This window comes from Lasioglossum baleicum, chromosome 7 (genome assembly GCF_051020765.1).
Source record: "Lasioglossum baleicum chromosome 7, iyLasBale1, whole genome shotgun sequence".
Taxonomy (NCBI): Eukaryota; Metazoa; Arthropoda; class Insecta; order Hymenoptera; family Halictidae; genus Lasioglossum; species Lasioglossum baleicum.
Genome location: NC_134935.1, coordinates 1,691,002 through 1,835,180, shown reverse-complemented (window position 1 = coordinate 1,835,180; position 144,179 = coordinate 1,691,002). Strand labels below are relative to the sequence as shown.

Below are 144,179 nucleotides of genomic sequence, written 5' to 3'. Positions count from 1 at the left end.
CTTTAGGTTTGTTATGCAACTTTCGATTTCGTGGATTAGGATGGGTGCGTTAAGAGGATGGTTCTCATTCGAATTAGAAGAAGTAAAATCTACAAAGTTTATTTGGGAGGCAGATTTGAATATACGAAAATCATTGGTGTAATTACTATCACTAGAGTTTTTGGCAAAGATAATGGCAAAGTAATTCGCTATGTCTTCCGGAGAGGAAAGAATTTTATTCTCAGATGTAATAATAGAGGAAATAGAATGATTCTTTTTAAAACCGTTAATTTTCCTCATTTTGTTCCAGTATACATGAGAAGGAACAAAAGGTTGAATAGAATTAATAAAATCTTTCCATGATTGCCTTTTACATTCTTTGAAAGTGCGACGAGCTGAGGATCTAAGTTGTTTATATAGAATAAAATTATCGAATGTAGGATGTCGCTTGAAGTGGGAGAAGGCTCGTTTGTATGCTTTCAGAGATTCTTGACATAAATCATTCCACCAGGGAACTTGTTTTTTATGATATCTATTTGATGTTTTCGGTATAGCATTATCAGCAGATTCTAGTAAAGTTTCAGTAAAGAAAGATAATTTGTCATCGAGGTTGGGATGATATGGTAAAGAGGAACAAGTTTTTAGTTCATCAAATTTTTTTGATATTAGGTTTCTATATTTGAGCCAATCAACTTTTTTGAAGAGCCAATGAGAGGTCGAAGTACCTTCCAGATTCACAGAGTTTAAATTAAGTAAAGATATAGGGAAATGGTCGCTACCGCAGGGGTTCCGATTTGTGTTCCAGGAAAAATAATGTGCTATGGAGGAACTACAGATAGATAAGTCAATGGAGCTGAAAGTTTTGGAGCTATTATTAAAGTGAGTGAATTGATTTGTATTCAAAATGGTCAGGTTGGGATCATCCAGGAGTCTCTCTATTATACGACCTGTATTATCAATTTTGTTAGAGCCCCACATATAGTGGTGTCTATTAAAATCACCTACTAGGATGAAGGGTTTAGGAAGTTGATTTAAGAGATGAAGAATCTCTGTAAGCGAAAAATCATAACTAGGTGATAAGTAGATGTTACATATAGATACATACCCAAAAGAAAATAATACAGAATTAGCTATTGCTTCAAAATTTGTATTAAGAGGGATTATCTGACTAGCAATATTATTCTTTATGAATGTAGCTACACCCCCACTAGCGTGTAAAGCTATTGAGCGATTTTTGTTAAATGATCGATACCCTTTAATCGTCGGACAGTACAAACCTTTAAAATTAGTTTCTTGAATACAGATGACACTAGAGTTTAGTTTATTTTTTAGTAAATCTAATTGTTCCCTTTGAGGATAAAAACCATTAATATTCCATTGCAAAATAGATTCAAACATTTTCGTCAGGCACTAAAGTTGAAAATAAGTTTAGGCGGTCTTCTACGTTTTCGTCGGAGATTCCAACTACCATGTTGACATCTGTCAGCCTGGCTTCAATAGATGAAATTTTTCTTATCAGTCGGCTGAATCTGTTCTTCATGACTCTCTCCTTAAGAAGAGAGTAGGTGGACCTAAGAATGTGTTCTATTTTAACCATATCCTCTCCGAATTCTAGGCAAATTGGTTCAATGTTGGCACATCCTATAGATTTGTCAATGAAACTTTTGAGCTGAATGTATTGAAGATATTTCGGGTCTTTGTTTTCGTCAAAGAATTTTTTAATTTGAGATAGATGATGATCGATGTCTAATGGTTCAGGTTTTGTTTTCTTCTTCTTAGGGGTGAGAGCCCTGTCACTATTATTCTGCTTCTCACTGGAGTCAGACAGATTGTCAGAAGAGTAATTCCTTTCCCATGTTTTGTGGGGAATCTTCTGTGTACTATGTAAACTTGAATCAGAGGTGGAATGTGGTCTTTTTGAGTTACCAGCAGTAGGAATGGGTGTCGTGTCTAAGACATTGTAATTAGACGTTGAAGGTGGGACGATGTTATGTTTCGGAGGAGTCACACCTTCAGGTGCAAGAAAAGGAGGAATATCTTGTATGCTTGAATTTTCAGTACATTCGATGTTTGTTGTGCTTACGGTGCAATTTTTTGCCAAGTGGCCCGACTGTTTACAGTTGAAACACATGACAACATCTGAAGATAAATATATCCAGAAGGTTGTGTTGTCGAAAACTATCTGTAGTGACTCAGGTAGTTTATTTACATCGTCAGGATGAATGAAGATTTGACGCCGAAAGCTCATGATATGAGCAAAGCCAGCATTAGAAATACCTGCACGTAGGAAAGTCATTTTTGAACCCAATCTAATGTTTATCTTTGAAAGCTGATCCTCCAGAACGTTGTGTGGAATAATGGGGCACACATTAGATAATATAATCCTCTTGAATTTGGATATTAGTGGTCGGATTTGTAATGTCTTATTGTTGATAATAATTACTTCGTTTGATTCCGTGAGTTTGTTGGCTGTAGCCGTATTGGCCAGAAACATACAGATTCTGTTCAATGATATTTTAGACACAAATCTGATATCAGATGAATTAATCAGTGAACTAACCGCTTTAATATAATCCTTGATGGGTACACCTTCTAAGGCGTCAATGACAATGGCTTGTTCTCTTGTAGGAAAGAGTGTGGTTTGTACAGCAGCTGCATAATTGGGAGCTTGAGACGAGGAGTGTTTCTGTAGAGTTGAATACTTTGGTTTTGAAGATTCCATCTGACTCCTGTAGTCAGAAGTCATTGGATATGGAGAGGGGTGCATACTGCACCCTTTGATAAGACGGAAGACAAAAGAAAGACACAATATATCACTATTTAACTAAAGTATACAGGATCATCAACACTGTGAAATATAAACTCGCGTTCACTCAAGAGCCTCACCGTAAACGTAAACACGTCCTGTTACTTCAGCGGTCAAACCGCGACTCATTTTGGTGTTCTGTTCCTTCGGACTCATCTGTATTTGCATATGTATAGGCAAATGTCTACATATATACCGTCATCAAATCGTTTTAAGAATAGCGTTTACGATAATGTTTGGAGGTTTTTTTTAAATGTCATTTTTTATGCTTGCTACCCTGTATGCAAAACTTACACGGTACAGAGTTTTGCATACAGGGTAGGGTAATAACTATGTCCACCTTGGATATCTCCGTTTTTTGTAATAATATGGGAAAATGTTGTGAACAAAACTTGCACGGTACAGAGGGGGACTGTTGTGACACAAACATTTTCTGTAACCTTGATTTTTTTTAATGGATACACCTACTTTCTGCATCATGAATCGGTAAACTATCGAATTCCGAGTAAAAATGTATTGGCCTCCATATGTCCTAAATCTAATAGTTAACGGGATATTAAGGTCAACACTTTTATACTCACAATCAGAATTTGATACTCTATCGATCTATGGTATAAAAATATAGGACATTCCATTTTAAAAAATCAAGGTAACCTTGAAATGTCCTCCACCACTCCACCCACAAGAAAACAATTAATACTACGTAATGTAGCCCGTCATACCAAACAACTTTCGTAGAAACACTTTTTTGATAACGACAACATCTTCCGAGATATCCTGCTGACCTCATTTCAGCAGGACACCCTGTATAATAATTAAAAAATTCCAAGGAGTTCAACAGATTCAAACAAATGTAGGATTTTCTTGAATATATTAATGTAGAATTGTGCTGAAAATATTACCCATGAAAAAGTATGATGTGACGAATAACAGTAATAAGTTAAACTTCCATTTTTGCTTTTATCAAACTTCTCTAAAAGAATAATTTGTGACTTATAGCAATTTATGTAGAATGTGGAATAAATGTGCAATAAATGTGCAATAAATCTGTAGATTTAAGAAAGTATCGGCATAAATTTCAATGGTTCCGACGAAGTAGAAAATTTTAATTTTTGGCCGCGTTTGCACGATTCCGACCCACCACTGTGGCGTCGCGTCGTCGTCGTCATCGTCGTTTGCAAGCCTCACGTGTCCTCTCGCGAAGAACTCCTTCGGGTTGTCAGCCACCGTGTACGAAACACGGACGCGACAAGTTAATGACTCGAAACAACACGTAAGCCGACTGGCAGGCCGCCAGCCCGTGAAAATTCCACGAGAGCAACACGGTGGCGGATCGAGTGGATCAGTGGGAAAACGATCGACGTTCCAAGGTGGCCGCGCAAATGGCCTGCAGCTTGTTGCGCCGCTTTTACGGCCAAGCGACAACCTTCAACGGCCGGCCTCTCTGGCCGTTTCATTTCATTCTGATTTCGAAAACCAACACCAGAACACGAACGCGAAGCGTCGGACGGACTTCTGTCCCCGCTGTCGGACGTCACGCCCGCTCTTGGCAGCGCCCGTTCGCGAACCGCGGCAATAGAACGCACGCAAAAATAGGCACGGGAACATGCCACGATTTTACGTCGTTCCTTTCGATGTCGCGATCGATAGCGCGCTGCCACGTTTTCGCCAAAAATCCCTCGCCTGATTCGAAGCTACCGTGGAACCTCGTTTACACACCCACGCGCGCGCGCGGCAAAAAATAAGCGATCGGACAACTCGGTCCAGTGTTATACGGTTACTCCAAAAAAAACGGGGAGCAATAGTGACAGTTATCTCGAACATTTCCGTGGAAAGAATCGGTAACCGAAAATCTTTTATGTACAAGGAGTTTTTAATGTACTAAGAACATTTTCCTGAAACAATTGGATTACATATGTGTCAACGTTTTCTGAATGAGTTGCTGAATCAGGGCAAAATGTAATTTCAATTACAATTACAATTACTTACTAATTACTGTAATTTGAAATTGCAGATATAAAATGACAATCCAAACCAAAACACTTCGTGTAAAGGTAGACCAAGTTCCCCGGTCCATCCACTTCAGTGATATGAAGGATGGACCAAGTACCTCTTGCCTATAAGGGCTGTGATATCGGGAAAGACCAATTCCCAGAGGCCAATGATTGTGTGTGTTGTACTTACCTAATTCAAACTTTACAACCTAGGGAACTTGGCGTCTGCGCTGGCACTACTATTTTGACTCGCATGAGAAAAATTTATATCCGGATTCCCAAGTGCTCAAGCAAAAATCTTATGAATTTGTTTAAATCTGCCGTTGCTTCGTCTCCTGCAGAATCGTCTTCTTCTGCGCCGTATCCGGATATAAATTTTTCTCATGCAAGTCAAAATAGTAGTGCCAGCGCAGACGCCAAGTTCCCTAGGTTGTAAAGTTTGAATTAGGTAAGTACAACACACACAATCATTGGCCTCTGGGAATTGGTCCTTCCCGATATCACAGCCCTTATAGGCAAAAGGAACTTGATCCATACATCATATCACAACTTTGATAGGCGAGAGGAACTTGGTCCATCCTTCATATCACTGAAATGGATGGGCCGGAGAACTTGGTCAACCTTTACACGAAGTGTTTTGGTTTGGATATCATGTTATTTCTGTAAGAAATCGCCAGATATTCGGAGGATTCATAGACGGAAGTTAATTTGCAGAAAATAGCATGATGCATCTCACTTAAAACACGCACGTGGCTGTATCTCGGGAACGGTGCGTCCTACCGCAAAAATAACGAAATTTTCGACAGACCTTACGCGAATCACATACGGTATGCCAAACCACATGACGTAGGTAGTCTTTTGATTTTTCGAAAAAAAAAAAAAATTGAAAATTAAAAAATGGCTGTATCTTGGGAACGGTGCGTCCTATCGCAAAAATAACGAAATTTTCGAAAGGCTTTAATCCGAAGCATATAGGGTATGCCCAACCACATGACGTATGTGGTATTTTAATTCAAAGAAAAAAAAAATTTTTTTCGGGTTTTTCGAAAAAAAAAAAATTTTTCGGGATTTTCGATTTTTCCTGTTGGTTTGGATATAAAAGACACCTGATTCCAACATTTAAAGTTTCTAGCTTGACTGGAAGTGGGTTAGAATTAACATGATCCTATATATATTCCAAGAATTGTGCGTTTTTGGGGTATTTTTATCTCAGGTTCCAGGCTAGGGGTAGAAAGTTGCTTTTTACATGAGAGTTAGTTGATATTATATCTAGCTCAAATAAAAGTGGCGGTGGCAATATGGCTAAAAAGCGCTAAACTATCGTACGAGAATAACTCTACTCGGCAACTTAGAGGTGGCGGGAGGGGAACTTGGTTCGCGCGCTGCCGCGCGCGTTGATTACACGTAATTGTAATTTTATTTCTGCAATTCCAAAGTAATTTTAATGCAATTACAAGTAATTGTAACTGGTAGTTGCATTTACAAGTAATTGTAACTGGTAGTTGCAAGTACATGTAATTGTAATTGGTAATTGCAATTACTTAGGGGAGTCTTTTCCAACAGACGACGCTTGCAAGGGTCCGGGATTCCACTTCAGATTTCTCGATAATGCAAATAGTACAGTCATTTGGTACGTTTACCTGGAAAGTTTTCCGGGAGTTTTAAAAATGTGTAATTTTATAGATTTCGATGTGCTCTCACCGAATTTCAACTTTGCCACCTCGTATCTTTGCCGCTCGCGCCGTCATATTGGAAAAATGGCGCATAGTAGCAGTTCTTTGACAATATCTCCTTTCTGACTCATTTTACGGTAAAAACATTTATATACAAAATTAAACTAGAGAAAATTTCCTACAATTTATGTAATAACAATTTTTTTTGTAAAATCAATAGTTTTGACGTACTGTTGAATTACTGACGTAGTGTTTGAATTACTGTAATTACTGTTAAGTAATTGCAATTACTTCTTTCACAATTACTGTAATTATAATTGTGGTCGGCAATTACAATTACTGGTTGAGCCAAAGTAATTGCAATTACCAATTACAATTATATGTGATTGTAATTTTATTTCTGCAATTTCCAAGTATTTTTAATTCAATTACAAGTAATTGTAATTGGTAGTTGCAATTACAAGTAATTGTAACTGGTAGTTGCAGTACTTAGGGGAGTCTTTACCAACAGACGACGCTTGCAATGGTCCAGGATTCCACTTCTGATTTCTCGATAATGCAAAGACGGGGTTTTTTAGTAGTCAAAATCGCTAGATGAAAAATCAATCTAAGGGCGCTGTTTGCCTCTAAAGTCCCTCTTTTACGTTTCCGAGCAATGGTTTTGCAATATTTGGCTGTATGTTGCCCGTCGCATGTTGCCCGTCAGATGACGCTGCAGTCGCGCCGGCGGCGTACTAGCCTCTCCGACGGGCAACATGCAGCCGAATATTGCAAAACCATAGCTCGGAAACGTAAAAGAAGGACTTTTGAGGCAAACAACGCCCTAGACTGATGTTTCATCTAGCGATTTTGACTACTAAAAAACCCCGTCTTTGCATTATCGAGAAATCAGAAGTGGAACCCTCTCCCTCTCCCTCTCCCTCTCCCTCTCCCTCTCCCTCTCCCTCTCCCTCTCCCTCTCCCTCTCCCTCTCCCTCTCCCTCTCCCTCTCCCTCTCCCTCTATCTGTCTGTCTGTCTGTCTGTCTGTCTGTCTGTCTGTCTGTCTGTCTGTCTGTCTGTCTGTCTGTCTGTCTGTCTGTCTGTCTGTCTGTCTGTCTGTCTGTCTGTCTGTCTGTCTGTCTGTCTGTCTGTCTGTCTGTCTGTCTGTCTGTCTGTCTGTCTATCTATCTATCTGTCTATCTATCTATCTATCTATCTATCTATCTATCTATCTATCTATCTATCTATCTATCTATCTATCTATCTATCTATCTAATCTATCTATCTATCTATCTATGGAAGGTTTTAGAGCAAACCGCATTCGAAAAAGTCCATTCGATCAAAAGTTATAAGCAGAAACGTGCCCAAAAGAGGGGGAAAATAGGTTATTACGTCACAACTTTTGAACCAATAGGCTTTTTCGAATGCTCTTTGCTCTTAAACCTTCTCGGAGCAAAGCCGCGTCTAGCGGTCCAAACCCCAGCTTTCTACGTTGAGCCGTTCTCAAGTGATGTCGTTACAAACATACAGACAGACACGATTTTATTATATATGTATAGAGAATAGAGAATAGAGATAGAGATTATTTATATAGAAGATTCCTCGTTCTCAAATACCTATGTATACCATTTTTTGTAGCGATAGGTTCACGGGATATAGAAGCTGATGTATTGCAGCGCCATCTACAGCGGTGAGTTACAACAAATTGAATAGCGTAAAAACCTTCTCCATGAAAAAATACATATATGTGCCAAGTTTCATGTTAATCGGTCAAACAGTTTCGAAATCTATTAATTATATATATACAAACATCCATTTTTATATATTAAGATTGAAACTCTTGTTTCTCGTTGTATGTATACAAAAATATTAAGTAAATGAAAATTTGCATGTGTCATTGTTATAATGCGACGTATAACAGTAAAGTTTTATTAACTTCCCGATTTTATAGGGATCGATTTTTTAGCAGATCTCCACGTTTCATGGTCATTGCAGTCATTTTAGACTATTTTCAGCAAAATGTTCGTGTGTGTGTGTGTGTGCGCGCGCGTGCGTGCGTGCGTACGTGCGTGCGTGCGTGCGCGCGCGCGTATGGCCGTTTCTATGTAATCAAATTTTTCGGTAACGTTTTCAGAAAAAGTAACAACACGATCAGGATGATGAATGATGCAATCGATGTGCCCCGCTGTAACTTACAGCTGATTAGATTTTGGTCCATTTTGGTCAAGTTGTTTTTTAGTTTTTTAGTTTTTTCGAAAGATGTTCATTGAACAATGCAATTTATACGAGAGAACGGAAAGTTTCCACAGAAGAAACAAACGTAATTACACGAAAAAATTTATTTTCGATTTTTTAAAAAATTTAAAAAAAAAATTTCTAAAAAAATTTTTTTTTGTACCTTACGATGATGTTTCCGCTTACAATAATCGAAAATTATGCCAATGCAAGAGTGAGTTAATCATCTCTACTCCCGAGAATACATTTTCAAAGAATATCGATGAAAGTACAAAAAAAAATTTATATTACAATCTTTAAAAAAACAATCAGTTCACAACGAATTATTAACTGAGATTATATTGAAAATTAATATAGACTATATGATAATTATTAATAACATTGATGTTGAAAACGGATTGGTTAATGGAGCACACATGCGGAATATTAAAATTTATTACTTTTCAAGAAAATACTAAAATTCCGTCTATATTGTGGTTAGATTTTCAATTGGCCAGAGTAGGAGTGAAAGTAAGAACTCGTTATCGTGATTATATGAAAAATGCCAATATTGATCAAAATTTTACACCAATAATAAAAATATCGAATCAAGTAAATATGTCGAGTGAGGAAAAATATCAAATCACACGTAGACAATTTCCAGTGGTTCCTGCTGAAGCGATTACGATTCATAAAAGTCAGGGACAAACATACGAGAAAGTATGTTTGGATTTTAAAAAATCAGAAAGGCGAACTTTACAGATGTTGTATGTAGCACTGAGCAGAGTTTCAAAATTGAGCGCGGTTTATAGATTTTGGGACAATTTAAATTAACAGTATCGAAGAAAACCAAGATCAATACTGCAAACCCGGATAATGAGGAGTTGTATCGTTTGCGAAAAACTAATTAAGACAATTTATTTTGCAACATTAGTATGCTATAACAAGGAACCAAGCGAGCAACGAGCATACGATGTTGGTTTAATGCGACGCCATATAGCAAACATTTTGATAAGTAGAAAACTATTCAATTTCCCTGAAAACGTATAATCTTCTTAAAACGTACACTAATAATGATAATAATATACTGCAACTAACGAATCGGAAAGTTCTTTGTGTGGCTCGTGGAGAGTCACACACCAAATAAAAAAAAAACATTAATAGCTATAGGTACTACTAGCCATGCGTACCACTAACCCTTTCGCAAGAGCAGTCCTATCCGCGAGCTCGCAAAGCGAGCGAGCAAAACCAACCCTACTCGCGAGCGAGCAACAATAACCCTCTAGTTCATTTTGTATTTGTATTACATTTTTTATAATCATGTCTACCTAAAGTGCGGCCCGCTGTAACGTTACGCGTCATCAAAGTGACCCGTGAGACCAGAGTTGGGCAGTATTTAAATAAAAAGTAACTAAATCCGGATCCAACTAAAAGATAAGTAACTAATATTCGTGATCTCTTAAGGTTCGGATCCAAAAGGAACTTGATCCGAAGTTTAATTAGTTATTTTTGTATCCGAAGCAGAAGGATCCGAAGCTACGGATCCATTTGTAACTAGTTAATGTAACTAATTCAAAGTTCCTTTCGGATCCTTCAAGTTCCTTTTGACCAGCTCGAGGCTTGAATGAACACGTTCCGAGGCCCGAGGGTCGGGCCCCAAGACCCGAGCCCAGAACACAATAGCAGTGCAATAAACACGGCCGGGGGATCGCCCGGCCGTGTTTATTGCACCACTCGGCCTAGGCGACCGAGGCACCGGTATTGGGCAAAAATATTTAATTAGATACTTTTTCCAAGATATCTTTTCAACTAAAAGCAGCAAGCAGTGACCGAATTCTATCGAATTTAGACTTTTCTTAATCGGAAGAACGCCACGAATCGGCTAGTGTGACTTTCGTGAGGGCAGCACGGAAAATAAATAAGTTCAGGTTTCACTTGTCAGGGGTTTCATGCCGAGCTACCTGCCTGGCCGGGGGATCGCCCGGCCGTGTTTATTGCACCACTCGGCCTATGCGCCCGAGGCACCGATGATGGGCAGAAATATTGAATTAGTTACTTTTCCAAGATATCTTTTCAACTAAAAGCAGCAAGCAGTGACCGAATTCTATCAAATTTAGACTTTTCTTAATCGGAAGAACGCCGCGAATTGGCTCGTGTGACTTTCGTGAGGGCGCAGCACGGAAAATAAATAAGTCAGCATTCGCTCCTTTGCGGTTGCATGCCAAGCTACCTGCCTGGCCGGGGAATCGCCCGGCTAGGCAGGTAGCTCGGCATGAAACCCCTGACAAGTGAAACCTGAACTTAATTATTTTCCGTGCTGCCCTCACGAAAGTCACACGAGCCGATTCGTGGCGTTCTACCGATTAAGAAAAGTCTAAATTCGATAAAATTCGGTCACTGCGTGCTGCTTTTAGTTGAAAAGATATCTCGGAAAAAGTAACTAATTCAAAATTTCTGCCCATCATCGGTGCCTCGGGCGCATAGGCCGAGTGGTGCAATAAACACGGCCGGGCGATCCCCCGGCCGTGTTTATTGTACTGCTATTGTGTTCTGGGCTCAGGTCTCGACCCTCGGGCCTCGGAACGTGTTCATTCAAGCCTCGAGCTGGTCAAAAGGAACTTGAAGGATCCGAAAGGAACTTTGAATTAGTTACATTAACTAGGTACAAATGGATCCGTAGCTTCGGATCCTTCTGCTTCGGATACAAAAATAACTAATTAAACTTCGGATCAAGTTCCTTTTGGATCCGAACCTTAAAATTAATTAATTAAAATTTTGTATCTTTTATTCGTGATCCGAAATTTGTAACTAATTACATATTTTGCCCAACTCTGCGTGAGACCATTTGGGTTGGCCAGGCCTGGTGTAAAGGGTGAAGAGGATCGGCCCGACTACGCTTTCAAATCTACGGTATCGACATCACCGCGTGCTTTTGGTGCCACCCATCGGCTCAAAAATTACTCAACTTTACACACGCATAACTTTGAACCAAAGGATTCCTAACATTAAAACTTGGCTTTTCGGTATTTCCTCATCAAAATTTGCAGGAAAACACTTTAAAAAGTTAAAAATTGTTGGCTTCCGCAGGTGAAGTTTAACCAAGGATTGGAAGAAAAATACAGTGGTCCGAAAAACTATTGGTTAGTTCAAAATTCGCTCAATATTGAAACTGTTGTAACTTTGCTAAAATTTATCCAAAGATGAAAAAACAACCATTTTAAAGCTTGAGATTTCTACTTTTTGTACTGTATACGGTTTTTGCTGAAATGGGCGTTTTGAGTGCAAAATTTGTCTATAAAGAGGAGCGTATTAGATTGTAAAGATTGTAGCTATTTTCCAATCAAGTACTGCGGATTATAATCAATATTTTAACGTTATTCTTCTATTTTATGTACACTATCGAAAAGTGTAATCACTTACAATTAAAATATCTTCTTAAGATAGTTATTACAAAGAATAATCTCCGTTATTTATAATGGTATGGAAAAATGTTGTGAACAAAATTTGCACGGTACAGAGGGGGACGTGTTGTGACACAAACATTTTCTGCGTGGGTGGAGGCATAGAGGAGATGTCAAGGTCATCTTGATTTTTTTTAACGGAATATCCTTTTTTATACCATAAATCGATAGAGTATCAAATTCTGAGTATAAAAGTGTCGACCTTCGTATGTCCTAAACCTAATAGTTAACGAGATATTATCAAAAGAAGAAAGAAAATTATTTCGATAATATCTTGTTAACTATTACATTTAGGATATACGAAGGTCAACACTTTTATACTCAGAATTTGATAGTCTATCGATTCATCATACAAAAAGTTGGTCTTTCGATTTAAAAAATCAAGGTGACCTTGAAATCTTCTCTATTCTTCCACCCACGCAGAAAATGTTTATGTCACAACATGTCCCCCTCTATACCGTGCAAATTTTGTCCATAACATTTTTTCATATAATTACAAATAAAGGCAATATTCAAAGTGGACATAGTTATTGCCCCACCCTGTATATTATTTAAATTTCATGTATATACTGTTTTCTGATTTTAGTGTATATTGTGTGTTTATTATTATTATTATTTAGTATTTATTTAAGTTAATACGAAGATATAGCGAATGCGAACATGCAGGATGTGAGAGATGCTGCGATTTTCGCACACGCGCGATGGCCATTTTTTTCGTAGATCTATATCTATTTCGTAGCAGCCTTTTTTCTTGCATCTTAATCAGAAAACTTCAAAGAACACAATGGCACAGAAATGAACACCCGGTCGCACCCGGAGATATAACAAAGTCTTAGAATCATAATGAAAGTGACTGAATCATTGGGGTTATCTTTAAATATTAATAACTTATAGTACAAAAGTGAATTTCTCTTAAAAGCATACCTTATACTTAGCTAAAAAAACTTCTATAAAACAAAAATCTGTTAGTGTATGTAAATAAGGTAACAATTACTAACAGGTGAATTCGTTGAAAAATGAAAGCGTGTTAACAGAATTTCAAACTTCCGACAAATTTCAGTGCTTTATGGATACATGAATGGGAAAACGAATGATGGGAGATTGTTCCTCAGATACTCAACTAACTCAAGCCACAAAAATTTTACAGTTTATGAAAGTTTTAAAAATTGAATTTTGACCGCTGAAATCGGGCATACAGCCCACTGTGCGTCGTCACTATTGAAGCAGCAATTTGCAATGTAAACTTTTGTGAAAAAGAATCGAACGACAATAAGCCTGAGCAGTGCCGTAACGAGGGTATGAAGCGCCTGTGGCAAGTGTCTAACTTGCGCCCCCCCTAACCCAATAATGACAAAAAATTAAAAATTTATATATAACAAGTTCAATTTTACTAAATGCAATATATTAAATACTATTAACCTCATCAAAATGAGTTGCCTGTATATACAATAATGTATTTGTCAAGGTATTTGTATGAATAAATAATGTATAACCTGAATAAGAACAAATTTTTATTCATATTCAATGACGACAAAATAAAGGAAATACGAAACGTAGGTATATGTTAAAATAATATAATAAAAACATAAAACAATTCAGCATATTTTATAAAGTAATTGTTCTTGTTTTTTCATTTGCAAACGCATCTATTATATCGTCAAAATTTAATGTTTTGGCAACATCTTTTTCAATTCATATTATAGACATGTTTGTTAATCGCTCTTGTCCAATAGAATAACGTAGGTACGATTTTACAATTTTTAATTTGCCAAACGAACGTTTGCAGGAAGATGTTGTTACAGGCATTGTTATGAAAATCCTTAATTCTATGTCTAGATTTGGATACGTGTTTTGTAATGAGAATTCGTAATTGTTTTGCAAGATTTGAAAACCATCCAAGCGACCCTCAACCGGGTCGGTATTCTTTGTTTTGCGCCCCAAACCCAATTGCGCCCTTGGCGGGCGCCTCTTTTGCCACGTCCTCGTTACGGCACTGAGCCTGAGTTCAGTTCAAAGCTTGAAACCTCTAATTTCGTAAGCCATCGATCATGTTTCTCGAAGATTGAAACTTCCCGTTTACTGTGGCCTCCTAAAATAATAAGAACTAATTTGCGTGATGTAGAAATAAAAATATATTAATAGGAATATTAATGAAGACATACGCGGCAGACAGCCAAAAGAACAATGCTCCGCTACTCTGCTACTTTTGGTTGAATAGATTTTGGTTGAATGAACTTCTTCCACCTGTTGCCGAACACCCTGTATGTTTATAGAAATTAGAACAAGACTGCTTATTACACGATTAACTGTGCAAGGTAAATATAGACGTGTAGGAAGTACTCTCGGAACTAACGAATTAACGACTAGGTTACATAAGAGACGGTCATTATTCAGATTAACTGGTTCCATAATACACGAGAATTCAGCACGGGAGATATGAAAAAGATGGAACGTCAAGGTTTCGCCTAGGCACTCGTCGTCGAAGGCTTTTAATAATCGGATCCTTGAAACTGGTCGTTAAGACAAAAACGTTGAATTTATAACAGTTAGGGTCATCATTAAAAGAAAAGTGTGTCACGAAATAAGGGAGGAATATAATTAAGCTGAAATGTACAGGGTGTCCCAACTTTAAAGTACCAAACTTTGTCATTACCATATATTTTATATAGCCCAGATAGCATTGAGGCATCTCAAAGACATCTGTAAGACGCCTGTTGCAAGACATTTGGACGTCTGAACGGCTCTCGTATGTTTCCTGAATGTCTTGTGTTACAAAACGGTACGTCTTAGAGACGTCTTCAGACGTCTTTTAGACGTAGTTTATGCGCCTTTTTAGATGACATCTCCGAAAAGACGTTTTTAAAGGTACCGATCCGCTTTCGAGCGAGAGTGTGTGGCACACTCACACACCGCTAGACACATGTACACAGTATATATGTATAGTACACAGTACACCAGGCATGGGCAGAAATAGCACGCGGGCTAGGGAATCTCCAGGAATACCTATGGAATACCCCCACTTCTCCCGGCCGCGCGTCTCGCTCCCCGTGGCGGCCCAAGTGCTCGGAGCAACTAAGGCCGCCATGGGGATTGAGACGCGCGGCCGGGAGAAGTGAGGGTACTCCTTGAAAATCACTAGCACGCGTGCTATTTCTGCCCATGCCTGCAGTACACCTATAGTACACAGAATTGCAAGGGTCCGGCATTTAACAAACCACGTCTCGCTAATGCACATTTGGGGCCCCTACGTAGTCACAATCGCTAGATAAAAGATCAATCTAGCGGGGACGTATCCCAATTTGGCTTACTTTTGCGTTTTTTACTGTCAAGAGACATACATTTTCTTAAATATCGAGAGATGTAGGGTTCTTATAGAAACAGTTGGAGGCAACCCCGCTGGCAGGGACACATACAATGTCAATGCAACTTTTATTATGTTAAACCATACGTTTTTAAACACACAGTTTGTTAAATACAGAAATACAAAAGCGAGGGTTCTGTGACGATACACTTCCGGTTCGAGCGCTGATGTATGTTTCTCACATTCAGTCACCGCGAGTCGTCAAACCATATCCCCACCACTTCCGTTACGCATTTTCGTGTCACGAATTTGGTGACGCGAAATTAGGCTTACACCCTACCAAAAGAAGTTTCACTTCAAAAATAGTGTCCCTATACGATCGCCGTCCGTGCAGAACACGGCTGTGGTGGACAGCAACTGAGGATTTACTGTATTACTAACAACGGAGATATTTTCGGTGTAAATCTTAGGTGCCTCACTGTATTCGAAACCTAATCCCGAATAACCCTTGTCTATCCAGCAATTCCCTGACGATTTATTTCGAAAATGGCTACAATTGTAATATTTATAATAATATCCTTGCGAATATGCTATTGTCACAATAATGCTATCACTATACTAGAAAAAAAAATAATTTTTGTAGCCAACTCTCAAAAAATGCCGAATAACGGTGATGAATATATAACAGGTGATGCTTACATCGTGATACAAGAAAAAGGATTTAAATTGTATGCAAGAACAAAGAAATGTATAATAATAAAATATTTATTTATGCAGAATTATGTTGCCTAGAAAGCTGCATTCGAATTATTGTACTGTTATGCCGCATCACCTTTCCCGATAAGATTCGAAACTAACATTATTTTTGCCCTTTTGCCCAAAGCTGACTCAAATGTTTGGCTGGACTAGGAATGGCAGAGTTTCATGTCCGGTGACACATTTTAGTGTAGACCAATGGTCCTTATAAAGAATCTATACATATAAGGGACCCTCTCATTGAGCGGGACTGACTTTCGACTCGTCAGTTATTTTGTAAGGACGTATACTTTGTGTAAAGCGCGATTTCTAGTGAACAATCTGTTGGTGTGGCCTACTCAATACTCTTCAAGTTATAAAGAAGAAAAAGGATTATTTCTCGAGGGAACTCCATCCTTTCCTTGGGTTACCCTTGGTTCGTCGACAACCCATTTCACCGACACTGTTTTCATCGACACGATTTGACCGACAGTAACTTTCGTCGACACTATGTTTTCATCGACACGGTCAAATCGTCGACAAATGTCTTCATCGACACGGTTTGACCGACACTATGTTTTCATCGACAGTCCGTGTTTATCGACAGGTTTGAGTTCATTATTCATATCGCTTTAATTTCATGATATTTGTGTAATTATTGTACAATTTTGTTATGTTTAGTAATCTATGTATACATATGTATATGTACATTCGTAGCATTCGTTCTGTTTATTCACATTTTTTATATGTATTTACACAATTATATTTGAGATTAAATGAAATATTACGATTTTTTATTCATTTGTGTATAGTGTATACCTATTAATGAAGTTTGTTTATTTGTAGAAATTCTGATTAATAAAGTAGCAATAAAAACTTTTACCTAAATAACAATGCTTTATTATTTATTATACAAGCAACTAAATGCGTAATTCTCTTTATTATTTATTATACAAGCAACTAAATGCGTCGAGAACATAACAATGATAATAACGATTAATCTACATTAGCAAATACGGGAATTTGGTGTCAGTGGAAATGAATGAACTCTAACTTGTCGCTAAAGACGGACTGTCGATGAAAATATATGTCTACGATTTGACCGTGTCGCTGGAAACATGGTGTCGGTCAAACCGTGTCGATGAAGACATAGTGTCGACAAAAGTTACTGTCGGTCAAATGGTGTCGATGAAAACAGTGTCGGTGAAATGGGTTGTCGACGAACCAAAGGTAAACCCCTTTCCTTCTGCACGACATAACAGTACGTTGTATTACTGTCTCTTGTAATGTGTTACTTGTACTACTGTCTCTCACCATTTTTGGCTGTTTCCACTCGCGACGAGTGCTGTCAACTCAAAAGCGTTTTGTCTTTTATCGTCGTTTCTATTTTGTGCTGCATCTATCTATTTATGTGAAACTGGTAAACAGATAATACCACACCCCCGTGCCGATATTTATTAATAACCTCGATTGTATACATTCAAAACCGTTAACAGGTTATACGAATTTCGATTTGGTTACTGTATGCATAAATATCCACACTCGATTTATAAACGAACAATACGCCGAGATATGTTCGGTGCATTCGTGATCAAACAGTTTTCGAAATGTGTATTTTGTTTGAAAATGAAGATTTGTGCGAAAAAAAATTATTTATTGACATTACAAATTGTTCAGCACATTTTTTGGTCACTTGATCCGTGCATAAATGAAACTGCCAATTGCGTGTTGAAAGAAATACTGCCGCGTGCAATATACCGTGTGTCGTATCGACTACTTTGAATTCAATTTTTGTATTAATTGAAACGCGTTAACGGCATTTCATTGTAATGACGCAACATTTAATCCATTCGGAGTTCCCTGATGGATTGTGACGATCAATATCGAATGCAATTAACAACTCCTCGCACTTCAACTGGAGCGATGCGCGTACGAATTTCCAGCGTCATTGAATCAAAAATACATTTAGAAGACCGTGTGGAAACGGAAACACTGCAGTTGGTTGTTCTATAGGACTGTCGGTCAATAAAACAGACTTATGGTAACGAACGTAACTAACAAACAATCATTTTACTTCAAATGTACTGCTCGACTTATTAAGTATTATGCTTCGTACAGACTAGAACATTCCGACGAACTGCGCCGCGAACCGCGCCGCGAACCACGCCGCGAACCGCGCCGCAAACCGCGCATTTCGACAAACATTTCGACGAACGTTTCGACGAATGGTGATCGGAACGGATTTGTGTTATTTCCAGATTTTCTTGCGAACAACTATGGGAGCTGCAGCGGTATATACTACACAAAGAAATACAGAAAATGTTGGCACTTTATTTAGATGTAATGTTCAGGTCTCTACGAAGCATCAGATTCGAGATTAAATGACTTGAATTTTTGGATATTTTATGACATTTCGACGAACATTTCGGCGAACATTTCGACGAACATTTCGACGAACGTTGCCACGATCGCCGCCACGAACTTCGCCGCGCGCATTTCGGCGTGCATTTCGACACGCATTCGCGCGAACGGCCGATCCATCAGCTATGGGAACGCCGCGCCGCCGCGCGCATTTTGGCGAACATTTCGACGAACGGTGCCACGAACGGTGCCATGGACGCCGCACAGTGGTCCGGATCGAAGAAGTTGGTGTCATTTAGCTAAAAAGTCAACTTTCTCATATCGATTTCTAACAAATTTGTATTGCTTCCTAAATGTCTATCAACCTTGAAAATGAAAAAATTAATTCGGTTTACCAAGAATTGTAATTAGGACGAATACTTAAAGCGTAGACATTTAGAGACAGTACGTTTCACTAAGAAAATTGCTTCTCTTCTTCGAGGTGCCCTGTTCACATCACTTAATATTTCTTTTTTTTTTTGTTTACGATGAAGAGCACTCTTTTGTGATACAAAATTAACATCGACACTAAAAGTTATTGTTCACAATATGTTAAAAGTTAATACTCAATTGTTCGGAATCAAAATACCCGGGCGCGTATGCTGCTTGGTACGAGTCGGCCAATAACGACGTGCTGCCAAGTCACGCATGCGTCGCTCGACTGTTACGTAATCGTGACGGCGAGCGATCGATCATCAAATCGATACCTCTGAGAAATAAAAACAAAGTCGACAGGGGCACCTTCCCATTCGAAAACCGTCTTCGAACTCAAATCGATCGCCGTCACAACGTCTTTTTCTCCACGGTCCGTCGACAGATTACTTCGTGGTCAATTGTAGTACATTTCGTTCGCGCGTGCATTTTCACGTCAACGATTATACACTTCAAGGATCGCGACGCGAGCGGTGAAAAATAAAGTGGATTTCTGCCTCTCAAACGAAGGATTCGACCACATTTCTGGCACCCATTCACTCCGGTCCTTTGTCAAGGATAGAACGGCTATCCTTCGGCTGATCAAGTCGAGCTAAACTTGAGTCAGCCCGGCGACAATTCGCCAACGAAACAAATTGGTCCTTCGAGCCGGATCTGAGTGAATCTTGTGCTAAATTGTGCGTGTGAAGATGGAACCGCCGCAACCGGAAAAGATGGCCGACCTTGAAAATCTATTCGCACAACAAAGGGACGCTGCGTACGTGGTAAACCGTGCATTGGACAATTTTAAAAAGATTGGCAAATCGAAGTACACGGTCGCAACGGTGCGCAATCGCATTGCCAAGCTGGAGGATGCCTTCAAGGAGTGCCAATCGCTCAATCGACAAATCGTCGCCGGCGCAACCGCCGACCAACGCAAAAAATTGCTCTATTTTACTGAGCAACACTTTGGGATCCTCCACGAAACCTATCTGGAGAGCTCCGATTTCATGGCGGAAATCCTGGCGCGACTCGAGAAAGAAGAAACCAACGTGGCCGCCAACATCCAAACAGACGGCGCCGACAAGGGGACTCGGTCAACCGGAGGATCGCTGACAACAAACGACCATCTTCCGCGAAAAAACCTGCCCACCTTCAGCGGCGTTCTTGTCGAATGGGAGAGTTTTCGGGACCGATACACGTCGATGATTATCGACAACTCAACAGTGTCAGAGGTATCCAAACTGGAATATTTGTTTTCATGCCTTGAGGTGGAGCCGCTCGATATAATTCGTAATCTCGCGATCACGACGGCGAATTTCCGCATCGCATGGGAGCTACTGAAAAACGGTATGACAACAAACGTCGGTTGATAACCGCTCATGTACACTCGCTTTTAAATCTCCCATGCGCCGTGGTCGAAAACAAAACCGCTCTATCCGACATTCGCCAACGAGTAAACATGTCCGTCTTAGCATTACAAGGCTTAGGTTGCTCCATTCAATCGTGGGATGAACTGCTCGTCTGTCTCGTAGTCAATTGTCTCGATGAAACGTCGCGTCGCGATTGGGAATTTGAGTTGGGAACGTCGACGGAGTTTCCCACGTTTCAAAAACTCGACGATTTTCTTGAATCGCGAATTCGGTCTCTCGAAGCGTTGTCGCGTACCACCTCGCAGGCCAGCATCCCGACTGCGCGTTCATCCACAGCGAGATCAGGTCCTACGCGATCTGCTCAGTCTCACACAACGATGCAGACAGATCGAAGTTGTCCACTGTGCAAAGCGGATCATCCCCTGCACCGATGCAAGACCTTTCGGGACAAAACGATATCACAACGTTTCGAGTATGTGAAGCAAGGAAGTCGTTGCATTAACTGCCTGAGCGCGAAACATAATACTCGATCTTGTCCAAGCTCTTATACGTGTCACACTTGTAAAAAGCGACACCACACCTTGCTTCACTTTGACAACGCGGTGAAATCGGAAACAGAGCGCGAGGCATGTCTCGCGAGTACCACGTCGGATGCAAACGCTATGCGGATACCATCGCACTCCGTGTTACAAACGACCGCACTTTCGGCTCATATTCTTCTCGCAACCGCTCGAATCGACGTACATTCCAGTTCGAATCGTACGCAACGCGTTCGCGCTCTCCTCGATCAAGGATCCGTCGTATCGATAATTAACGAAAATCTCGCTCAACGGCTGCGAACTCCGCGATCTCGCGTCTCCATCTCAATCACCGGCGTCGGTGATGGTGAGACACGGTGTACAGCGGCGACCACCTTGACAATCGCTTCAACCCGCAGAACAGAGTCCACATATTCCACTAACGCATTAATCGTTAAATCATTGTTGAATTACCTGCCACATCGCGTCACCGGTAATTTCAATTTAGAGTACATTCGGGGTCTCGATCTCGCGGACGATATACCCTTTAGCCAAGACCCGATCGAAATGATTATTGGAGCTGACGTGTACGGATCGCTATTACTCGATGGTGTACGGAAGGGCGACTCCAATCAACCGGTAGCGCAGAACACCACTCTTGGTTGGATCCTATCCGGTCCTCTTCCTAATCCACCCTTGCAACCACTTCGCGAAGTCCAAACATTCCACACCATAACCTCCGACGCTCTAGACCTCGCGTTGCGTGAATTTTGGGAGATTGAAGAGCTCCCAGCGCAAACACACGTTACTCCCGCGGAAACGGAGTGCGAAAATCACTTTGTGGCCACGCACACTCGCACGACGACAGGGCAATATTGCGTTCGATTGCCATTCGTCCAAGAACCCCCAATCGGAATCGGGTCATCCTTCCCCGCGTCTAAGGTGATGTGGTCTCGTCAGGAACAAAGGATTATTTCAAATCCGAAACTCGCTGCAGAATACTCGGCCTTCATGAAAGAGTATCACGATCTCGGTCACATGATCGAAATTTGCGATCCGGAACCCATCTCTTCGCAGACAGTCTACATTCCGCATCATGCCGTCATTCGAGATACAAGCGCGACCACACGTCTTCGCGTCGTTTTCAATGCATCGTGCAAATCGTCGAATGGCACCTCGCTCAACGATCATTTATTGGTTGGTCCAAAGCTTCAAACGGAGTTGCCCGCGGTCGTTCTACGTTGGAGAATGCATCGGTATGTTTACATCGCCGATATTACAAAAATGTATCGACAGATACTGGTCGATGAACGCGATGTTGATTACCAACGAATCATTTGGCGTCCGACACCCGCGGAACCTATTCGCCATTATCAGCTTCGCACGGTTACGTACGGGACCGCTCCCGCGCCCTATCTGGCTCTTCGAGTTCTTAAACAACTCGCACTGGACGATGGATCTAAATATCCATTAGCGTGCTCAATTTTGAAAAGCCAAATCTATGTCGACGATTGCTTATTCGGAGCCGATGAGAAGGAACTGGCGCGTCACACCCGCGATCAACTCATCTCATTGTTGAAAGGAGCCGGGCTTCACTTACGAAAATGGGCAAGTAATTCTGCGGTTCTAATGTCCGACAGCGACCCTACCGATCATGGTCTCGCGGGCGGAAAAACGCTGCAGCCCGACGACAGCCTAAAAGTTCTCGGAGTTGCCTGGAATCCGGAGACGGATTCATTTCGTTTCGACGTAACGCTCGAGAACACGGCTCCTCAGTCAAAACGCGCCATCCTATCCACGATCGCGAAGTTGTTCGATCCGCTCGGGTGGGTTACCCCTGTCGTCATCACCGCGAAAATTATTATGCAGGAACTCTGGCGACTGAATTGTGAGTGGGACGCGTGTATCCCCTCCGAAATCCATGCTGTCTGGACGGCCTATTTTAAGCAGCTCCCGTGTTTGCGTCAGATATCCTTACCACGATGGATCAATCTCGGATCGAGCGCGCTTTCCGTCGAACTGCATGGCTTCGCCGATGCATCCAATCGTGCATACGCGGCAGTTATCTACCTACGCGTTACAATGCAAAATGGAGAGGTCGCAGTCTCGCTTCTCACGGCCAAATCAAAGGTTGCTCCCGTGAAATCACTGAGTATTCCACGGCTCGAATTATGCGCAGCGACATTACTCGCGCGTCTAATGTCATTTATTCGCACAACACTTGACTTGCACAACAGTCCTGTGTATTGTTGGACTGATTCAACAATCGTCCTAGCTTGGATCGCTCAAACTCCCTCGCGATGGAAGGTATTTGTCGCAAATCGGGTCGCGGAAATTCAGTCGAAAGTGCCGACTGCTCAATGGAACCATGTGCCCACAGACCATAATCCCGCTGATTGTGCGTCTCGCGGGTTTGACGCATCCATGTTCAGTCAACATTCGCTTTGGTGGGCCGGGCCAGATTGGCTCAAAGATCCATCGTCTTGCTGGCCGCGCGAAACACCTCCTCTAAAACCGTCTGCTGAGCTCGAAGAACGACCAGCTGTCTCCGCACACACAATAACTCCGGGTGAAGTTTGGGATCTCGCGACTCGCTTCTCGCAATGGTCGAGATTAATTCGTGTAACGGCATACATGTGTCGCTTCATTGCACGACTTCGTAAGATAACAAGACGCGATGACTCGCTCATTCCGTCGCGACAGGCCTTGACGACCGAAGAAATTCAAAGAGCGCGAATATTTTGGCTGAAGTATATTCAGCGAAGTCGATACCCCTCGGAAGTGGACTGTTTACGAAATAGGCAGCCTCTTCCTCGAGGCAGCCCTCTGCTGCCCTTAAATGTATTTTTCGACAACAATGACTTGATCCGCGTGGGAGGACGACTACGGAATGCTGAGATGCTTGAGAACACGAAGCATCCAATTGTACTTGCGTCACATCCTCTCGTCAACCTCCTGATCTCGTCCATCCATATCCGTTCGCTCCATGCGGGACCTCAGCTCACACTGTCCACCCTTCGGCAAGAGTTTTGGCTTCCCCGTGCGCGACCGATCATTCGCGCCGTCCTACATCGCTGTGTTCCATGCACACGTGAGCAAGCCGCGATCGCGTCCGAATTGATGGGAGACCTTCCAGCTCCGCGTGTCAATCGCGCTGAGCGAGCCTTTCTCCATACCGGTGTGGACTATGCGGGACCAGTTCTTGTGCGTACTACCGCTGGGCGCGGATATAAAGCGAGAAAATCGTACATCGCTCTGTTTATTTGTCTCACGACTCGTGCGATTCATTTAGAATTAGTAAGCGATTACTCGACCGCCGCCTTCTTAGCGTGCTTTGATCGCTTCTGTTCGCGTCGAGACCTCCCGCACATAATGTATTCGGATAACGGAACCACGTTCCAAGGCGCCGACAAAGAAATCGCATAATCGTTTCGAGCTGCTACTCGCGATACTAACTTCCTTAATAAACTAGCGACGGATCAAATTTCGTGGAAGTTCATTCCTCCAGCAGCTCCACATTTCGGTGGGCTCTGGGAAGCGGGCGTGCGTAGCACAAAACACCATATGAAACGCGTTATCGGTTCTCACACGTTGACATTTGAGGAATTCACAACGATCCTTTGTCAGATCGAGGCGTGTTTAAATTCGCGCCCCCTCGTTCCCGCGTCCGATCATGTCGATGACTATTCGGCCATTACGCCGGGTCACTTTTTAATCGGATCTGCGCTCAATGCGGTTCCCGCCCCGACGCTGTTGGATGTCCGAGAAAATCGACTATCACGATGGCAACTCTTGCGCCAGTTGTCGGAAAGTTTTTGGCGAGCGTGGTCAGCGGACTACTTACACACCCTCCAGCAACGACCGAAGTGGCGCATATCGACAAATCTCGCGAAACCCGGGCGGATAGTCCTAATAAAAAATTCGCTCGCGCCACCCACTAAATGGAACTCAGGACGAATCTTACGTTGTCATCCCGGCCACGACGGTATCTCGCGTGTCGTTACCGTCAGAACGGCTCAAGGAGAGTATAAGCGACCGATAACCCAATTATGCTTTCTTCCGGTCGAGATAAACAATGAGGAAGCAGAACTGAATTCCTCAGCGGGCGGCAACAAAGAGAATTTAAATGGAACCTCGTAGGCCTCATGGCGGGCGGTCACGTTCGACGAGTGAATGCAACGTGTACATCGTCCTCTCCGTCAAATGTATATAGTAGATTAAGATACTGTTCGTGTACATAGTAGGTTAAGACCTCGCGATAGGTTAAGATTAAATGCGTTGAACTCGGCATCCACAACCTCGCGCCGCACGCTGAACTTCGCCAATAATTGTACGGTCATCGGATCAACAGATCCGAGGCGGGCGGTATGTTCGGAATCAAAATACCCGGGCGCGTATGCTGCTTGGTACGAGTCGGCCAATAACGACGCGCTGCCAAGTCACGCATGCGTCGCTCGACTGTTACGTATTCGTGACGGCGAGCGATCGATCATCAAATCGATACCTCTGAGAAATAAAAACAAAGTCGACAGGGGCACCTTCCCATTCGAAAACCGTCTTCGAACTCAAATCGATCGCCGTCACAACGTCTTTTTCTCCACGGTCCGTCGACAGATTACTTCGTGGTCAATTGTAGTACATTTCGTTCGCGCGTGCATTTTCACGTCAACGATTATACACTTCAAGGATCGCGACGCGAGCGGTGAAAAATAAAGTGGATTTCTGCCTTTCAAACGAAGGATTCGACCACATTTCTGGCACCCATTCACTCCGGTCCTTTGTCAAGGATAGAACGGCTATCCTTCGGCTGATCAAGTCGAGCTAAACTTGAGTCAGCCCGGCGACAATTCGCCAACGAAACATCAATGAAATAAAAAAATTGGCCAAATTTTTTACATTTGACAAGGAATATCTACAGGGTCTCAAAAAGTCACGGTTTATAACAAATTGGATCATTTTCAGTATTCTTTCCCGTATATAATCGTGCAAAAATCTTGTCCTACCTCGTCCTACCTTGCAAGTTATTAACGTTCAAAGCTGTCAATGTTACTTCGCGACGCGTTTCGCTTGCGTAAAACAGGCTCGTATGATTAGTGTTGTATAAAGCTCGAGTCTTCGAAGCTCCAGAGCTCAGTCTTAAAGACTTCTTCTAAATCTTCTTCTATAGAAACTTAGTCTTTAAGACTGAGCTCTGAAGCTTCGAAGACTCGAGCTTTATACAACACTACGTATGATTGATCAAATGTTCCAAATATGAACGTTTCTGCAATAACACATTATAAGAGATAAATAGAGTATATATATATACATGTACAGGGTGTCCCACCCGATTTCGACATCTTGATTTTCTCGCTATTGTTACTCGTAGCAAAAAATGTTTCAGCAGAGGCTCGAACGGTATCGAGTGGAGCATATTTTGATGTTAGTAGCTTTTTTGTAGGTGGACGCGTAAAGGACATATGAAGGTCAACTTCAGTTTTTTAAATGGAATGAGGTATTTTTTAATACATCAATCGATGCAGCTGGACATTCGTTATAAAAAAGTACTAACCATCAGGAGACTAAATATCAGGAGATATTTCAATTTAAATAACTCTAAAATACCATTACTGTCGTACTAACAATAAGACGTTAGTGTTTACTTACTTGTCTAACGTCTTATTGTTAGTACACGACAGTAATGGTATTTTAGAGTTATTTAAATTGAAATATCTCCTGAACTATACTAACTTTTCGACATTCATAGGTTAGTACTTTTTTATAACGAATGTCCAGCTGCATCGATTGATGTATTAAAAAATATCTCATTCCATTTAAAAAAACAAAGTTGACCTTTATATGACCTTTACGCGTCCAGTCACGAAAAAACTCATAGCGTCAAAATATGCTCCACTCGATACCGTTCGAGCCTCTGGTGAAACATTTTTTGCTACGAGTAACAATAGCGAGAAAAACAAGATGTCGAAATCGGGTGGGACACCCTGTATAAATTGACTTCGACAGTCACTTCTATTTAGATTGAAATTATTGTTAACATCTGACCCGTACATGTCACAATTAAGAATAACATGTAAAAGAAATCCTAAAATACTGAATCCTGAGGCAGTAGAATTATTAATTAACTAATTCAATCGATCATCATACATCATCACGAAAGACAAATTATGGTATGTTTATTTTATTAGCTTACTTTTTTATTTGTGGTAATATTGACTGAACATAATGTTAGTACTATTTTAGTCGCAATATGTATTTAAAATATTTCTTTTTTTTACATAGGAAAGCATTCTTTTATGTGTTAAAGATTAAGACCAACACTAAAAATTATTGTTCATAACAAGTAAAAAAAGGTTTAAAAACTATATTTGAACAATTCATTTTTTAATAAAAAAAATCAATGAAAAGTTATTAAAAATTATTGTTTAACAAATGCAAAAAATATTTAATTATGTCTAGGTAAGAATTACTATTTTTTAAATATTTTTGGTGAAAATTTCATTACGATCTCTCTAATAGTTCAAAAGTTATAACAAGATGACACCAACTTCTTCGATCCGGACCACTGTGCGCCGCCGCGCGCATTTTTGCGCGCACGAACGCGAACGGGCTGGTACTTACAAATCTGTTTGCAGGACAGATAGCATATCCTAAATATTCATAATATAATTTATAAATGTCAAGAAATATACATAAATTTATAAACAAAGACATCGGTGATTTAAATTATATATTGTAGTAAATTAAATTAAATTATAATTTGTCTCAAATTATTAAAGATGCCCTTGCTATGAAAACATTGCATTTTTTCCCTGATATTTTACGTGAATTCTGAACATTTTCGGCAATCTTGCACACCCCTGCAGAAATCCCGAAAAAATTCACGGGAAACCCGAACACCGCCGGAAATCCCGAATAGTCTCTGAAAAAACTCAGGATTTTTGGGATCCCGTTCCGAGATGATACGAGGCTTCCCATCTCGTTCCCGGCATCGGGATTCGGGAATTCCCGGGTTTTTAGCGGGGTTGCCTCAAACTTTTTCTATAAGAACTCTATTTCTCTCGATATTGAATAAAATGTATGTCTCTTGACAGTAGCAGCATCATCGCGCAGCCCAATGACGTTCGTCGAAATGTTCGTCGAAATGTGCGGTTCGCAGCAAGTTTCAAGGCGCTGTTCGCGGCGCGGTTCGTCGAAATGTTCTAGTCTGTACGAAGCAGAACATTTCGACGAACCGCGCTGCGAACAGCGCCTTGAAACTTGCTGCGAACCGCACATTTCGACGAACATTTCGACGAACGTCATTGGGCTGCGCGATGATGCTGCTACTGTCAAGAGACACACATTTTATTCAATATCGAGAGAAATAGAGTTCTTATAGAAAAAGTTTGAGGCAACCCCGCTAAAACCCGGGAATTCCCGAATCCCGATGCCGGGAACGAGATGGGAAGTCTCGTATCATGTCGGAACGGGATCCCAAAAATCCTGAGTTTTTTCAGAGAATATTCGGGATTTCCGGTGGTGTTCGGGTTTCCCGTGAATTTTTTCGGGATTTCTGCAGGGGTGTGCAAGATTACCGAAAATGTTCAGAATTCGCGTAAAATATCAGGGAAAAAATGCAATGTTTTCATAGCAAGGGCATCTTTAATAATTTGAGACAAATTATAATTTAATTTAATTTACTACAATATATAATTTAAATCACCGATGTCTTTGTTTATAAATTTATGTATATTTCTTGACATTTATAAATTATATTATGAATACTTAGGATATGCTATCTGTCCTGCAAACAGATTTGTAAGTGCCAGCCCGTTCGGGTTCGTGCGCGCAAACATGCGCGCGGCGGCGTTCATGGCACCGTTCGTGGCACCGTTCGTCGAAATGTTCGTCGAAATGTTCGCCAAAATGCGCGCGGCGGCGTTCCCATAGCTGATGGATCGACCGTTCGCGTGAATGCGTGCCGAAATGCGCGCGGCGAAGTTCGTGGCGGCGTTCGTGGCAACGTTCGTCGAAATGTTCGCCGAAATGTTCGCCGAAATGTTCGCCGAAATGTTCGCCGAAATGTCATAAAATATCCAAAAATTCAAGTCATTTAATCTCGAATCTGATGCTTCGTAGAGACCTGAACATTACACCTAAATAAAGTGCCAACATTTTCTGTATTTCTTTGTGCAGTATATACCGCTGCAGCTCCCATAGTTGTTCGCAAGAAAATCTGGAAATAACACAAATCCGTTCCGATCGCCATTCGTCGAAACGTTCGTCGAAATGTTTGTCGAAATGCGCGGTTTGCGGCGCGGTTCGCGGCGTGGTTCGCGGCGCGGTTCGCGGCGCAGTTCGTCGGAATGTTCTAGTCTGTACGAAGCATTACAGTGAACTCCCGTTATTTTGCAAACGGCTGTGTTCTGCACGGAGAAATATCGTGTAGGGACACTATTTTTTACCACGTTTTTATTAGCACGCTTTCTTGTCTGTCTGTCTGTCTGTTTGTTTGTTTGTTCGGTACAAATTTTGCAATTGATTTTAAACTAACTTCCCGATGTGCTAGAGACTTGAAATTTTAAACACAGCTCAGAACTGGGTGACAATGCAATATTTAAAAAAAAAATTTTAAAACGCCTATATACGTTTAGGAGATATAAATTATTAATAAATTGAACAGTTACGCCTCCCCGCACGACGCTCCGTAGTACGTCATCGCGTTCAGCGTCCCCACTCTACTACGTGTTCCCACTCTGACTCATCCCCACTCCGCTTCGCACCGATCCGTATCGAAAAAGACGCCTTAGAGTGACCTTTAAGCGCGGATATCTCGAAAACTATGCGAGATAGCAAAAAACTGAATGCAATCAATCTTATGGAATATTTTATCAGCTTTAATTTTGTATAGAATGGTCTTATCGCTAGGACGCATAGTTTCCGAGATATCCGCGCTCAAAGTTCACTAATTGTGAAAAAGAAATTTTTGCCTCATGTTTTTGCCTTATTTGACTAGCTAACTCTTCAGCATAATTAGTGAACTTTGAGCGGGGATATCTCGGAAACTATGCGAGATAGCGAAAAACTGAATGAAATCAATCTTGTGGTACATTTTGTCAGATTTAATTTTATATGGAATAGTTTTATCGCTAGGACGCATAGTTTCCGAGATATAAGCGGAAACCCGAAAAAGGGACCTTCTCCAGTAGTTTCTCCAGTACCACGCGCGGTAAAATTTTTTTTTTAGCATGCTATATATCATTTCCCGTAGATTTTTTCACGCTATTTCAAATCTGTTCAACGAAAAAATTATTACATTAGTTTTGTTTACAAAAATCTATTTCTTGCAAAATCCTGAGGTCGTAGACTTTTGAGACCAGATTTGAAATCAGCGTAAAAAAATCTCAGCGCGAAATGATATATAGCATGTTAAAAAAAAATCTTTCCGCGCGTGGTATTGGAAAAACCACATTTTCTTGAAATTCTACATGTTCAACGAATTTTCTCAAGGTTAAAAAACGTTGGTACCATAATCTCCCTATCTTCCCATATTTTGCAAAATTTCAGCTTTAATTTTTAAAAAATTTCATCGCTCTACCTCATTTCTATCGAAAGTTCTTTGATTTTTAATCGAATTTGGTCCTTTTCCACTGTGAGTCGGCGCGCGGCGCGGCGCGGCGGTAGTGTCACGCGGCACAATCGAAGAAAGAAGAAAACTAACGTATAGTCATCGAACTAACACTCGTACTTTAGGGGGTAGTATAGGCTCGATTTGTAACTAGAAAGGGACTAGAATCTTACTAGAAAAAGGGATCGAAACATGGGTTTGCGCGGTTTCGTTTAATGTCCTCATACGAGCAAATTTTGGGCTGGGTGAGGGCTCATTCGAAAGAGGAAGGTTCACCGCATGGTGCCCTGGTCATCTTACAAGGGAACATATTCAGATGCGAAATTCGGATTTTGATAAAACTTTGGGAGCTTATAGTTCTTTGAAAAATATTTGACACGTATTTTTTTTATCGGCAACCATCCACTTTGAAGGGGTGAAAACAGCCCCCAAAGTTGGGGGTCAAAACCATACTTTTTGAGATATCTCGGAAACCAGAGGTCGAAAAAATTTGAATTTTTTTTTAAATTGTGTGTTTTTCAATGGGCAATGTAGTCGCGCAAGAAAATTTTAACAAAAGTTTTTTGTTTAAACAATATATTAAAAATTTGATTTCTTTTTGTAGTTTCTCTTATTTATTGTTAGTTAATTTTAATGTAAACTTGGGTGCGTGATCTTTGATGCAAAATAGGGGATACATGTTTCAGGATTTTCTTTTTTTTTGCCATTTAACAATAATTATGCATAATGGAATATAGTCTTGCACCTGGCGTGTGGGGGAATTCTGGCTTGTTTTATCGAAATATAAGCATTTAGTATAAACGTATATAGTATTTTAAACAATACCACTGGATTACATGTCGTTTATTGTTTTATCAGCAGCTAAAGAAGGTGGCGCAGGTACCAGCGTGACGCGGTGCTAATTACCGCGGCGGAGTAAAAGTACCGACTGGTAAAGAACTGCTCTTTCTATTGCTTTTTTGCACAAGATTCTACGATAATTTTTTCGCTTTCTGGAGCTAGTTAAAGTTAACAAGCCCATATTTACTTCAATGTTGAATAACTCGAATAAAAAAAATCGCACAATATTCAACAACCACACAATTTACACAGGAAAGATAGCCCTTCCAAAAGATATTCACGCGATTTATCAAAAAAATTTGTTGCTCCCCGTGTGATGTTCCAAAGTTGCACAAAATTTTTGTTAACCGTCAATGTCGTCTTCATCTCGCTATAACTTTGTAAAAAACCAACATAGCAACAATTTGAGACAGAGCATCTGAAACTAGAGGTTTCGGGCCTTCAAACCATTGTTTAACGATATCGATACGGCACTTTTTGACGGAGTTATGATCACGTAAAGTGGGGCCAATTTTTCGGGTTCGCACAAGTAATCCCTTAATTCTTTTGAGGAGCGTAGTCCAAGCAAAGACCCAAAGAGTTGAAAATTGTGTTCCTTCCATTTCCTTCTACAACTTTTCGTTGACTAGACTATGTCCCGTCTGAGATAAATGCAAATAATCTCCCCGAGGCTTTTGCGTTTATAGAGGATTCACTGTACAATCTAATAATAGGTTTGTCCTGCGAACGTAATAATGGAAATTGGTTCATCGCATCGAGGGCTACGTATAAAGACAAATATAGTTCATGTTACAAATGATTATATTTCACTTTATGTTACAAAAAGAACTTCTAATGCGGGTAATGTCCCATTGGTTTAATAACGGTTAACACACCGGGCACCCACGTGGATGCGGCCCGAAAATCAGCACACAGTACGCATTCTCTTTTCATTGTAAATAAGTGTCGCTGAACATCTACTTAATGTCTACTATCGATAAATCTAATTAACACGACTGACGCTCTCGTCCGACGAATCGATTTTCTCTGAATGAACATGGGACATAGAGGACAGGGACAAAACTCACGAATCATCTACAAACGCCCGTTCCGTTTTGTTTCGGTTCAGTTCGGTTCTTGAAATCTTCATCTTCGTTTGCGCCTCTCGGCCTCTAAGCTACACACGTGTTCCACAGGTAGTTAAGTTACGACACGGCTACGGAGAAAATATACGAAATTGTTCGGAAATATAAATCGTCGATTATTAATCTCTCGGCATTTCCGGTGTTAATCTTATCGTATGTCAATAATTGTTTCCATGGCGTAATACTAGAGTGCATTTACAGTATTTACAATGACTCTGGATCCCCTGGGGCTCGAGTACGCGCTGTCAGATTGAGTAGGCTTGCTGAATGTCAATCAATGGTGAAGCGTGATCAGAGAACTGCGGATTCTTTGCTGATAAATAGCCATAAACGCGCGACACTCTACAGCAGGCCAGGGCATTTTTGTCTCAATTGAGACAGGACCATCTCCACCGTAGCGCCCATTGTCCCCCACCAACATCCGTCGTTACTACATACATATGAAGGAAGGCCGCGCTTCGTCCGTCGCAAGCAGTGTGCAGGTCACGTGCATCGGAGTCGCGGGAGCGCCACGGAAAGGAAGTAGTCCAGTCAACGAAAAGTTGTAGAGGGAAATGGAAGGAACACAATTTTTAACTTTGGGATCTTGTTTGGATTAGTTAAGAGGTAAACATACTAACAAGTCCCCACCCCTAGGAGGTGAGCGGGGTGCAGGGGGCACGTAGAAGGTCCCCTTTTTCGGTTTTCCGCTTATATCATGGAAACTATCCGTCCTACCGATAAAGCTGTTGTATACAAAATTAAAGCTGACAAAATATGCCACAAGATTGATTCAGTTTTTCGCTATCTCGCATATAGTTTCCGAGATATCCGCGCTCAAAGTTCACTAATTGTGCTGAAGAGTTAGCCATTCAAATAAGGCAAAAATTTCTTTTTCACAATTAGTGAACTTTGAGCGCGGTTATCTCGGAAACTATGCGAGATAGCAAAAAACTGAATGGAATCAATCTTATGGAATATTTTATCAGCTTTAATTTTGTATAGAATGGTCTTATCGCTAGGACGCATAGTTTCCGAGATATCCGCGCTCAAAGTTCACTAATTGTGAAAAAGAACTCTTCAGCACAATTAGTAAACTTTGAGAGCGGATATTTCGGAAATTATGCGAGATAGCGAAAAACTGAATGAAAACAATCTTGTGGCACATTTTGTCAGCTTTAATTTTGTATAGAATGATCTTATCGCTAGGACGCATAGTTTCCGAGATATAGCTGAAAACCGAAAACGGGGACCTTCTACGTGCCCCCCTGCACCCCGTTCACCTCCCAGGAGTAGGGTCTTTTAGTATGTTTACCTCCTAACTAGTCCAAACAAGGACCCAAACAGTGACGCCAAGGCCAAGTCCCCCCCCCCCACTCAAGAAAAAAAATGTGTAGCTTCTAAAATTAAAATCGCGGAATAGCCCTTGACAGATATGTTGGCTAAAAGAAGAAAGGTCATCACGCAAAACCTAGGGCTGGATTCAACTCAGCCCCCTACCCCCCCCCAGATTGCATCCTGGGTGCGCCGCGGGTCCCAAAGTTAAAAATTGTGTTCCTTCCATTTCCCTCTACACCCCCTTATGAGCATTCATTGACTCGACTAAAGCTTGTTGGGGTAAGCACGCGTTTGAGGGGCTCCTCCCGTGCCCAGACCTGCTCTACAGGGTGTCCCAAAACTGTTGTACTTCCTTGAAATGGGTGGTTCCAATGGTTATTGTTCTGCGCGGCTTTGTTAAGGAGTTATCAACGAAGAACACGGATCAATCAGAGCGCGGCTACTGCTGACCGATTCTAGCTCTGTCAATGCCAACGTCAGGCTCGGTGCGCGGCGTTGTAGCCGCGCTCTGATTGGTCTGTATTTTTCGTTAATAACTTCTTAACAAAGCCGCGGAGAACAATTTCGCAAAGGAAAAAGTTCCTTCAAATGGGTGATAAATGTAGTTAGGGTGAGAGGAACGGAATCGAAGGAATTTTGGACGGGGAAGGGCGTCAGGCAGGGGTGTGTGGTGAGTGGTGAGTCCCACCTTATTTCCGATTTTTCTATTAGACTTGGAAACAGAGATTGAGAAGGTGCAGGTAGGTGGAATAAGACTGGGGGAAGGAAAAAATTTGGACGTTAAGGTATGCGGATGACGCGGTAATGATTGTGGAGAAAGAAGAGGATATGAAGCTGATGCTAAAAAGGCTGAAGATATACCTAGGAAGGAAAAAGCTAGAACTAATTGTAAGTGCAGAAAAATCAAAATGATGGTGTTTGGTAAAGGTAGGGGGAGCAAGAAGAAAAGGGAGTGGAAACGGAGGGGTAGAAGAAATTGAGGAAGTGCAAGTATTTAAGTACTTGGGGGTACATTCCTCTGTAGTTACAGAGGAATGGAGACATAACGGGGCATGTTAATGAAAGAGTGAAAGTAGCAAATATGGTGCTAGGGCAAGTATGGGGCATAGGAGAAATTTGGGTGGAAGGAGAGGGAGGAACTGGAGAGAGTACAAACGAAATATTGGGTCTGGGAAAAAGTTCGTGGCGTTTTTCCCGATACATGGCATCAATTGCAGATAACTCAAGAAACACAGATCGCAGCGATACCACTAAAAGCTCGTTGGAAAGGTGACGCTTCGAGCGTTACTTTGAGTGTATAAACATCGAAATTGGTGCAGTGGTTGGAAAGTTGTTTGCGTTTGAAAATGGAGAAAAGTGATGAAAAATTGCGCTATATTTTGCAATACTATTACGACAAAGGGAAGAACGCTGCGCAGGCTTGTGAAAAAATTTGTGCTGTGTACGGTGAAGGTACTTTATCAAAATCTACTGCGCGGAAATGGTTCGCTCGCTTTCGTTTTGGTAATTTTGATGTGAAAGATGAGGCACGCTCTGGTCGTCCAATCACTGAAAAAGCTGATGAAATTCTTGAAAAAGTCCAGCAAGATAAGCATATCAGCAGTGTCGATATTGGTATGGAGCTAGGCATTGACCACAAAACTGTTTTGAACCATTTACACAAAGCTAGCTACAAAAAGAAGCTCGATGTATGGGTGCCTCGTGAGTTAACATTGAAAAATTTAACGGACCGACATCTTTGGCGACCCGTCAAAAATTGCGAGAGCTTGGTTGGGAAGTTTTGTTGCATCCACCGTATAGTCCAGACATAACACTCTCTGACTATCACTTGTTTCGATCTCTGCAGAAGTCTCTCAATGGAATTAAGCTGCGTTCAGAAGAAGCCTGTGAAAAGCACTGGATTCAGTTTATCAACCAGAAACCACAGAAGTTCTTCACCGATGGCATCATAGCTCTACTCGAAAAATGGCGAAACATAGTCGATAATAATGGAGCATATTTGGTTCAAATAAATTCATTTTCACACTATAAGAAAACCAGTTGAATTTTACTAAAAAAACGCCACGAACTTTTTCCCAGACCCAATACATCAAATGGTGCCGGAAACTAGATAGAACAACGCCAGATTGCATGGTACTGGGGGAAACCATGAGAGAGAAGGTACGAATTAGAGCAGGAGAGAAAGCGTTAAGATTTGAGGAAAGAGTGGAAAAATCGGAGGGAAGAGTTTCGGTAAAGGAATGCCTACGGAAGAGAGAAAATGTGTGAGAGATAGCAAGAAATAGCAAAGAGAGGACGGAGTACCTGAACAGAAGGGATACAGTCAAGCGAGAATAGAAAAAGAAAGAGAGAGAGAGAGAGAGAAGGGAAGGAAAAGAAAACTATAGAAATGATCGAGACTGAAGGAGAGGGATAGGTACGGTGACCATACGTCCTTTATTTAAGAGGACAGTCCTTTATTTCACTGCTCCGTGTTCTAACTTATTTATTTTCTAAGATAGGCGTTTTGTCCTCTATTTTATAACATTGTCGTGTACGACAATTTTCTTTATGTCTCCCTGGATCTAATGCCCCCGTCAAACGAATATTTTCATTGGTGAATAATATGTGGACGAATGAAAAAACCCAGTTAAAAGTAATCACCTCAGAAGCGTGTATTTCCGTCAAATACAACTTTCAAATGAACTGTATGGAATTTTATGACTTTTTAAAGCGTGAACCGGCGCTATTAAAAAAAAATTAATTCTACTGAAAAGTATCAAAATTAATGTTATTTAAATTTTTACAATGTATGTGCATGTGTAATAATCAAGATTGTTTAAAATTTTAATGTATGCATTGTCGTATGCTCTATTTTCGTAATAAATGTTATAAACTTATGAATTTTATATAATAGAAAGATTTCTTTTTACTTTCTTCGATACGTCCTTTATTTTCCTGAAAAAAATATGGACACCGTAGGAATAGGCAAACTCAGGGACAGTGGCAATGCGGTAAAATAAATCGCATCTAGGTTCTGCGATAGATATAAATATAATATATACGAAGTAAGGGGGGGTACGTACCAAGGTATCTAGAAGAAAGGAGAAGGAGATAGTCAGGGTCTGATGGCTGGAATAAGATGTGGAAACATGGAAGAAGGGAATAAACGTTGGAGAAAGGAGGAAGAGAGAGAATGTGCATGATATGCGAGAGACACCTGGAGAGGCTAAAGCATCTGGCAGAAGATTGTGAAGATGTAGAGAGAATAAATATAAGTATAGAAAAGATAGAGTATACAAGATAAAAGAGTGGGAGAAATAGTAGACTAGCTCAGGAGTATCGAGATAAAAAAAGGAATGAAATAATCAAAAGGAGAGAGGGAGAGGCAATATTAAATGTAAGACATTAGGATAGATTACCACCCATGGCATGGGATATGGATGGATGGGTTGAAGAATGGATGGAGGGATGCGTGACATAGAGAACAGAACTGTACTCCAAACATGTTACTTCACATGACCTCAACAATCGCCCCTTTCAAGGAAGCGCAACATTTTCGGGACACCCTGTATATTAGTTGTCGTTGAAATAGCCTCGAAGTAAACTGTTCAATTCATTTACGAACAAGTCAAGCTTCACCAAAATCCGCAGTGCCTGATGGGCAAATACATATGTCTGCATCAAATTCAGTTGACTACCCAAGGTCGCCTCGCTAGAAGAAGTAAGTACTATCTGGAAAAACGACGCTTACTAGCTGGAAACGGAATGAGACAAAGTCATGGAATAACTAAAGTACCGGGGAAAAACATTAGCGACGTTGAGGAATCGATTGATTCCATTACGAAACAGACACAAGCTATTGTTCAAATTCTGTGATGTCTTGTCACAGAAATAAGAATGACTGTTTAATGTATCGCATTTTTACTTCGGCAAACATAGTATGGTTGCAATCAATTTTCGCTTGTAAAATGATCTGAGTTCGTTCCGCGACCCCCACCATTAATTTTCTGGTCTCCCACTCTTTAGCATCACCCTTAGCTTGACTTTATTTCGAGAGCCAGGGAACTGGCACGGTGGCCCGCAGGCCACACGCTACAGTAAAGTCCCAATCTACGCCGATTCTCGGTTCAGTACTGTGACATATATGTATAGATCAGGACCGAATACTATTTTTTTATGGCCGCGTCGACCGCGCCGAACATAGAAAAGGACTGCATGTAAACACAGACCGCGTGGCCGAAGTCGCAACACGAAATAACGTATCGGTGAGACAATACTAGTGCAATAATGAAACTTCTTTATTCTTTACTTATTTTTAATGAAATTTTATCAGTATATTTGCGACATTTTTCTCATTAAAATGACACCAAACAAGATACAATTTGGCCCATATTTACTGTATAACATATAACAAGAAAATTGAAAATAAAAAAGTTAGCTTCGCATCGGTATTTTAAACCATATAATAAGTTTTTAATTATTGCCGACCGTCGTGGTAAAAATTAAGTAACTAAAGTGACTCCATACCGTCAATTAAACCACTAAATACAGTTCAAGTTATATCGGGGTTAGAAAAATTATATCGTGTTTTAATCAGAAAAATGCCACAAATAAGTTGATGAAAGTCCCATACAAAAATAATGAAAAATGAAGAAGTTCTGTAGTTGGATTAGTTGCTCGGCGACCGAGGTAGGAAGGAGGAAGTGGAAGGAGTAGACGAACTGACTTGAAACGGTCACCTCCGTCGCGCTTAGATTGGGACTTTACTGTATTTCTTTCAGAGGATACCAGTCGAATGGTGGGGGACGCTGGTAGGCAATGACAGCAGAGGAAAGAAACAGTTCCCCGGCTCTGATCTAAGAAAACTTTTATCATTTTTACGGCTAGAAAGATTTTTTCCGTAGATACACCCTATCCATAAAAACCTAAAATATAAATAGTACGCTTCCACATTCTGAGAACGCTTCCACATTGACGGACGTTCACCATCAAGAGGGCTGGAATATTAAGGATAACGATCGATGCAAAAAAGATCGTAAACAACAGAACGATGATAGGATGATAGGATTATGATCTGTCTAAATGCAACGCAGACCCTGTTAAGGTGCAAAAACACACACACAAACGTCCTCGAAGACGTCTCGCATCCCGGAACACAAATATACGATCGTGATAGTCCAGGAATGTCAAACTGGCGCGAACCGTTTCCGGTCAGATATGTAAAACTGAAGAGTCACCAAGAGCGAGAGATCAAGCTTAGTGTCGCCAAAGCGCAACTGTTCAACCATTGAACAAACAAATAAGGCAATTTTTTACCTTTTATTCGTTGCACTGCTCGCGAGTTTCGCAGAGCTCTCGCTCGTAAAGGTTCCAGTCGAACAATATCCTGACATAGTCAGTAGAAAAGATGTAACGCGGTCGTAAGATGGACCATTAACAACCGGATCTCGTTAATGTCCCAGGACTCAGAGCTGCACAAACTTTAATCAGCATTTGATTAAAACAGAACCTGGGAAATCGGTATAATTCTGAGTGAAGTTCAAGATCTGGAAAGTTTCACTTTACCGCAGATTCACCCAATAAGCAGTCTACTCTTGATTTGCTATGAATTTGACACCAAAAGCTTGCGGAGGAGATTTCATGGCAAATATCGAGGGCAGGTACATCGGTCACACTAACAAAGAGAAGGCACGGTCCTGGGGTCTCAGATTTTCTCAAAAGTTTACATACTGGTAGATTTCGTTCTCCTGTTTATGAAAATATAGCATTATAGGGTCAGACACTCAATAACTTTTGAAATATTAACAATTGAAATTTCATTACAGTTTCGTGTAGTTAAGTACAGTTTCGGTTGAAGGTATTGTCAAGTGCAAAACGGCGTGGTGGTAACGTATTAGGTTGCTACTAGGAAGGGCCAGGGTTTCAAATCCCCCTTCTTCTTTTTTTCCTTTTTTTTCTTTTCAGTCTATCTATTTTAATTCATTGGACTTTACACATGAAAAATGCACTCATAATATCTCTCTATAGGAAACATAATACTAAAATTATTCAACCTGATTAATAATATTAATAATATTAACATAATATTAAAATGATTAAACCTCCCTCCATTTTAAAAAGTAAAAAAGAAACAGCCAGATTAGGTCCGCTCTTAGCGCAACCGATCTGCCCTCGATTTGGCATGGAATTTCGCCTGCAAACTTTGCACTCAAATTCCGACCCATCTGTCGCGCGATAGGCTCGAGATTTGTCGACAAGTTTTCGTCAGCAAATAGGGACACCAAATTCTGCTTCAAGCATGGTATTGGCACCAAAATAACCTTCTTTCGCTCGCAAAGTAAGATTACAAAAATTGATAAAAATTTGTGCTCGATGCAAGTTTGGTTGACTCCTAATATCAGCCTATCAGCCGTCTACACACGGGTCCATCGGCGATTCGGTCGACGCGATTACAATAGACGCGTGTGTGGACGGCCTAAACAGTTCACAGTCGATTTGTCGACCTCGCTATATCGTTTCTACCGACCAGAAAAATTATAACAAACCCGTGAACTTAGCACCATCGTGAACGAATCCATTGATACCGCAAATCTCGTCCGAGTTTGAAGACACAGACTCGTCAGCGGTGGAACTGAAAAGAATCGAAACTCCCTCGATTCTGTTGTCGATCGAAAAAGAAGTGACTACACGGGTCCATTATACGTTATCCACCAACTATACAGCTTAAACGCATTGCTCCGCTCGATTTTCCACGATCGGTTAATGATTCCAGCACAAGTTACGCAGTCGGTTAAATCGCTTATCCTACGCCATTACAGCTAATCTTACTCGGCGCTCGAGCTTCACGTTCTTTACATTTCACGTTCATACATAGAATACGATCTAAGCCAAACGCACACGCCACTGCCAGGAAGTTAGCCAGAATTGGGACGCAATCATAGCTTTTATGGAAGCCTTGAGCAAATCTGCCTGCCGGTGCTCTCTCGCGACGCACCAAGCTATACCTGCGTATCCACCGAAAGACAATGAGCAGTCGTCTCGTTGACGTTTTCCGTAAAAGTTCTCCGTAAAAGTACATTTCTCCGTGTTTTCGGTTGCCATCGGAAGCAGGAAACCCGATTGGCTTCGCGCCAACCGAAGAAATTATACTACATCGAATTAGTACATTAAATTAGTGTTCCAGCTCGAGTGATTCCAGTAAGCAAACGCGCTCGATTTTGTACGCATCCTGCCAGCAGAAGGACGGGGCAACAGCCCGGCACAAACTGCCTCACAGTGGTCCGGATCGAAGAAGTTGGTGTCATTTAGCTAAAAAAAAAACTTTAAAAAAAAAAATTAAACCGACTTCGAAAAAACTCACTAAAAAGAATGAAATAATTTCCATTTAATTTATGTGAATACACACAAACTTAAATACAATACAATCTTTTCAGAGGCGGCGCAAAATTGAAAATTTTCGACACTGGAAATTACGAAAATCCTTAAATCCTTCTAAATACTAATATATTTATATTTAAATAATATATTTGCGCCGCCTCCGAAAAGATTGTATTGTATTTAAGTTTGTGTGTATTCACATAAATTAAATGGAAATTATTTCATTCTTTTTAGTGAGTTTTTTCGAAGTCGGTTTAATTTTTTTTTAAAAAGTTTTTTTTTATTTCACACTTTTTTATCTCTGTCAGCCGTTACATTCCAAATCGTAATTTATAAATATCTGAAAGCGGCAATCGATAACAGTAACGACGTCGCGTCGTTACTGTTCCTAATGTCTAACATCCAGCGGAGTTCACGACGGTATCACCACCCTACATTTTCGCAAATAAAATCGTAATTAATAAAGAAATGTAAAATTTTTTTGCACGGGACCATCCCGGGAACATACTCTACAAGATGCAAAAGGTTTCGTTCCGATTGGTCCATCCATCTCGACGTAATCAGTGAACATACATAGAAAAAAAAAGCGAAAAAAAAAGGCACATACAGATCGAATTGAGTAACCTCCTCCTTTTTCGAAGTCGGTTAAAAAGTCGACTTTCTCATATCGATAACTAACAAATTTGTATTGCTTCCTAAATGTCAATCAACCTCGAAAATGAAAAAGTTAATGCGGTTTACCAAAAATTGTAATTAGGACGAATACTTAAAGGTAGACATTTAGAGATAGTACTTTTCACCAAGAAAATTGCTTCTCTTCTTCGAGGTGCCCTCATCACACAACTTAATATTTCTTATTCTTTGTTTGTTTACGATGAAGTGCACACTTTTGTGTTACAAAATTAACATCGACACTAAAAGTTATTGTTCACAATACGTTAAAAATTAATATTCATTAATGAAATAAAAAAATTGGCCAAATTTTTTACATTTGACAAGGAATATCTAGAGGGTCATGAAAAGTCTTGTTTTATAACAAATTGGATCATTTTCGGCATTCTTTCCCGTATATAATTATGCAAGAATATTGTCCTACTTCGTCCTACTTTGCAACTTATCATTGTTCAAAGCTGTCAATGTTACTTCGCGACGAGTTTTGCTTGCGTGAAACAAGCTCCTATAACTGATCAAATGTCTTCCAAATACGAACGTTTTTGCAATAACATTATAAGAGATAAATAGAGTAAAGATATATATATATGTAAATTTACTTCGATAGTCAATTTGATTTTTAAAAAATATAACGAAACGAATGATGAGAGTTTCTTAGTGTTCTCGCTGCATTTATTTCTATCTTTGGAACCTTGTGCAGCGTTCAAAAACTATTTGAGATTATTGTTAACATCTGACTCGTACATGTCACAATTACAGTCAGCGGCAATATTAAGCGGACACCCTTAAAAATCGCATAACTTTTTAAAAATTGGTCCAAAGGACTTGCATTTTTTTAAGATGTTAGACCGGCTAGTTCGTTGGAGAATAAGTAAACAAACATTTATTAAGATTGCAAGTGGTAGAAATCATACAAAATTTAAAAAATGATGTTTTGTCAACTTTTTTATCCCCAAATAGCACAAAGACGTCTTTAAGACGTTGGCAGTTGAACATTCAGACATCTTAGAGATGTCCCGAATGTCCCACGAACGTCTCATGAACGGCTTGTGTTAGAGAACGGTACGTCTCAAAGACGTCTTGAAGATGTCTGATTTACTCTGTTTGACGTCCAGATGACGTTCGGAAGACGTTCGTAGGACATTCGGGAGGCCTTTAAGATGTCCCTAAGAAGTCTTAAAGATCCATAAATGTTATATAAATTAAAAGAAGGTAAGAGTAAAAATAGATTTCGACAAAAACGAGTTTAAAGTTAAATCTAGATTTATCAGAAGAACGCATGTGGAATTGACATAACATTGTGTAATAAAATTAACACTTGCAATTAAAATCACAATAAAATAATAGAATTTAAAATTACAATTACAATTACAATTACAATTACAATTACAATTACAATTACAATTACAATTACAATTACAATTACAATTACAATTACAATTACAATTACAATTACAATTACAATTACAATTACAATTACAATTACAATTACAATTACAATTACAATTACAATTACAATTACAATTACAATTACAATTACAATTACAATTACAATTACAATTACAATTACAATTACAATTACAATTACAATTACAATTACAATTGAAATTGAAATTGAAATTGAAATTGAAATTGAAATTGAAATTGAAATTGAAATTGAAATTGAAATTGAAATTGAAATTGAAATTGAAATTGAAATTGAAATTGAAATTGAAATTGAAATTGAAATTGAAATTGAAATTGAAATTGAAATTGAAATTGAAATTGAAATTGAAATTGAAATTGAAATTGAAATTGAAATTGAAATTGAAATTGAAATTGAAATTGAAATTGAAATTGAAATTGAAATTGAAATTGAAATTGAAATTGAAATTGAAATTGAAATTGAAATTGAAATTGAAATTGGAATTGGAATTGGAATTAAAATTGGATATGAAATTGAGATTGAAATTGGAATTCAAATAAGAATTAAAATTGGAATTGAGATTGGAATTGGAATTCAAATTAGAATTAAAATTGAAATTGAGATTGGAATTGGAATTGGAATTGAGATTAGAATTGGAATTGGAATTAAAATTGAGATTGAAATTGGAATTGGAATTGAAATTGAAAATAAAAGCAAGAATAATACCAATGCTAATAGTTACTACTAGATTATATGATATATAAAAACCACCCTGTTTATGGTCTTAAAGACGTTTTAAAAACGTCTTTTTAGGACGTAAGACATTCAGACTTAAAATAGACGTAAAATGGCCGTCTAAAAAAAATGCATTTAAAAAATGCGTTTTATAGATTTCGGTAACTTATATACACATTGAAAATTTCATCGAAGAAAACGTTTGAAGATGATCACGTAAGCTAGGGCGAAATGCCCTGGCAAGGCTGAAAATCTACGACTTTCACCCTTAAGCTCTCATCTTTAAACATATGTAGCTCATTGCAATGTTGACCATATAAGTTACCGAAATCTATAAAACGTATTTTTTAAATTATCGTTACAGGCCCAGATAAAAAAGTTGACAAAACATCATTTTTTAAATTTAGTATGATTCCTACCAATTGCAATCTTAATAAATTTTTGTTTACTTATTCTCTAGCGAACTAGTCGGTCTAACATCTTTAAAAAATTCAAGTCCTCCCGACCAATTTTTAAAAAGTTATGCGACTTTTAAGAGTGTCCACTTAATATCGACGCTGACTGTATATAAGATTAACATGTAAAAGAAATCCTAAAATACTAAATCCTGAGGCAGTAGAGTTATTAATTAACTAATGCAATCGATCACCATAGATCATCACAAAAGACAAATTATGGTATGTTTATTTTATTAGCTTACTTTTTTATTTGTGGTAATATTGACGGAATATAATTTTAGTACTATTTTAGTCGCAATATGTATTTAAAATATTTCTTTTTTTTACACAGGAAAGCATTCTTGTATGTGTTAAAGATTAAGACCAACATTAAAAATTATTGTTCACAACAAGTAAAAAAAGGTTGAAAAACTATATTTGAACAATTCATTTTTTAATAAAAAATATCAATGAAAAGTTAGTAAAAATTATTGTTTAACAAATGCAAAAAATATTTAATTATCTCTAGGTAAGAATTACTATTTTTTAAATATTTTTGGTGAAAATTTCATTGCGGTATCTCTAATAGTTCAAAAGTAATAACAAAATGACACCAACTTCTTCGATCCGGACCACTGTGTGCCGGGCAGAATCCAGGACCAAGCGGCCAGGATTGTGCCCGGCAGCTTGTGCTGAGCTGATGCCCCGTCTTTTTGCCGGCAGAATGCGTACTCACGCGAGCTCAACTGCCCGTATAATGCCCGTTACCTGCTCGCCACGCTGGGCTCGATTTCTGCTCGGGCAGGCCTGACTGACTGGGAATGACTGGGAAGTATGTATCGCTTTCTGCCATAAGCTTGTGCTGGCGGGGTGTGCTGTCCAAAATCGAGCAGATTCCGAGCATCCTCAGCTTCGAACATCGTTCTGACAGCATAATGCTTGATATCTGCTCGAGACAGGCCTGGCAGACTGGGTATACGAAATCTCCTAGTTGACACACTTTCTTGCTCTCGAAATGTCTTCAGCGGATACGTGGCTTCGCGTGTTCTCATTCCATCCGGCAGATAGACTTCTGGTTGATCTTTCTCCATAATTCTCTTAATGAACTTTCGTTCCTTTTTATTTTTCTCATCATCTTCTTCGATCATCTTTCTCGCGAATGTAAAAATATAATGGTACTTTTGTTCGTCGCGATGTTAAATGATATCGTTTAGACCATTTTTTTCTCTTAATCATACATATAAGCTCGATGAAGAGTAGAGAGAAGGAAATACGCTGGCTATAATACTCTTCGCGGTGTGAGCACGCGCCATGATGGACGTTGAGCCATTGGAATGGCACGGAGGTCTTAACACTTTACTTCTAATGTCATATACATAATCGTTTAATGTCGATGTTATTGTCGAAGAGAACAGTAGCTTATCGTAGCGTTCGGTCGCCAAGATTATTTTCAGCTACGGTACGCAAATACGACATCCGATTTCGACAGCTTTCTCATGGACAAAGAGGTACGTTGAATTTCAGTTGTCCGGCGCGGCGATTCGCCAATTTAATTTCGCCAAAAGATCCTTTGTGCTTGGCATTGTCAAGTTTCGTTTCGATTCAACTATTCAACTGAGCAATTCAAATAATAGTCAAATCGCGAACGTCCCACACCGCTCGAAGAAGCAGACAACAAACACTTATGGACGAAAAGAGAGTCCCGATATTTGAGATTAAAAAATTCATATCTCCTTATAAACAGCAACAAATCTTTCCTTCCGAATAATGGTCGAGCCGTTTGCATCGACTCGGCGGGAATGCAATGTCAGTTTTGTGCCTTCGAAATGGCGGTTCTCCATGTTTGCGTGACAAAAAGAGAAAATAGTAGATTAAGATCCAAGATTTGAAATTCAATGTTGAATAGTTTATCATAAAAATTTACTTTACTACTCGCTCAAGAAATGCAGAATAATTGAATACTTCCTACTCCGTAAACTTATGAAAATAACGTGATACTGTGATATAATTACTTGTCGTAAAGTGTCTCGTGATTTCTCCAATCGCGTTGTTACAGACTTTTAACAGAGTAGATATAAGAATGTGTTGTTTCAGATTGTTCATAATGGCGCGATTCAAGAACGACATTACTTTCCCACCGAAATATAATTAAAGAATGGGCACACGTTCCATGGACTCCGTTTGGGAACTCTTGACAGAGCAACGTGTTACAACGATTTCCGACAGTACGTGTTGTAACACGAAGGAACTTTTCAAAGGACGTTAAGTGCGTGAAGGATAATTAGACCCTCGAAAGGACAGAATATCTTTGGCAGAAGTTTACAGGTTTTTGGCGCTTTGGTGACCGAATATCGTATGTCATGAATTGCACATTGCACATCTCCAACCTCCTTTTCTACGCATTTATAACAAAAATATTCGACCGGTGTACTCTAGATTTCAAGTACGAACTTAATGAAATTTCTATGAAACTTTGTGGCAATTATTTCTGAAAACAAACAGTTTGGCGGATGAACCCCAGATAGCACACAACGTCTTAAAGACGTCCATTTTACCTCTATTTTAGGTCTGAAAGTCTTACGTCCTGAAAAGACGTCTTTAAGACCATAAACAGTGGGGTTTTTATATGTACATAGCCATAATTTAGTAGTAAGTATTAACATTAGTATTATTCAATTTCAATTTCGATTTCGATTTCAATTTCAATTTTTATTGTTATTTTAATTGCAATTGTTATTTTTATTACACTTCTAATGCCAATTCCACATGCGTTTTTCTAATAAAGCTATTTGTGGGTTTAACTTTAAACTCGTTTTTGTCGAAATCTATTTTAACCCTTCCCTTCTTTTAACTTAATTATGGACCTTTAAGACTTCTTAGGGACGTGTTAAAAGACCTCCTGAATGTCTTACAAACGTCTCATAGACGTCTTCTAGACGTCAAACAGACGTTTTAAAGACGTCTTTAAGACGTACCGTTTTATAACACAAGACGTTCAGGATACGTTCGGAAAACGTTCGTAGGACATTCCGGACATCTTTAATAAGTCTAAATGTCCAACTGCAGACGTCTTAAAGACGTCTTCGTGCTACCTGAGACGTGATTCGAACGAGTTCTTTCGAAACGATAATATGTATATAGTTCTGCGCGTATTTCGTTAATTAACTTTTCTCGAATACGCTCGAAACTTGAAATAACAGAAAGGGACGGAAAAATGTATACCTATAGAATTTTCAAGGATAACAACATCGGACGTATCGTGAATATGGCTTTCGAGTAGCCGAGACGAGGACATTCAACATTTCAGAAAATACAATGAAATTTTAATTTCTAGCTCTCGGGGAATGACAATTCGAGATTGTTCCTCTTTCTCCTTTATAATACGAACGATTTTTCGAGTCGCCATTGTAGAGCGCGGACGGCAAGGCGGAAAGTTGAGGACGAATTTCTTTTCATCAAGGACGAAGTCAGGAGGTAAATATTACTTAATGGTCGTTAAAGAGAAACGAAAGAATTTCTTCTGCTGTTTGTTCCTGGCAATGACGTGAAGGGTGGGGAAGGGACGGTGGTATGAGGCTGGCTCGGTTTATGGACATAAATTAGAACCACCTGTGTCTATCGTTCGAAATCCAACCGGCGGTTGATCATTCCGTGTCAAAAATATCGATACACAATAATCGCGTCCTTCGAACGCTCTCATCAAACTCCGAGATATCTTAATTAACAGATTCGCCACGATTCTACGAACAGATGCATCGATATGTACAACAGATACTAAAATCAGATTGCATTCGTGCAGAAAGAAACGAAAGGAACCAATTCATTTCGAACATTTATCTCGGCACGAGTACGATTTGGCCCCTCGTTTTGAGGTTATATTTGTGTTCTTGGGGTTATTTCAGGTTATTTCAAGAAAAAAATGTATATATAACATAGTGTCAAATCGACCTGGTTTAGCCGGTAAAGTAGATTTCCTGTATTTTATAAACCTGCAAATATCTCGCAAACTATGCGAAATATGGCAAAATATCAAGAGACCTTTTTGTAGGTAATTGAATTTCCTATAGAAAAACGTTAAAATGATGTTAAAATTCCATTTCATTTCATAATAAAATAAACGCATACGAAAATCCAGGAGTAGTATGTCACTCTCGTTACATATACATATATATGGGTGACCTTTTAGAAACATTGGGGCGTGTTAAGCACTGGGTGGGTGGGTGTGGTATTGTCTGTGCGGGGAGCTGCCTCCCTAAACGTAAAGTTTACTGCAGTTGCAATCAAAATTTAACAAAGCTTTTTCGTAATTATCTCCGAAACTAAGTCCGAGCGACGGATAGATGTATTGACAATACGTCAAGGTGAAGGTCATCCGAGTTGGGTCTCCTCATAGCTATATTTACCCCGGAGGCAGTTGTTCTGCAACTTCACCGAAATATAAATATATACTCGGAAACTTGCGCAGCTGATAAAAAAATGTCACACGACATACATTGTTGGAAATTTCATTTTCTACAGAAAAGGTCTCTTGATATTTTGCCATATTTCGCATAGTTACCGAGATATATTTGCAAATTTATAAAAAATAGGAAATGTACTTTACTGGCTAAACCAGGCCGATTTGACACCATGTTATATACATATACATTTTTTTCTTGATATAACCCCAAGAATACAAATATAACCTCAAAACGAGGGGCCATGGAAATCGTACTCTTCCCTTTATCTCAATTCATTATATGTAGTGGCAATTGTAACGCGTTATACCGAATGACAACTTTATTAATCGCTAAACATTCAGAACACATACACATACAATATGTGTTCAGATTATCGAGCAAATAAGTGACGTCGTCCGCGGCGAATTTGTTAATCTGATCGAATACAAAACAAAGGAAACAAAAAGGAAAATCTTGACTTGCAGTTTTTATTCCGTTAGTTCTTAAGTAGCGTTAAGTAAAGGAAAAAAAAAGAAGAAATAAATTGGTAAACAAGGATCTCTGTTGATTAGAATCGTAGACACAGGCAATAGAGTAACTATACGGTATAAATATAATAATAGCGACAACTAATCAATCAATTGATAGTCAATGAACGATCGATAAATTCTCTTTAGGTACTCGTCATCTGGATCCCGCGACGAAGCTGACAGCAATATCGCGTACAATTCTAATATTGTTGACAATAATAGTAATAATAATAATAAAGGTAATAATACTAATAGCGCTAATAACAAATTTGATTAAAGACGGTTCACGTTAATCGTTAATATCGATTTTAAATATAGTGATCGATCGACAATCAATTTTAATATTTTTCACGATGTACCAAACAGCATCGTGCACGATTTCCTTTACCAAAAAATACGCACGCACGCTCGCTCGCACACTTCGACGATCAATTAAAGTTTCAATTGATATTAATCAATTTCTGTAATCAAAACGTGTAGTAAAATCACTCATTTCGTGTACCGCATACAACAGGCATGTCCAGAAGTTGCTCGATCGGAGCATTCTCAAGGAATACCCGTGGAATACTCTACTTCTCCGGGCCGCGACGCGCGTCTCGCTCCCCTTGGCAGCCATAGTTGCCCCGAGCACTGACTTCTGGACATGCCTGGCATACAAACATGCCAATTAATGTTCTATTTCTCTGTTCACCTTATTTTTACAATATTCCGCACTCGTAGAACGAAGCGGTAAAGAAAGGAACGAAGAGATAGTAAAAACAAGCAACAGTGCTTGGTTCCCAAGTGACCTATGCCCACTGCGCTAATTCTTAGAAATGTGATGCTTCATATTTACACTAATCGCGAACCTTATAACGATCAAACTCACCCAGAAAAATACTGTAACCGTATTACACTGTGCACAATCGAATTCAGTATTTTTCGTACAATATTAAAACGTACAAAGATCATTAATAGAATAAAATAATTGCACCGTGGGGAAGTATTACATTGCGTGAAGATCTGCGGCAGAGTTGGTCAAAGATTTAATCAACGATTGAAGACTAAATTTCTACTTCAATCGTTAATCGCAATTAACGATTATTAATCGTCAATCGGATAATTGATTAATGATTAACTGCTGAAATTTCGAAATGAAATACGTAATCAGAACTGTATGAATACTGATAAAAATGTAAACTGAGTTTAGGTGTATTGTCATTTGGTCTGTAAGGCTGCGTTTATAGTTCCTGACTCGCGTGCTTTTCGTCTCGCGTGCTTTTGGTCTCGCGAGACAGCGGGTCAGAAATTTCGAGCGGGGTCGACGGGCCCACTGTGCCCCCCGCTGTGCGTGGCACAAAAAAAGGTCTCCGAAGATATCCTACCGCCTTAAAGGAAAGCTATCGGTAGTTTACCTAAACGAACCGTGAAGCCGTAGAGACCTTTTTTCGTGCCTCGCACAGTGGGCCCGTCGACCCGCTCGAAATTTATGACCCGCTTGTCTCGCGAGACCAAAAGCACGCGAGACGAAAAGCACGCGAGTCAGGAACTATAAACGCAGCCTAATACAAACTCTGTTTACGTGCTTTTATGTTTGAAGTTATTATTCCTGGAAAGCTACGACCATGTTTTTTTTGCTGAAACATGTTTTTGTTGACATATTATTATTTCTGTCAATTCTCCATCTGCTCTCTGTCTCTCTCCCACCTTATTACAATTTATGGATAGACCGTGAGGCGATTAACTTCAACAATTGATTAAATCATCCGATTTTTCGACGATTCCTTTTTTTAATCAACGATTGACGATTAACTTCATCAATCGATTGAATCAATCGCCGATTTCGTCATTTAATCAACGATTGACGTTTAACTTCATCAATTGATTGAACCAATCGTCGATTTTTCGACGATTTCTTTTTTTAATCGTACACATTAATCAATCAATCATGATTAAAATTTTAATCGATTAATGCCCAACTCTGATCTGCGGTCTAGTAATTGATAAGTAAATTATATCTTGTTTTCAAGTCAACGTAATATAAAATAGAGTTTCACATTGACAGGGAACTTTCGGACACCCGCCACTTGAGAACACAGCCGGCCAAATGTACAAAGTCACCGGGGAGAATGTGTTGCGTATATTCATGGGAAAATACGCGTCCATTTCCGATTGTATGTATTTGGCAATTATACCCAGTCAGCCAAGCCTGCTTCGAGCAGACATCGAGCACAGCCTGGTGAGCAGATGGCGGGCATTATCCTGCCCGAACGATGCTCGAAGCTGCTCTGCTGACGCAGCTGCGTGGTATTCTCCTGGCAGCGTCTGCCCGGCAGAAGCTTCCGAGCAGATGGAGGGCAGCTCGTTCCTGGATTCTGCCTCGCCGTAAGACCGGGGACCGAGCTGCCCAACCAAGCATTTGGCTGACTGGGTAATTGGTACGGATTCTCGCGCAAACAGCTGCGTCGGATCTTACGAAACGAGATCGGTTAATATTATACAACAGAGAATATCAAAATGAAAAGTATAGCTGCTGGTCTCGATCAATACGAATCGTTAAAATAGACGTATATGTATAAATAGATATATAAATTAACAACAACTAATAATACAATAATAAGTCTATATAGAATACAGTAAGAGCACTGACCGGTACGAGTACAATCGATGAAAAGCTGCCAAATTCAATAAAATTGAATTGAAACCTGGTTAGGACAAGTTACGTTCAATGAGAAAAACAGTGCTCCCTCTCTCGAATATAATGAACACGTTATCGTGATTTAGTTTTTAAAAAGAGACGGGGGGAGGGGTCGTGCTAAAAATGCCACAAACTAGAAGAATTGGAGCAGACGAAAAGATGACCGAAAAACAAGGTCAAAAGGTATAACGTCGTCGACAATGAAGCAACGTTTTCTTTCGCTCTGCAATTGAACAATGTCGTTTGCCGGACAAGTTACTCGGAGAATGGGTCCCTAAGAATTCTGTTATTCGCGCTACTCTTTACGTTCCTTTTTCTCGACTCTAAACGTCTACGGTGTATTTCATTCTACTTTGATTATAAACGCTACTTGCCGCGCACAATAATATTGTCTCTATGGTATGCAATGTAAAATTCTTGTTTTTCTTGTTCGTCTACCTAAAAAACAGTATACGTTCATATTCTTCTGTTTTCGTCATGCGCCCCCATTAATACGAAAGAAGTTGTGTCTCATATATTCGTTCGAGTCGCAAATAACGTCCAGCAAATCTAACCCAGATCTTTCGTGTTCAATAATTCCATCTAATCGAATTGTGGAATATATTATTAACGTGTTTTGATAAAAAGTAACAGAATCATTCAATTTGCAACCAAATATGCTCAGCGATAAGCTTTGTCTTTTCTCCCCAACATTCGATGTATCCTCCAACCAAGGTTGCTCAACCCGTGGACTTTGGCACCGTATCATTTATACATTTACAGCAAATACAACTAGGAAAAATCTAGTAAGATAAAAGAAACCTGTTAACACGTTAAGGACGGAACTAACAGCTCAAATGTGACCACAAGATAAGCGAGATCGTAAATCATTATAAAAGACGGCAGTCATCGATCGAATGAATTCTCTTTTGTTAAGAAGAAATTTTCAGGACGTTTGAGAATCGGCTCGTGACGCAACCGATTGGTAATAGCTTCCTCTGGTCCCGAATGTCTCATGGCGAATACGTATTGCATGAACATTTACGAACTGTTCATCATATCGGAGGATACAAACCGTTAATTCTTAACTGTGCCGAATAAGAATAAAATTCAACGATGAGGAGTGGACGTTATCTGTGGCTCGATGTAACAAGTATTATAAATTATAACCATACGGAGCCATTCATGCATGAATATTCTCTACGCTGTTATAAACTGATAGACAACATTATACTAGATAAATGGAAGTCCAACTAAAAACATATATATATATATATATATATATGTATGTATATATATATGTGGTCGGCTGAACTATAAGAAACAAACACACATATACAATTGACGCGTAACTTTTTTCGAAAGAAAGGCGAATCAGTTTGAAAATCAATTCAAAGATTACAATATCTTTAAGCATTCGTGTTCGCAGGAATCGTTTCCAGTTTGCCGTTTGCACGATTCGCTGCGAACGAATCATCAAGCACAGAACGTTCGACAGAATTCTGTGCCAGTCACGCAAAACAAAAGCAACAGAAACTCGTTCCATGCTTGTCATCAGGCATCTCTACTAACAACATTGGTAACAGAAGGCAGAGCTTCCTAAAAACTCCTACGATATGGAGCAACATCGGTACAAGAAAATGTGAACATTTCAAAGCTTTCCAAACGTTCTGCTCCGCGTCTCTTCGATTCAATACAAAAGTTATTCCTTACGAACGAGGAGAACAGGTTTTGCTTTTCTTCCTATCAACCCTAGCACTCGGAGGGAGGAGGAAACAAAATGTACGTTAAGACAATGTTTCGATGAAAACTTACGTTCTAGAAAAATATCTCATTACGAAAATTGCATCGTATGCTATTCAGATTAAATAAGCATGAGTGGATTTCCCTTAATAAATAAAATAACTAGATCGTACTCGCTAAAAACCAACATATTTGTAAAAAAGGAAACATTGATGAACATTATATCTCCCCCCACTCGTTTCCTGCTCCTCTAGTACAGAACGTGAAAGATTTTAGTTCGGTAGTTCTAAAGTTAAACGGTCGTTGGTCTGCCCAAATTTTCCAAAAATATTCTCGTGACATATTACAAGAACGGTTTTGTACAATCTCTATTCTTTCTATGCGCCTACATGTAATCGGTGTGAAATATTTCAAAGGGGAGTAAATGCTAAACTCTGCGATGTTCTTGTCATCGAAAAGCAATCCCGAGAAGCGCAGCTAATCAGTTTCCAATGGCTATGCGACGTTCGACGACGAGCAGTAAAAAATTGAAAAGTTCAAAATCCTCGTTTTTCTCAGAATATTTTGCTCCACATCTTCATCATTTTCTAGAAGAACTCTCTGCCTAAGTGAGGACGGTTCGTCTGTTGCGACAATCGCGGTCTACCTCGTCCGTTTGCGCTGGCTGCGTGTCGTCGAGTGTTCCGTAACTCCCGATCCACCTCCAGCTCCTCCAACTTCATCGTCAGACACAGCTTCTGCTGCACCGCTAGCCGCAGAAGCTGATTCAACGTTTTCCTGTCGTCTTCAGCAGCCGCCAACTGCCTCTGAAGCTCTTCGACCTGGGTTACGTATTCTTCGCAGCGTGCGGCAAACATCGCACGTAAACCTGAGGAGTGTGGTTAGCAGGGATTAACACCGAGTACAATGAGGATGTATAAGCATGAAGTATCAAGTAAACACAATACGGAGAAACACGAATTAAATAGGCCAGCTATTTAACTGAGAACATCTAAACACAGTCGCCGCCCAATAATTACCCATCTATAGCGCCTTGTGAGCTCTTCGGAGAAACAGGTAATTATGGGATAGTTGCTGCATTATACATATATTAGGTTTGTTGCATATGAAATGTCCGATTTGTAACAGTAACGTTAAAACTAGAACTGTAGAACTACCACACCAGACAAAATGACTGGTTTTACAATTTCATTTTAAAATTCTGACTTTATGTTACAATACATTTTATTTTCGCAATGACTTTTGTAGCGAGAACTAAAGGTGTAATATTTATAATGAATTTTATTTTTCGTTTAATTTATTCAGAATCAAAATAATTTTCTATCGTGGCTACTTATACCACTTCTCAAAGTGGAAAAGTATCCTGTATAATCTGTATACCGAACCCGAAAGCGCTTATTACTAAACGTAAATGGTGTATTTCCATTTACCACCATATTTTGACCGAATATTATATACGATATTTACATTGGTTGACATTGAAATAGACTTTATTTAAAAGTAAAGTTAAATATCTAGATAAAAACTACAAATAGGGTCTTAAAAATCAGCTTTATACTTTAAAATTTAATATATTATAAACATGTAGACTGTAATTACTATTTTTTATCAGAACACTTCATAAACACTCTAATACACTCCTCACAAGAATGTGCGAACCCGAAAAATTGGTCCCACTTTACGTGGTCATAACTCCGTCAAAAGTTGCTGTATCGATATCGTTAAACAATGGTTTGAAAGCCTAAAACCCCTAGTTTCAGATTCTCTGTTTCAAATTGTTACTATGTTGGTTTTTTACAAAGTTATAGCGAGATGAAGACAACATTGACGGTCAACAAAAATTTTGTGCAACTTTGGAACATCACACGGGGAGCAACAAATTTTTTTGATAAATCGCGGTTAATATAATTTGGAAGGGATATCTTTCCTATGTAAATTGTGTGGTTGTTGAATATTGTGCGATTTTTTTTATTCGAGTTATTCAACATTAAAGTAAATATGGGCTTTTTAACTTTAACTGGCTGTAGAAAGCGAAAAAGTTATCGTAGAATCTTGTGCAAAAAAGCAATAGAAAGAGCGTTTCTTTCCCTTCAAGTCACTCCTTTTGTTTTTTCAATGTCACTAACATTTCGATATACCAGGTGTTTTTGAAAATATGCTTAAAAAATTTCCATTTTTCCTTTAACTCGCTGTATCTCGGCGAGAAATGATCGTAATATCATGATCCGAAAGTCAGATTGAAGCAGAGATTCTACCGATTCGATTGAGTACCCCATGAACTCGCTGCGAAAATTTTTCACCTATGGCAGCTGAGTTTGAAGTTAGTGCTTCGCAGAAATTAGCGCGCCACGTACAGTGGCTGCCTGACATCTCTGAAAATTTGGACCAAACTCGATTCAAAATCAAAGAACTTTCGATAGAAATGAGGTAGAGCGATGAAATTTTTTTTTAAATTAAAGCTGAAACTTTGCAGAATATGGAAAAAATAGGGAGATTATGGTACGAACGTTTTTTAACGTTAAGAAAATTCGTTGAACATGTAGAATTTCAAGAAAATGTGGTATCTCCAGTACCAAGCGCGGAAACAATTTTTTTTTAACATACTATATATAATTTCCCGTAGATTTTTTCACGCTGTTCCAAATCTGGTCTAAAAATTTGTCTGCGACCTCAGGATTTTACAAGAAATCGATTTTTGTGAACAAAACTAATTTAATAAGTTTTTCGTTGAACAGATTTGAAACAGCGTGAAAAAATCTACGGGAAATGATATATAGCATGTTAAAAAAAAAAATTTTCCGCGCGTGATACTGGAGAAACTACTAGAGAAGGTCCCTTTTTTCGGGTTTCCGCTTATATCTCGGCAACTATGCGTCCTAGCAATAAAACTATTCTATATAAGATTAAAGTTTTCATTTCATTAAGTTTTTCGCTATCTCGCATAGTTTCTGAAATAACAAAAGGAGTGCCTTGAAGAGAAAGAAACGCTCTTTCTATTGCTTTTTTGCACAAGATTCTACGATAACTTTTTCGCTTTCTACAGCCAGTTAAAGTTAAAAAGCCCATATTTACTTTAATGTTGAATAACTCGAATAAAAAAATCGCACAATATTCAACAACCACACAATTTACACAGGAAAGATATCCCTTCCAAATGATATTAACGCGATTTATCAAAAAAATTTGTTGCTCCCCGTGTGATGTTCCAAAGTTGCACAAAATTTTTGTTGACCGTCAATGTTGTCTTCATCTCGCTATAACTTTGTAAAAAACCAACATAGCAACAATTTGAGACAGAGCATCCGAAAATAGAGGTTTCAGGCTTTCAAACGTTATGACCACGTAAAGTGGGACCAATTTTTCGGGTTCGCACAAGTGATCCCTTAATTCTTTTGAGAAGTGTATATACAATATACAATATTAATATCGCAGGATTATAAGAATACATAAGAATGTTAACTGCCTATAATCCCAATATGATATATTTTAATGTTACTGAATGTAACCCATTTAAGAGAATGATATTGTATTGTTAAAAAGACGTTTCTATAGTCACCTTGGACACATCGATTATTTGAAGTTTCATAGAGTAATGAACACCATACATAAGTCAGTATTTTAAACAAATATTTATGACTTCGCATTAAGAACAACTATGGTCTATTTTAAGGAAGTACATGTGTTATTAATTCTGCAGGTGCTAGTAGTAAGAAATAATATAATTTGCTACAAAACAAAGCAATATCGTTGGCGACAAACTCCCAATGCAACCGCAAAGTCGATTGTAGCGCAACTTGTTAAAATTAGCAACATGTACATAAATGCTGGTAACAATGATTATTTTGACGTGATTATATTAATGTAATAATGTTAGTAGAACAAAATAGAAAAAAGAGAATAAATTAACTGTACTAGATACAAATCAGTAGAAACTAAATATCTCAAATAATAGGTTCAAATAATACAAACTTGTAACGCTACTATGAAAATATACAATATACAGGGTGATGTATTTAAAATTAACTATCCAAAGAAGTCTGCTAGTTTCAACGATAAAAGAAAGTATACACGCTAATTTTCAATAATTTCAATAGGGACAAAAGCATGATGTCTTTAGTTTTTATTTAAGTGAAACTGCAAAAGAAATGGAAAGATCAAATTTGTTTTTGCAAGGAGTTTTATACCTATTTTTTTATACCTATTAAAAGGTAAGTAAGAAATATGTTCTATTTAAAAAAAAGCGACTTTCCTGTTTGTTTTGCACTTCCACCTACAAAAAAAGGCTATCGGCGTCAAATTATATTCGATATATTTTTTTCTATCGCCAAAACTGGTAAAATCAATTGTGCAGCCTGTTTTTATAATTATAAATTAAAATGAACTTACTTGAGAATGTTGCTGCATTTTCCTTTAACATTCTAAGCTCGTTTCTCAGTTTCAACATGGTTTCGTTAACAATGCTCTTCTCATTTTCATATTTGCTCTTCAAGTTCGTGAGTGCTACTTCTGCAGTATTTTTGTTTGATTTTAGTACTGTTCTCAAGGTTGCGATCTGTTCGCGTTTAGCTGATAGCAATGCCTTCAACCTAATCACTTGTTCTTGTAGATCTGCTACCTCTGCTTTGTTCTCATTTACAGATCCTATAATTTATAATGAGAAAAATATATAATTATCTATCCGACATAGAAGTGGAAGAAATACGAGTGAATTCGTTGAATTGAATCCGTTGAACTCACCTTCGCACACATTACAAACATTCGACTGTATTCCCTTGACTTTGGACAGTTCGATTGTGTGTTCTACGGCGCTTCTGAGGTGTTTAATTTGATCCATCGCAGTTTCTATATGCTTCGCTATTTCTTTAGCTTTACTCAAACTTTCTAAATCCTTGATTTGTATATCCGTTTTGAACGAAGTTCTGCACCATTCTATCTTTTCATTCTCTTCCTCCTTATCCGGAACGATTTTCTCGTGGTCAAGAACCACGCGCGACGGAATTTCTCCATTGACCGTGCAAACGTGATGATAAAGTTGAGCAACCTCGTCAGAAATATTCTGTAAATCGTTCTGCGCAGAGTCAAGAAAACCACCAGCTTCCATTGCAAGTTTTGACAAGGTAGCAATATCAGATTCAAGCTGTATGCTTCTTTGCTCTGTATCTAAAAGCTGAAATATAATGAATATCATTTATATTCAGGTTGACAATATTCATCGGCCTCTTGCCATGTTTGTCACGTATTTATGTGTATATTGTATATATCCCTTGATACTGTACGTATATGTATCAGCTTTGGAAGTTCGATTGTAAAAGATAGATGTTGTATTTCAGGAAAACAATGCTTGACAGTTGAAGTAATTTTGCAAGACTGTACAAGATGATATACAGAACATCTGCTTGAACATCGTGCAAACAGGCTCTGTGAATCTGACTCATGCTACGTTAGATGCAAGTGAAAATAAATAGGAGGATAGTATCGACTGATTTCTTGTTCCTAAGCACATTCTATTTTAAAGCCACAGTGCATAGCAATTGAGATCCGTACATTCTGTTTGAGCACTTGATAGAAAAACATTCATGTGGGCAATGATCGGTGTCAACCCATTTGTGAAAACAATAATACGCTAGGATACATAGAGTACAAACGTATTTTCACAAAGGAGTCTTTGCTTTGAGAAGTCATGGTTGCCTGTCAGTATAGCTGTAGCAACGTGTACAGTTAAGAATATAAAGATATCAAAAAGCAATACAAGATGGGTTGTTAGAACATTAGAAAGCAATCTGTACGGATCATTAAAGGAGCCAAAAGACAAATTGTTATTAAATAATTGGTAAATACGTCAAAGGGATCACACGCTCCAACCTTTTCTCGAAGGCTCTTCTCTGACTCAGGGATCTGAAATGCCATAATTTCTATTCAAAGTCTAAATTTTGAATATTAATTGTCATTGTGCCAGAGTCACAGTTTATTTTACTCTCTCTCAAGATATTTCGATGTACTAACTTATATTGGCAGTGAAAACTTAATAAGTTGATAACTTATATGTCTGTTCTTCCTATTTTCCGCTATGTCACTGTTTATATATACAAAATAACGAAATTTAATATCAAGATAAAAAGATTCCATATACCTTATTTCTAAGATTCGTTAATTCCGTTCGTAATTGTTGCGTTGAATCGGATATAGTTAAACCATTTTCCAATTCAGCTAAATCCTTTTGAAGCTGATTCACTTCTCGTGCAGACATAGTACTCCATTGATGATATTGCATTATGGCCTTAAAAACAAAGCAGAAATTAATAATACAGGGTGAGTCCGAAGGAACAGAACACCTAAATATCTCCGTTACTTTTCGTTGTACAAAAAAACTTCTTAGAACAAAGTTACACTATTTGAAGGGCCACATGTAACGGTGTAAGGGAAAAAATTTTCAAGGTCATTTTTGTACCAGATTTCAAGGTCATCGATATTTTTTTAAATGGAATGAGGTATTTTTTAATACATCAATCGATGCTGCTGGACATTCGTTATAAAAAAGTACTAACCTATGTATGTCAAAAAGTTAGTAGTTCACGAGATATTTCGATTTAAATAACTCTAAAACACCATTATAGTTAGTACTAATTGTAAGACGTTAGCGTTCACTTGCTAGTGTAAATTGAAGAGTTGAAATTGAAATTGAAAAATTGACGTTGAAAATGAAATTGAAGGTTTGAAATTAACGAATTGAAATTGAAAAATTGAAGTTGAAATGGGAGAGTTAAAATTGAAGTTGAAATGGAAAAATTGAAATTGAAAACAAAGTTGAAGAGTTGATGTTGAAATTGAAAACGAAGTTGAAGAGTTGATATTAAAATTGAAGTTGAAATTGAAATTGAAGAGTTGAAATTATCGAATTGAAGTTGAAATTGAAAAATTGATGTTGAAATTGAAATTAAAGAGTTGAAATTAACGAATTGAAATTGAAAAAGTGAAGTTGAAATTGAAAGATTGACGTTGAAATTGAAATTGAATAGTTCAATTTGAAATTGAAGTTGAAATTAAAGTTAAAGGGTTGATATTGAAATTGAAGTTGATATTAACTAAATGAAATTGAAAGATTGACGTTGAAATTGAATAGTTCAAATTGAAATTGAAGTTGAAGGGTTGATATTGAAATTGAAGTTGATATTAACGAAATGAAATTGAAAAATTGAAGTTGAAATGGAGGAGTTGAAATTGAAAAATTGAAGTTGAAAATAAAGTTGAAGAGTTGGTATTGAAATTGAAGTTGAAATTGAAAAATTGACAGTGTAATTGAATTTGATGTTAGCGTTTACTTACTTGAGTATCGTCTTAGTACAACAGTAATGGTGTTTTAGAGTTATTTAAATTGAAATATCTCCTGAACTATACTAACTTTTCGACATACATAGGTTAGTACTTTTTTATAACGAATGTCCAGTTGCATCGATTGATGTATTAAAAAATACCGCATTCCATTTAAAAAAATATCGATGACCTTGAAATCTTGTAACAAAATGACCTTACACCGTTACATGTGGCCCTTAAAATAGTGTAACATTGTCCTCAGAAGTTTTTTTGTACAACGAAAAGTAACGGAGATATTTAAGTGTTCTGCTTCTTTGGACTCAACCTGTATAGTAACATTCTATTTCAAAGCAGACACATATGTCTTTCATGCATACCTGATTTAATTTATCCAGCGTTGCTTCTTCGGTTTGTTTTTCAGGCAATTTAGAGTGAAGATGATGCAACGACTGTACATGGGCTGCTAATTGCACGATGCGCGCAACAAAGGATTGCAATTCATTCTGGCTTTTCTCAACCGCGTATTGTGATTCTCTTAAGTTGTGCGTGAGATGAGCCTTCTCAGACTCGGCTAGTTCTAACTGTTTCTCTAATTTCTTCAGTTCATTCAAATGAATTTCAGAGAACAAATCAACTTGTTTGTCAGTAGCCGAGGTGCCTGGTTCTTGAGTTTTCAAATCAGCCTCGATTCTACGTAATGCTGGAGAATCGTCTTCTCCGTCACTGCATATTGTATGATCTTCTGTGATACCTCTAATCGAAAGTGCAAGATTGCTAAGATTATAAATGGACTCGCTATTAATTCTTTGATCGAGTTCTTTCTTGAGAGCATATTTTGCTTCGCGTTCAGCTTGTAACGATTCAAGCGCTTCTTCCATTTGCTTCTCGGCGATCTTTTTTAAATTTGTTAATTCTTCAACTTGACTATTTAGAAGTTCCACTTCTTCCGTTAATCTTCTTATCTCGTGTTTGGCACCTTCGAATTCTACCTGGCTGGATCGTAATCCAGATACCTGCTTTTGTAATGAAATATTTTCATCTTCCAACTCTGAATAATCTTGAAGCAGTCGAGCTTCGCGAAATCTACATTCGCGCAGCATAGTACGTAAAGACTTCCTTTCCGTCTCTGCCTGTTGGTGGTCTTTACCGACTTCTTCTCGTTCTTGTAACGCATGATCACGTTCGGATTGCACTCGCTCCAGCTCATGACGCAACTAGACAAAAAAACATTTATATTTGAAAAAATCTGAATGTTTCTAAATACTTTTCAAACAAATTACATACTTGCTTCGTTTCGTTTTCTAATTCGATGATTTCTGACTGAAGAGACGTTTCTCGCGCAGCACTTTCATTAAGAAGACTCTCCTCTTGTTCTATACCACTTTTTGTAGTTAGTTTCGTAGTTGTCTGAAACTTTGCTAAAGCCTATAGAAGGAAAGACATGAAAAACGTCAGCTTTAGAACATTTAGAAAGTGATATTTGTCATTCCATGATTAGAATGTACAATGTGATTAGCATATCGCAAACACATTTTAATATGCTCAGACATTGTTCAAACATCGAAAGATTCGTGGACAGCGTCGAATTTTAAAACAGGATACACATAGAAGTGAGAAAAAACAATTCACGTCCATGGAAATACAGACATAAAAGGACCTGAGCTAACCTCCTGCGTGATTTCCAATTCGTGTTTCGTGTTTTCGTAGAGGGCCTCGACATCGTTGCATCTCTGCTCCAAAGCAGATTTTTCTTCGAGCAGAGCTAGACCATATTGAGCCGATTGTACTTTTTCCGTAGATGCTAAATCTAATTCACGTGAGAGCCTCTCGATCTCGTTCCGGAGGTCTTCTGTCGTAACACTGTCTGTCGAGGCCATTGCTGTGTGCACCGTCCAAGATCGCTTTACTCCTTTCTCCGTCAAATACTTCCTCGTCGTTACCGTAAATATATCGGAACATCGGCGGCCGTAATATATTTTGAATACAATAGCATTATGCGAAAACTTTAGACACTATATTTTCTTTGCGTGCCCGCTCTCCGAAGCCTTACATCTTCCGAGAATTCACGACCGTCTGACAGACGTGAGATTAAGGGGTGAGGGCGCGGGGAAAATCACACGGACCGGATGGAATGGATGGATACATGTTCCTTTACGTGTTTCGCTGATTTCACGTTCCTCTTGTCTCGTTCCACAATTCCGCTATGTTTCATCTTACCGTGATAAGCAAGCAACTCTCATGTACTCACGTTTTATCGTAAAATTGCTTTGAAAATATATTTTACTTTCAATAAATCAATATCATCGACAAAATCAATGTATTTTTCGTTGTTTTAAGACTATTAGAATTAAGAAATATTAACCCACTGAAAATCTACAACACATTATTGCTTCTATTTACAACTAAATATGTATAATAGCCTAGCTTACGTTGCTACAAATTGTGAATTTGCTAATATAAAGATCTTAAACCATGCAATTAAGTTGTTGCGCGAAAAATAAAATTATTTATATCGCTCACACAGATGTAGCTTAATTCTTTTTATAATAATCAAAATTTCCATATATGCATAAATTGATTTCTAGTAATTATCTCGAAAGTAAATATAAAGGAATAATATACATATTTTACAGTAATATAGTTTTAGATGAAAAAAAATCATTCGTTTAAATATTTCACCTAGTTTATGATAAGATAACGTATCAAGGGTTCGATATATATATATGTGTATAAGTAAAACCACATAATAAATAGTACATGTACAAAAGGATGAACAACTAAAACGGAAAGCTATACATTTACACTTTATTAATAATCGATCTCCTTTGCCAACTGAAATATAAATAATACAGATGAAGTATATTTTATATCGTACACCGTTCATATTCGTAGATACCAGTTAATAGATAAACATGTGGGGAACAGAAAAAAAACAAGATCTCGTTTTTGCCTCTCCGTACACATTCTATTTCAAAAATTCAGTTTAAAAACATAACTTCAAATACTCCGCAATCCTTTATTACTTTGTAGCTTATTTTTTTCCTCATCATCGTCTTCATTTTCTTCCTTTAAGTATTAATAGATTAATATAAGTCGAGCTGTGATCGGTTATACACCAATCGAATTAGTTCATACACTGTAACAGTCGTATTCTTTACAATGTTCGTACGTAAGTCTTGTAGCAGAGACAAAAGCGCAGGTGCCCTATCGCACTCGTTTTTTTTCTTTATATGCTCGTCTGAACCTCCGGTGCCACCATAAATGAACCTCGCAACTGAATCGCGTACTCATCGAGTTATGTTGTTTTCCCTCCAATATCCTACATAGTAAGACATCGTCTTTACATGATAAACCATGTATCCGTGTACACGCGTGTATTCAAACTATACAACATATTGGTCAATGGAAAGAAAGGAGAACTGTTTACACGGATTCCTGATGTTCGCATTAAGCCTCCATTCATCGAATGAGAGCACCAAAGGTTGCGGTTCATTAGCGAAATACACAATTTTTGATCCTCCAAATCTCGTCAGACGCACTAGCGCACTGATTGCTACTACCAAAATCATGTATGAGATCGGTTGAAGTCCCGAACAGTTAAGTGTATAAAATTGTTGCAGGACACCTGTACTACACAATACGACGCGCAAGGCGCTTTCAGTTCCATCAAGTCAGGCACGCCTGGCTTTTCTGAACATTAATACACATTGTCGCTGCTGGTAAAAGTATCAGTGTGTACCGTGTACAGGTTTTGCATGCACAAATCCGTGATCTGTCGAATCGTATGGGAAAGAATATTATTTTGAATAGTAACATGGATTAACACATGCATAACGTGTGCACACACAATCTACCTATAGACTGAACAAAGATCTTGCCAACGATCTTGTTAATTTAAATTTAATAACTCGCTCTCGGTGGAGAACGAGTCACACACAAAGTATTTAGGGACGTCGTTAATTTACACCGCAATAACTGTTTTCATTATTTATAAGCGTGTGACGTTACCGTAAAATTTGTTGCAGTCTATTTTGCTTCCTATTAAATTAGACTTGTTCGTGCTCTCTTTTTTCCATCTTCTTCACTTTTCTTTTTCTCTCTTTCTTTTTTTTTTTTAAGAAAAACATAGCACATCTTTGTACTTGTAGTAAACCTAATAAATCTCCTACAACCACGCGATGAATTCGGAGAAAGATATTCGAGACTTTTAAATGCGCTACACTTTGTTTCATTTTTTATCACTTCATGATTTTTGGCAGACGTTCGACAAAAAAATGCTAGACAAATCGTATCTAAAATTTTTCATTCTAGAACTTATATAAAAAAAAATTAGTGCAGTACTTTATACATGAAAATATAACTCCGTTTTTTTCTTTTTTCTGTGATGTATAAATAAAAGGATTATTAGAATTAGTCACCAGCAACGACCAGAGTATATTCTAGCTTTTTACAGTACAAAATACAGCTCCTGCACATATGTATGTATATATGTATACACATATGTGCATATATATATATACATATACCTAGTAACGAAACATTTCACGATGTGTAAGGATATAGTAAGGTAAAATGCAACTGCATCCTTTTCAAGTCCGTAGTAATCGTTAACGGTATGAACAATGGTGACGCTCAATACAACAATTATGATTTTTACGTACAAAATATGCAAACTTGCATAGACTTCTGTGTTTATATGTATATATACATATATACGTGTAGTAATCACTGACGATCATACCCAGTACTTGTATTCATTTTCACTTGACAGAATCTGACAGAAAAAGCACACTTATGTCCTAGTTTATCAGAATCTGATATTATAGACCAAGTATAACAGTATATAAACTCGTAAACACTGACAATCTGACAATTGTGCAGGTTTTGCCGAGATCTGAAACTAGGTTCGTTATAAAAGTAATGATTCAATGATCCTCGAATTACATCCTTACACACGAAAAATTGGCGTTACTAAACCTTATTTATATGTATTCAGGGCCGGCATGTTCATTTCCTTTCCCATTAATTCTGAATTTCTTAGTTTTTTTTTATCTTGAGTTGCTAGAGAGTTCGAGAGGGAGGACCGGATACAAGATGCGTGGATGTGAGAAATGAACATAATCTCTTTGACGTGCAACGTTTTCGTAATTATTGTATCCCTCTCTGGTACAAAAAATGTAATTGTCTCGTTAATTTCATCATCTTGTTGTTTCAATATGAACCACTAACGAACGTAATAATATTGTCAGTTAAGCTGACAAAATATATAGTGTTATAAATGTCGATCTTATTTGAATGGTTTTTCTTTTCACAAAGTATATTAAGAATCCATACATCTTGCATCACAAAATAATGCGCGTACGAGATAGTTTGAAAGTCAGGGGGACAGAGGATTCATGTCTCTACTCTAATTCAATCGAATGTTTATAATATTATTACATTGTAATAGTGTGTAATTCATGTAATGCTTGAATGTGTCCTATGTGTAAATGTACTTTGTGCGCGCGCGCGCATGTATGGTGTAGTGTAACAGCAATAAAAACAAAGACATCATAAGAAAAAACCCTTGCGAAGAGAACAACGATGTTTAGAGGGGAAAGAAACTAGGAATAAAATGGGCTTCCGGGAGTTGGGCATGGAGAGATTGAAATTCGAACGGTTATGACGAAACGCGTTTCTAGCGATTATACGCTTCAACGAGACATACGTTCGCACATCCCTACCTAGCTACAATTCCCGGTAGTAGCGCGCGCGACGGTAAACGGCTTATCGTTAAGCGAGCGGCACGGATTCCGGTTATATCCTACTTCCTGTCATCCTGATCACAATCACGGCTTATGTGACCAGTTTTGCCACAAATGTAGCACGTTTTTCCACCAGCCTCGGTACAGTTGCGAGCGATATGACCTGTCTTGTTGCAATTATAGCAACTTTGCATGGCAAAGCGTCCAGAATCATTGCCACCCTCGGGGCAGCTGCGTGCAATATGACCAGTCTTGTTGCAGTTGAAACAGCTCATCTCAGGCCCCTGTTTAGAATTACTCGAGATTATGATATAGCATGATACAACAAGATGGTTCGATACTAATGGTTTTGCTCAAATTTCTTGCGTACTCCGTTATGGAAACTAACTATTTGAAAATATGCGTGTAAAACAACAAAAAATTCAATTCTTTAATAACCTGTTGGCAGTCTTTCGCAATATGTCCAACACCGTTGCAACGGTAGCAAAGGTCTTGGTCTTCTTTGCATTCACGTGCAAAGTGTCCAAATTGGTTACACTTATAGCATTTGTCTCGGCCCCGTACGAAACCACCTTCTCGTTCACGTCCACGGTCGCCTCTAGCACCGGCACCGCCACCATGAGGGCACTCCCGAGCGTAGTGGCCCATCCGGTTACACTTGTAACAAGCGCTCGAACTCATGTTTGATAAATCTGCAAAAGTAAGCGACCGATCTCTTGTACACAGTTCGAGTACATGTTTGTAGAGATATAAATTTTGGAGTTCTACCAACAATGCATTTTATTTGCGTTACTTTTATGGAAAATAAAATGCAAGCCTTCCAATTAAATTATTATATAATAGAACTATAATGAAATTTCATCGGTACCTAGGATATAAAATAACAAATCTATTTTTGAGTCTACAAAAGAAGATATTGTTGAGTTAAAATTAAATAAATGAAATATTTCAATTATCAGAGAGAGAGAGGGAAATAGATTACTATCATTATTATAAATATTTCAATAATACATAATATACAAAACATTTTATATGTTTAAATGATCATAACTATTATTTGAAGAAAAGCAATTTCTAAAAGTTTTATAGAAAAAAGATGGACTAGAAGAAATATAAAAAAGATTCGATGTAAAAGGCGAATTATAGGAGTAATTCGGAGAATCGGAGAAAACAGGATGGAAATTATTCTCAGTCTAATTTGTTTGAAAAAATAACAGAAATTTTTCATATAGAATGAACATAAGGAGAAGGAATCTGAAGAAATAGAAGCTATTTTGAATAACAGGATAAAATGGCATCGTGCATCCGTCCATTCTCGGGGAGTACATAGAATACACGTGTCCGTGGTAAGCGTCATATACGACGGACACCATTTCCGATTTCGACGATTCCGGCGAGCGGACCGATATTTTACGAACGAATAAATATCCGAATAAATATTCCATTACATGAAACCCTCAAAGAAATGCCGTCCATCATACAACGTGGCTCTATCGCCCCCACTTTGCAGTGGTGGTACGCAAGTACGCCACGGCGCGAAGATGGCATCCAAGACTGACGCCGTACTGCGCTTTTTTTGCCTGGCCAAAGGAAAGATTGGCCGAGGGCGAGGTATACATGCACAGGAAAACGCGGCGAGCCGAACCAAACGATGAAAGGAAATTTTCTCAACAGAATAGGCAAACGGAAGCAAATATTCATTTACTCTATAACGAGAAATTCTGCCGAACAAGTCGAGGACCACGTGTGGAATTGCACAGAAAGAACCGCGGAGTCGGAATCATCACGGCACGTAGCGTAGTTATTCGGTGCCGGTAAAACGACTTACCTTAAAGTGCTTGATGTATATGCACGATGAATCCTCCTTCCTTTGGGCTTCGCCGACGCGTCGGGGACAATGGGTCCGCGAGAAGTAGTGTTTTCCTGGGAAAACTCGAACCGATACTCAGCCGGATGATTGCGGTGACCATCGACTACAAGAGGGAAGACTGGCCAATCGTCGCTACGTTGCCCGCCAAACTCCCGTTGCAATTGTGGCGACTGTGGCGACGTCTTCTCTCGAATTCGTTACCAGAGGGCTGCGCACAATAACCATTTCTTCCAAATTGTTCGATAACAACGAATTCGTTTTATGAAATCACCATTTCAGATGAAAATATTTCGAGTTTTAAGGCCGAATCCATCGGATAAACTCTATTAAGTTCGTTAAATTGTATAGCAGACCTCAAATCAAACGCAATATTCTCCTCTTTTTCTCTCTTCCTTGCTCCAAACGTCAACTTCTATCACTACATATCGGATACGACTACCGCGACCTCTACAATAATTATTTCTGACCAACATGGAAAAGAATAAGTTCGCAGATTCCACTTTAGTGAGATTCCTCTCCTGTCTAGCAACCACTAGCAACTTCATAATAATTTGATTTCATTAAAAATTTCAACAATATTTTTTCCTTCTCATTTTTGTTAGAGCGCGCATGGAGCGCGCACATCCAATAGTGCCCATTTTTTGATCGAGTGGCCAACCAATAGAAATAGTTGCAAAACATCTATATATATACACTATACACTGACTATACACCGTGCGCGCGCCAGATAATGATGGCTATGTAGGCAAAGTATTGTTCTAACTCTAATTGTAAGACGATTTTTTGGCCAATAGCGACCCCTTACTATCGTACGCATTGTCGCTATTGGCCGAAGAATATATTTTGTCTGGCTATCAATTCGCACGCGGAACAGTGTCGCTCCCACTTTATCTTATCCCTCCTATATATATACGACGCCATTCTCCCCCATTTCCCGGCGGGGCGGAGAGCATCTTCACGCTTCCGCCACTGACCGGTCACGTGACGTAATGCGCGCACCCAATTCGCCTTGCGTCTGCGTCGTAACCGCACGGTGTATTGTAGAGCAATTATAGAGGTGTTCGGACTTCTCTCGGAAAGGTGTGATAGAGGTTTTAGAGCTTTTAGCACTGATATATATACTAATATATCAGTGGCTTTTAGCGTGTCCATGTCATAGACTTACAGAGATAGACTGCGTGGCCTGTACGAAGCGTTGAAGCCTGCCATGGCGGGTATAAAGAGTGAGAGAGAGAGAGAGCCTGTTGTGGTCGTAAGGCGCTCTCTTTCTAATTGACCAATGAAAGTGGGGAGTTCGTAGGAAGTGAGAGTTGACTGGCTCGCTGTGCCCCCACCAACTATCGGTGTGCGAGTGAGATAGATATACGACCAGCCGCCATAGCAGGCTTCAACGTTTCGTACAGGCCGCGCAGTCTATTGCAGTCTATCTCTATAAGTGTATAAGTCTATGGCAATCATACTGTGCAGCAAAGAGCCGTGTGCGCAAAAGAGCTGTGACCAATTTAGAAGAATTTAGTTTAGTTTAGTTTATTCTTTACCCCACATTGCGCAGAGATGGCGTTGGAGAACCGGAGTTCTATTTGCCCAAAGCAAACCCGTCTTTCGTATTACTATTCTATTTTCTGTTTTGTACTTTCCAACAAAATGTCTCTTGCTCCCTATTTCTCTTATCCACTAGTCAGTCAGTGACTATTTCTATTTTGCATATTGTTATTGCACTTATCAGAAATAGAGTATCAACCTTATCGTATATATTTTTTTTCCATAGGTTAAGTGATATTGGGGTAGATCAGTCTTATGTATAAATAGACTTAGAATCTAAAACTTGGTACTTAATATTTAATCCTTTCGTCTTAAATTTAATTTGTACTTTGTATTTCGAAGAGCACCTTCTCATTGCACCTTTTATTTGGTTGTGATATGTTTAAATAGATTTATCAATTTGTAACAAGAAGGCTGCTATTGACCTCAGGATGGTAACATCTTTTTTACCCAATATTTTGGATACTTCCTCTTCTAGATCTATATCTTTTCTAGCGAAAAGTCTTAATAGTTTTCCTCTTTTCCTTTCGTAAATTGGACAATTCCAAATGATGTGATCTATATCCTCCATTTCGTGACCGCATTCGCATTGTGTGTAATTGATATAATTTTTTCTATAAAGTGATGCTGCTAAATTGTAGTGGTTAGATCTAATTCTACTTAGCATGTTTATGGAGCGTCTTCCTATGTTTTTTATGGCTTCGAACCATGGTTTTCTTTTGCCAATATTGTTGTCAGAGGTTTCAAAGTATCTTGTCCCCTTATATAATCCTTTACTTTTGTGTTTCTGATCTGATTTTTGCCACCTACTGTCTATGATATAATTAATTACATCGTTTGCTGGTATTTTAATGTCCTCATCCTGTTCATAATTTGTTCTTTCCTTCGCTATTGTATCTGCTCTCTCATTCCCTTCAATTCCCGCATAAGCTGGTATCCATGCAAAGAATATTCTGTTATTTCCATTTATGTTGATCTTGTTAACTTGTTTTGCGATTTTTATGATCCATGGGTTTATGTTCTTGTCTGGTGAGATGTTTTGCAGTCCACTCAGAGCACTCTCTGAATCTGTTAAGATAATTATTTTGACATTGTCATTTATATATTTTTCTTCTACCATGCAAATTGCTTTGCTGATAGCTATGCATTCAGTGGTAAATATGGTTGCAACTTTGTTAATACTGAGGCCCTCTTCTTCCCATGTGCTATCCTTCCTGGTAACGATGCCTGCTCCGTTTGAGGAACTGTCTTTTTTTTTTGATCCGTCTGTGAATATTAAAATCGGGTATTCTTCTGTGATCCCAAATTTTTCCTTGATCATGTTAATAAGAGTTTCATCATTGAATTTGTGACACTGCCTTACGAACCCAGTTTCTACATCTATCAGGTTCTTCCAGTCGATTTTCTTCAGTTCCTTTAGGTCTTTTTCGTCTTCCCAAAAGTCTGTTTTCCATATAATGTCTTCCATATCTTTTGTTTCCCTCCATGCTTTATTTAAAGTAGTATCTTTATTAACTGGTATGACCATTCCATCGTAGTTAACTATTTGACTATTAATATGCATCAAGGTTTTGTTATTCTTTTTGGATCTCAACTTCAATATGAACTTCTCCGAAAGTAGGTTTACTCTTTCTTCAAAGTTCATTATTCCAGCTTCCACTGCCATGACATTTGTCGGTGTGGAGTTCCTATAGCCCATAGCTATTCTTATTCCTTCGTTTTGGATTTTCTGGTACCTTTCCTTAGACTTGTTTGTTGGGCTGTAATAAACTGGTATGGCATATTCCAGAACTGATCTTACGAGGCTTTTATAAAGATGGATCATGATGTTTGGGGATGCACCATTTTTTATATGTGCAATATATCTTAGCATATTTAGTCTTTTTTTTGCTTTTTTTTCCGTTTCTTCTACCTGATGGTTGAACTTCAATTTGTTGTCCAGTGTTATGCCTAAAAATTTAGCTCTTTCTGACTCTTCTATTATAATTTCTCCCCTCTTTATTTTCAATTTATTTCTCCTGCGGGTATGTTTTGTGTAGTATAGAATTTGAGTTTTGCTTTCAGAGATTTCCAGTTGAATTTCCTTAAGCTTTTCAGTAAGAGTTTGCATAGCTTTTGTTGTATTGTATTCAGCTTCCTTCATATTATTACATGTGATTACTATTGCGATATCATCTGCGTATTGTAAGATTTCATAATTCTCTTCTTCCATTCTGTGGCCTAATTCCAATGTGTAGATATTGTATAAGATAGGGCTAAGTATATATCCCTGAGGTAGTCCAATAAAACTATCCTCTACTCTATCTGGTTCGAACTCTCTAATGAAAGTGTTTTTCCTCTGATTTAGCCATCTCTTGATGTAGTTATAGATTCGTTCTGGGCATTTTATCTTTTTTAAGATGTTTAGAAGGATATTATGGTCTACATTATCGTATGCAGCTTTTACGTCCACCAACGTTATCACAGTTTCCTTATTTGATCTACTGTTACGCCTTATTATCGAGTTCATCGATGCTAGGTTATCCATGGTACCTCTACCTTTCCTAAAACCATTTTGTGATTCGTGTATTAGTGACTTTCTTTCAATCAAGTTGGTAAGTCTGTCTACGACAACTCTCTCGCATATTTTACCCAGACAGCTAGTCATAGATATTGGTCTGACAGCGTTTTTTCCTATTTTGTCTATGAATACGACCTTTGATTCTTTCCATTGTTTAGGTAGATCTTCCTCGCCGGACCATATGTTCTGGAAGATATCCAGTATTTCATATTTGGCGGAGTTGGGTAGGTTCCTAATTATCCTATTGTCCAGGTTGTCTAGACCAGGGGCCGATTTTAAATTGGCTTTTAGAATGCTGTGTTGAAGTTCATCTTGTGTGATAACTTTGTTCCATATTTCATTTTCCTGGAGGGTATTGTCATCGTATATTCTCTGTGAAAGTTCTGTTCTTACTTCATCTATTGTGTGAACATCTCTCAAAGGGGATTGAGTTTTCTCATTTCCTGGAATTTTGGTAAGATCATTTATTACCTTTTCTTCTAGTTTATTCCTAATTTCTGGAGTCTGTTTGTTCCCTCTCTGTTTTACAAAACCGCATTGTAGTCTTTTAATCTTGTTCCAAATTTCTCCCGTTGGAGTATTATTATTTATAGATTCTGAAAAATCTAACCAAGTTTTGTTTTTTTTTTGTTTGATAAGTACCTTTATTTCTCTTTCTTCTTTTTTTAAATCCTCCCAGCTATCTAAGGTAGGATTTTTATGAAACTTGGATGCAGTTTTTTTAAGGTTTTTCCTCTTTTCCCAGCATTCTTTATCCCACCATGGAGGACTTCTTTTATTGATATCTATCTTCCTAGGGGTTTCTCCTCTTGTATTCCTTTGATGTTGACTAATATCGTTGTTTCTAATGATTCGATTGTTGTAGGATTCTGAGTTGGAATTTAATTTGTTGTAATCCTTTTCTTGGGTTTTGATAATAGCTTCTTTTATTATCATTTCGAGTGTATTGTATCTGTCTTGAATTGTTTGCTCGTGCTTTTCTTCTCTATTCCCTGTTTCATCTATTATATAATTTAGTTTCGACTCAATTATTTCTCTGAATTTAGGCCAGTTCATCGTAACATCATTATATGGCTTCTTATTGCAGTGTATAATATTGTCAAAGAGTTTCATCTCGAGGATAAAGTGATCAGATCCCCATTGCTCGCCAGTGTTCCTATATTGGCTTTTACCTATTATATTCATCGTTGTTATAAACAGGTCTATGTTCGATGGATTTGTCCTTCCATCTCCTATCCGTGAGATTGTGTCAAAGTTTCCTATAAAAAGGTCAGATTCCATTAGAACATCCTCCAGAATGCGACCATCCCCATTTGTATTAACACAGTTCCATAACGGACTTTTCGCATTATAGTCACCAATGAATATGGTGTCAACGTTCTTTCTCTTGCTATTGAAGAGGTTTTTCCAATTTTGTTTGTTCCAATTTAGATCAGGTTTCCTGTATGATACAACTATGTCAATTTCTTTTTCAGAGTTATATATTGTGATTGAGACGGTATCTGTTTCCTTCATTTCCTGTTCCCTTATAGTATTTACTCTGTGTTTAATGTTATTTTTGATTAATATACAGACGCCCCCGCCTTGGATGCTGTCCTGTCTATCATTTCTGTACAAGTTATAACCTTTGATATTGAATCCATTGTGTTTGTTCGATAACCATGTTTCGGTGATGCATAAAATGTCAAACTCCTCTGTTAAGATTTTTACTTCATTGATCTTATTTTTTATACTTCTCGCGTTCCATAGTTCTATTCTGATAAGGTTGTCTGACATATATGTTTTGAGTGTGGTTTATGTGTGTTGTTATCTTCTTTGCCTTCCTTCATTATTTCATTACTTTGTGAGGAACTATTGAGAGTTAATTCTTTATCTTTTTCTTCTTCTTCCACTGTGAAGCTTTTATAAAAGTCTCGTATATCAGTGGATGTGGAGGGTTGACTGTCCATCTCTTCTTCATGCAGATCATTTTTTACGTTTCCTTTATAATAATTGTCTCTAACTTTTTTCCTAATCTTTTCTATTTCTTTCTCCCTGTCATATTTCCTCTTTACTTTCTCGTGGGCTATTGTCTTATGTTCTTGGTTATCTCTTCCGCTTAAGTAGTTCGTCCTCGTATTGGTGAAACCTTGTCTCTTTCTTGTATTTGTCTGTTCTTTGACTCCTTGTGTGTTTGTTATTTCCCCGTTTTCCTTACATAATGTTTCGAACCTATTGGATGACCCATTCGACCAACGTCTTTCATCTGTGTTTCTTTTGGTAGAGTATTTTCCAATTGTATCAGTATGGTGTCTATTATGTGTATTAATATTCCCGACTTGGTATGGTTTTTCTGGTGCTCTTTTGGAGACCACCTCGGCCCAGCTGTCTTTGATAATTCTTCGACCTACTCTTTGGTTAGTATGTTTGATGATATCCGTTTCTATAGGACCAGTAATTGTTTCCCAGTATTCCACCCTGTCTTTTTTATTGAGTGGTGGGAATTTTGGGATGTGTCGGTTTTGAATATTATATGTTTGTTGATCAATTTCATGTTCCTTGTCTTCTCTCCTTCCATGTGTATTATCGTATTGTGAATGTATGTTCTCGTTTGAGTCAAATAGAGGTCCATAAGAGGCCCTTTCTTTGGCCACTTTATATGGTACGTTTTTATACGCCATGATTTTTTAAATAAATCTTTCTCTCTGATTTATCTTACATTCCCTAGATACGCTGGTGTGCTCCTCACCGCAGTTGTAGCACTTTGGTTGTTCGTTGCATGTCCCGTGGTACTCCTCTGAGCACACGAAGCACCTTTTTTTTTGGTTCTTGCATTTAGTTTGTGTGTGTCCAAATCTCAGGCATTTATAGCACTGCTTTACAGATTCTACAAATGGTTCAACTCTGACCCACACATGTCCATATCCTATCAATAGTTTGGTAGGAAGTGAGTCCCCTTGAAATTTGATCAATATACATAGACTTACTTTCTTCCCATATGGTTTCGTTATCCTTCTTTTTTCTTTTTTTAAGTCTTTCCAAGGAAAAGAGACCTTGGTTGGGTGAAAGCTGTTCTCTTAATTCTTCTATTGTGCCCTCCCATTCTGTGATTACTCCTTTTCTGTATTTTATCCTGTATGGGATAGAAGTGTACATACAGCTTTCTTCTAAGGTTCCTTTTTTTAGCAAGTTGTTGGCATCTTTCCTGTTTCTAGTGGTCATTTCTGCTCTGGAAAACCCTGTCATTTTAATTGAAACAGGGTTTATCCCTTCACTCGTGATAAATCTGTAAATTTTAATAAGATTGTATTTTTTGGATTTGGACATTACATTGTTTTTTAGGGCGATAGAGACGGTATAGTTACCGCTAACCGTCTCTGTTTCGTATATATCATTCTGGTCTCTATTATAGGCTATGCTGTGTATTTCATTTTCCTCGTTGGCTATGTTGTTGTCTTTACTATCTCCATTTCCGCTTTGTTTTGTGACTAATTTTTCTTGTGTAAACATCTTATCTTCTGAATTGCAATTTTCATTCATATGTAAATTTCCATTTTTTTCTGGATCTTGTATTATCTCCATGTCCTGGTCATTAATTGGTTCGTCTTTTTCCTTACTTATTGGATTGGTCCACTTTCCCAGTGGATCCGTCATTATTATTACTGTTGGTTTTTGTCCTCCAATCGTAGAGAGGCTTCGGGAGGTTATCCCGTTTCTTTAAACCCGTCCCGCCAGGTGGCGGGACGGTTTTGACGCCTTTTTCCAAAAGGTTAAATAGGTTATGTCTTTTTCTGTAAACTATTAAATTTACCTTTTTCTCCTTCTTCAAATCTTGAGTCATTTGATTATTTCCAGTGACGCATTTATTCGTTCGTTGAAGCCTTTTCTCTTCTTTTTTTTTCTTTTTCTCTCTCTTTTTTCCTTTCACGAAAAATCTTGGACGATATCGGAACACTCCTCTTTTCCACCACGCTCCTACCCTACATCCGTCTCTGGTCTAGAAGAATTTATGTAGAATCGGAACGGAAACGTATGAACACGCAAGACCGCAAAAACCGTTCCGGTAACCGGACCCAACTAGTGATGGGCATTATCGACTAAATTCAACTATCGACTAATTACTATTTAGTTACTACCCTGATAACCAGGCCTGCCGAGGGTAGATCCTACCTAGAGCTAAGAATTGGCCCGTTCCGAGCTGCGTTATTGTTCGAGTTGCTCAAGGTGGGATTAACTCGATTTTTGCCTGGGATTCTCCGCGCGTATTAGTAGCTATTTTTGCCGTCTAATAGCGGAGGGCAATAGCCGAAGGCAAATTGAAGGCAGCCGGCCGGCCGAAGCTGAATTTGTTTAAGAGGGCAGTACCGTCGAGTCGTACTGATGTGATGATGTGATTGGCGAATATAATAACAGATCTGGGCGACGCTGGCTCGAAAAACACATGTTGCTGCAAGTTGCAGCCTGTTGCAGCCTGCAACTCCTTTGTTGGAGTGGATGACGTGGGGACTGGAACTGTCTTACTGACAATGAGTGTAATTGAGTGTTACTGAGCAAGAGAAGGTGAGAAGCAAAGAGGATTAGTCAGGATTAGTCCTCTTCAGTCCTCTTTGGTGAGAAGCAGCAACAGCAACATGTATTTTTCGAGCCAGCGTCGCCCAGGTCTGTGCAGGTCTATATAATAAGACAATCCTCTTTTCAACCAAGAAGAAATGCGGTGAGAGCAGCACTGTACTCGAGCGATTCACGGGAGGAGTTACGAAGAAAAGCTGATCTTCCAGAACCTGTTTATCAGATTTGTCCTGCAAATCATCTTCTGTGTTCGCGCAAGTCAAGGTTTGTAAAAATTTGACTAATAGTTGACTAATAAAGAAAAATAATCAAACTAAATGAAAAAATATAATATTTATTATTTCCTACTTCATTCATTTATTATCCCTTCTGATATTGAGTAGTCTGAATTTAAAATTATTAATATTTAAACATTAAAATAAGTGTATAGTAGTCATACAAAAAATATAAATTTTCTTTTCCGTCGAACGACACTTTTTTTCCATAAACACATTTCAATAAATTTCGAAATGTAATGAATTGAAATTGAACTGTAGAGAAAATGGTATGGCAATACAATTTTGATAGTTTCCATCTCTTGCAATCGATGCAGACAATTTTTATTTCGCATAAAGATCCGCAGTCTAAGAAAAATAACATAAATATGAGAATAAGTAAAATTTGCATGTGCAAAAATCGATCGTGTCGATCGATCTTCTTTCTCGTGCGCTCGATTACTTCGCTGCTGACATCTGCCACATCAGTGCGAACTACCCTCGCCGACGAGGCGGCCCTGTAAAACGATATTAGCCAATCACATCAGTAGATTATTATTAATTCACATAGTTCAATTTGCCTTCGGCTATTGCCCTCCGCTATTAGACGGCAAAAATAGCTACTAATACGCGCGGAGAATCCCAGCCAGAAATCGAGAATTTGGTTATCAGGGTAGTAGTTGAATACTATCGATTTAGTCGATAGTTTTTAGTCGATGGTGCCCATCACTAGACCCAACCGGACCGGAGACATATGAATCGACCCTTACAGGACACCACCGCCGGTGAGGGTAGGTCGTACTAATGTGGCAGATGTCGGCGAAATAAACTTTTTTTGTACCAAATATGCAGCACTCGTCCTTTTTACTGACAATTGGAAATACCGATTTTCGAATGCAGAATTTTATATTGTGCGTATGCAAGGAGAGAAAACGAAGGAAACAGCATCCGCCACATCAGTGCGATCGTGCTGCCCTCTTAAACAAAGGCAGATTCGGGATCCAGCCGCCAGCATTCTGACTTCGTTCTGCCCATGTCCAAAGCCCTGCTCCAACGGACGGCAGAACAAGTTACAACTGCGCATACAGACGTACGTCCAAATTGAGCCAATCCTGCCTTGAGCAGCTCGGAACGTAGCTTGGACAATATTCTGCCCGTTTCCCGCCCTAGGCAGGCTCTGCTCAAGGCAAGCTAGGATTGTGCCGGGATGGTGCCGAAGCAAGAATACGAGGCCACGCGGAGTTTATGTACCATGACCGGAATCTAGCATTTTTTCTTACTGGGAAGCTTCTCGATAAAATGGAGAACCTTGAGCACCCCGCAGGATTTTAAAAAATTGGTATGATTTGATTCTGAAAAATGAATATATAGGGTGTGGCGCAAATTAGTCCCCACGATTTTTCACCCCTTCGGATGGTCGGATAGAAAAATGTTTACCGACAAGAAATTGCAATATTTTAAATTTAAAAAAAAATCGATTTTTAACAAAAAATCAAGGTTGCTGTCATATCTTTTACTGGAACTGGGTATTTTTAACTTCATATAACATTGTAGGCGACGTCGAAACGAATTCAACGACCTGCTGTACACTGACTTTCAGATGACCTTGAAATTTAATTTAATTATTAATTATAATTACATGTACATATGTTTAACATTCGTGTTTTCAATTTGGCTCCGTATAAATTAGGTTTTTGGTGAGTTAAGTTCTGAAGCAATGTTTAAGTTCATTTGTTTACCTCTAAATACGAGGCGTTGCTATTATTCGGACCGTCGAATTATTTCAAATATTCTGGCAATTGATTCATGGCGATATTTTCTTTCAAGGTCATCTGAAAGTCATCGTATAGCAGGTCGTTAAATTCGTTTCGACGTTGCCTACAATATTATGAAATTAAAAATACCCAGTTCCATTAAAAGATATGACAGCGACCTTGATTTTTTTGTTGAAAATCGATTTTCTTTTATTTAAAAAATTGCAATTTCTTGTGGGTGGATTTATAGTGGAGCAGCGAGGTGAGCTGTGCGGTGAAAAAAAAGAAAAACAAAGAAAATACATATGTACTTTTTCATTAGTATGTGTCGAAATGTTGTCACGAATGTTGGTTTCTTTTCACCGCGCCGCACAGTGGGCCAGATCGCCGCGCTAGCTGTTCACGCCTATTTCACTATTATTTAAAAATATAAAGACCACATTAAATAGGTCGTTGGATTCGTCTTGACAGCTATAACATTATTGAATAAAAAATATATAGTTATAAATAAATATTGAAGGTGCACACCATTTTTTATTAAAAAACAAAAATTATTGAAATTTTTTGTATTGAAATTTGTAGAAGACTGATTACTTTTTGTACGAAACATTTTTTTGTCTGCGTTAGATCTTTGTGGTCGTCAATGCGTCTCGTGCAACGCGACTCGCCGCGGAATTGCGTGCACGCGACGCTTTAAACCAACATAATTTCCAAACTTGGATCGATTTGGGTGGGAAATTTGCAGGATCTTTTAGAGGAGACGTTGCTGCAAATGTTCCACTTTGTTAGAGCACGACACTATGTAACACTTTTAACTTATCCCTTGTCAAAGGTGAAAAACTTTGACAGTATTCCTTAGTTGACTAAGTATTTTTTTTTATAACAAATTATGAACATTAATGTTTAGTTCCTGGTGCGTTCTCAACATAGATATACATTCTTTATACAAAAAAAAATTGGGCACTTAATCTTCAGTAGGTTTTCCAGGACAGCGTTATGAACAAAAGGAATTTTTTCGGTGATAAATTGTATCTGAAAAAGTTTGATCTTTGAACGCTTATTGTAACGAGAGTTTTTAATAACTTTAATTAATATTATCGGTTTCGAATGTAATGGACATTTAAGAAACGTTGTACATTCGTTAAAAAGCGATATGAGGACTTTGATTTTTTAGCTCATGAACAGCTAGCGCGTCGATCTGGCCCACTGTGCGCCGCTATCATCGATGCTCGCAGCTCCACTATAAATCCACCCTTATGCTGCCCTTTTACAAAGAGGCAGAATCCAGGACCGCGCTGCCTTCCATCTGCCCGGCAGAATCGAGCAGATTCCGAGCATCCTATACTTCGAGCAGCTTCGAGTGTCGTTCTGATAGGATAATGCCCGCCATCTGCTCGTTAGGCTGTGCTCGATATCTGCTCGAGGCTGCCCTGGCTGACTGGGAATATATGCATGGTTTATTGGTTTTGTGTGCACAGTAATCCCTTTTGAAGCATTTACTTTTTCTGTATAACATTTTTCTCAAATTATAATTAGAAAGGATTCATTTGTTTCAGATACATAAATCGCCATGAATACAAATAAACTATATTTATAAGACGTTTTTAAAATTGTGCTGTACATTAGTAACACTTTACAGATATTTTGTTAAAATGCAATTCCTGTTATTCTTGCATGCTATTAATGTTATAAGAGCACTTCCATTATCTTTATTTATAAAACTATTTGTTAGCAAAACGTTCTATATACAGATATATATATATGTGTATATATATATATATATAATATATAATAAAAGGCCATTCAACTCTAGGATTGAAGTAGAAATATACTGAAAGGTACTAGTGCATGTAAAAAATTTATCTTTATCGTAATAATGCAAGTATAGTTATTTGGTGTCTGGGAGGGGTCCTGATCCCACATTATTATAAGTTTTATTAACTCTGCATATGAAATAAGACTGGCCTCTTAATGTTTCTAAACGCAAGTATGTATATACATATACGTTCTCAATCATTGATGTACGATTACATAATTCATTTACAATAAATGTTTTCATAATATTCCTCTGAAATATTTTATAAAATACACTGACATGTATCTAGATTTACTCACTTATGATAACAATAACTACAATTAATGATAAGAACAAAATGGAATTCATTAAAATTAGATGCAATCGGTAGATTTAGTATACCTACAAAGATAATGATATACGATATTGATTTCAGTCGTCAACTCAGTTAATATACATATATTACAATGTTTCTATGTACTATTCTGAGTGGATAGTTCGTAATTCCAATTTATACAAAATAATTTTGATAACATCCGTGCGTTTATAAAATGGACGGTTAAATTTGAATACTTTATAGAAAAATACTAGTAAATCCTTAAATTCCTTATAAGAAAACGGCTGATCATGTATGAATAGCGAGAACAAATTATCTTTGGCTATTATCATATAGTTTAATGAATTATAACGCGTTCTCTATCGGTTAATGAGTGTCTCGATTCCTCTTATTACGGTTACGCAGCAAAGAAGCGTCCAAAAGAGAATAAGTGCCAGGTTCAAACACTGGTGGATACTCTAAACCAGGATAATCAGGCGGGGGAGATGTAGGTGGTGGTATATAAGGCAATGTTGGTGGATTTAATGAATGTCTACTTGTGCTGGTGAATCCTTTCTGACATGCAGAATAATTTGTACCATTCTGAAAAAAAATGTTTACATCAAAATGAATGTTCGATATAATTAGAGTGTGGATTTTCTAGGTTTATAATACGCATATACTCTTATGCAAAATATATAACACAGCAATAGCTTTATACAGGGTGAGTCCGAAAAAACAGAACACTTAAGTATCTCCATTACTTTTCGTTGTACAAAAAAACTTCTTAGGATAAAGTTACACTGTTTGAAGGGCCACATGTAACGGTGTAAGGGAAAAAATTTTCGAGGTCATTTTTTTATGAGATTTCAGTCACCGATATTTTTTTTAATGGAATGAGGTATTTTTTAATACATCAATCGATGCAACTGGACATGCGCTATAAAAAAGTACTAACCTATGTATGTCGAAAAGTTATGTACTTCAGGAGATATTTCAATTTAAATAACTCTAAAACACCATTACTGTCGTACTAAGACGTTACACAAGTAAGTAAACGCTAACATCAATTTCAATTTCAATGTCAATTTTTCCATTTCAACTTCAATTTCAGTATCAACTCTTCAACTTCATTTTCAATATCAACTCTTCAACTTCAATTTTTCCAATTCAACTTTAATTTCAACTTCCATTTTAACACTGTCCCATTTCAACTTCAATTTCAATATCAACTCTTCCATTTCAACTTCAATTTCTAACCTTCCATTTCACCTTCAATTTCAACTCTTCCATTTCAACTTCAATTTCAACTATTCCATTTCAACTTCAACTTCAACTCTTCCATTTCAACTTCAACTTCTACTCTTCCATTTCAACTTCAATTTCAACTCTTCCATTTCAACTTCCATTTCAACTTCAATTTCAACTCTTCCATTTCAACTTCAATTTCACCTCTTCCATTTCAACTTCAATTTCAACTCTTCCATTTTTACTTCAATTTCAACTCTTCCATTTTTACTTCAATTTCAACTTCAATTTCAACTCTTCAATGTCAACGTCAATTTTTCAATTTCAACTTCAATTTCAATATCAACGCTTCAACTTCAATTTCAATTTAGACTCTTCAATTTTGCAATTTAGACTCTTCAATTTTGCAATTTCAATTCTTCAATTTCAACGTCAATTTCAATATCATCCCTTCAACTTCAACTTCAACTCTTGAGTTTCAATTTGTTAATTTCAGATCTTCAATTTCATTTTCAACGTCAATTTTTCAATTTGAATTTCAATTCTTCAATTTACACACACACACACTAGCAAGTAAACGCTATCGTCTTAGTACGACAGTAATGGTGTTTTAGAGTTATTTAAATTGAAATATCTCCTAAACTACTAACTTTTCGACATACATGGGTTAGTACTTTTTTATAACGAATGTCCAGCTGCATCGATTGATGTATTAAAAAATACCTCATTCTATTTAAAAAAAATATCAATGACCTTGAAATCTGGTACAGAAATGACCTTGAAATTTTTTTCCCTTACACCGTTACATGTGGCCCTTCAAATAGTGTAACTTTGTCCTAAGAAGTTTTTTTGTACAACGAAAACTAATGGAGATTTTTAGGTGTTCTGTTCCTTTGGACTCACCCTCTATACACAAAAGTGTAAATTACAGTGAATGCTCGTTTAACCGAAGTCTGATTATCCACGGTTTTGATTAACCGGTGTAATCTAGTTAATCAAAATCGCGGATAATCGAACGCCGGGGAATCAAAACCGAGAAACATTTTCCTGTGCCCAGGTCTTGTTTATTTCGGTTCCGATGGGTTTTAGTAATCGAGGTTCCACTGCACTAAAATACTTACTTTTGACGTTAAGTTTGGAGAACATGGTGACGGCGTGTCTGGACTCCAATCACTAACAGAACTAACAGAAGTAAAACTTTGACTGAGCGTTTGTGCGCTATTTCCACTGAAAGAACTAACAGATTGACTGATTCCACTATCACCAGGACTTTGGCTATTTGATCGGCTGGGTAATCGTGATTGATTGTAACCTTTTTCTCGAAACAGTGCTCTATGTAATCTCGGCGAACCTGTAGAAGCGTGAAAGTTATTGTTACTATTTATATCATGTATGTATGACAAAATTTTCATTGTTTGTATTTCAGTTTCTGTGGTAACGCATAGCGGTTCAAAACGAATATGTTAATTTACCTAATAATGTTTTTTGCGTTTCTTTAGGAAGATCAAGCGTACAAGGTTTTTGTTGGCTTTTATTACCGAATAAATTTCTCAAGCGACTGGGTTTTTGGACCTGTTCTCGTTTATCCAAATGCATTTCAAACGCAGCTGTCATTCCTTCTTGTTCGAACGGGGACGTTGGCATAGGTGGTGGTTGGTACTGCGCTACATTTTTCAAACGCGTTTTATCAGACTCGTTATCCTTCTTGTCGTTTCTTCGTAAAGAGTCCAACCAATGTTTATCCGACGAAGAATGGTCACGACGACTTGTCAGGTTGAAACTTCCCTTGCGACTTACAGTTGCTTCTTTCTTTGCACGATTTAACGTTTCATAAGTAGCAGGATATGTAAGGTCACTGCTAGATCCAGAACAACCTGCAAAGTAAATTTGTCATATTTATATTGTCCGAGATCGTTCATATTTTCGTATGAAACCTACCATCGTTTCGAGTAAGTCGTTTTGGTACTGACTTCATGTCATCCACGAAATGACCAACATTTCTTGAAGAATAATAATCGTAAGATCTAGAGGTTTCATGATGATTTGAAGATTGTGGACACACACAGATATTAGAACCGTATTCACAAGCTATACTTCCTTGCCTCTCAAACGGTTCAACAATATCCGATTTACTATGATAAAAAGAAGCAGATTGCTTCGAATCGCTCGTAACACTTCTCAAATGTGTCGAGTCACATAGTTTTGCTTGTTGAGAGTTTAATCCATCTATGGCATTTCTTTTATGCATGTAATTGGATTCATTTGATTTTTTCTGAACTGGATATTTCGATGATTCTCCTCTACTTTCATATCTTTCCAATTCAAAATCTCCGCTTAGTTGTCTTGTATTTAAAGTATCCATGTTTCTTGCGTATCCATATGCTGCAGCATTATTGACATCGCCATTTGCTTTATTTCGAGCATGTATAACATCATTATTAACCGATGTATCGGTAATAGTTTTGGACTGATCAGTAACTGTTCCGCTGTCATGCAAATTTCTGTGTTGGACATGAACATGATCGCTGGTTAAAGGTGTTATATGCGGTGATACAGATCTATTTCTAGATAACGGTCTTTGATCATCTTGTTGCGATAACATAAATTCTTCTAATGTGATAAACCCTTGCAACTCGTCCGGTCTCCTGTTTCTGCTAGTAACACACCTACATTAGACATTATTTTACTAGTCTTTAATATGTATTTACGATGGAAAGATATTGATTATCAGAAGTATGTACATACAGTTAAGGATACAGTAGAGGAACATACTATAATAAGGAAAGACATGCACAAGACAGTAACGTATAAAATAAAATTAATCAACGTTTTCTGTCAATCATTTTATTGTAGAACATGTAAGGCCTCGTACAGACTAGAACATTTCGACGAACGGCGATCGGAACGGATTTGTGCTATTTCCAGATTTTCTTGCGAACAACTATGGGAGCTGCAACGGCGTATACTGCACAAAGAAATACAGAAAATGTTGGCAGTTTATTGAGTGAATTAAAGTTTCAAAGTGAAATGTTCAGGTCTGTACGAAGCATTAAAGACATCAGGTTCGAGATTAAGTGACTTGAATTTTTGGAGATGTTGCAACATGATGAATTCTCGTCTTTATATGATTCTACGGTACATATTCTGAATAAAAACGGAAGGGTTAAGTTCCGAGAGCGCGTTCCGTAAACAACAAGGTTGGTCACACATCGAGCCCTTTTCGGTTTTGCTGAGCGTTCTAAGTTGTGAAAATCGCACACGTCTTGATATGTAAATACTAGAGGTGTGCGGGAACCCGGGAATTCCCGAATCCCGATGCCGGGAACGGGATGGGAAGTCTCATATCATGTCGCGAAGGGGATTCCAAAAATCCTGAGTTTTTCCCGAGAATATTCGGGTTTCTCGTGAATTTTTTCGGGATTTCTGCAGGGGTGTGCGAGATTCACGAAAGTGTTCGGAATTCCCGTAAAATATCCGCGATTCCCTAGAATTTTTGGGGATTCCGAAATTCTCGGGATTCCGTCCCGATCCCAAGAAAAATTCTCGTCCCGATCGAAATCTCGCACACCCCTGAACTTCTGATACTCTACGGAGTCTTTTAATATTGCTTTTTAGTCTTTATCTATGTTACAAGAGTCTTCATTATAATCTCGGGCTAATAAACAAAACAAACAGATTTGTAAGTGCCACCCGTTCGCGTTCGTACGCGCCGAAATGCGCGCGGCGGCGCACTATGGGCCAAACCGACGAAATCTGTGTCAAAATCAAAGAACTTTCGATAGAAATAAGATAGAGCGGCGTTCGTGGCACGTTCGTCGATATGTCATAACATCTCCAAAAATTCAAGTCATTTAATCTCGAATCTGATGTCCTTAAAATGCTTCGTACAGACCTGAGCATTTCAACTCAATAAACTGCCAACATTTTCTGTATTTCTTTGTGTAGTATACGCCGGTTCAGCACCCATAGTTGTTCGCAAGAAAATCTGGAAATAGCACAAATCCGTTCCGATCGCAGTTCGTCGAAATGTTTGTCAAAATGTTCGTCGAAATGCGCGGTGCGCGGCGCTGTTCGTCGAAATGTTCTAGTCTGTACGAGGCCTAATGTAACAATTATTTTTTAAATTTCAGAATTTGTCTTTAGTGATCTCTACAATTAAAAAGAACAGCATGGTGGCAACCAGTGACAAGTTAGTGGAAAAATTGTTAATCTTACAAGCATGCAATGGATGTATCTGTATTTACCTGTCTGTTGTGCGCCTATAATCCCCCATATCTTGGGTACTACTCGACATATCGGTAGTACTTTGGGACGCACATAATCCATAAAATGTGCTTCCTGCAATTGTCATTTGTAAGTCCGATGAATTTGGAATAGACTCCGGTTTTCTAGAAAGGTCGACGTACATTTATATGAAATCTGTATTTTACACGGCTTTGTTATACAGGGCGAGTCCGAAGAACCAGAAAACCTACATATCTCCGTTACTTTTCGTTGTACAAAAAATCTTCTTTAGCATTAGTCAAAACTGTGTAGTGCAAATACTCCATGAACAAAAATCTCACCCCTTTCACCTATCAATTCACCAAGAACTTCATGGTAGAGACTTTGTGAATCGTGTAAACTTTTGCCAGTGGGGATTCAGACAATTGATAAACGATAGAGCATTTTTGAATAAAGTATTATTTACCGATGAACAAAGACAAACGTCGACGAACAAAGACCATGGTCCATCAATGTTCGCTGCGGAATTTTAAACAACCAAATAATTGGGCCTCACTTTATCACTGGAACATTAAATGCAGAAAAATACATTGCATTTTTACGAGAATCGTTACCAATTCTCCTGGAAAATACACCCTTGAACATTCGTGAAGATATGTGGTATCAACATGACAGATGTCCAGCCCATTCTTCCCGTGTCGTAACACAATTCTTGAATAACAAGTTTCCAAATCGTTGGATTGGACGTAGCGGACCCGTATTATGGCCAGCTCGCTCACCAGATCTTACACCCCTTGATTTCTATCTATGGGGAAAACTGAAAGACGATGTTTATCATGAACCATCAACCACTGTAGACGACATGAAAGAAAGAATCGTTACGGCTTGTGCGTCGATTCCCTCAAAAATGAATTACACAGCAGTACGTTCCGTAACTTCACGGCTAAATAAATGTATAGCAGCTCGAGCAAATGAATTTTATTTATTCCATTTTTCTGGGTTGAAGGTCATTTGTAGGTCATATTGTGTTACACGGATGAATTCGTTATTTTGTCAGCTACAACATTACGTTAACGAAGATATATCATTCCATTTAAAAAAAACATCGAGGACCTCGAAATCTCATTAAAAAATGACCTTGAAAATTTTTCCCTTACACCGTTACGTGTGGCCCTTCAGACAGTGTAACTTTGTCCTAAGAAGTTTTTTTGTGCAACGAAAAGTAACGGAGATATTTAGGTGTTCTGTTTCTTCGGACTCACCCTGTATATAGACGATAGACGTACTTGTTAGGAGTAGATGTAGGAAGTACTCTTCTATAACTTCTAAATTGTGCCGTTGGAACAGGTACATTATGATTTCGCGTACCAAGAAATTTTAAATATTTTCTATCTAAGCTGGCACCGCTCATTTCATGATCCTTGTATCCAGAGAAGTCCTTGCGAACAACTTTCTTCAACGATCCAAACGGTTTCTCCAAATATGGTTTATATTCCGGTGTTTGAATGTTTTTAACTTTGGGTTTTTGTTCGCCATCGCTCTCGTCTGTTTCGCTGAAGAGCGCACTATTTCTACTATGACTGTCAGCACCTAAAGTTGCTTTGTTGATTGCTTCCAACCACAGAGTAAGAGAATCTTCAGTGTCTGCGGCGAAATAAAATACCGTTCCTGTGTGATAAACCTTGAATGCATATTTTCGAGATTTTACTTCGAGAGCTCGAGATACGGTAAATCCTGTCAGAGCTATCAGACAATCTGCTTTCATGCTGGTTTGAGTTTTAAATCTATAAATGTAATCGAGTATCAGTATTTGCACGATAGGTATAAATAAATATTACAGTTTATTCAACAAACCTGTATAAAGAGGAACATTTTAAAAGAAACCAAGCTTTAGCCCAAGCACCGCCAGCACCTCTTGTACGGTACGTTAACCATCCTTCCAAATCACCTGGACCTATATCTTTCACGGAAATATTTCTTCTTCCTGTAGAAAAAGACAATATAAATAAGGAAAACGCAGGGCCAAACGGCTAACAAATGATTTTTATAATTGCTTACTTGCAAATAATATACTTCGTTTTCTACTACTTCTGGGACTATTACTAGAAGATTTGCTTAAACTTCCATGTAGTCCAATACTTCTGGCTACCATCATGGCTTTATTAACTACACCTTTCTCAAAATGTTTTTCTTTTTCAGTAGTTTTAGATTTATGTTCTAAGAATTGTAATTGCTTCGAAGAGCACGACCCATCTAGTAAATCCATATTTTGAGAATAAGATTCAGCGTTGTGACTTTCAATCGTCGAACTGGCATAAGGTTCGTACTTATCACAGATAAACTTGTCTTCCTTTATTTGCTTATCATTGTATTCTATGAACGAGGAATCCATATTTATACTAGATCTACGTTCATTATTTAAATTATTTACGTCATCGATATATTCAATTGATCTTTCGTTAAAGCTGTTGTTGGCATCTAAATAATCTTGCTTTTCTTGAAGATCTACGTTGATTTTCACATGATTTTCTGTATAATATTCCTGTTTCTTCGAATCTTTTCTAACATTAGATCTCTGAGATGCGTAAACTTTTTCTTGATCTTCGATAGTCTTCGAAATATTATCGAAATGCGAAGTCGTTAACTTTGTATAATATTTACGTGGAGGAGGATCTGGAGGTATTAAATGAGATTTAGGTTCTAGCTTTTTAGTCGATTCAACTTTTGTTTGCTCTACATATTTGCATGGTTGTACTATATTTCCTTGATTAACTGGATCTTTCAATTTTTTATCATTCTGCGTTTTTTGACTGATTTGTATGTGGGGAATGTTCTGAGTGATGTTGTGTATATTATCTTCGACGAAACTGTAATCGCAATTTATCCTCGCATTTTCTTCAGCTAGTACTTTTTCTTTTATCGATACGTTAGAACACTTCTTTTCTATCAACTTTGAATGTTCTACCGGAGCGCAATTGAACGTTTGAAGAATTCTACCGAAACTACTCAAGTTCGAATTGCTCTCGATATTATTTTGCGCATGATTATTCGTTAATTCTAATTTGTCTTCGTTATTCTCATGTTTTGAAGTTGAATTACTTCGAAAACCTTTAACGTTGGATGGCTGCAGTGCATTTCCCATTCCAACGTTTGAATTATTCATTGCATTTCTCTTGACGTATTTATTTACATCGGAAATAATACATTCATTATTGCTTTGGTCATTTTCTATACTGTTTCCATGACTTTCCTCAGTATGTACATATATTTTGGGCAAGCTGGATGATTGAGACGTTTCAACAAATTGTTCCTTAGTATTTTGTTCTTCACTCGTAATATTATTATCGATGATCACGTGAAAACTTTGTCGTTGATCGCAAATATCTTTCAACTTTTGTTGGTTATCTAAACTTGTAGATTTCAATTCAATATCAGTCTTATTCGCGGATACATTGCTTATATTATTTGTAGATGATTCTAACGTATAAAATAATTTTTGCTTTCTGTCTTCAGTGTTATCGGTACCCATTAAATCATATGCCGGTGTACTATAACTCTTATCCAATCTACCTCGTTCTTTAACAGTACACGAACTAAACTCTGTACTATCTAGCACGTTCTTATGATTACTATGATTATGTCTATCTCTAATAAAATTGTTGCACTCGTCTAAAGGCACACTTGTATCACCAAAACTATTATTATTGGTAACATTAGCAGATTTTGGAGAAGTTTGGCTGGAAATATTAATATTATTAGTAGTTGACGTTCTCTCACAATTTTGAACACTTTTACATTCGTGCTTTCCTTCGTATACAACGTTAATCGCATTATCTATCTGAGGAACATCAGATTTTACAGATTTCTCTTGAAACTGTAACTTTTTATCATCGATTTGTACATCGGATCTCTTCCTCCTCTTACTCTGTTCGATGCTCAAATACGACTGCGGCCGTAAATTTGAAGGGACATTATCTAAGCCATGAGCACAAGATGCTGCTTTATCCCGTAACTGAGAACTTGTACTATGTTCCTGTTTCAATTCTTTCCAAAACTGTTCAATATCAATTCCGTGCTTAGTAGTGGGACTAGCACCAGTTATAGTAGCCCGTCTTTGAACTGAATTTCTTGGTTTCGTTGAATATAATCGAATTGAGAGAGGCGGCTCTGCCTCGCTATCAGAGTCACTACTATCTATGATCATTGTATCTAATATATTCACTGTATCTAAAATACTTGCTGGTTCTGGACTGGGATTCTTTGGCATGTGCCTAAACAAATTTTCAATTAACATTATTCAATATAATATATGTAAATATCAAATTATTTTCTCTTTAATTAAAAGAGTTATTTGAAGTTGTTACATTACGAAACTCACCCTACGCATGTAGGGTGTACCAGATAAGGTTTTAAAAACTGTTTTCTCGGAATCTAATGGAGATATCGACTAGGGTGTAACTTTTCCGAAGCTTCGAAGACTTCGTAGGAACGAAGGGAACTTCGAAGTTTCGAAATTTCAAAGTCTTCGAAACATATGAAGTTGTAACTTATGAGTTTCATACCATGTCACGATTTTTGCTAAATAAAAATATTAACTTTCTTTTTTGTAAAAATATTAACGACTTTTCGTAATTAAATTAAATTTAAAAGATGTTAAGCAAGACAGGCTTGGCGCTTGACATCTTGACAGCTTCAAAGTCTTCGACCTTCGAAGGAAAGTTACAGCCTTAATATCGACTTAATTTGTTTTTAAATTAAATTGTTAAGGAGGGCTAATATTTGACTAGGTAATTTTTTGGGGATGAAAGAGGGGCCCCATCATTTTTAAAATGGAAAGTATTGTTGATATTTTTTACTATTGTGATACTTCTCATGAAAATCAATGGCATTTACTTGACCGCATTTTTCTTTTATTGCGCATAGTTACAGAGTTATAGCGAACAATTGAAATATTGATTTTGCGAATATGTTTACGGGCAAGGTAAGCAATCTAGGAGCTAGCTATATACAGGGTGTCCCAAAACCCCTTCGACTCCGGGAAATGGGAGGTTCCTTAGGTCATTTGAAGCAACATTTTCCTTTGCACCAATGTCAGCCGGGGCTTTGCTTAGGAGTTATTAACGAAAAACACGGACCAATCAGAGCGCGACCTAGACGGCATCGCGGCGTTACACCACGCTCGTCTCCCGGCGCGCCGGGCTGAACGTGCCATCGCTCGTCTAGGTCGCGCTCTGATTGGTCCGTGTTTTTCGTTAATAACTCCTAAACAAAGCCCCGGCTGACATTGGTGCAAAGGAAAATGTTGCTTCAAATGACCTAAGGAACCTCCCATTTCCCGGAGTCGAAGGGGTTTTGGGACACCCTGTATGTACATACATACAACTCGGTAATGCGAGCACGAAGAAAGATGACTTACAAAGTGCTTAGAAGTCCAAGGACATCATTTTAAACATTTAATAAAATTTAGTATGTAATAATATTATTATATTTTTCGTTTTCTTTCCGTTTCTTCAACATTTAAATTCACAACAAATTGTTTGTTATAACTCTGTAATTATGCGTAATAAAAAGAAAACGGTCAAGTAAATGCTATTGAGTTTAACGAGAGGTATCCCAATAATAAAAAATCAATAATACTTTTCATTTTAAAAAATGTTGGGGACCCCCTATCTCCCCCAAAAAGATTAAATACATACTAAAATAGTAGCCCACCTAAACCATTTAATTCAGAAAAAATTAAGTCGATATCTTCGTTAGATTCTGAGAGAACAGCTTATAACACTTTATCTGGCACACCATGTATATGTATACATATACACTCCTCACAAGAATTAAGGGATCACTTGTGCGAACCAGAAAAATTGCTCCCACTTTACGTGCTCATAACTCCGTGAAAAATTGCTGTATCGATATCGTTAAACAATGGTTTGAAAGCATGAAACCTCTAGCTTCAGATGCTCTGTTTCAAATTGTTGCTATGTCGGTTTTTTTACAAAGTTATAGCAAGATGAAGACAACATTGATGGTTAACAAAACTTTTGTGCAACTTTAGAACATCACACGGGGAGAAACAAATTTTTTGATAAATCGCGTTAATATCATTTGGAAGGGCTAGCTTTCTTGTGTAAATTGTATGGTTGTTGATTATTGTGCGTTTTTTTTTATTCCAGTTATTCAACATTGAAGTAAATATGGGTTTGTTAACTTTAACTGGCTCCAGAAAGCGAAAAAATTATCGTAGAATCTTGTGCAAAAAAGCAATAGAAAGAGCGTTACTTTCTCTTCAAGGCACTCCTTTTGTTATTTCAGAAACTATGCGAGATAGCGAAAAACTTAATGAAATCAATCTTGTGGTACATTTTGTCAGCTTTAATCTTATATAGAATAGTTTTTTCGTTAGGACGCATAGTTTCCGACATACCAGCGGAAACCCGAAAAAGGGACCTCCTCCAGTAGTTTCTCCAGTACCACGCGCGGTAAAAATTTTTTTTTAGCATGCTATATATCATTTTCCATAGATTTTTCACGCTGATTTCAAATCTGTTCAACGAAAAACTTATTACATTAGTTTTGTTCACAAAAATCAATTTCTTGCAAAATCTTGAGGTCGTAGACAAATTTTGAGACCAGATTTGAAATCAGCGTGAAAAAATCTACGGGAAATGATATATAGCATGTTAAAAAGAAATTTTTTCCGCGCGTGATATGTACTGCAGAAACCACATTTTCTTGAAATTCTACATGTTCAACGAATTTTCTCAAGGTTAAAAAACGTTCGTACCATAATCTCCCTATTTTTCCCATATTCTGCAAAGAAACATATTCAGCTTTAATTTTAAAAAAATTTCATCGCTCTACCTCATTTCTATCGAAAGTTCTTTGATTTTGAATCGAGTTTGGTCCAAATTTTCAGAGATGTCAGACAGCCGCTGTACGTGGCGCGCTAATTTCTGCGAAGCACTAACTTCAAACTCAGCTGCCATAGGTGAAAAATTGTCGCAGCGAGTTCATGGGGTACTCAATCGAATCGCTAGAATCTCTGCTTCAATCTGACTTTCGGATCATGATATTACGATCATTTCTCGCCGAGATACAGCGAGTTAAAGGAAAAATGGAAATTTTTTAAGCATATTTTCAAAAACACCTGGTATGTCGAAATGTTAGTGAAATTGAAAAAACAAAAGGAGTGACTTGAAGGGAAAGAAACGCTCTTTCTATTGCTTTTTTGCACACGATGCTGCGATAACTTTTTCGCTTTCTGGAGCCAGTTAAAGTTAAAAAGCCCATATTTACTTCAATGTTGAATAACTCGAACAAAAAAAATCGCACAATAATCTACAACCACACATTTTACACAGGAAAGATAGCTCTTCCAAGTGATATTAACGCGATTTATCAAAAAAATTTGTTGCTCCCCGTGTGATGTTCCAAAGTTGCACAAAATTTTTGTTAACCGTCAATGTTGTCTTCATCTCGCTATAACTTTGTAAAAAACCAACATAGCAACAATTTGAAACAGGGCATCTGAAGCTAGAGGCTTCAGGCTTTCAAACCATTGTTTAACGATATCGATACAGCAACTTTTGACGGAATTATGACCACGTAAAGTGGGACCAATTTTTCGGGTTCCCAGAGGTGATCCCTTAATTCTTTTGAGGAGTGTAGTAATCAAATCCTACTCATTCATATCTAACAGATGTTCAAAATCGACTTTCAAAAACAAGTCTTTTGAGACGGAAACATTTCATACTAAATTTGTACGTATTTTCTTGTAGAATATCGTCTCTAATTCGATCATACTGCCATTTTCGTCACATGCTGTATAAAAGTAAATATATACCTGGGTAATGGCATTGTAAAGTCTGGTATAGTCAATAATTCTGGCCTTGGTGACGGAAGATTATGTTGCCATCTTGTTGTGTATGAAGTTTTTTTATTGCTTGGAAGTCGATATGGCTTTATATAGATTTGACCATATACTTTTGTATGCCTTGGTCTACGTTTTAAAGTTAGCAATACTTCAGCAGGACTTTCACGAAATAACTCTAAAAGATTCTTTCGTTCCCAACCAACCACAGTCTGATAATTTACCTAAAACATTTACTTAAATAATGATTAAATATTTTATTGAATTATACTGCTTCACAGAAACCATATTAAGATTGAGACAGTACTTGAACTATTTCGTCTCCTTCTTCCATTTTACCGCACTGGTGGGCAGCCGATCCAAATTTAATTTCTGCAATTTGATGAGCTCCATGGAAAGATGGCAAAATATAAAATCCCTAGAAAACAATGATTGAAAATTTCGATCTTTCATATAATAAATAATTATCAAAATTATATTCTCCGGTGGTAGTTTAATTATATTATATATTATCGGAGAATTATCTGAACACACAGGAAGTTAGAGTTGTGTTGAATCAATGGTTGCAGGTTTATCTGTAAAGGATGTAGTTGATAATTTCTTCCACAACGAGTGTAAAGAGTAGCATTTTACAATATATGTGAAATTTAATGTGTACACTACATACATTACAGATTTATTTTAAGGAGAAGAAAGCAACGTGGAGAACATTGTTTTCTTTCGGAGACGAAACAATTATAATTACTTAAAAACTTACCAGATCGTCTCCCGGTTTCTTTTTTAACGTAGCTAAATCTAAACTAGTCGGTTGTAATATTATAGGATCGGTAATATCTTGTATTATATAATCTGCTAATTTTGCCAATTGTCCACAAATCGTTCTGATTTCTTCTATTGGCTTTTCCGCGAATCTATCTCTTTGAGCACACGTGGCCATTTCTAAAGCCAGTTTCATCAATTCAACTTTTTTATCATTGTATTCTAGTTGTCCAGAAAACGGCGAACGATCAAGCCATCTCACTAAAGGTTTTACAGCTGTTATGACAGATGCCACATCAGATAATGTTTGCGTAGTAACAGGTTTAGAATCTGTTTGACGAGACAATTCATTTTGTAAACTATGCGCTTGGCAAGACAGTCGGAGTGCCAAAAGCTGCAGATTCTCACGATCAAGCTCATAATGAAAATTTCTTAAATATTCCACAGCTTCGAGAATAATTTCCTGATGACCAAGTTTTAGCACTCCAAGGTGTTCCAAATCTTCCGGTCTTAGACTTAGTAACTGTTGTCCGCTGACACCATGATTTGTAAAACTGTGTACGTAAGGAAGTACAGAATTCTCTAAACCTAAAACAAAAATTACTTTTGCTCTATAAAAATCTCACTAATTCACACTAACACAATACTAACACACTGAACAACACAAACAACGTAAACAACCTAAACAATGTAACAACGTAAACGTTAACAAGTCGTTAACACATCTAATCAGAAATAATGTTTGATTACTTCCTAATTTTATTGTAAAACAACACAGACAGTTCAGAATACTTTTGCTGTATCGTAAACATTACTTTCAATTAACAACAATCGTATTCATTGTAACGGATGTAAACAAAAACTTGATTAGAAACTTCAAAAACAGAAGCACCTTTTCGTATTATTTAGAAATCATTGTTACGATTGGTGTAACCTCTTTTTTTAGGATAAAACATTGTGTGCGAAGTAAGCATTTGTGATGGGTGATTAAACGAATCAACACTGTTTTACACAAGTAATAAAGTGACTGATCAAATGGAGAGAGAAGAGAAGAGAAGAGAGAGGTGCGGGCGTAGCTGCCAAGTATATTTTTGCAAGTAAATTTTAGTAATAATAGGTGAGTAGGGAAAATCACTTGATTCTATTTAGATGTAAAGGATACATATCCCTTTCATAGGAAACACGATGTTTCACACCTTTTAACCATTCACACACTTGATCGGTTTTCCATTCAGCAACATTAACATACGCCATGACCTGACCATCTATTGAATCACAAAATACTAAAGATTCTGCTCGTCCTTGATCGTTCTAAGTTCTAATTGCCAGCTCGCCCCGTCGATGACTTGATTTGATTCAACAATAACTGTATGTTATTACATTACACGATAGTTCAAAATAATCGCGTTACGCTGCGCTTTTGTCGCTTGCAAGCCAACAACTTTATAAACGTATTTCATACTGTTCCATATATTGATATATACATATTTATGTATATATGATATCTGTGAGACACTACGAAACCTATGTTAATATTTTTATATGTTTGAAGACGAACAATAACATAAAAGTTTCATTAGGTGTCCATTAGAACTGTAAGTACAACCCAGGGCCGGCGTGACCTTTTGCGGGGCCCGGTTCAAAAATTGCGCGGGGCCAGAATGCACATTCAAATCCTATACTTATATATAAATTTCACAATAAGGAATTATTTATTATAAGTACACAGGATGTTACATATATTTTTTGTAAGATAAATACTACATAATTTTTCTCGCTTTTTCCGCCGCAAAATCTTTGATTACGTTATCAAAATTTATTGAGTTTGCCACTTCGCTTTCTATTGAAAGAATTGCCAGAGATCGGTCTTATCTAAATCGTAAATCGGTCTTGCTTTATTGATGATCGAAGATAATTTTTTATTAGTTTCAACCGCGAGAGAGAAACTACGTTCAGCTGAAGCCATGGTTACTGTAGTAGTTAACATTACATATTTGTAACGCCGCACCGTGGTCATCGCAATCGCTTACATGGGACATTACCCAACTTGAAGATACACACTTATAGAATACTGGTACATTAAAGAAATGCAAGTCATATTTTTTCGCATCCATGATTCGCTTTCAAGGGGCAAAAAATTCAATGAAAGTACAAAATCTGTAATATATGACTTCCGCAAAAAACTATTGATATAGTTTTATTTCTCGTAAAAAGTACATTTCTCTAAAAGCGTTTGGACTTCTTTATCTGAAATAGTTTCTAGGATATAAGGACTTTATGGAGTTACACTGAACTTTGATGATTTTTGTCATGCCTTCAAACTGAATCATCGCTACTAAAAGAATGTCTTGCATCTTAAAATTCAAAATCGGTGTTTTCTAATTGGGTAATTTCCTTAACACCTAATGTCCTCTGCACCCGTGTTGCAGACGTGTCAACGTTTGATCTGCAACACGCTGCAACGAAATATTTCAATGCAAAGACGGGAGAGAAAATCTTGAACTCATATCAGTGTGGAGCAAGTTGTCATCGATTAGTGGATTATGCGATTACATTTTCCACACACACCCGAATATTCAATCTACTATACAGGGGTCCTGCAAACTGTCTGATTAGTTTTCGTAGACCGCGGGGCCTTTTAAAACGCGAGGCCAGGTTTCGGTGAACGCGCCAGCCCTGGTAAAACCACAGTAAACCACAGCCTGGTTGTATATATTACTGAATTTCTTTTGCACTTTTCTTTTGATAGCAGTTGGTAGTTCTCATTCAATATCACATCAATGAATCCCAAATTGCATTTACTTTATTGTATCAGTTTCTAGCATGTACAATTCCTTATGACATTTTTATTCGTAACACAATCTTAAATAATTTTTGTAGGCAATATACATGATAAAATAGTAAAATTTGAAATATACGTACACAAATACAATACTCGAAGTTACATTATCGATGGAAAAATCTTAAATACACAATAATACTAAGAATAGCTATTTCCAACAATATTATTAGGACTAATACAAACTTGTTCATTAACACACGTCTTCTCATAACATTTAATATTCTCTTTGTTTTATTCAATTCTTCATCTGTCTCTGATAATCTTCTCTTTGCCCTCAATAATCTTTCCCTTTGCTCGCTCAACTCGGATATTACTTCGGTTGCTATATGTTCACCTTCGACTGCAGCCGCTTGAGATATAGCAATTGATTGTGACGAGGATTGCAACACTGCATGGCCTGAAAGCAATGTACGCCGTTGTTCTTCTTCCCAATTGACTCCGAAATTCATTGTGACAATATTGATAAATTTTAGTTATAACTGAAGGAACTCATTCAAATTCCAAAATTCATCATAATTTCTATGAATTCACTTTCATTAACTGAAATCAAAAATAAATAATATTATATCATTACATACGTTTTCATAATATTATTTATAAAGTAAGACATACATACAGGGTGTGGCAAGATAACTTCCTTATTTGAAATGAGCGCTCTGAAGCTGATGGGAGTCCCAGGCGGGTATGCGTGGTCTCGTTCAAGAGAGGGGATCCTAAAGTTTTGTTAACTTGTGTTTCAGTCATCATCATGCATTGGAGTAACAAGCAGCATGCGTTTGCCTTAGAGACCTATTTTTCCAACAGCCAGCCGTTCGGTGATTTCAACCCAGCGTGCCTTCCGAAATCGCTTCAATATTGCTCCATTGGGTCCTGTCCCGGACCGAAAATCAATTCTGTTGTGGGTCACAACATTCAGGGAAACTGGTTCTGTGCAGAAAAGAAGAACTGGAGACGCATGTCCCATCAGAACACCTGAGAACATTGAAGTACCGAACGTCCGTTGGAAAAGTAGGCCTCTAAGGCAAACGCACGCTGTTCGTTACTCCAACGCATGATGACGACTGAAACACATGTTAACAAAACTTTAGGATCCCCGCTCTCGAACGAGACCATGCACACCTGCCTGGGACTCCCATTAGCTTCAGAACACCCATTTAAAATAAGGAAGTTATCTTGCTGCAACCTGTATAATGTAAAAAAATGGTATTTATTAATTTAAAATTGATTTACTAGAACCATCCTGATCCAAATCAAACTCTTTCATCATAAGTTTCATTTCTTCAATTGTCAAGTTACATTCAAGTTGTTTATTAAGTCTCTGTAAATCTTCTAATGTTATCTTATCGTGTAGAGAATCATTTATAAAACTCTTAAATGCATATTTTATTTCGTCTAAAGGACTTCGTTTACTTAATTTCTCTAACACTGTACAAAGATAAAAGTTGAATAAATTAATTGATACGCAACTGAATCGTAGACATTTTTATCATTAAATTACTTTGTATTGTACAAAACATACCAACATAATTAAAATCATCGAAACAAATTTTGTTACAGCCGTGCTTATCGTACATTCGCATAATCGTTAAAACGTACGATTTTTTAACTGTGAAACCCAAAGCTTTTAATGCAGCTTTCATTTCATGATAATCTAAATAACCATCAGCATCGCTGTCCATTAGATAAAATGATTCTTTCACTCGTTGTTTATTATTTTCCATAATCACGCTTCTTCTAATGTTTGACATGCTGATAATTATTGTTCGAATAAATTTACCTATTTTGTTCAATCGAAGGAGACGATAAAATTTATCAACTTCTCAGTACAAGTGTGACACTTCGTTCAATAAATGCTGATAAATGCAGTATACATAAACAGAGAGGATCGGATATCTTGACATAAATCCACATAAATTAGTGTACTTGTCAGTGATGGTAGGTAAGGCGCTTTTTTCCCGCATGCGCGACTATTCTAACCTCAGACGGCCTCAGTCATGTACGAAGATCGGGTACCTTCGCAGGGCCCGCTCTAGGGGGGGGACAACCCGGGCATTTGCCCGGGGCGCCAAAATTTAGGGGCGCCATTTTGGCTTTGGCTGTAAGTGTGACAAAAATAATAAGGTCAAACAACGTTCAGTACGAAACCCATATTTCCCCCTTATGGGGGTAGTCTACCCTCGATTTGTAACTAGAAAATACCTAGAATATTACTAGAAAAAGGGGTCGAAACATGGGTTTCGTACTAAACGTTGTTTGACCTTATTAGAACAAATTGTGGGCTGTGTGAGGGCTCATTCGAAAGAGGAAGGTTAGACGCAGCGCGCTTTTCTCACGAGGTTAACGAGATTATGTTAATAACTAATAATATGAGGGCCCAAAGTAGAGAAAAAATCTAGGAAAAAAACCCGCAGATTTCAATGCATTTTCTGTCTCTAAAAGACTTTTTTGACTTATGAGATGAGAAAAGCGCGCTGCGTTGAACCTTCCTCTTTAGAATGAGCCCTCACCCAGCTCAAAATATGCTCGTATAAGGTCAAACAACGTTTAGTTCCGAACCCATTCTTTCTAGTAAGATTCTAGTTATTTGCTAGATATTTGCTATTTACTAGAATCTTACTAGATTTTGGGTCGAAAAAATGGGTTCGGAACTAAACGTTGTTTGACCCTATTAGAACAAATTGTGGGCTGTGTGAGGGCTCATTCTAAAGAGGAAGGTTCAACGCAGCGCGCTTTTCTCATCTCATAAGTCAAAAAAGTCTTTTAGAGACAGAAAATGCATTGAAATCTGCGGGTTTTTTTCCTAGATTTTTTCTCTACTTTGGGCCCTCATATTATTAGTTATTAACATAATCTCGTTAACCTCGTGAGAAAAGCGCGCTGCGTCTAACCTTCCTCTTTCGAATGAGCCCTCACACAGCCCACAATTTGTTCTAATAGGGTCAATCAACGTCTGGGCGCAGATCCATGTTTCGACCCATTTTTCTAGTAAGATTCTAGTAAATAGCAAATATCTAGCAAATAACTAGAATCCTACTAGAAAAATGGGTCGAAACATGGATCTGCGCCCAGACGTTGATTGACCCTATTAGAACAAATTGTGGGCTGTGCGAGGGCTCATTCGAAAGAGGAAGGTTCAACGCAGCGCGCCTTTCTCATCTCATAAGCCAAAAAAGTCTATTAGAGACAGAAAATGCATTGAAATCTGCGGGATTTTTTCCTAGATTTTTTCTCTACTTTGGGCCATCATATTATTAGATATAAACATAATCTCGTTAACCTCGTGAGAAAAGCGCGCTGCGTTGAACCTTCCTCTTTCGAATGAGCCCTCACACAGCCCACAATTTGTTCTAATAAGGTCAATCAACGTCTGGAGGCAAACCCATATTTTCGACCCAAAATCTAGTAAGATTCTAGTAATTTTCTAGTTCCAAATCGAGGGTAGACTAGCCCCTTAAGGGGGTAGTCTACCCTCGATTTGTAACTAGAAAATTACTAGAATCTTACTAGATTTTGGGTCGAAAATATGGGTTTCGTACTAAACGTTGTTTGACCTTATTAGAACAAATTGTGGGCTGTGTGAGGGCTCATTCGAAAGAGGAAGAATAGACGCAGCGCGCTTTTCTCACGAGGTTAACGAGATTATGTTAATAACTAATAATATGATGGCCCAAAGTCGAGAAAAAATCTAGGAAAAAATCCCGCAGATTTCAATGCATTTTCTGTCTCTAATAGACTTTTTTGACTTATGAGATGAGAAAAGCGCGCTGCGTTGAACCTTCCTCTTTCGAATGAGCCCTCACACAGCTCAAAATATGCTCGTATAAGGTCAAACAACGTTTAGTTCCGAACCCATTCTTTCTAGTAAGATTCTAGTTATTTGCTAGATATTTGCTATTTACTAGAATCTTACTGGATTTTGGGTCGAAAAAATGGGTTCGGAACTAAACGTTGTTTGACCTTATACGAGCATATTTTGAGCTGTGTGAGGGCTCATTCGAAAGAGGAAGGTTCAACGCAGCGCGCTTTTCTCATCTCATAAGTCAAAAAAGTCTATTAGAGACAGAAAATGCATTGAAATCTGCGGGATTTTTTCCTAGATTTTTTCTCGACTTTGGGCCATCATATTATTAGTTATTAACATAATCTCGTTAACCTCGTGAGAAAAGCGCGCTGCGTCTATTCTTCCTCTTTCGAATGAGCCCTCACACAGCCCACAATTTGTTCTAATAAGGTCAAACAACGTTTAGTACGAAACCCATATTTTCGACCCAAAATCTAGTAAGATTCTAGTAATTTTCTAGTTACAAATCAAGGGTAGACTAGCCCCTTAAGGGGGTTAGGTTAGGTTAGGTTTTCGTCCTTATTTGAGCAAAGTTTGGGCTGAGTGAGGGCTTATTCTAAAGAGGAAGGTTAAACACACTGCGCTCTGGTTACGAGGTTAACGAGATTATGTTTATAACTAATAATATGAGGGCCGAAAGTAGAGAAAAAGTCTAGGAAAATAACCAGCAGATTTCAATGCATTTTTCTGTCTCCAAAAGACTTTATGACTTATGAGATAACCAGAGCGCAGCGCGTTGAACCTTCCTCTTTAGAATGAGCCCTCACCCAGCCCAAACTTTGCTCAAATAAGGACAAAAACCTACAGCGCGCAGACCCAGGTTTCGGACCCAAAATCTAGTAAGATCCTAGTAAATAGCAAATATCTAGCAAATAACTAGAATCTTACCAGATTTTCGATCGAAAAAGTGGGTCTGCGCGCTGTCGGTTTTTGTCCTTATTTGAGCAAAGTTTGGGCTGGGTGAGGGCTCATTCTAAAGAGGAAGGTTCAACGCGCTGCGCTCTGGTTATCTCATAAGTCATAAAGTCTTTTGGAGACAGAAAAATGCATTGAAATCTGCTGGTTATTTTCCTAGACTTTTTCTCTACTTTCGGCCCTCATATTATTAGTTATAAACATAATCTCGTTAACCTCGTAACCAGAGCGCAGTGTGTTTAACCTTCCTCTTTAGAATAAGCCCTCACTCAGCCCAAACTTTGCTCAAATAAGGACGAAAACCGACAGCGCGCAAACCCATGTTTCGAGCCATTTTTCTAGTAAGATTCTAGTTCCTTTCTAGTTACAAATCGAGGGTAGACTAGCCCCTTAAGGGGGTAGTCCACCCTCGATTTGTAACTAGAAAGGAACTAGAATCTTACTAGAAAAATGACTCGAAACATGGGTTTGCGCGCTGTCGGTTTTCGTCCTTATTTGAGCTAATTGTGGGCTGGATGAGGGCTTATTCTAAAGAGGAAGGTTAAACACACTGCGCCCTGGTTACGAGGTTAACGAGATTATGTTTATAACTAATAATATGAGGGCCGAAAGTAGAGAAAAAGTCTAGGAAAATAACCAGCAGATTTCAATGCATTTTTCTGTCTCCAAAAGACTTTATGACTTATGAGATAACCAGAGCGCAGCGCGTTGAACCTTCCTCTTTAGAATGAGCCCTCACCCAGCCCAAACTTTGCTCAAATAAGGACAAAAACCGACAGCGCGCAGACCCACTTTTTCGATCGAAAATCTGGTAAGATTCTAGTTATTTGCTAGATATTTGCTATTTACTAGGATCTTACTAGATTTTGGGTCCGAAACCTGGGTCTGCGCGCTGTAGGTTTTTGTCCTTATTTGAGCAAAGTTTGGGCTGGGTGAGGGCTCATTCTAAAGAGGAAGGTTCAACGCGCTGCGCTCTGGTTATCTCATAAGTCATAAAGTCTTTTGGAGACAGAAAAATGCATTGAAATCTGCTGGTTATTTTCCTAGACTTTTTCTCTACTTTCGGCCCTCATATTATTAGTTATAAACATAATCTCGTTAACCTCGTAACCAGAGCGCAGTGTGTTTAACCTTCCTCTTTAGAATAAGCCCTCACTCAGCCCAAACTTTGCTCAAATAAGGACGAAAACCGACAGCGCGCAAACCCATGTTTCGAGCCATTTTTCTAGTAAGATTCTAGTTCCTTTCTAGTTACAAATCGAGGGTGGACTACCCCCTTAAGGGGGTAGTATACCCTCGATTTGTAACTAGAAAATTACTAGTATTTTACTAGAAAAATGGCTCGAAACGTGGGTTTGCGCGAATCGGTTGTTTGTCCTTATTTGAGCTAATTGTGGGCTGGGTGAGGGCTCATTCGAAAGAGGAAAGTTCATCACACACGGGTCTGGTCATGATTTTAACGAGATTATGTTTATATCTAATAATATGAGTGTCCAAAGTAGAGTAAAAATCTAGGAAAAAAACCAGCAGATTTCAATGCATTTTTCTGTCTCCAAAAGACTTTTTGACTTATATTATGACCAGACCCGTGTGTGATGAACCATTCTCTTTAGAATGAGCCCTCAAGCAGCCCAAAATCTGCTCAAATAAGGACAAACAACCGATTCGCGCAGACCCACTTTTTCGATCGAAAATCTAGTAAGATTCTAGTTATTTGCTAGATATTTGCTATTTACTAGAATCTTACTAGATTTTCGATCGAAAAAGTGGGTCTGCGCGAATCGGTTGTTTGTCCTTATTTGAGCAGATTTTGGGCTGGGTGAGGGCTCATTCTAAAGAGGATGGTTCATCACACACGGGTCTGGTCATAATATAAGTCAAAAAGTCTTTTGGGGACAGAAAAATGCATTGAAATCTGCTGGTTTTTTCCCTAGATTTTTACTCTACTTTGGACACTCATATTATTAGATATAAACATAATCTCGTTAAAATCATGACCAGACCCGTGTGTGATGAACCTTCCTCTTTCGAATGAGCCCTCACCCAGCCCACAATTAGCTCAAATAAGGACAAACAACCGATTCGCGCAAACCCACGTTTCGAGCCATTTTTCTAGTAAGATTCTAGTAATTTTCTAGTTACAAATCGAGGGTAGACTACCCCCTTAAGGGGGTAGTCTACCCTCGATTTGTAACTAGAAAATACCTAGAATCTTACTAGATTTTGGGTCGAAAATATGGGTTTGCTGGTTTTCAGTTAGTGTCCTTATTTGAGCAAATTTTGGGCTGGGTGAGGGCTCATTCGAAAGAGGAAGGTTCACCGCAGGGGGCTCTGGTCATGAGGTTGACGAGAATATGTTTATATCTAATAATATTAGTGTCCAAAGTAGAGTAAACATCTAGGAAAAAAAACCAGCAGATTTCAATGCATTTTTCTGTCTCCAAAAGTCTTTTTGGCTGATGGGATGACCAGAGCCCCCTGCGGTGAACCTTCCTCTTTCGAATGAGCCCTCACCCAGCCCAAAATTTGCTCAAATGAGGACACTAACTGAAAACCAGGAAACCCATGTTTTCGACCCAAAATCTAGTAAGATCCTAGTAAATAGCAAATATCTAGCAAATAACTAGAATCTTACTAGATTTTGGGTCGAAAACATGGGTTTCCTGGTTTTCAGTTAGTGTCCTCATTTGAGCAAATTTTGGGCTGGGTGAGGGCTCATTCGAAAGAGGAAGGTTCACCGCAGGGGGCTCTGGTCATCCCATCAGCCAAAAAGACTTTTGGAGACAGAAAAATGCATTGAAATCTGCTGGTTTTTTTTCCTAGATGTTTACTCTACTTTGGACACTAATATTATTAGATATAAACATATTCTCGTCAACCTCATGACCAGAGCCCCCTGCGGTGAACCTTCCTCTTTCGAATGAGCCCTCACCCAGCCCAAAATTTGCTCAAATGAGGACACTAACTGAAAACCAGGAAACCCATGTTTTCGACCCAAAATCTAGTAAGATCCTAGTAAATAGCAAATATCTAGCAAATAACTAGAATCTTACTAGATTTTGGGTCGAAAACATGGGTTTCCTGGTTTTCAGTTAGTGTCCTCATTTGAGCAAATTTTGGGCTGGGTGAGGGCTCATTCGAAAGAGGAAGGTTCACCGCAGGGGGCTCTGGTCATCCCATCAGCCAAAAAGACTTTTGGAGACAGAAAAATGCATTGAAATCTGCTGGTTTTTTTTCCTAGATGTTTACTCTACTTTGGACACTAATATTATTAGATATAAACATATTCTCGTCAACCTCATGACCAGAGCCCCCTGCGGTGAACCTTCCTCTTTCGAATGAGCCCTCACCCAGCCCAAAATTTGCTCAAATAAGGACACTAACTGAAAACCAGCAAACCCATATTTTCGACCCAAAATCTAGTAAGATTCTAGGTATTTTCTAGTTACAAATCGAGGGTAGACTACCCCCTTAAGGGGCTAGTCTACCCTCGATTTGTAACTAGAAAGGAACTAGAATCTTACTAGATTTTGGGTCGAAAATATGGGTTTCGTACTAAACGTTGTTTGACCTTATTAGAACAAATTGTGGGCTGTGTGAGGGCTCATTCGAAAGAGGAAGGTTAGACGCAGCGCGCTTTTCTCACGAGGTTAACGAGATTATGTTAATAATTAATAATATGAGGGCCCAAAAGTAGAGAAAAAATCTAGGAAAAAATCCGCAGATTTCAATGCATTTTCTGTCTCTAAAAGACTTTTTTGGCTTATGAGATGAGAAAAGCGCGCTGCGTTGAACCTTCCTCTTTCGAATGAGCCCTCACACAGCTCAAAATATGCTCGTATAAGGTCAAACAACGTTTAGTTCCGAACCCATTTTTTCGACCCAAAATCTAGTAAGATTCTAGTAAATAGCAAATATCTAGCAAATAACTAGAATCTTACTAGAAAGAATGGGTTCGGAACTAAACGTTGTTTGACCTTATACGAGCATATTTTGAGCTGTGTGAGGGCTCATTCGAAAGAGGAAGGTTCAACGCAGCGCGCTTTTCTCATCTCATAAGTCAAAAAAGTCTATTAGAGACAGAAAATGCATTGAAATCTGCGGGATTTTTTCCTAGATTTTTTCTCTACTTTGGGCCCTCATATTATTAATTATTAACATAATCTCGTTAACCTCGTGAGAAAAGCGCGCTGCGTCTAACCTTCCTCTTTCGAATGAGCCCTCACACAGCCCACAATTTGTTCTAATAAGGTCAAACAACGTTTAGTACGAAACCCATATTTTCGACCCAAAATCTAGTAAGATCCTAGTAATTTTCTAGTTACGGTACATACGCATATAAGCGGTATCAGAGAGTATATGAGAGTGCTCACGCCCGGGTTTTGGCCGTGCCGCTTTTGTCTCCACATCATGTTTAGCCTGGAACAGCTCCTACATCATCTTTAGCATGGAACAGAACCTACATCATCTTTAGCAAGAAACAGAACCCACTTTACTGTTAGCACATCTGACGACATCTGTGACAATCTGTGTCGCTCGAATATTTCTCTTACGCCCTCTAGGATATATTCTGACTGGAGTGAGAAACAGGAGGCCACCAGAGGCCACCGACGGCATTTCGTCGGTGCAGAAAACACTGTATCGTGTTAGCAACGCGCCCGCGCGCTACACTCACCAGCGTACCTTTACTATATCCGTGTGCGCTGCTTGTGCGCTTATGCCAGCCACAATCTATTTTTAGCACTTGCCATGTTGCCATGTTGTATTGCTTTACAGCTTACGGAAACGAAACTGAAATTCGACTGTCGAGCCGTCGAGCGTATGAATCGCAATCTGGAGCTAGCCTTCGGGTCCCCGTGCAGCGAGGATTTTTTTTTTATTTTTATTTTTCATTACTTTTTTAATTACATTTTTTAACCTTCCAAAAAATTAAAAATGTTAAAACTATGTTCAAAATATGTATTCATTTTAAATAGAAACGTTTTGTTACTGTCATAATTGCATTAATAAAAATTGGTATATGATCGAGAACAGGTTGATGGTATTTATTTGGACTGATTGGAGAATACGAAAATGCAGGAAGTATTTTTTAGTTTATGAAACAATTTGTAGATTTATTAGTTGTCAAACAAATAATAAAATAAATTGTATAATATATATAAATTGATTTTATACTAGCATACACAAGTTTATTTATTAAAAAATACAGTCATAACTATAATTATAATAGAATTTCATAAAATGTATATTAAGGTTATTGCAAACTCATCTTTTTTCGCAATGATGCTCTAATTTCATTGCTTCTCTCGAATGTCCATTTCCTTCCGAGACAGTGGCGTTTCTAGCAGGTGTAAATAAAAAATGTTGATATAAAATGTATCATAATTAAACTACAATTATTCTAATAACGTGGAATGTAGTACATATTAAGTTTTAGTTACCCGGATTTTCTTCTTCGACGTTAAGCACTCTTTACTGCTTCTCGTAATTTACGTATATGCAACATTAGGGTGGACCTTATTTTTCGACCATGAAATTTTTTTGGTCCCGTAAACCAGAATTGTGACAAATGTTGAGAAAATGGTCTGGAAAAATTTTGGGGCCGTTTGAATAATGGGAAAATGAGTTTTTAATGGAAAATGGGAATTTTTTAAATCTTGACATAAATAGACGTTATGATATATCGTTGAATTTGTCTTTTTTCTCTTTAAGAATCCATATATAGCATAAACAGTTGTTGATAGAAAAAACATCCATGACCTTGAAAACTTTAAATAATGACTTTGAAAAAATTTTTTTCCTTTGATACTATATCCACCTCCTTATATACTACAACTTTTGTTTGAAGAGTTTTTTCATATATACATAACTGGCAGAGATATTACATATAAATAAATTCATTAATACGCTCCAATCTACAAAAGAACAAGAAAGCGAGCTAATAAAAACGTGGTAAGAATAGTTCTAATATCGGAAAAAGAAGTTATTATGAATAATAAGTAGTCTGACTGAAACATGGACTGAAGGTGGTCAATGATACCGCTGAACGGGGCGTTAAACTAATGGAGGATCATAATAAAATTTTATCTAGAAACAAAGAGGAGAAATAATATATGTATACTATACAAACTGTGATGGAAAGCAGTATCCTGACGCCACAAAGCAGAATTTGTCAAAGGATTTGTAAATATTTTTTAATATAGCGAGAAACACCTGATCAATCCCTACATGATTAATTGCATTTTTAAGAGGCATTGAAGACTGCTTGTTAACTGGGAGTTATTAAATTTTTCATTTTCCTCAGAGTCAGTAAGTTCTTTATTTTTTTCGAAGTCATTAAGTTTTCCATTTTTCTTGGAGTTATTAAATTTTTCATTTTCTTCAGTGTCGTCAAGTTTTTTCATAGAGTCATTGAAGTTTCCATTTTTCTTGGAGTCATTCAATTTTTCATTTTCTTCAGAGTCATTAAGTTCTTTATTTTTCTCGGAGTCATTAAGTTTTTCATTTTTCTTGGAGTCATTGAAAAGTCCCTCTTTGTCGTTTACGCGCTGTCGTTAAAAAAGTTCTGGTATGTTGCTAGTCTAAAAATATGATCAATGCTATTTTTCAGTTTCTCTAAAAAATCTGCATTTGTCTAATTTTTGCGTGTTTTTCAGTTTGTGTAATTAACATTTTGAACCAAAAAATCGGGAAAAAATCTCAAATATCAATTTCAATTAAATGCAGTTATATGATTAAATTAATGCAAGTAAATAGGAAAAATTGACCGAAAATTGAATGGCGCAACGGCTGTTTTAATAATTCGAAGGACTACCTCGTCCGGCTAGAACCTTCATTCCAAATTGTAATATTCCAATATTTCAGTATCATTTTAAATATTTCAAGTACTATTTAAAACTATTAATGAGTTTTAACAACAAAATATTTTAAATGAAAAACTAAATTTTGACAAATAAAATACGATTATAGCAAGCTTGCTATAAATGTCGAAAACTCGAGTCTGGCCAGAGACATTATTTTCAGGAAACACTATTCTATGATGACGAACGGAAAAAAGGGAAGTGAAGCTCGAGGGCTTCGGTTGCCGCGGAGTGGAGTGAAACATTGTAACATGATACGGGTCGGGTCGGGTATATCGATGTAAAATAACACAATATTTTTTAAGAATTATTATTTTATATTAAAACGTTTGTAGCTTATTGCAACGTTGACCGATTTTGACGAAATTTTCAGAATATGTTTAATTGACACATATCTATAAAACGTATTTTTTAAATTTTCAATGTAGGCCCATATAAAGATGTTGTAAAATGCAACTTTTAGTAAGTAAGTAAATACGTATTTATTTATTTATTTCAGCCTCGTGGCCCAGAAATTGGACTTGGATTATAATTCTCGAAGCCATTCATCCCTCTATTTATCCATTCATCCGTTCCTCCACCCATCCATCCATATCGCATGCCACATCAAATACCTTATTGTCTATGTTGATCTATCCCAATCCCAATGTCTCCCCGCTAATCCCGCCTCTCTCTTGATTATCTCTTGTGATTAATTCTTTCCTTTTTTCTCTATACTCCTAACCCATTCTACAATTTCTCCCACTCTTTTCTCCTGTACTATCTTTTCTATACTTATGTTAATTTTTTCTACCCCTTCACAGTCTTCTGCCAGGTGTTTTAGTTTCCCCAAGTGTCTCTCATTTTTTCTACAATTCCGATCAGTTGCTATTTTTGAAAAAATTATTTTCACATCCTGTACTAAACTAATTGTTCTAGCTTCCCAAAAAGTTCAAATCGTATAGTACAATATTAAAGAAGTTATCATTTTTAGAGCGTCCGAAAATTTTTGCGAGTCACAGTATGTACATATATCGCACAGAACACAATTCTTCTTTCTATTAAATCGCATTTCTTAGGTCAAACAATTGCGTTTTGTAATGTATAATAACATGTAATAATAATGTAAAATGTAATAACGTTAAAAATTACTTAATATACACCCGCGGTAAAATCAGTAAGTATAACTTTCGTCCTCACAGCAGAAACGTCGAAAAAATTTTGACAATGATGTCCCACAATAAAAAAAATCTGAAAAAACTTGACGACACTGCCTGCTGTAGTACTTTATCAAAGAACCAAACAGTAGAATAGCATGTTTTCATATTTTCTAGAAATCTGCATTTTTCCGATTTTTGGGGGTTTTTCATTGTTTACGACTACAGTTTGCAACCAAAAAATCTGAAAAAATTCTATAAAATGCGTCTTAGGATCCAAAATATGTAACATTTTTTTTAGAGTTTTAGAACGTATTTGAGACCGGAAAATTGCGCTCGACTGTGCAACAGGCCTAACGGTTCTGGAGAACCGATTACACTGTCCAACACCAAAGTTTTCAATATACTGTTGGGTCCTTCTTATAGAGTTTTTTGCGCTGATTCCGAATCTGTCCTTAATTTTTCTCCTATACGCACAGTTTTTGAAAAACATGGCTTTGAAAAAAAACATATTTTTCAACTTTAAACAAATATTGTGGTTATTATAAAAGATATTGAATTGTTCTTTACAGCAAAAGATTCTGTAGACTTTCCCGAATACAGTGATATCCATATTAATACATTATGATTGTTTAAACATGTTTAAACAATGATTAAAGACGGAGAGACACTACTTTTGCACCAATTTTTGAGGATATTTTTCAATTTATCTCAAAAAATTAGGGTCCAGCGGAAAATCGAACTATACCACGCGATAGAGCAGACTTTTATCTTGAGAAACCACCCTTTCAAGTTTGTAACGTCGACGTTTTTTTCGAACCAGAAAACAAAATAACTAATATAGAATATTAGAATGTAATGGAGAAGCGTTTGAGCATCTTCTTCAATAAAGACATTTTTTGAAAATATCTCGAGATCTAATAATTTTTTGCCATGTGTACCCCAATCATTTTTTACGTAGAATGAACAGAAGAATCGATCTGTGTAAAAAACAATATGCATTTCTATATAAAGAAATGATGCAATTGTTAATTGCACATGCACTGCTGCATCCAAAAAAAGTTAAAGACCTACAGATGTAGTTTTCTTCGAACCATTTATCTTTCTCCTTTTGCATTTTTTTGTAAATGCAATAATAACCGAGTTATGACTTGTAACAATTGCGTGAATCACCCTGTATACTTAAAATTTAAAAAATACGTTTTATAGATTTGTGTCAGTTAAACATATTCTGAAAATTTCAGGGTAACCCTAAAGTTATTCTTCTAAATTTTCGTAGAAAAAATTGGTTTTCAATTTGGTTTAATTAATAATAACTGTGCCTAAAAATATGAAAAAAATTGGAGACAGTATTGATGACAGTAAGTATTTCATCATTAAATTAATTTCCAAGATGGTGGCTTTTAAACTTCGATATAAAATCTGTGTTTCTTCGAAATCTTCCGGCTTTTCTATTTTTTAAAACTAGAGTTTGCAACAAAGGCTCGGGAAAAATTAAAATACTTCTATGAATATAATTTATATTATTAGAGATTTGTATATTAGTTACATATTTGATATAAAACAATATAAACTGTATGTCCTAATCCTGGCCAATGATGATGTACGATCTGATCCAGTCTAAAGATGATGTAGGATCTGATCCAGGCTAAAGATGATGTAGGATCTGTTCTAGGCTAAAGATGATGTAGGATCTGATCCAGGCTAAAGATGATGTAGGATTTGATCCAGGCTAAAGATGATGTAGGATCTGTTCTAGGCTAAAGATGATGTAGGATCTTGTCCATGCTAAAGATGATGTAGGATCTTGTCCATGCTAAAGATGATGTAGGAGCTGATCCAGGCTAAGTACTAGACTAGGGGGCAGCACTATATGGGCACGGCCAAAACCCGGGCGTGAGCACTCTCATATACTCTCTGGCGGTATATATAGTATATACAATGCCTCTAATTAGAATAAAACGTAAGGAATTCAAAATCTAGTACTTTTTTTTCAAATCTAGTACCTTTTCTTGTATATTCTAGTACGAAATATTTTTTCTCGGTGGAGACCCTGCGCTGCAGTGAATCTCAGGTCAGGCCAGGTCAGGCAGGCCGACAGTATCACTGACACCTTGTGTTTATCGTTCTAAATGTTATGTATATTTATTGTTATTTAATTAATAGAAATGACACGAATTACATTCTTACATCCGGACCTTGGAATCGGAGGGGCTGAACGATTGGTAGTTGATGCTGCATTAGCTTTAAAAAAAAGGGGTTACGATGTTAATTTCGTGACAACTCATCACGATCCGGGGCACTGTTTCTCAGAGACTAAAGATGGAACAATTCCGGTTACAGTTGTGGGAAATTGGATACCCAGGCATATTTTGGGTAGATTCTTTGCACTTTTCGCTTACATTCGTATGGTAAGCTAATTTATTTTAATATATTAAAGATTATTATTTTGTCTTCGTTGTATTAAAGATGCAATTAGTGAGGAGACATAGAATTTTTGAAAATAATAACGTTTTACTTTTTTTTTTACATGCATTTTAATTTAATAAAGTAGCTATACTTTTGTACCTCTTTTCAGATATATGCAGCTATTTACATACTTTTCTGTGAACATCAACCAGAAATCGTATTCTGTGATTTAGTCTCTGCGTGCATTCCTATACTTCGTCTAAGAATTCCATATGTAATATACTATTGTCATTATCCAGATCAGTTACTTTCACAACCAGACGGCATTATTAAACAGTTATATCGTATACCGCTCAACTATTTGGAAGAAATCACAACAGGAATGGCACATAAAATATTTGTGAATAGTTTATACACGTGTAAAGTATTTAAGGATACTTTTAAAAGATTACAAGTTCAGCCTGAAATCTTATATCCTTCCATTAACACTGAATTTTTTGATAAAACTAGAATTTTGTCTTTGGAAAGAGTGTTAGATAAAAAATTACCACCGAACAGCATTATATTATTGTCGATTAACAGATATGAGCGTAAAAAGAATTTAGGAATAGCTATAGAAGCATTGGCAGAACTGAAAAAGTACTTATCTGATGAAGAATATAGAAAAGTATATTTGATTGTAGTTGGTGGATATGATAAAAGGGTCGAAGAAAATGTAGAATATTATTTAGAATTAATAGGTTTCGCCGATGAATTACATGTTAGCGATAAAGTGATATTCCTTCGTTCACCATCAGATAACGATAAAGTATCCATTCTAAATCATTGTACAATTTTAATATACACACCACCAAATGAACATTTTGGTATTGTTCCTCTTGAAGCAATGTATACAAATAAACCAGTGATTGCTCATAATTCTGGGGGTCCAAAAGAATCTATTGTCTCTGGAGTAACTGGATTTTTAGTTGATTTGTCTGGTGACGCGTTTGCATCAAAAATAGCTGATCTGATTAAAAATCCAAGCGACTTACAAAAATTTGGCAACGCGGGTAAGGATAGATTTATACGCATGTTTAGTTTCGCTGCATTCAGTGCTCAATTACACCAAGCACTTGAACATTTAATTGGCAATAAAAATGAGAAATGAAATTATAGCAACAACCTACTAAAATATATAAACTTTTATATATTTCAAATATTTTCATATTATATTTTGTATATTGAGCAAATGTATGGCGATTGTGAACAAGGTTTAGGAAAATTATATATAAATCCACACAATATAGACTGCGTGTAACTGTGACTTATCACATTTTTAACATTTAGAAATTATATGTTCCTTCACTTTTCTTCGTTCGTTTATTATTTATATTGAAGATAAAAATTATTTTATATATACTTATTCTTTATATTTATCATACGCATGATCTTTATAATCAATTGTATGATATATATATATATAAATATTTTATTTAATTTCAGATTAAGTATGCTTTTAATAAATATGTTGACCTTTGTGTAAGTTTAGTTTTCCATAAACATGACAATGAAATCATGATACGGTGTATAATTCATTATATAACAGTCGACATATTAATTTAGAACAATATTCTTGTTGCATTTAATTAAGTAATTTTGTTCAATAAGAAGTTAGTCCATTAGTTGTAAATTGTCAAGTTTTTCACTGGAATAAAAACCTGCTTTAACTTGTCTTCCACCGAAGAAACGTCCATTCAAATCAACGACAGCTTTGATAGCACTTTCTATCCTCTTAAATTCTACAAAGATCCTGACAGCTTCTTCCGGAGCAGCTTCTGTTACTTCATGAATAATAACACGAGCAACATCACCATATTTTGTGTTACATTCATCTTTAACTTCAGGTTCCAGATCCTCGTCCACTTCTCCAGGACCAACCATATTACGCAGCAAAACAACCTAATTCAGAATGATATACAGTTTCAAATAATCGTATTAAAAATAACGTCTGAAAGCATTCGTGATTACTTCAAGTATTTGGATATTCACCTTGCTCGGACATTTCATTATTTCTGTAATACTAGGCTCTTCGGAAGGCTGTAGCGAAGGAGTTTGTTGCGGCGGAGGTGGAGAAACAGCAAGGGGTGGTGGGGGAGGCATAAGTTGTTCTCTTTCTCCAACAATTCTTCCACCTCTTTTACTAGTTTTTTCTACTTGTAAGGCAACAGACATTCCTTGCTCCTTTTTACCAAGTCCTTGACCTTCCTTGAAACCATATTTGGCCATTATTTTTGCTGCTACAGATGATGTTGCGTATCCTATATTAGTTGCTTGTCTTGGCGCTGGAGGTGGCAGATCAGAAGGCTCTTGCAAGGACGGCGGCGGTGCTATTGCTGCTCCACCTGCGATACCTCTAGATGTTGGAGTTCTTTCTTCGTCTCTCTCGGGAGGGATCATTGTATTGTTGCCAGAAGTAGTCTATAAAAACATTATACTTATATTACTTCCTACAAACAAAATAATATTCTGATATTTTTCTTTATGAATAACATCATTACCTGGGTATCTTCGAAACGTGAACTATCACGTCTTCTCTTACGCATTTCAGTTTCTTGATCGTGTTCTCTATCACGTAAATCTCTTAATTCTTTAACAACTTTATCGTATTCATTAGGCCACATAGGGTCGTATTCGTTTATTACATTCCAATCGAATTCACCACCAATTCCAATACTGCTAACGCTACTGGAAGAAAGTGGATTGCTGTGTGACCCATCGTCGTCTCTATCTGTATTTCGATTTGATTTTGATTTCAAGTCTATTACAGGTGCTAATACTGCTGTAGCTTTCCTATATTGTTCACGTTTTGGCTATATACACAATGTCTGATCAGTTTCAAGTTTTATTATCATTTAGGTTTGATATTAGTAGACTGCGGATTTTATGCATTTATGAAAGCAATGGGTACGTACAATTTAAACCAGTGGACATATTAAAAAGATCTAAGGACATTGGTGTATCGGTTCCAGCTTAACGTGATAATTAGAAGAAGAAACATATTTTTATTTGGCTCCTGTGCTTTGCAATCGATGGACACTTTTTAGTTTGCCTAAAGACCCGCAGTCTAGTTATTATAGTAGAAATTTACCTGTGTAGTAGCAGCCTTTTTTAATTGCAATTGAGACTGTAATAACTTAATGCTAGATGACCACCCAGCCACCTTTTCAGACGTTCGATGTTTATCAAAATCATCGTACAGCGACATGTCAAATTGTTATATGCCACGTTTAGATTAAAACATTAAATACATTTGATCTTCAGCAAAAATGTATCACAATGTAACAACTTGTAGTATATTCATTGACTTCTGATTACAATTAAAGGAATGGTCACTTAATTTTATTTATAACAACAACAAAATTTCTTAATTTTGATTTCTGCCAATATTTTAAAAGTAGTTTTTACTTCTTCTTATTGACAGTTCAAATAATTGGAGTACAGGTTAATACCTGCTTACAGCGCCAATGCAATTACAAACAGTGATGCCAGAAATGCGCAACATTTCACGCGCATGCGCGACAAACAGTGACGTATCTATGCAGATCACTGTTATTATCATAGACATATAGAGATAGACTACGCCGTCTTATGGGCGAGTTGAAGCCCACAATGGCGGCGCGCGGTACAAAGAGTGAGAGAGAGAGCATTAGCCGGGGTCCATAGCGCTCTCTTTCTATATGATGTGTCGACACATCAATTAGAAAAAGAGCGCTATGGACCCCGGCCTTAGACCATATATACTTATAGACACGGCATAGGTATAGTATGTGTATAGGAAAGCCGAGAGTTGAGCGTCCGAAAGATCGTGGTAGCCCGTGACGTCACAAGATAAGTCTTAAGATAATTTCAAAATGGCTGATACGGCAGACCGACGCTAACCGACGCCGACGCTACCCATTACACGACTGACCGCCATAACCTGAGCAAGTTGGAGCAAGTTCTTTTACTCTGAGTGAATTTTGTAGCAATTCAAAATGGGGATAATGTGTTGTATTAAAAATTGCAGTGAAAAATTCAGTTCTGGTACCAACGTATCATTTCATAAGTAAGTATTCTATTACTGTTAATTTTTGATATTATGTAGCTATAAATACAATATCGCATAACCTATAACTGGTAAAATGAATATTTGATGTTTATTATATACAAGAGTTTCTTCGTAATAGTTGTCAAATAATTAATGGTTATTTATTGTCCCTTGCTTTACATTAATTACAGATTTCCTAAAAATCCAGATTTCAGAAATCAATGGATTCAACGAACAAATGCAAAATTTTCTGCATGTGCACGAGTCTGTTCAAAACATTTTAGTGATGACTGTTATACTCAATCTCCCTGGAGTTTGCAGCGGGTATTAAAACGTGATGCTCTACCAAATATCGTTGAACTAAATTCTGAGCAAAATGCCTCTAGCATTGTACCTGAAAATATGGAACCAGGGACGTCCTCAGCGATAACAACAAGCAAGCGGAAAGCATATGTTGGAGATTTTAATGATTCGGACATAGAAGATGATAAGGAGAACTATGTAGCCGTTGTTAATGCAACAATTGCGAAAAAAAATAGAACGATAGACACATTACTCCGAAAAACTAGAAAGCTCGAGGAAAAAGTTAAAGACTTGCAGACATTGGTGGATGATCTACGAAATAAAAACATGATTGCAGAAGATACCTCTATACTACTTTCGGTAAACTTCAACAACTTAAACCTAAAATATTTTATTACTTAATTGCTTTGCTTTGCTTTGCTTTTGGGTAGTGTTTGGAAGTGTGGCATGCGAGCGTTTCTTCTTCTATTGTACCCAACTCTATGTTTTATTTCCTGTTCTGCTTCTTCGCTTTAGGAAAGTTTACCTGCATACACTAAAACACTATTTAAAGAGTTGTTGGAGCCACATCATACTGTATATCCTGCTACTCTAAAAACTTTTGCACTGACATTGAATTATTATTCTCCTAAAGCCTACAATTACGTCAGGCAAACATTTCAAAATATGTTACCCCATCCAAGAACTTTGCAGAGGTGGTACTCTTCAGTGGAATGCAAACCTGGCTTTAGCCAAGAATCCATGAACACGTCAAAAATGAAGGTTTCTGAGTGTGCTGCTAAAGGTAAAGCATGTGTTTGTGCTTTAATGCTTGATGAAATGGCAATCCATAAAAAGATTGAGTGGGATGGTGAAAAGTTTATTGGGTGAGTTTTAAGAATGTATTTCAAGTCTATGTACTTTTGCACACTACAAAGTCGTAATAATGATTTGTTGTCAATGAGTTTTCCAATAATACATACAGGAATTATACATTGCAGGTATGTGGACATCGGCATGGATGAGCAAAGTGATACACCAGCAGAGGCTAAGGAAGCACTCGTATTTTTAGTAAATTGCGTCAACGATAGATGGAAAATGCCGGTAGGCTACTTTTTAATCGATGGCATGTCAGGTAATCAAAAGAGCAATTTAGTACAAATATGTCTGCAATTGCTCCATGAATGTGGAGTTACCATATGCAGCGTATCTTTTGATGGCACTGCAGCCAATTTAGCTATGGCAATGTGTCTTGGAACACAACTTTCTTCAACTTGTTTGAAACCAAGCTTTCCGCATCCGGTAACACGAGAAGACGTTCAGCTGTTTCTGGACCCACCTCACATGCTGAAGCTAATCAGAAATACTTTGGGGAATCACAAAATTTTTTACGATGAGAACGATAACCCAATTAAGTGGGAACATTTGGTTAATTTAGTCAATCTTCAAGAAGAAGAAGGTTTGCACCTTGCAACAAAACTAACGCGACGTCACATCAATTGGCATGACGAAAAAATGAAAGTAAGACTAGCGGCGCAAACATTTTCTCTGAGTGTGGCAAAAGCGCTACAGTATCTGAGGGAGACCAAATATAAACAAAAGTTTACAGATACGGAACCGACAGAGCGATTCATCATTTTTATGAATGATGCTTTTGATATTTTGAATAGTAGAAATGTATTAGCTAAAGGTTTCAAAGCTGGTATACAGCAGTATAATAAAGCTTCTATTTTTAAAAGAATCGACGAAGTGATCAAATATATCACTTCGTTAACATATGGACCGAACAGAATTCCATTGCACTTGAGTCGAAATAAAACTGGTTTTGTTGGATTTATAACCAGTTTACGATCTCTCGTGCAAATATTCAATCGATATGTAGATAATGAAGCAAACATGAAATTGCAATATGTATTAGCATATAAGCTTTCTCAAGATCATCTTGAAGTATTTTTCAGTGCTATAAGAAGTATGGGAGGATATAATAATAATCCTACCTCAAAACTTTTCCAAGCAGCATACAAAAAATTGCTAATTCATACTGGGGTCACTGGCTCCTTACAAGCTAATTGTATCGAGCAAATACCAATAATTATTTTAGCTACAAGTGGTTAAAAAAAAAATAGAATAAAAACAATCGATAGTCTTCTAAAAGAAGCTCCGGAAAATGATGAATCGCTCGAAGGAATCCGTAACGAACATAATTATTTTATAACTTCATTGGTTGAGTCAAACAGTTTATCCGACTACGTAAACGACGTAGTAGAATATATAGCTGGTTTTGTCATTAGGAGTTTAAAGAACAATCTTGAATGCGAGGTGTGCTTGCGAGCAGTACAGAATGATAAATCAACGTGCAATTTTATAAATTTAAAAAATTATAGCAGCCATAGGCAGGCATTAACTGTGCCGTCAAATGACGTGATACATATTTGCAGATTGCTGAGGCGGAAATACGCCTCATGGAGAAAACAGACCGCTTACAAGAAAAAAATCTCATGCCAAAATTAATTGCAAAAATTTTAAGCAACGTTCGCACTACAGTATTTCATAATTATACGGAACACATGTTCGACACAAGCATGCAAACTAATCACATTGTACTATTAATTAAAATGATAGCATTTAAATACTGCAATTTAAGATTGCACCATATTGGAAAATGTATAGTACCAAATAGAACAAAAATCCGCAGTAGATTAACAAAAACAATACTATTTTGTAATCAATAAGTGTGTATAATTTTTATGTAACGTTCATTCAAAATAAAAATTGTCTACATCGACTGCAAGAAATAGAAACTAAATTGAATGTTATTTCTTCCCTTAATGATTGTAATAGAGCAGAAATCATATATTGACATTTTCAATTTTTAAAATTTTTCAACAATTTTGAATTTCATCTACACAATTTTTTTATAAATGCACAAAGATCCGCAGTCTAATAATAACTAATCACAAGCGAGGTAAATGTAAATTATGTAAAAATAGCAGTACTACCTTAAAATGTAAGTGTGATCGATTTATATGTAAAAAACATTCTGTAACCTGCATAATATGCGAAAGTTGTTAATCTTCAGAATCAAATATCGATTCCTAAAATAGTTAATATATAATACTATTATTAATTCATACTTCATTGTAATGCCTTAATAAAACATATAGAATAAACATTTGTATCTCAAATATACTTTATATAATGATTATTTCATGATAAAATGCCAAATTCTTTGAAATTATCCTGTCCATTCTTTCCGGGTATAACCCCCTCACCCTCATAAACCAAGGTGGTAGGCGCTGTCGATGAGCATAGCTTGTACATCTTTCGAAACTGTGACGTCACGAGCTACCATCATCTGAATGATCTTCCGGCAGTCAAAAGTATCTGCACCGTGTCTATAAGCAGAGAGTATATGAGAGTGCTCACGCCCGGGTTTTGGCCGTGCCCATATAGTGCTGCCCCCTACTCTAGTACTTAGCCTGGATCAGCTCCTACATCATCTTTAGCATGGACAAGATCCTACATCATCTTTAGCATGGACAAGATCCTACATCATCTTTAGCATGGACAAGATCCTACATCATCTTTAGCATGGACAAGATCCTACATCATCTTTAGCATGGACAAGATCCTACATCATCTTTAGCCTGGATCAGATCCTACATCATCTTTAGCCTAGAACAGATCCTACATCATCTTTAGCCTGGATCAGATCCTACATCATCTTTAGACTGGATCAGATCGTACATCATCATTGGCCAGGATTAGGACATACAGTTTATATTGTTTTATATCAAATATGTAACTAATATACAAATCTCTAATAATATAAATTATATTCATAGAAGTATTTTAATTTTTCCCGAGCCTTTGTTGCAAACTCTAGTTTTAAAAAATAGAAAAGCCGGAAGATTTCGAAGAAACACAGATTTTATATCGATGTTTAAAAGCCACCATCTTGGAAATTAATTTAATGATGAAATACTTACTGTCATCAATATTGTCTCCAATTTTTTTCATATTTTTAGTGCACAGTTATTATTAATTAAACCAAATTGAAAACCAATTCTTTCTACGAAAATTTAGAAGAATAACTTTAGGGTTACCCTGAAATTTTCAGAATATGTATAATTGACACAAATCTATAAAACGTATTTTTTAAATTTTAATTATACAGGGTGATTCACGCAATTGTTACAAGTCATAACTCCGTTATTATTGCATTTACAAAATAATGCCAAAGGAGAAAGATAAATGGTTCGAAGAGAACTACATCTGTAGGTCTTTAAATATTTTTAGATGCAGCAGTGCATGTGCAATTAACAATTGCATCATTTCTTTAAATAGAAATGCATATTGTTTTTTACACAGATCGATTCTTCTGTTCATTCTACGTAAAAAATGATTAGGGTACACATGGCAAAAAATTATTAAATCTCGAGATATTTTCAAAAAATGTCTTTATTGAAGAAGATGCTCAAACGCTTCTCCATTACATTCTAAACATTTCTTATAACGTATTTTTATTGTTTGCATAACTGCGTTTAAATTATCTGCAGTTATTGCTGCACATTCCACTATGATTCTTTCTCTCAGATTCTCTACAGAATCTATGGGGTTTGAATAAATTCTATCTTTCAAATAACCCCACAGAAAAAGTCAAGGGGACTTAAATCAGGTGCACGGGCTGGCCAACGTATTGATGTATAAACGCAGTTATGCAAACAATAAAAAAACGTTATAAGAAATGTTTAGAATGTAATGGAGAAGCGTTTGAGCATCTTCTTCAATAAAGACATTTTTTGAAAATATCTCGAGATCTAATAATTTTTTGCCGTGTGTACCCTAATCATTTTTTACGTAGAATGAACAGAAGAATCGATCTGTGTAAAAAACAATATGCATTTCTATTTAAAGAAATGATGCAATTGTTAATTGCACATGCACTGCTGCATCTAAAAAAAATCGAAAGGCCTACAGATGTAGTTCTCTTCGAACCATTTATCTTTTTCCTTTGGCATTTTTTTGTAAATGCAATAATAATGGAGTTATGACTTGTAACAATTGCGTGAATCACCCTGTAGATAGACCCACATTAAAAAGTTGTAAAACGCAACTTTTAGTATTTTTTCTACAATTCTGATCAATTGCAATTTTTTAAAAAACTTCTTTTCACATCCTGCAGTAAACTAATTGCTCTAGTTTCCAAAAAAGTTCAAATCGTATAGTATATTAAAATAGTGGTAAATCTACGCTACAGACAGGGATTGGAACGGTTATGAAAATAACTGTTTAAACTGTTATTTTTCGGTTCTGATTGAAATAGTTATTAAGAACCGAAATGATGTTATGTTATAACACTTATAACTGTTACGAGAATATCGGTACTGGCTGGCAGTTCTGGCTTATATCGGTTACGGTTACGATTTTGGAGAACCGATATTATGTATTTCGGTTCAGGATTTCGGTTCCGGATTTCGGTTCTCTGTCATTCTGTATTCTATATTGTGTTCGACCTAATATTTATTATTTAAACAATTTATAAATAAATAAATATTTATAATTTGTTTCTATATTTATTGTTTGAAATACCATTTCAATAATTTAAAACAATTGTTTAAATAAATAAATTTTTATAATTTGTTTCTATAGTAATTATTTGAATTGTTATTTCAATAATAATTTATTGTTAAAATAATTGTTTAAATAAATAAATTTTTATAATTTGTTTCTATATTAATTATTTGAATTGTTATTTCTCAATAATAATTTATTGTTAAAATAATTTAAATAAATAAATTTTTATAATTTGTTTCCATATTCATTATTTGAATTGTTATTTCAATAATTTATTGTTAAAATAAATAGATTTTTATAATCTATACAAATTTGTTATTTGTTTTTATTTATTTAAACAATTATTTTCACAATAAATTATTAGAATAATATAATTCACAAATAGAAAAATATATAAATTTATTTATTTAAACCAGTGAGATGAGCAACCCCCGCGGACTGCAGTGGGCCAAAAGTGAAAACATAAGAATACGCGCGGGCCGCAACCGGCAACGGACGCAATTGTTGAAAGTAACAATTGAAAATCGACGACGAAGGCCGCCTCGCCGCGCCACTGGTGGCTCATGTCGGGCGAAGTTATTTTGTTTTCTGGTTCGAAAAAAACGTCGACGTTACAAACTTGAAAGGTTGGTTTCTCAAGATAAAAGTCTGCTCTATCGCGTGGTATAGTTCAATTTTCCGCTGGACCCTAATTTTTTGAGATAAATTGAAAAATATCCTCAAAAATTGGTGCAAAAGTAGTGTCTCTTCGTCTTCAATCATTGTTTAAACATGTTTAAACAATCATAATGTATTAATATTGGATATCACTGTATTCGGGAAAGTCTACAGAATCTTTTGCTGTAAAGAACAATTCAATATCTTTTATAATAACCACAATATTTGTTTAAAGTTGAAAAATATGTTCTTTTTTCAAAGCCATGTTTTTCAAAAACTGTGCGTATAGGAGAAAAATTAAGGACAGATTCGGAATCAGCGCAAAAAACTCTATAAGAAGGACCCAACAGTATATTGAAAACAAATTTGGTGTTGGACAGTGTAATCGGTTCTCCAGAACCGTTAGGCCTGTTGCACAGTCGAGCGCAATTTTCCGGTCTCAAATACGTTCTAAAATTCTAAAAAAAATGTTACATATTTTGGATCCTAAGACGCATTTTATAGAATTTTTTCAGATTTTTTGGTTGCAAACTGTGGTCGTAAATAATGAAAAACCCCCCAAAAATCGGAAAAATATAGATTTCTAGAAAATATGAAAACATGCTTTTTACTGTTTGGTTCCTCGATAAAGTACTACAGCAGGCAGTGTCGTCAATTTTTTTCAGATTTTTTTATTGTGGGACATCATTGTAAAAATTTTTTCGACGTTTCTGCTGTGAGGAGGAAAGTTATACTTATTGATTTTACCGCGGGTGTATATTAAGTAATTTTTAACGTTATTACATGTTATTATACATTACAAAACGCAATTGTTTGACCTAAGAAATGCGATTTAATAGAAAGAAGAATTGTGTTCTGTGCGCGATATATGTACATACTGTGACTCGCAAAAATTTTCGGACGCTCTAAAAATGATAACTTTTTTAATATTATACTATACGATTTGAACTTTTTGGGAAGCTAGAACAATTAGTTTAGTACAGGATGTGAAAATAATTTTTTCAAAAATAGTAACTGATCGGAATTGTAGAAAAAATGAGAGACACTTGGGGAAACTAAAACACCTGGCAGAAGACTGTGAAGGGGTAGAAAGAATTAACATAGGTATAGAAAAGATAGTACAGGAGAAAAGAGTGGGAGAAATTGTAGAATGGGTTAGGAGTATAGAGAAAAAAAGGAAAGAATTAATCACAAGGGATAATCAAGAGAGAGGCAGGATTAGCGGGGAGACATTGGGATAGATCACATAGACAATAAGGTATTTGATGTGGCATGGGATATGGATGGATGGGTGGAGGAACGGATGAATGGATAAATAGAGGGATGAATGGCTTCGAGAATTATAATCCATGTCCAATTTCTGGGCCACGAGGCTGAAATAAATAAATAAATACGTATTTACTTACTTACAAAAAATTGCATTTTACAACATCTTTATATGGGCCGACATTGAAAATTTAATAAATACGTTTTGTAAATCTGTGTCAATTAAACATATTCTGAAAATTTCGTCAAAATCGGTCGACGTTGCAATGAGCTACAAACGTTTTAATATAAAATAATAATTCTTAAAAAATATTCTGTTATTTTACACCGATATACCCGACCCGACCCGTATCATGTTACAATGTTTCACTCCACTCCACGGCGACCGAAACCCTCGAGCTTCACTTCCCTTTTCTCCGTTCGTCATCATAGAATAGTGTTTCCTGAAAATTGAATGTCTCTAGCCAGACTCGAGTTTTCGACATTTATAGCAAGCTTGCTATAATCGTATCTTATTTGTCAAAATTTAGTTTTCCATTTAAAATATTTTGTTGTTAAAACTCATCAATAGTTTGAAATAGTACTTGAACAATATTAAAAATGATACTGAAATATTGGAATATTACAATTTGGAATGAAGGGTCTAGCCGGACGAGGTAGTCCTCCGAATTATTTAAACAGCCGTTGCGCCATTCAATTTTCGGTCAATTTTTCCCATTTACTTGCATTAATTTAATCATATAATTGCATTTAATTGAAATTGATAATTGAGATTTTTTCCCGATTTTTTGGTTCAAAATGTTAATTACACAAACTGAAAAACACGCAAAAATTCGACAAATGCAGATTTATTTGAGAAACTGAAAAGTAGCATTGATCATATTTTTAGACTAGCAACATACCAGAACTTTTTTTACGGCAGCGCGTAAACGACAAAGAGGGACTTTTCAATGACTCCAAGAAAAATGATAAACTTAATGACTCCGAGAAAAATAAAGAACTTAATGACGCTGAGGAAAATGAAAAATTTAATAACTCCAAGAAAAATGGAAAACTTAATGACTTTGAAAAAAATAAAGAACTTACTGACTCTGAGGAAAATGAAAAATTTAATAATATCCCAGTTAACAAGCAGTCTTCAATGCCTCTTAAAAATGCAATTAATCATGTAGGGATTGATCAGGTGTTTCTCGCTATATTAAAAAATATTTACAAATCCTTTGACAAATTCTGCTTTGTGGCGTCAGGATACTGCTTTCGACATACCATCACAGTTTGTATAGTATACATATATTATTTCTCCTCTTTGTTTCTAGATAAAATTTTATTATGATCCTCCATTAGTTTAACGCCCCGTTCAGCGGTATCATTGACCACCTTCAGTCCATGTTTCAGTCAGACTACTTATTACTCATAACAACTTCTTTTTCCGATATTAGAACTATTTTTACCACGTTTTTATTAGCTCGCTTTCTTGTTCTTCTGTAGATTGGAGCGTATTAATGAATTTATTTATATATAATATCTCTGTCAGTTATGTATACATATATGAAAAAACTCTTCAAACAAAAGTTGTAGTATATAAGGAGGTGGATATAGTATCAAAGAAAAAAAATTTTTTCAAAGTCATTATTTAAAGTTTTCAAGGTCACGGATGTTTTTTCTATCAACAACTGTTTATGCTATATATGGATTCTTAAAGAGAAAAAAGACAAATTCAACGATATATCATAACGTCTATTTATGTCATGATTTAAAAAATTCTCATTTTCCATTAAAAACTCATTTTCCCATGATCCAAACGGCCCCAAAATTTTTCCAGACCATTTTCTCAACATTTGTCACAATTCTGGTTTACGGGACCAAAAAAATTTCATGGTCGAAAAATAAGGTCCACCTTAATGTTGCATATACGTAAATTACGAGAAGCAGTAAAGAGTGCTTAACGTCGAAGAAGAAAATCCGGGTAACTAAAACTTAATATGTACTACATTCCACGTTATTAGAATAATTGTAGTTTAATTATGATATATTTTAAAATTGATATAATTATATCAACATTTTTTATTTACACCTAAAAACGCCACTGTCTCGGAAGGAAATGGACATTCGAGAGAAGCAATGAAATTAGAGCATCATTGCGAAAAAAGATGAGTTTGCAATAACCTCAATATACATTTTATGAAATTCTATTATAATTATAGTTATGATTGTATTTTTTAATAAATAAACTTGTGTATGCTAGTATAAAATCAATTTATATATATTATACAATTTATTTTATTATTTGTTTGACAACTAATAAATCTACAAATTGATTCATAAACTAAAAAATACTTCCTGCATTTTCGTATTCTCCAATCAGTCCAAATAAATACCATCAACCTGTTCGCGATCATATACCAATTTTTATTAATGCAATTATGACAGTAACAAAACGTTTCTATTTAAAATGAATACATATTTTGAACATAGTTTTTACATTTTTAATTTTTTGGAAGGTTAAAAAATGTAATTAAAAAAGTAATGAAAAATAAAAATTAAAAAAAAATCCCCGCTGCACGGGGACTCGAATGCTAGCTCCAGATTGCGATTCATACGCTCGACGGCTCGACAGCCGAATTTCAGTTTCGCTTCCGCCGTAAAGCAATAGAACATGGCAACATGGCAAGTGCTAAAAATAGATTGTGGCTGGCATAAGCGCACAAGCAGCGCACACGGATATAGTAAAGGTACGTTGGGGAGTGTAGCGCGCGGGCGCGTTGCTAACACGATACAGTGTCTTCTGTGGTGGCCTCTGGTGGCCTCCTGTTCCTCACTCCAGTCAGAATATATCCTAGAGGGCGTAAGAGAAATATTCGAGCGACACAGATGTCGTCAGATGTGCTAACAGTAAAGTGGGTTCTGTTTCTTGCTAAAGATGATGTAGGTTCTGTTCCATGCTAAAGATGATGTAGGAGCTGTTCCAGGCTAAACATGATGTGGAGACAAAAGCGGCACGGCCAAAACCCGGGCGTGAGCACTCTCATATACTCTCTGCTATAAGTACCCAGCTAACCAGGCGTGCCTTGGGCAAGCCGTGCCTAGGGCACAGATCGGCAAATCATTGTCCAATCTACGCTCGGAGGTGCTCAAGTCCCGATTGGCTTAATTTTGGACGACCGTAGGACCAGGGTTTGGACATGGGCATGAGGTCGGCATCAGGTCGGCACGAATCGACCGAATGTGCCTTTGTGGCAGCACTGTCGCACTGATGTACCGCATGCCGAATATCGTTTTACAGGTGAAACAAACAATTCCAATGCCGCTTTTGCAAAATTCACATGTTTTTCTATAAGCGAGGGTGAAACTAATATCCTAATCGCGATATGGAGCAACAAAAAATGAGTATACACATTCGGAGCTAATATCCCGTACATTACTACCGGGCCGGTATATAAGAGAAATTGGCGAAAAAAAAAATACAAATTTTATTTATTTCTCACATTTGTTATTTTTCCTAGACTGCGGATCTTTATGCGAAATAAAAATTGTCTGCATCGATTGCAAGAGACATAATCTAAAATTTGCATTGCCGTACAATTTTCTTTACAGTTCAATTTCAACTAATTGAATACACTTATATTTTAAAGATGATAAATAAAAATGATTTTATCATCTCCGCGCGAATGGCAGTACTCGATAAGTACTGTCCATCTGATTTTTCTAGACGCCCGAGGCCAATAGAAGAATATTCAACTTTTAAAGCGACCGAGTTTCGCCAATTTCTCTTATATACCGGCCCGGTAGTAATGTACGGGATATTAGCTCCGAATGTGTATACTCATTTTTTGTTGCTCCATATCGCGATTAGGATATTAGTTTCACCCTCGCTTATAGAAAAACATGTGAATTTTGCAAAAGCGGCATTGGAATTGTTTGTTTCACCTGTAAAACGATATTCGGCATGCGGTACATCAGTGCGACAGTGCTGCCACAAAGGCACATTCGGCCGATTCGTGCCGACCTGATGCCGACCTCATGCCCATGTCCAAACTCTGGTCCTACGGTCGACACTAGCTCGGCATATGCGCGCACAGGAGGTCGACCAAATTTAGATTTTTGGTTGGCTGGGTATATATGGTCTAAGCATAGACATATAGAGATAGACTGCGTGGCCTGAACGAAGCGCTGAAGCCCACAATGGCGGCGTGCGAGAGAGAGAGAGCATTAGCCGGGGTCCATAGCGCTCTCTTTCTAATTGATGTGTCGACACATCATATAGAAAGAGAGCGCTATGGACCCCGGCTAATGCTCTCTCTCTCACTCTTTGTACCGCGCGCCGCCATTGTGGGCTTCAACTCGCCCATAAGACGGCGCAGTCTATCTCTATATGTCTATGTCATATAGAAAGAGAGCGCTATGGACCCCGGCTAATGCTCTCTCTCTCACTCTTTGTACCGCGCGCCGCCATTGTGGGCTTCAACTCGCCCATAAGACGGCGCAGTCTATCTCTATATGTCTATGGGTCTAAGACCCCGGCTAATGCTCTCTCTCTCTCTCGCACGCCGCCATTGTGGGCTTCAGCGCTTCGTTCAGGCCGCGCAGTCTATCTCTATATGTCTATGGTTATTATATACTTATACCACCGACCGGACCCTACACGGTCAATCGGAATGACAGTCTACCCTGATAACCAGGCCTGCCGAGGGTAGATCCTACCTAGAGCTAAGAATTGGCCCGTTCCGAGCTGCGTTATTGTTCGAGTTGCTCTGCCTGGGATTCTCCGCGCGTATTAGTAGCTATTTTTGCCGTCTAATAGCGGAGGGCAATAGCCGAAGGCAAATTGAAGGCAGCCGGCCGGCCGAAGCTGAATTTGTTTAAGAGGGCAGTACCGTCGAGTCGTACTGATGTGATGATGTGATTGGCGAATATAATAACAGATCTGGGCGACGCTGGCTCGAAAAACACATGTTGCTGCAAGTTGCAGCCTGTTGCAGCCTGCAACTCCTTTGTTGGAGTGGATGACGTGGGGACTGGAACTGTCTTACTGACAATGAGTGTAATTGAGTGTTACTGAGCAAGAGAAGGTGAGAAGCAAACAGGATTAGTCAGGATTAGTCCTCTTCAGTCCTCTTTGGTGAGAAGCAGCAACAGCAACATGTATTTTTCGAGCCAGCGTCGCCCAGGTCTGTGCAGGTCTATACATATAATAAGACAATCCTCTTTTCAACCATTTTCAACCAAGAAGAAATGCGGTGAGAGCAGCACTGTACTCGAGCGATTCACGGGAGGAGTTACGAAGAAAAGCTGATCTTCCAGAACCTGTTTATCAGATTTGTCCTGCAAATCATCTTCTGTGTTCGCGCAAGTCAAGGTTTGTAAAAATTTGACTAATAGTTGACTAATAAAGAAAAATAATCAAACTAAATGAAAAAATATAATATTTATTATTTCCTACTTCATTCATTTATTATCCCTTCTGATATTGAGTAGTCTGAATTTAAAATTATTAAATATTAAACATTAAAATAAGTGTATAGTAGTCATACAAAAAATATAAATTTTCTTTTCCGTCGAACGACACTTTTTTTCCATAAACACATTTCAATAAATTTCGAAATGTAATGAATTGAAATTGAACTGTAGAGAAAATGGTATGGCAATACAATTTTGATAGTTTCCATCTCTTGCAATCGATGCAGACAATTTTTATTTCGCATAAAGATCCGCAGTCTAAGAAAAATAACATAAATATGAGAATAAGTAAAATTTGCATGTGCAAAAATCGATCGTGTCGATCGATCTTCTTTCTCGTGCGCTCGATTACTTCGCTGCTGACATCTGCCACATCAGTGCGAACTACCCTCGCCGACGAGGCGGCCCTGTAAAACGATATTAGCCAATCACATCAGTAGACGCGACGGTACTGCCCTCTTAATTATTAAGGGGGTAGTCTACCCTCGATTTGTAACTAGAAAGGAACTAGAATCTTACTAGAAAAATGGCTCGAAACATGGGTTTGCGCGCTGTCGGTTTTCGTCCTTATTTGAGCAAAGTTTGGGCTGAGTGAGGGCTTATTCTAAAGAGGAAGGTTAAGGGGGTAGTCCACCCTGGATTTGTAACTAGAAAATACCTAGAATATTACTAGAAAAATGGCTCGAAACATGGGTTTGCTGGTTTTCAGTTAGTGTCCTTATTTGAGCAAATTTTGGGCTGGGTGAGGGCTCATTCGAAAGAGGAAGGTTCACCGCAGGGGGCTCTGGTCATGAGGTTGACGAGAATATGTTTATATCTAATAATATTAGTGTCCAAAGTAGAGTAAAAATCTAGGAAAAAAACCAGCAGATTTCAATGCATTTTTCTGTCTCCAAAAGACTTTTTGACTGATGGGATGACCAGAGCCCCATGCGGTGAACCTTCCTCTTTCGAATGAGCCCTCACACAGCCCAAAATTTGCTCAAATAAGGACACTAACTGAAAACCAGCAAACCCATGTTTTCGACCCAAAATCTAGTAAGATCCTAGTAAATAGCAAATATCTAGCAAATAACTAGAATCTTACTAGAAAAATGACTCGAAACATGGGTTTCCTGGTTTTCAGTTAGTGTCCTTATTTGAGCAAATTTTGGGCTGTGTGAGGGCTCATTCGAAAGAGGAAGGTTCACCGCATGGGGCTCTGGTCATCCCATCAGTCAAAAAGTCTTTTGGAGACAGAAAAATGCATTGAAATCTGCTGGTTTTTTTTCCTAGATTTTTACTCTACTTTGGACACTAATATTATTAGATATAAACATATTCTCGTTAACCTCATGACCAGAGCCCCCTGCGGTGAACCTTCCTCTTTCGAATGAGCCCTCACCCAGCCCAAAATTTGCTCAAATAAGGACACTAACTGAAAACCAGCAAACCCATGTTTCGAGCCATTTTTCTAGTAATATTCTAGGTATTTTCTAGTTACAAATCGAGGGTAGACTACCCCCTTAAGGGGGTAGTATACCCTCGATTTGTAACTAGAAAATTACTAGAATTTTACTAGAAAAATGGCTCGAAACGTGGGTTTGCGCGAATCGGTTGTTTGTCCTTATTTGAGCTAATTGTGGGCTGGGTGAGGGCTCATTCGAAAGAGGAAGGTTCATCACACACGGGTCTGGTCATGATTTTAACGAGATTATGTTTATATCTAATAATATGAGTGTCCAAAGTAGAGTAAAAATCTAGGAAAAAAACCAGCAGATTTCAATGCATTTTTCTGTCTCGAAAAGACTTTTTGACTTATATTATGACCAGACCCGTGTGTGATGAACCATCCTCTCTAGAATGAGCCCTCACCCAGCCCAAAATCTGCTCAAATAAGGACAAACAACCGATTCGCGCAGACCCACTTTTTCGATCGAAAATCTAGTAAGATTCTAGTTATTTGCTAGATATTTGCTATTTACTAGAATCTTACTAGATTTTCGATCGAAAAAGTGGGTCTGCGCGAATCGGTTGTTTGTCCTTATTTGAGCAGATTTTGGGCTGGGTGAGGGCTCATTCTAGAGAGGATGGTTCATCACACACGGGTCTGGTCATAATATAAGTCAAAAAGTCTTTTCGAGACAGAAAAATGCATTGAAATCTGCTGGTTTTTTTCCTAGATTTTTACTCTACTTTGGACACTCATATTATTAGATATAAACATAATCTCGTTAAAATCATGACCAGACCCGTGTGTGATGAACCTTCCTCTTTCGAATGAGCCCTCACCCAGCCCACAATTAGCTCAAATAAGGACAAACAACCGATTCGCGCAAACCCACGTTTCGAGCCATTTTTCTAGTAAAATTCTAGTAATTTTCTAGTTACAAATCGAGGGTAGACTACCCCCTTAAGGGGTTAGGTTAATTATAATTTTGGAATTTTTACCTTAATTTAATTTTATTACTAATCTCTACTACGACAAATGTAAAATATATAATAACATTAAGGGGGTAGTCTACCCTCGATTTGTAACTAGAAAATTACTAGAATCTTACTAGATTTTGGGTCGAAAATATGGGTTTCGTACTAAACGTTGTTTGACCTTATTAGAACAAATTGTGGGCTGTGTGAGGGCTCATTCGAAAGAGGAAGAATAGACGCAGCGCGCTTTTCTCACGAGGTTAACGAGATTATGTTAATAACTAATAATATGATGGCCCAAAGTCGAGAAAAAATCTAGGAAAAAAATCCGCAGATTTCAATGCATTTTCTGTCTCTAAAAGACTTTTTTGACTTATGAGATGAGAAAAGCGCGCTGCGTTGAACCTTCCTCTTTCGAATGAGCCCTCACACAGCTCAAAATATGCTCGTATAAGGTCAAACAACGTTTAGTTCCGAACCCATTTTTTCGACCCAAAATCTAGTAAGATTCTAGTAAATAGCAAATATCTAGCAAATAACTAGAATCTTACTAGAAAGAATGGGTTCGGAACTAAACGTTGTTTGACCTTATACGAGCATATTTTGAGCTGGGTGAGGGCTCATTCTAAAGAGGAAGGTTCAACGCAGCGCGCTTTTCTCATCTCATAAGTCAAAAAAGTCTTTTAGAGACAGAAAATGCATTGAAATCTGCGGATTTTTTTCCTAGATTTTTTCTCGACTTTGGGCCATCATATTATTAGTTATTAACATAATCTCGTTAACCTCGTGAGAAAAGCGCGCTGCGTCTATTCTTCCTCTTTCGAATGAGCCCTCACACAGCCCACAATTTGTTCTAATAAGGTCAAACAACGTTTAGTACGAAACCCATATTTTCGACCCAAAATCTAGTAAGATTCTAGTAATTTTCTAGTTACAAATCGAGGGTAGACTAGCCCCTTAAGGGGGTAGTCTACCCTCGATTTGTAACTAGAAAGGAACTAGAATCTCACTAGAAAAATGGCTCGAAACATGGGTTTGCGCGCTGTCGGTTTTCGTCCTTATTTGAGCTAATTGTGGGCTGGATGAGGGCTTATTCTAAAGAGGAAGGTTAAACACACTGCGCTCTGGTTACGAGGTTAACGAGATTATGTTTATAACTAATAATATGAGGGCCGAAAGTAGAGAAAAAGTCTAGGAAAATAACCAGCAGATTTCAATGCATTTTTCTGTCTCCAAAAGACTTTATGACTTATGAGATAACCAGAGCGCAGCGCGTTGAACCTTCCTCTTTAGAATGAGCCCTCACCCAGCCCAAACTTTGCTCAAATAAGGACAAAAACCTACAGCGCGCAGACCCAGGTTTCGGACCCAAAATCTAGTAAGATCCTAGTAAATAGCAAATATCTAGCAAATAACTAGAATCTTACCAGATTTTCGATCGAAAAAGTGGGTCTGCGCGCTGTAGGTTTTTGTCCTTATTTGAGCAAAGTTTGGGCTGGGTGAGGGCTCATTCTAAAGAGGAAGGTTCAACGCGCTGCGCTCTGGTTATCTCATAAGTCATAAAGTCTTTTGGAGACAGAAAAATGCATTGAAATCTGCTGGTTATTTTCCTAGACTTTTTCTCTACTTTCGGCCCTCATATTATTAGTTATAAACATAATCTCGTTAACCTCGTAACCAGAGCGCAGTGTGTTTAACCTTCCTCTTTAGAATAAGCCCTCACTCAGCCCAAACTTTGCTCAAATAAGGACGAAAACCGACAGCGCGCAAACCCATGTTTCGAGCCATTTTTCTAGTAAGATTCTAGTTCCTTTCTAGTTACAAATCGAGGGTGGACTACCCCCTTAAGGGGGTACTATACCCTCGAATTGTAACTAGAAAATAACTAGAATCTTACTAGATTTTTGGTCGAAACATGGGTTTGCGCGCCTCGATTTTTTGGCGTTATTTGAGCATATTTTGAGCTGGGTGAGGACTCATTCTGTAGAGGAAGGTTAAATACAGGGCGGTCTTCTCATGATTTAACGAGATTATGTTTATATCTAATAATATGAGTGCCCAAAGTAGAGAAAAAATCTAGAAAAATAACCGCAGATTTCAATGTATTTTTCTGTCTCAAAGAGACTTTTTTGACTGATATGACGAGAAGAGCGCCCTGTAATGAACCCTCCTCTATCAAATGAACCTTTGTGCAGCTCAAAATATGCTCGTATAAGGTCAAAAAATCGAGGCGCGTGATTTCATTCACATTAGCATAGATTTCCCCATGAAGACAGAGGTCCTCCCGGATGCAGAGCCAGTCTAGAGCCAATTTTAGTGCAGTTCGTTTAGACGAGATGGCGCCTAGTCAGGAGGACTGTCAATCAGTGCTGTGATATTGTGCAACATTTCACTGCTGCACTGCTGTCATCGTGGAATCATAGCAAAACTGACACAGATGAGTTAGATATTCTCATCGGTGGCACTGATATTAGTGCGAGCTGCCCTGTGTAACGGCATTCGCGACGAGCTGAATAGAATATAGAAATAGGAAGCAACTCCATCTCGTGTTCATTAGGCAGTTGCGTGTTTATCAATGTTACCAAACTTTTTTTTTGCACAGAGGTTTATAACATTGATAAATAGTTATTTTCTAGTTACAAATCGAGGGTATAGTACCCCCTTAAATATTTCAATAATAATGAGTTTCATCAACTTCATCGAACATGGAGAACATAACTAGTAAAGCAATTCAGTCGACTGAAAACCACTAAAAACTATCGACTAAATAGTCGATAGTATGTAGCGACTAAATAGTAACTAGTCGATAGTTGAATTTAGTCGATAGTGCCCATCACTAGACTGACGGATTTTTAGACATTTGGAAATCCGGAATCCGAGCTTCAATCACAGGAAGTGGAGGAGAAACTATTTAAGGGGGTAGTCCACCCTCGATTTGTAACTAGAAAGGAACTAGAATCTTACTAGAAAAATGGCTCGAAACATGGGTTTGCGCGCTGTCGGTTTTCGTCCTTATTTGAGCTAATTGTGGGCTGGATGAGGGCTTATTCTAAAGAGGAAGGTTAAACACACTGCGCCCTGGTTACGAGGTTAACGAGATTATGTTTATAACTAATAATATGAGGGCCGAAAGTAGAGAAAAAGTCTAGGAAAATAACCAGCAGATTTCAATGCATTTTTCTGTCTCCAAAAGACTTTATGACTTATGAGACAACCAGAGCGCAGCGCGTTGAACCTTCCTCTTTAGAATGAGCCCTCACCCAGCCCAAACTTTGCTCAAATAAGGACAAAAACCGACAGCGCGCAGACCCACTTTTTCGATCGAAAATCTGGTAAGATTCTAGTTATTTGCTAGATATTTGCTATTTACTAGGATCTTACTAGATTTTGGGTCCGAAACCTGGGTCTGCGCGCTGTAGGTTTTTGTCCTTATTTGAGCAAAGTTTGGGCTGGGTGAGGGCTCATTCTAAAGAGGAAGGTTCAACGCGCTGCGCTCTGGTTGTCTCATAAGTCATAAAGTCTTTTGGAGACAGAAAAATGCATTGAAATCTGCTGGTTATTTTCCTAGACTTTTTCTCTACTTTGGACACTAATATTATTAGTTATAAACATAATCTCGTTAACCTCGTAACCAGAGCGCAGTGTGTTTAACCTTCCTCTTTAGAATAAGCCCTCACTCAGCCCAAACTTTGCTCAAATAAGGACGAAAACCGACAGCGCGCAAACCCATGTTTCGAGCCATTTTTCTAGTAAGATTCTAGTTCCTTTCTAGTTACAAATCGAGGGTATACTACCCCCTTAAGGGGGTAGTATACCCTCGATTTGTAACTAGAAAATTACTAGAATTTTACTAGAAAAATGGCTCGAAACGTGGGTTTGCGCGAATCGGTTGTTTGTCCTTATTTGAGCTAATTGTGGGCTGGGTGAGGGCTCATTCGAAAGAGGAAAGTTCATCACACACGGGTCTGGTCATGATTTTAACGAGATTATGTTTATATCTAATAATATGAGTGTCCAAAGTAGAGTAAAAATCTAGGAAAAAAACCAGCAGATTTCAATGCATTTTTCTGTCTCCAAAAGACTTTTTGACTTATATTATGACCAGACCCGTGTGTGATGAACCATTCTCTTTAGAATGAGCCCTCAAGCAGCCCAAAATCTGCTCAAATAAGGACAAACAACCGATTCGCGCAGACCCACTTTTTCGATCGAAAATCTAGTAAGATTCTAGTAAATAGCAAATATCTAGCAAATAACTAGAATCTTACTAGATTTTCGATCGAAAAAGTGGGTCTGCGCGAATCGGTTGTTTGTCCTTATTTGAGCAGATTTTGGGCTGGCTGAGGGCTCATTCTAAAGAGAATGGTTCATCACACACGGGTCTGGTCATAATATAAGTCAAAAAGTCTTTTGGAGACAGAAAAATGCATTGAAATCTGCTGGTTTTTTTCCTAGATTTTTACTCTACTTTGGACACTCATATTATTAGATATAAACATAATCTCGTTAAAATCATGACCAGACCCGTGTGTGATGAACCTTCCTCTTTCGAATGAGCCCTCACCCAGCCCACAATTAGCTCAAATAAGGACAAACAACCGATTCGCGCAAACCCACGTTTCGAGACATTTTTCTAGTAAGATTCTAGTTCCTTTCTAGTTACAAATCGAGGGTGGACTACCCCCTTAAGGGGGTAGTCTACCCTCGATTTGTAACTAGAAAGGAACTAGAATCTTACTAGAAAAATGACTCGAAACATGGGTTTGCGCGCTGTCGGTTTTCGTCCTTATTTGAGCTAATTGTGGGCTGGATGAGGGCTTATTCTAAAGAGGAAGGTTAAACACACTGCGCCCTGGTTACGAGGTTAACGAGATTATGTTTATAACTAATAATATGAGGGCCCAAAGTAGAGAAAAAATCTAGGAAAAAAACCAGCACATTTCAATGCATTTTTCTGTCTCCAAAAGACTTTATGACTTATGAGATGACCAGGGCGCAGCGCGTTGAACCTTCCTCTTTAGAATGAGCCCTCACACAGCCCAAACTTTGCTCAAATAAGGACAAAAACCGACAGCGCGCAGATCCACTTTTTCGATCGAAAATCTGGTAAGATTCTAGTTATTTGCTAGATATTTGCTATTTACTAGGATCTTACTAGATTTTGGGTCCGAAAAAGTGGGTCTGCGCGCTGTCGGTTTTTGTCCTTATTTGAGCAAAGTTTGGGCTGTGTGAGGGCTCATTCTAAAGAGGAAGGTTCAACGCGCTGCGCCCTGGTCATCTCATAAGTCATAAAGTCTTTTGGAGACAGAAAAATGCATTGAAATCTGCTGGTTATTTTCCTAGACTTTTTCTCTACTTTCGGCCCTCATATTATTAGTTCTAAGCATAATCTCGTTAACCTCGTAACCAGGGCGCAGTGTGTTTAACCTTCCTCTTTAGAATAAGCCCTCATCCAGCCCACAATTAGCTCAAATAAGGACGAAAACCGACAGCGCGCAAACCCATGTTTCGAGTCATTTTTCTAGTAAGATTCTAGTTCCTTTCTAGTTACAAATCGAGGGTGGACTACCCCCTTAAGGGGGTAGTCTACCCTCGGATTGTAACTAGAAAGGAACTAGAATCTTACTAGATTTTGGGTCGAAAATATGGGTTTGCGGCCAGACGTTGATTGACCTTATTAGAACAAATTGTGGGCTGTGTGAGGGCTCATTCGAAAGAGGAAGGTTAGACGCAGCGCGCTTTTCTCACGAGGTTAACGAGATTATGTTTATATCTAATAATATGATGGCCCAAAGTCGAGAAAAAATCTAGGAAAAAATCCCGCAGATTTCAATGCATTTTCTGTCTCTAATAGACTTTTTTGGCTTATGAGATGAGAAAGGCGCGCTGCGTTGAACCTTCCTCTTTCGAATGAGCCCTCACACAGCCCACAATTTGTTCTAATAGGGTCAATCAACGTCTGGGCGCAGATCCATGTTTCGACCCATTTTTCTAGTAAGATTCTAGTAAATAGCAAATATCTAGCAAATAACTAGAATCTTACTAGAAAAATGGGTCGAAACATGGATCTGCGCCCAGACGTTGATTGACCCTATTAGAACAAATTGTGGGCTGTGTGAGGGCTCATTCGAAAGAGGAAGGTTCAACGCAGCGCGCCTTTCTCATCTCATAAGCCAAAAAAGTCTATTAGAGACAGAAAATGCATTGAAATCTGCGGGATTTTTTCCTAGATTTTTTCTCTACTTTGGGCCATCATATTATTAGATATAAACATAATCTCGTTAACCTCGTGAGAAAAGCGCGCTGCGTCTAACCTTCCTCTTTCGAATGAGCCCTCACACAGCCCACAATTTGTTCTAATAAGGTCAATCAACGTCTGGCCGCAAACCCATATTTTCGACCCAAAATCTAGTAAGATTCTAGTTCCTTTCTAGTTACAATCCGAGGGTAGACTACCCCCTTAACAGTCTTCAATAGGTTTTCGTCCATTCGAAAATAATTTTTATAATCATCAGAATTTGTTACCGTCATCTCACGGAGCAAATTTACATGAATTTATTATGATTGAAGTCAGGATCACAGTCAAGATTGACAGTCTGACCAAGTCTGACTGTTCAATCAGACTGTCATTCCTGATTGACTGTGTAGGGTCCGCTATATACATCTTTCGAGAACGTGACGTCACACCGTCTTCATCTTTTCCGAGGGCAAAATTATCTGCGCCGGGTCTATAGGTATATATGGTCTAAGGTTGTCAACTGGTACGGGAAAACTCGCGCATGCGCGACGATTCTAGCGTCACTGAAGTACAAAATCGGGTACCTTGGTCACCCCACATAGCTTCGCAAAATCTTTTCTTCTCGTTTTTCAAATACATATGACGTTTAACATGCGTATGTTATATTAAAATTTGATGTGTATGTGTACGTGTAATATATAAATATATTCTAATTGAGATCTAAAATTGAGATATGTGCGTCGTGTGGTCGTGCGTCATCCGGTTTCCCGGCAGTAACAGTCAGTAACAGTTCGCCCCAACTTTCCCCAACTTGCCCCACAAGCTACGGACTGTAGAACGCAGATACGTTCCTGGATTCGCCACACGAGGAGAGTTCAGGAGAGTCGCTTTTCAATGCTTTTCAATGTTTTGAACAGTTGTAAGTACTGGTAAGTACAAACGCGACAGCGACCAACAGCGACAGCGACATGCTTGCACATTGCATTGCATGCCATTGATAGTAGGGAAACCGTCTGAAACTGTCCGAATGAGAGAATCGAACTAAATAAATATATAGTGATAGTACATATTGGGAGAAAATACTAAAGTGAATTGGTGAGTTTCTACAGTCCAATTTTTAAACTAAATAATTGTTTCGAAGAATACAAAAACTGAATAATTGAAAACGTTTGGAATTATAATAACACGGTTAGTAAAATGTATGTACACATCATACATAGATCAATAATGAAATTTAGTTACCGAATATTTAATATTACCCAGTAAAGGTATCCAGTATTTAGAAATGACACTTTATTTACAGTACTAGAACCGGTTAACACGCGCTAAATATAGATAAGAGGACAGGTCCGAATTTTGGTGGAAATGTCACATCCGATAGATTTTATTGATCTAACGATTGATTCGCCAGCGAATAAAACATTGCGATTACAAAGATTCGTTTCGAAAAAACAATCACAACATGGAGATAGTCCCATGTATGTAGAGTTTTAAAATTATCAAGAAATTATTCTACCAGTTTTATATATATTCATGTAGTATTAATAAAATGTTTGTATTTAGATATAATCCATCCGATAGACCATGCAATAAGGAATCAACGGAGATAATAGACTTAAGTAATCTGCCTGAAAATACTAAGATTCATCGTAAAAGTGACAGTGAACAAAGAAAAAGTGTGTTATTTTGTCCAATATGTTATGACGAATTAACTTCTGATAGACTTCCAATGAGTACAGCATGTGGACATATATTTTGTAATATTTGTTTAACAAAAGCTATACATACATCGAAGCAATGTCCGATGTGCAACAGACCTGCCAAATTGAAAATGTGTCGTCGTATATATTTTTAATTGTATTTTTACATATTTACTTGATCGGTTAGTTTTCCGTTAAAAATACATTTAGTAGTCTAAGCTAAGTTTTTAAGTTATTAAGTTTCTTTGGTAATTACATTGTATAAAGTTATCAGGACACTTCAATTTTAAATCCAGCACAACTAAGTAAATATTTCTTCCACACACTGCCACCGAATCAGTAAACAGTAATCTTTGCATTCTAATGCCACCTTCAAGTGACCTATAAGCATTTAATGTCAGATTCAAATTCAGATATGTGTAGTGTTTCAACTTTTGTAGTTTCTTGTACTGTGTCTTCTAAATTATTCTAGTTATTTTAATTGTATCGTCGTTAAAAGCTATTAATATTGCAATATGTGCACAAACAAAGAAAGTAAGATGAGATATTTCCTTGGTGGAAGTGCAGTCGGAATAGCTGGTAAATATTTGAAATTTATATTTCAGTTGTATTATTTATCATACTCTATTATTGATCTGTTAAATACTATTGTTTGCATTTATAGCAGGTTTCGTAATTGGAAAAATGATTAAAAATACATCCAAAGTACAAGCTCAAACTTCAAGTAAGTTTCTTATAATATTTTTCATCGAGTAGAGAAAGATATTTGCTACTGAGAATAATATTTACTATTATTTACAGGGACAGGACCAATTAATAATGAAAAAATAATAAACTATTCTCAGGATGATAATATTCAGAACTTATCTCGTCTTGATAATGTTCATTCTGGTCATGTACGTTCTAAAAGCAGTTCGCAATATGAAAATATGGTCTGGAAAGACGAGTCAAAAGTATCTAATACTTCTTTGACAAAGGCGGATAATCCTCTAGCAAATAATATGAATGATTTGACATTGAAAGAGAAATCTGATAAGTTGGAATGGAAAGAATTTCACAGCAATGTTACAAGATTCCATGACACAAGCATAGAAGACAATGCTGAGATTGAAGATTTATCGAAAGTAATAAACATTAAACGTAGAGTTAATACTAACGAGAAAAAGTTATTAAAACGTTCAAACCTTTATACAAGTGCAGAATTAAGTGATATATTAAACAGTTCATTTGATGGTGATCTTGAAAGTTTGGTAACCGATGAAAATAATTAGAAAATAGTATAGATAATAATGAAAAGGAAACCAAATATTTATATAATTTCTTTTGAATTTTCGTAAAATTAGAGTTTTGATAAAAGTCAGACTATTGCTATGTATATTCTATGTATCATTGTATTAAATCTGTGTACAAGAGATTATTTTTCATTTTCTAAGCATATGTGAATAAATATATTTTTCATGAAAAAAATACAAATACATTTACTATTTTATATCTATGAAAGACTGCGGACCTTCATGCATTTATAGGAAAATTGAGTAGATGAAATTGAAAGTTGTTGAAAAATTTTCAAAATTGAAGATGTCAATATTTCTCCTCTATTGAAGTCCTGTATTGAATATTTAAAATTACTTTCAAAACTTAAGAGGTATGAAGTAAAAAGTTCTCTTATAAGTATTTTAAAAAGAAACACTCTCTCTCTCTCTCTCTGTTACAAGTACGTATTTCCATTTCAAATTTTATTTATCCCTGAATTCAATGTCATATCGAAACTTCTGATTGGTTGAATATGTGCGCACGCCACGCCTACATTCTACGTTATGGCGGCGTATCACAGAAATGAGGTACACAGTCTGTTATGAAGAAAGGACTGTGCTTTGCAATGAAGTCGGTACGCGTAATAATTTTGAACGGTAATGCAGTTAACAGCGCGCGTTTAAAACGTGAACGATGATAAATCAGAACCAATTCGTAAATTCTTCGAACGTCAGATGGTGCCAGTTAATTAATTTACTGCAGTGAATTCAAGTTCTCTAAATATATTGTGTCATTGACTCGAGACGAAGTGTCAAAATCGTTCGAGCTCGCCTTGACTTGTGTTAGATGAAACTCGATCGAGATAGAACTACTGGAAATTTGTTTTATGAAACTTGGCCGAGTCGAAATCGGACTATTTATTCCCAAGCAAAAAACTGTTATCGCATCAACTGCAATTTTACATGGAAATGAAAAGATGTATGTGACGCCAGAGCTTATATCTCTTCTTTTTGTTAAATCCTTTTTCCGTGTGTTAAATTTATATGCAGTGATTTTTAGCAGAATTCTACATACAGATCGCAACGCTACCCGCAATTGTTTGTTAATTTTCGAATGTTACACTGATTGTTTTTTGAACTTTATATAAAATTGATCGAAAAACTGATTTATTTAACTCATTTTTTGTAACTCTGTATGCGATTTTACTTATTTGTATTATATATTGGTGTCGATCCTTGATTAATATCAACGGAAAACTTGTTTATTGTTTTATATTATGAATCTTATTATTGTGAACAGGCATGCTTTGTCAATAAATATTTATGTTATTTATCTTGGTTTATTCATCATTTCTTGACTGTATTCTATTTTCTTTTTTTATTGTCCATATATATATGGAGAAAATTACGATAACATTATGTTTCGTGTCATTATTCTTAAGGTAACATATTTTTTATATAATACTTTGTATAATTTAATACAATTGCAGGTTATTAGATGCTCGTGGTGAATGTTAAATATGACAGTGAAAGATCTCTATATATAATTAACTATTGGTATTCGCTTAATCATGATATCAATGAGAATAAATTATCGAACACTCTCTCGTCAGAATGTGTTTCTCTAACGTTTATCATTGATCGCATCTTTGCTGAGGTTGGGGAGTGATGCCGGTTCATCAGATCAATGTTAATCCGCCTGATTGGCAACCACCTCTGTCACTTGGTCCTTCCAATAATAATAGTCCTGCAGCTGACGAAAACTTACCA

General features: G+C 37.5%; 10 protein-coding genes and 1 long non-coding RNA gene across 18 annotated transcripts in view; 5 read left to right on the top strand and 6 right to left on the bottom strand.

Moving 5' to 3' along the window:
• Positions 1-19,203: 19,203 nt before the first annotated feature.
• On the top strand, positions 19,204-25,729 carry LOC143210562 (uncharacterized). The gene has a single exon (XM_076427515.1). The coding sequence runs from the start codon at positions 20,285-20,287 to the stop codon at positions 24,269-24,271; it is 3,987 nt and encodes a 1,328-aa protein (XP_076283630.1). The 5' UTR covers positions 19,204-20,284; the 3' UTR covers positions 24,272-25,729.
• Positions 25,730-53,809: 28,080 nt separating this feature from the next.
• Positions 53,810-63,212, bottom strand: Bicd (Microtubule-associated protein Bicaudal D). 3 transcript variants are annotated; one of them, XM_076427917.1, is made up of 8 exons: positions 62,688-63,212; positions 62,305-62,445; positions 61,398-62,234; positions 59,840-59,986; positions 59,548-59,604; positions 58,447-58,876; positions 58,096-58,350; positions 53,810-54,577 (listed from the first exon to the last, which is right to left on the bottom strand). In XM_076427917.1, the coding sequence occupies exons 1-8, from the start codon at positions 62,895-62,897 to the stop codon at positions 54,297-54,299; spliced, it is 2,358 nt and encodes a 785-aa protein (XP_076284032.1). In that variant the 5' UTR covers positions 62,898-63,212; the 3' UTR covers positions 53,810-54,296. The 3 variants fall into 3 exon arrangements, with proteins under 3 accessions (XP_076284032.1, XP_076284033.1, XP_076284034.1); XM_076427918.1 differs by having other exon boundaries at positions 59,572-59,604; positions 62,688-63,209; XM_076427919.1 differs by lacking the exon at positions 59,548-59,604 and having other exon boundaries at positions 62,688-63,203.
• Positions 63,213-63,805: 593 nt separating this feature from the next.
• Cnbp (CCHC-type zinc finger nucleic acid binding protein) lies at positions 63,806-69,126 on the bottom strand. Its single transcript, XM_076427924.1, has 4 exons — positions 68,988-69,126; positions 68,593-68,842; positions 67,203-67,456; positions 63,806-67,048 (listed from the first exon to the last, which is right to left on the bottom strand). Exons 3-4 carry the CDS (start codon positions 67,443-67,445, stop codon positions 66,824-66,826), a joined length of 468 nt encoding a protein of 155 aa, XP_076284039.1. The 5' UTR covers positions 67,446-67,456; positions 68,593-68,842; positions 68,988-69,126; the 3' UTR covers positions 63,806-66,823.
• A 6,735-nt stretch (positions 69,127-75,861) lies between these two features.
• LOC143210765 (uncharacterized) lies at positions 75,862-76,369 on the bottom strand. Its single transcript, XM_076427925.1, has 2 exons — positions 76,081-76,369; positions 75,862-76,001 (listed from the first exon to the last, which is right to left on the bottom strand). Exons 1-2 carry the CDS (start codon positions 76,367-76,369, stop codon positions 75,979-75,981), a joined length of 312 nt encoding a protein of 103 aa, XP_076284040.1. The 3' UTR covers positions 75,862-75,978.
• A 162-nt stretch (positions 76,370-76,531) lies between these two features.
• Positions 76,532-97,081, bottom strand: Cnk (connector enhancer of ksr). 3 transcript variants are annotated; one of them, XM_076427914.1, is made up of 12 exons: positions 96,698-97,081; positions 95,500-96,089; positions 95,050-95,160; positions 94,716-94,966; positions 88,934-91,146; positions 88,730-88,859; positions 88,162-88,659; positions 86,896-87,039; positions 84,590-85,317; positions 84,124-84,525; positions 83,773-84,002; positions 76,532-82,006 (listed from the first exon to the last, which is right to left on the bottom strand). In XM_076427914.1, exons 1-12 carry the CDS (start codon positions 96,753-96,755, stop codon positions 81,791-81,793), a joined length of 5,571 nt encoding a protein of 1,856 aa, XP_076284029.1. In that variant the 5' UTR covers positions 96,756-97,081; the 3' UTR covers positions 76,532-81,790. The 3 variants fall into 3 exon arrangements, with proteins under 3 accessions (XP_076284029.1, XP_076284030.1, XP_076284031.1); XM_076427915.1 differs by having other exon boundaries at positions 84,590-85,305; XM_076427916.1 differs by having other exon boundaries at positions 84,590-85,302.
• A 1,201-nt stretch (positions 97,082-98,282) lies between these two features.
• On the bottom strand, positions 98,283-100,340 carry Vti1b (Vesicle transport through interaction with t-SNAREs 1b). Of its 4 annotated transcripts, XM_076427920.1 has the most exons (3): positions 99,863-100,114; positions 99,574-99,768; positions 98,706-98,883 (listed from the first exon to the last, which is right to left on the bottom strand). In XM_076427920.1, the coding sequence occupies exons 1-3, from the start codon at positions 100,089-100,091 to the stop codon at positions 98,837-98,839; spliced, it is 471 nt and encodes a 156-aa protein (XP_076284035.1). In that variant the 5' UTR covers positions 100,092-100,114; the 3' UTR covers positions 98,706-98,836. The 4 variants fall into 4 exon arrangements, with proteins under 4 accessions (XP_076284036.1, XP_076284038.1, XP_076284037.1 ...); XM_076427921.1 differs by lacking the exons at positions 99,574-99,768; positions 99,863-100,114 and adding an exon at positions 100,121-100,340 and having other exon boundaries at positions 98,283-98,883; XM_076427923.1 differs by lacking the exon at positions 99,574-99,768 and having other exon boundaries at positions 98,283-98,883; positions 99,863-99,884.
• A 12,835-nt stretch (positions 100,341-113,175) lies between these two features.
• Positions 113,176-114,654, top strand: Alg2 (alpha-1,3/1,6-mannosyltransferase Alg2). The gene is made up of 2 exons (XM_076427597.1): positions 113,176-113,506; positions 113,674-114,654. The coding sequence occupies exons 1-2, from the start codon at positions 113,264-113,266 to the stop codon at positions 114,652-114,654; spliced, it is 1,224 nt and encodes a 407-aa protein (XP_076283712.1). The 5' UTR covers positions 113,176-113,263.
• A 503-nt stretch (positions 114,655-115,157) lies between these two features.
• Positions 115,158-117,008, bottom strand: Spf45 (splicing factor 45). Its single transcript, XM_076427598.1, has 4 exons — positions 116,635-117,008; positions 116,045-116,356; positions 115,536-115,964; positions 115,158-115,445 (listed from the first exon to the last, which is right to left on the bottom strand). Exons 1-4 carry the CDS (start codon positions 116,749-116,751, stop codon positions 115,158-115,160), a joined length of 1,146 nt encoding a protein of 381 aa, XP_076283713.1. The 5' UTR covers positions 116,752-117,008.
• A 13,105-nt stretch (positions 117,009-130,113) lies between these two features.
• On the top strand, positions 130,114-130,773 carry LOC143210534 (uncharacterized). Its single transcript, XR_013009272.1, has 2 exons — positions 130,114-130,474; positions 130,586-130,773. It is a non-coding gene; the product is annotated as an uncharacterized LOC143210534 (long non-coding RNA).
• A 10,538-nt stretch (positions 130,774-141,311) lies between these two features.
• On the top strand, positions 141,312-142,628 carry LOC143210595 (uncharacterized). Its single transcript, XM_076427600.1, has 3 exons — positions 141,312-141,735; positions 141,821-141,880; positions 141,958-142,628. The coding sequence occupies exons 1-3, from the start codon at positions 141,672-141,674 to the stop codon at positions 142,425-142,427; spliced, it is 594 nt and encodes a 197-aa protein (XP_076283715.1). The 5' UTR covers positions 141,312-141,671; the 3' UTR covers positions 142,428-142,628.
• A 142-nt stretch (positions 142,629-142,770) lies between these two features.
• The window catches only part of LOC143210594 (E3 ubiquitin-protein ligase MARCHF8), a 3,144-nt gene continuing 1,735 nt past the window's right edge, over positions 142,771-144,179 (top strand). Inside the window, exons 1-2 of the mRNA XM_076427599.1 lie at positions 142,771-143,388; positions 143,900-144,179. The exon at positions 143,900-144,179 is cut by the window's right edge and continues 15 nt beyond it. Of these exons, the coding sequence (XP_076283714.1) occupies positions 144,078-144,179 (102 nt within the window). The 5' untranslated portion in view covers positions 142,771-143,388; positions 143,900-144,077. The remainder of the gene's footprint in view (positions 143,389-143,899) is intronic.

Excerpts from the sequence above, each read along its gene's own strand:
- LOC143210562 (XM_076427515.1), top strand. The coding sequence starts at position 20,285 with ATGGGAGCTACTGAAAAACGGTATGACAACAAACGTCGGTTGATAACC.
- Bicd (XM_076427917.1), bottom strand. The coding sequence starts at position 62,897 with ATGGCCTCGACAGACAGTGTTACGACAGAAGACCTCCGGAACGAGATC. Across the intron at positions 59,987-61,397 it reads CGCTGGATAAATTAAATCAG|GCCATAATGCAATATCATCA; the intron begins GTATGCATGAAA and ends TTTGTTTTTAAG. Across the intron at positions 58,351-58,446 it reads TGTTTGTAATGTGTGCGAAG|GATCTGTAAATGAGAACAAA; the intron begins GTGAGTTCAACG and ends TATAAATTATAG.
- Cnbp (XM_076427924.1), bottom strand. The coding sequence starts at position 67,445 with ATGAGTTCGAGCGCTTGTTACAAGTGTAACCGGATGGGCCACTACGCT. Across the intron at positions 67,049-67,202 it reads TTGCGAAAGACTGCCAACAG|GGGCCTGAGATGAGCTGTTT; the intron begins GTTATTAAAGAA and ends AATTCTAAACAG.
- LOC143210765 (XM_076427925.1), bottom strand. The coding sequence starts at position 76,369 with ATGACGGATCCACTGGGAAAGTGGACCAATCCAATAAGTAAGGAAAAA. Across the intron at positions 76,002-76,080 it reads CGAAACAGAGACGGTTAGCG|ATTTATCACGAGTGAAGGGA; the intron begins GTAACTATACCG and ends TAAAATTTACAG.
- Cnk (XM_076427914.1), bottom strand. The coding sequence starts at position 96,755 with ATGGCGTATGTTAATGTTGCTGAATGGAAAACCGATCAAGTGTGTGAA. Across the intron at positions 91,147-94,715 it reads TTTACAATGCCATTACCCAG|GCACATGCCAAAGAATCCCA; the intron begins GTATATATTTAC and ends AAATTTGTTTAG. Across the intron at positions 87,040-88,161 it reads CCTACATCTACTCCTAACAA|AAAACCGGAGTCTATTCCAA; the intron begins GTACGTCTATCG and ends CGACCTTTCTAG.
- Vti1b (XM_076427920.1), bottom strand. The coding sequence starts at position 100,091 with ATGTCAAACATTAGAAGAAGCGTGATTATGGAAAATAATAAACAACGA. Across the intron at positions 99,769-99,862 it reads CGATGATTTTAATTATGTTG|TGTTAGAGAAATTAAGTAAA; the intron begins GTATGTTTTGTA and ends ATCTTTGTACAG. Across the intron at positions 98,884-99,573 it reads TTTGGATCAGGATGGTTCTA|TTAATGAAAGTGAATTCATA; the intron begins GTAAATCAATTT and ends TTTTGATTTCAG.
- Alg2 (XM_076427597.1), top strand. The coding sequence starts at position 113,264 with ATGACACGAATTACATTCTTACATCCGGACCTTGGAATCGGAGGGGCT. Across the intron at positions 113,507-113,673 it reads TTTTCGCTTACATTCGTATG|ATATATGCAGCTATTTACAT; the intron begins GTAAGCTAATTT and ends ACCTCTTTTCAG.
- Spf45 (XM_076427598.1), bottom strand. The coding sequence starts at position 116,751 with ATGTCGCTGTACGATGATTTTGATAAACATCGAACGTCTGAAAAGGTG. Across the intron at positions 115,965-116,044 it reads CACGTTTCGAAGATACCCAG|ACTACTTCTGGCAACAATAC; the intron begins GTAATGATGTTA and ends ATGTTTTTATAG. Across the intron at positions 115,446-115,535 it reads TAATGAAATGTCCGAGCAAG|GTTGTTTTGCTGCGTAATAT; the intron begins GTGAATATCCAA and ends ATTCTGAATTAG.
- LOC143210595 (XM_076427600.1), top strand. The coding sequence starts at position 141,672 with ATGTGCACAAACAAAGAAAGTAAGATGAGATATTTCCTTGGTGGAAGT. Across the intron at positions 141,736-141,820 it reads AAGTGCAGTCGGAATAGCTG|CAGGTTTCGTAATTGGAAAA; the intron begins GTAAATATTTGA and ends TTGCATTTATAG. Across the intron at positions 141,881-141,957 it reads AGTACAAGCTCAAACTTCAA|GGACAGGACCAATTAATAAT; the intron begins GTAAGTTTCTTA and ends TATTATTTACAG.